Below are 124,521 nucleotides of genomic sequence, written 5' to 3'. Positions count from 1 at the left end.
CCAGCCACCTTATGGATCTGGGAACTCAAAAGTCTCAGAAGCCAAGTACTTCCCTGCAACAAAGTTGCCACCTCTGGGAAGCCTTTTCCAAACAGGATATAACTTGGTCTTCTATAGCACTTAATTCACTCTAGCCTTCATGGCATTTAGCACTTCTCATCTTAATTTTGGGGTGATTGGTGTCCCTGTTCTAGGTCTCCCCCTAGCCTGGGACTCCTGATGAATAAATAGAAGCAGTGTCAGGCTTTTGTTTTCCCAGGGCCTGGTACTTGAGTAGATCTAGTAAGTATGAATATAACAGCATGTCTCATGGGATCGCCTCCATGACATCCCTGCCAGAGGCTAAGCCTATTTTACAGATGGGGAAACTGAAGCCCAGAGCCTTCTCTGAGATCATCTAGAATGTGAAGGATTAAGCTCACTAGCACACACACCCCAGTGCTCCTCAGCAAGTGAAAGATGTCTCCCCACCCCTGCAAGGGAGGAAAGCTACCATGTACTGGGATGTGCTGAGGCTGCCTTGCCACTGCCTTTCCTTCTCCCTTCTATCCCTTCTCTTCATTATCCTTTCTCTTCCTCTAGCTTCAACTTCCTCTCCTTTTTCTTTTCTTTCATTGGCTTTCTATTCCATTTCTTCCTCTCCTTTTCCTCCATTGCCTATTATTCTGTTGTGATTCCACCCAAGGCCCAGTCACCTACACAACCTGCCCTTCCATTTTGCTGCCCAGCCCCTCCCTAAGGAAAAGTTGGATGCCTGTCTTGCCCTCAACCTCAAACCCTTTCTTGGTTAATTAAGGGGACTCAGCCTAGTGAAGCAGCTGGTCATCTTCCTCCCATTTTGTACCCCAACCAGTTAGAAAGCTGTGTAAGTGGATACCAGGACCCATGCCTAAATTTCTTCTCTAAATCCTTAAGAAGTTGGTAGTACCAGCTTCCACCACTAGGAAACACCAAGAACAAAGAAAGTGTGAAAACAGGGTTCTAGGGTCCCCAGCCTGTACCTCATTCACTCACTCTCGCTTCATTCACTCTTTCATTCATTATTTTCTGAGCACCACCTATGGACCAAACACTGTTGTAGATTCTGAGGATACAGAAGATCCTCTCCCGTCTTGGAGCTTGTACACTAGTGAAAATGACAACTATGAAGTAAGTTAATAATAAATTCTCAATATAATTACAGATTAGAATAAGATCTATGAAGCCAATAAATGAGGTGATGAATTGGAAAGTTGCTAGGTGTTGGCTGAGGTCAGAGAGGGCTTTTATGAGGGGGGTTTATTTAAGCTGAGCAGTACTAAGAGTTAGCCAGGATGTAAACATTCATTGATGAATACTATATATAGTTACATTTCAATTGTTACACAAGGTTTCATTTTTGGTTGAAGTTGAAAACTGCCTCATTTTTTTCTTTTTTTTGCTAATTTCTACATAATCATCACTGATTCTTCTTATATCTTCCATTAACCTTCCAATATAATTTTTCACACAATTAAATGAATCAATACTCTATCAGTTCCATTTTCTTTTTCCTGGAACCCTTTCAGGCTTCTGTTCAGTGTGGACTGGTTGCTCTCTAGGCCTGCTACACAGCTGTTACATTGAAAACTCCCCTCACTTTCTGCTGTGCTGGGTTGGTTCTCTGGACCCCATGTTTTTTCTTTCTTGGTTTGCTCTCCTTTTGCTGGAGCACACACCTTCCAGTATTTCTTGAGAAAACGTGCATGGATGAAACCATTTTGATACTTTGCATGTCTAAATGTACCTTTATTCTATTTGTGTGAAAAATGTGGCTCAGTATAGAATTATACATAGAAAATCATTTACCCTCAGAATTTTGAAGACATTGCTTCATTATCTTTTAGCTTCCAATTTGCTATTGAGAAGCCTGATATCATTCTTATTCCCAAACCTTTGTATGTGATCTACCTCTCCCTCCAGAAGATCTGAGGAGAGCATAGTGGACTCCTGAGTTACACTGCATAGAAAACAGCCTGTATAACTTTGGACAAATTTCTTAAACTCTCTGTGCCTCAGCTTCATTTGCAAAACAGTGTTGTTCAAAGTTTAATTGAGTTAATACATGTAAGACACAACAGAGCCTGGCAGAGTATGCATTACATAAACATTTGCTATTATTATCAGTAGGGTCTTCTTATCCCTGACATTTAAAATTTAATAATAAAATTAATGTACATCTATTTTTACTCAGTATGCTGGGAATTCAAGAGGTGACACAACTTTTGAGTCTTAGCAAGTTTTCTTGTATCTTTCTTTGATAATTTTCTTTCTTCCATTTGTTTTATTACCTTTTTCTGGAACTTTAGATGTTGAACCTCCTGGCTCACCTCTGGTTTTCATACATTTTTCCTTCTAGTGTGCACCTTTTTGTTTTTGTTCCACTTTGATAAATTTCCTCAACTTTATCTTCTAAGTCTTCTACTGAAGATTAAAATTCTAGCTATCTTTTTATATTCTAAGTGCTTTAGTTTCATCTTTTCATGGATATATTTTTTTCTTCTGTTCCCTGTATTGTCTCTTTCTTGAGTTTTTTCTGCTTGCTTTGACTGCAAGTTGGAGGTTTGCCTCAAATACTGATGATCCTTGACTGTTCATATTTAAGAATGAGGCATTAAAAACAATGTGCTTGAGTGAATCTTTTCACTGAGGGTCCCTAAATCTTTACATGTATAGATCTTTTTTCTGGGCATGTTCATTTTCTCCAGAGAACTATTTGGTCTCCCACCTGCACCAGGAAGGGGAGAATAAAGCTTCCTGGACAGTGTTTTTAATATCTAAGCTGAGGAACAGGGCTGGGGCATCTGAGGTTTCAGTCTTTATTCTTGTTTTTGGTCAGGCCTCCTGTCCTTTGCTGTGCCTGGTGTCCCCGACTGCAGTTTTTTTTAAACTAACATTTTCCAGAAAATAAACCTCCCTTTATCTGCAAAGGTGAGAGGCAGTTATGGGGCTTTGTGACACAGGGGGAAGGTTTAAGAACTTCAAAGATCTAATTACCCTGTGTAGAAATTTTGAATCAGCATGTTTTTATCTCCACCCTTCACCCCCATCTTCCTTAGTACCTCTGGAGCACAGCCCTTGCTTCCTGTTACTATTCCCTAACTCTGAAGACACTTACCCTTTGGCTCACTCTATTTGGCCAAGTCAGTTACTCCTTTTCCACCTACTTTTCATCTTTCTAGAATTGTGGAATCTTTCTTTTGCTATTTCCTCTCCCACACGCTAGTCCTTATAGGATTTATGCCTGTTGAATTCTTTGCTGTTGACTCAGGGGGAAGGTGAAAACCTGAATCTGAGTGTCAAATCCCCTGGTCTAGGATCAAAGAAAACACTCTCATTCTAAATGTATCAACTGGTTCATTCTGTAAAATTATAAAGGATTCAGAATTCCAAGGATCCAAACATTAGCCAGAAGAATTTTCCAACAAAGTCCTTTTTATTTCACTAGAAATTACTCTTTATTGATTAAACCAGGAATTTTCAGCACAAGATTTAACATCTTAATGACTACCAAGGCTTGGGCTCTGGGGTTTGCTCTGCCACTCCCAGTCCTTAAAGGGGTTTAGTGGGAGAGGCATCATTAACAGAGACCAAGTCAGATGGTTGCAAGTCTTCCTTTCCCAGTCATTGGACAAGCTGCTCAATTCTTGTCCAGAGAAGGAAAGAGCCAGTATTTCAGAAAAATTTAATATAGAATTTGACATTGCATTGTAAAATCTCTCTTAAAAATCTAGATTTATTAACAGTATTGGTCCAAACTTATTTGTTTCTGATCTTTCATTTTGCAATTTACTTCTCTGGTGCTCTGGGGTCTGTGTAATTTAGTAAGTAATCTCCCTCCCTGTGCAGATATAAAGCAACCCAGTGCCAAGAAAAATCCCTCAAACTGGAATAGTCTCATCTTGCTCTTGGAGAGGAAACAGGTTTTTCTGCTCCTCTGCTACACAAGAATGAGCAAACCTCCCTCCTGAAGTCCAAAATGTTACTTCTGGCCTTGGAATGTGCAGCTTTTGGTGGGCTAATTCAAATCACCCAAAAGAGGCAGCTGGAGCTACTATGCAGGCAGCCTTCTTTGGAAATTTCTTCTTAAAAATCAACCCTTGAGCATCACCCATGATTGTATGCAAAGGCTCTAAAGTCCAAACAACTGCTGTTCCATTTCAGGAGCTACGCTCAGAGGAGGCACTGGAATTGTCAGGAGCAAGAGCAGTAGCAGTGGCCCCATGAGGTAGGACCTCAATAACTCGAGGCTTGTCAATGATCCGGGCTGTCCGGTTTCCCTTTTCCACAATGCCCACAATCCATGCTTGGTGACCCTCTCCATACTTGGAAGATTTGATTTCAGAACAAAAGCGGGCTGCCTGTTCTCTTGGCAGGCAAATCAGTAATCCCCCGGAAGTTTCTGCTGAAGTTCCCTGAAGGAGCCCAAAGCACCCACTGGCCTTGCTGATGGTGGCCATCTTGGCAATGATTGGCAGATTATGAATGACAAAGGACACCTCATTTCTTTGTTGTTTTGCAAGGTTCTGAGAGTGTCCTAGAATGCCAAAGCCTGTGATATCTGTGGCTGCATGGGCATTAAATGTGTGCATTAATCCAGCAGCAGTTCTGTTTAGGGTTGCCATATTGAGCATGGCTTCCTGATAGGCCAGCTCTACCTCTTCTCTGGAGACTACCATCTTTATCTTATTCCATCTGTCTGGATTATCCAGCCACTGGTGGGCATTGACAGCAACTTGGGTTCCTAAGGGTTTGGTTAACACGAGTACATCCCCCACAACTGCACTGTCAGGCATTATGAATTCATTAGGCTGACATACCACAGTGGCAACTCCACCGATGATTATCCAAGGATTTACGACTGTTTGTCCACCAGTCACTGCAGTCCCTCCTTCCTCAGCAGCATCCCGGAAGCCTTTGATCATTAGTGGTGTTATTTTTTCTCGTTCTTCCTCAGTCATATTCTGGCTGACGCTGAGTAACATCAACATGTTGTCACATTCAGTAATGCCCATGGCGTAGAGGTCACTCAGCACGTTGGCACAAGCTATTCGCCCCATCATGTAGGGATCTTCTACCAAGGGGTAAAAGAAGTCCGTGGTCTGTACCAGCGACAGACCCCCGTGCCTCAGGGGTATGACGCAGGAGTCCAGCCCAATGCCCAGGGCTGGAAAGGTTGGGATGGGGTCCCCGCTGGCCGGCAGACCTACTTCCTGGGCCACCTCTTCATGGCCTCCGACCAGGCCCTGAGGGGGCCGCACGTCCGGCCGCGTCAGTCCCGCCAGGAGTTTGAGCAGGGTCTCCTGCGGGACCTTGCAGCCTCAGCCCTTCATGCCAGAGAAGCCCGTCAGCCGCCAGCTCGGGCTGAGGCCCAACGCCTGGGGTTCGAAGTGCCGGTAGCTCGAGAAGCCCCGGCCCAGAGACAAGCCAGCCAGGCCCGACGAGCCTTCCGCCGCCGCCGCCACGGCCGCCGCCTCTCCTCTGGCGCCCGATGCCGCGGCTTCCGCCATCACGCCGGCCCGGTAGGGAGGGGAAAGGAGGAGAGGAGAAGTGTTTATTTTCTACTCCGGTTAATACTAACAGGTACTACCGCAGATATCCTTCCCCGCTAGACGCGCCCGGCCTTCCAAGGCAGGAGCCGCCGGCCTCCCTTATTTATATCCCTGGTGATTGACAGCCATGTTATCCAATGACGACTTAGCCGGCGAGAGGTGGGCTTCCTTTGGTCTAAAAGATAAATTACAAATCACCCGTTTACGAAATTGGTTTGGGCGAAATTGCAATACAAGTGCTTTGTTTCTTTCTCCTGTTGTACGTTAAACGATCTCTTGGGAGCAGCTGGTGGAAATCTGCTCCCTTAGAGGCAATTTACCAAATGCAACATTTTTGAAGATGAGGAAGATCTGTCACTTGACAAACTTCAGGCAGGTCAGAACTGTCCAAGGGTCACCTGGCAGCGCACATGATCAATCACATAAGGTAGGAAAATGCCCAGGGGAAAAAAAAAAAAGAAATAATAATGAGAGATCAAGCATTAAGTTACTACCATTAAGTAAGCAAATTGCAGCATCAAAATACTGAAATGTTAAAATGGATTTTAAGGAATTTTAGGACTCTAACTGCAGACACCTGCATGGGGGTTCTGGTGCTGTTTCCACCACTAACTGCCCATGGGAGTCACTTTCCCTCTCCTGGCATCAGTTGACTCATCTGGACAGCAAAGTAGCTCACCTAGGTATTTTTTATTCTAAATTTTATGTTGTCTCTTTAAGTTACTATATGAGAATCTTGACGTATCCATGAAGGACAGTTTGCCAATATCTATTAAAAATAGAAGTTCCAATTCTATAACTTTATCCTAGAGGTGTACTCAGGAGCATGAATGAGAAATGATAAATTATTTATTGCTGTGCTGTTTGTAATTTCAAAATACTGGAAACAACTTAAATGTTTACTATTTATGATTTAAGATACATTGTGAATCATTTATATAGTAGGCTACCAAGCAACCATAAAAAAAGAATGAGAAACCATTGATGTAATTATATCAATAATAGTCACAGATCTAAATGCTTAACATATGGTAACTAAAGTAATTCTCATAAAAACCTTGTGAGTTAGGATTCTTTCCACATTTTACAAATAAGTAATATAAGGCACAGAGAAATTAAAAATGACCCATGCAAGGTACAGCCAGTTTAGAGTAGAGCTGGATTACAAATCTAAGCAGCCTACTCTGAAAACCACCAGGTCATGCTATCTATGATGTTTGTTAAGAGAAACAAACAAGCTTCAGAACAGTATGATAGAAGGCTACTATTTGTTGTAAAAGAAGAAATATATGCATAGCATATTTCTAGGAGGGTAATCACCAGAAACTGGTGACATTGATCATGCTTGGGGAGGGAATGATGTCAGGAGATTTTTTCATTGTATTTTCTTTTTGTTCCCTTAACATTTGGAACTTATAAACATTAAAAAATATATATCTGAATGTATTACATATTTTTTTAAAAGTAGCTGCTTATGAAAATCTCATGGACATAAACATGAGTGACTTCTTCATGAGCATATCTCCCCGGGCAAGGGAAACAAAGGCAAAAATGAACAAGTGGGACTATATCAAGCTAAAAAGCTTCTGTACAGCAAAGGACACCATTAATAGAACAAAAAGGTATCCTACAGTATGGGAGAACATATTCATAAATGACAGATCCGATAAAGGATTGACATCCAAAATATATAAAGAGCTCATATGACTCAACAAACAAAAAGCAAATAATCCAATTAAAAAATGGGCAGAGGAGCTGAATAGACAGTTCTCTAAAGAAGAAATCCAGATGGCCAACAGGCACATGAAAAGATGCTCCACATCGCTAATCATCAGAGAAATGCAAATTAAAACAACAATGAGATATCACTTCACACCGGTAAGGATCGCCATCATCGAAAAGACAAACAACAACAAATGTTGGCGAGGTTGTGGAGAAAGGGGAACCCTCCTACACTGCTGGTGGGAATGTAAACTAGTTCAACCATTGTGGAAAGCAGTATGGAGGTTCCTCAGAATGCTCAAAATGGAAATACCATTTGACCCAGGAATTCGACTTCTAGGAATTTACCCTAAGAATGCAGCACTCCAGTTTGAAAAAGACAGATGCAACCCTATGTTTATCACTGCACTGTTTACAATAGCCAAGATATGAAAGCAACCTAAATGTCCATCAGTAGATGAATGGATAAAGAAGATGTAGTACATATACACAATGGAATATTACACAGCCGTAAGAAAAAAACAGATCCTACCATTCGCAACAACATGGATGGAGCTACAGGGTATTATGCTCAGTGAAATAAGCCAAGCGGAGGACAAGTACCAAATGATTTCACTAATATGTGGAGTATAAGAACAAAGGAAAACTGAAGGAACAAAACAGCAGCAGAATCACAGAACCCAAGAATGGACTAATAGTTACCAAAGGGAAAGGGACTGGGGACGATGGGTGGGAAGGGAGGGATAAGGCGGGGAAAAAGAGAGAGGGCATTACGATTAGCATGTATAGTACATAGGGGACACGGGGAGGGCCGTGCAACACAGAGAAGACAAGTAGTGATTTTACAGCATCTTACTATGCAGATGGACAGTGACTGTGAAGGGGTATGTGGGGAGGACTTGGTGAAGGGGGGAACCTACTAAACATAATATTCTTTCTGTAACTGTAGATTAATGATACCAAAAAAAATTACAAAAAGAAAGAAAAAAAAAGTAGCTGCTTATGGAAGTATAAATTAGTGCAATCATTTTGTAAGAATTTGGCCTTAATTGACAAAATCAAACCTATGCAAACCCATGCATTCCACTCATAGGTGGAACACCAGCAGTTCTACACATAGAGACACCCTAGAGAAACTCTTTCACACGTGCCCCAGGGGACATATACAAGAATGTAATGCTCCATGACTGCTTGTATAACAATGTGAATATATTTAACACTACTATGCTGTACATTTAAAAATGGTTAAGAGTAAATTTCATTATGTGTATTGTACCACAATTAAAAAATAAAAAATATAGGAGACACTTATGTATCTTATAGTACATCATAACATTTGACTTGCATTACTACACAATGCAGTATTAAGACATGAAGTGAATTGGAAGGAATTGGACTTTAGAATTAGTCTGAGTCTCAATCTTGACTCTCCAAATGACCTTGGGCAAATTGTCTAACCTCTAGGAACTTCAGTGTCATTGCCTATAAAATAGTCCTTTCACCTGAAAATTATAACACATACCAGGTAGTAGTCTTACGAGAAGTAAATTTTAAAATGTGTGTAAAGTCCTTAACACAGTTCCTGGGTGATAGTAAACTCAAAATAAATGATAGAACCAATTATCATATAGTACTATGAATGTGGATGTAGGGACTGGAATTCTCAAAACTTATAACATCTTGGAAAGTTTTTTATAAAAACAAATCCACTTATCTTCCTATTAAAAAAAGAATATAACAACAAAACACTGGAAATAACCCAAGTGTCTGTTAACAAGGGAATATATAAGTAAGTTGTGATGTAATCATGCAATGGAATATTATCTATCTGTGAGAATTAATTATGGATATAGGCATTATCAATGTGGATAATCTCAAAAACAAGATGTTGGGAGTAAGAAGCAAGTTACAAAAAAATACATAAACCAAGATGCCATTTATATAAAGTTCAACACCAGGAAAAGTAATAATATATTGTTAAGAGATACATAAATGATAAAAAGTGTTCTACAAAGGCAAGATAGTGAATAATTAACAAAACAGCATAGGGATTGCTTCTGGAGAAGGGTACATAGGGGACCTCCTGGCCATGTTGAACTGTTCCTTGGGCTGGGTGGCACTTACATGGGTGTTCTTTAAACTCTACATATGTGTTTTCCCACTCAGTTTGGTAAGTAAGTTATATTTCAACATTTTAAAAAAAGTACACTGGGAGAATATATTCATAGACAACTCATCTGATAAAGGGTTAACATCCAAAATATGTAAGAACTCACACACCTCAACACCCTAAAAATAAATAATCCGATCAAAAACTGGGCAGAGGACCTGAACAGACATTTCTCCAAAGAAGAAATATAAATGGCCAACAGGCACATGAAAAGATGCGCCACATCGCTAATCATCAGGAAAATGCAAATTAAAACCACAATGGGGTATCACCTCACACCAGTTAGAATAGCCACTATTCAAAAGAGAACAAATAACAAATGCTGAAGAGGCTGTGGAGAAATAGTAACCTTCTTATGTTGTTGGTGGGTCTGCAAATTGGTGCAACTGCTGTGGAAAGCAGTATGGAAGTTCCCCAAAAAACTAAAAATAGAAATACCATTTGACCCAGTAATTCCACTCCTATGAATTTATCCAAAGAAAACAAAATCCCTGATTCAAAAAGATATATGCACCCCTATGTTTATCGTTGCTGTTTGCAATAGCCACGATATGGAAGCAGCCTCAATGTCCATCAATAGATGAATGGATAAAGAAGAGGTGGTACATATACACAATGGAATATTATTCAGTCATAAAAAGAAAAGAAATCCTGCCATTTGCAACAATATGGATGGATGTAGAGGGTATTATGTTCCATGAAATAAACCAGGTGGAGAAAGATAAATACCATATAATTTCACTTATTTGTGGAATATAAAAACAAAGCAAAACAGAATGAACAAAACAGCATTAGACTCATAGACACTGAGAAGTGAGGGGACTATTAAACCACTGTGATGTACATTTGATTAAAAAAGTAAAAAGAAAATTTTTCTATATTGCAGAATTAAAAACACGAAAAGAAAAAAATGAGATAGTGAAAAAGCAGATGTGGAAGCAAAAGACCTCTGGATTTTGTCTGACCCTTGAATTTGCTATCAATAACTTGAGGAAGTTATATAACCTTTCTACACCTTCATTTCCACTTCTGTAAAATGACAGTCATAATCTCTGCTTAGGATCTGGTATAAGGATTGTATGAAAATCTCAACTATGAAAAGCTCTTTGCAGTGTCCAGTGTATTATACATGTGAAAGATCCTTATATTGCTAAGGGAAAAACAAAAAAATTCTATTACATCTGTGATCACCTCACCTAGGTTAAAAAGTAACTAGATCAGGTGCCCCTAGTTAAATGCTGTCTTTATTCTTTGGACTTTTCCCTCTCAGTATTTAGCACACTTCGTACTTCTTTATTCATGTGATCACTCCATGACTGTGTCTGCCCCACTGGTCTGTAAGCTGCACAGGGCAGGGGCTGCTCTGTCTCACACACTCTGGTTTCCCTAGCATTTTACATGGCAGTAACATTTGTTGAGTGAATACAACATTTTATACCATACAGTTTGTTGAGCACATATGATGAGCCATGCATGGTGCTGAGCATTTATTCAATCCCTCATTTAATCCTCATAGAAGCCTCAGGGAATTGGGGTTACTATCTCCATTTTACAGATAAAAAAACTGAGGCCCCTGATAGGTTAGGAGTCTTAACACAGGGTCAGCAGGTAGGAATCAACCTAGTGAGAATGCAAGCCCAGGTCTGTCTGACCTGAAAGCTGGAGTTCTTCCCCTTTTCCTTGGGGGCCCCCTTGATAATACTGACAATCCCTATCATTTCACTGGAGAAAGCAGGACTCGTTTTGGGGTAAGATTTTCATCTATTTAGTTTCCTGTTGGTTCGGAAGCAATGTTCTTTCAGGCCAATGCAAAGAAAGTCGTGAATTTGCCTTGGCTAGTGGCCAGCCCACTAGGCTCAGAACAAGTTCATTTGCCTTTGTGTAAGTGATCCACATGGGCCTCTCAAGTGTGATCCTTGTGATTGTATCATGAGCATTCCAAAGCAGTCTTTTAATCTTTCTCTTGTTTTTCCCTGAGAGATCCATTGAACTACATTTACTACTTGGGTTCAAGCATGTGGGTCAAAGATTGCAAACGTAAAAACCTGGTGGTGGAGTTGGGAGAGCAGGAAAAGGAGATGAAAGAGGGGTTTTAAAGAATAAGAGGATCTGAGTACCAGCCCCTCATTTGTTTTTCTCATACAACAAAGGTTTGAGGCTAGGTCTACTTACAGTTTTATCCCCATTATGATACTAATGTAGAATTATAACACTACACTGTAAGGTCAGTACACTTTAGAAACTTGCTGCAGTAAAATATACACTCAGTATATTTTCAGTACACTGGAAATACTTAAGTAGGTTTAGTATACTTTTAATTGAAATTTTCTCTTACTATAAAATCATTCTGTTGTCATAGAGAAATCAAAAAATGCATCTTAAAAAGAAGTAAAAAGGAAAAGAGTTAAAATTATTTTAAATCCCTTCTTCTAGACAGAAGCACTACTAACACCTTATGGGAGTGTATTTTAGACACTTTTATGTATATAGAAGGCCACCACCTCACTCTGAACTCCAGGGGGCGCCCTGTCACTCCAGGCTATGTGAAGCAGTGTACTGTGGGCTCTGTGTATTACATACACTTTTCTTTTTAAAACAAAAATGGAATCATCCCATTTATTTCTAGTAAGAAATAAATAAATGACTGAAAAATATCTGGCATGCAATAGGTGCTCAATGCTCCCCTTGGGTTCATGCACAAATACTACCTTTCTGCCAGCCGCTACACAAGATACTAAAGCTATAGCGGTGAACACAACAGACAAAAATCCTGGTCCTCGTGGAGCTGACATACTAATGGAGAGAGAAAACAATAGATAAGATCAATCATTTGCTAGTTAGGGATAGATACTAAGGAGAAAAAATGAAGTCTGGAGAGAGGGGGTAGGAAGTCTAGCATGTGAGTGTGTATTGTGTGATTATAGCCAGGGAAGTCCTTACTGAAAAAGTAATTTGAAGTAAAGGCCTGAAAGGAGAGCAGAATAAGCATGCAGATGAGAAACAGGGTTTGAAGCAAAAAGAATGGCAAGTGCAAAGACCCTGAGGCAGGAGTGTACCTAGGTGTTCCAGGAAGGAGGAGGCCAGGGTGGCTGGTGCATGGTGAGTGGGAGAGCTGTAGGAAGTGAGGTCAGACAGATGTGATGCAGGGTGGGGGAAGGTGGCATAGGACATAGGACCTCACAGAGTATTGTGAGACTGAAATAATCCAATTTTGCTATAGTTTTTAATCTGTGGTTAAACCCCACAGGTCCAAAAATGTACCATTCATCTGAGCCCCTACCAATCCAGTACAGCATCCAGGTCAATGTCCCCATTGTTGGTCCCTGACTTGGGCCAGACCCAGGTAGGGCACAGACCGTTTCCAGCCCCATCTCCCCTGAGTTTGCCCTGTGGGGCTTCCAGAAACAAGCTTTGCCTCAGGAGACCAGAGAAATGATACCTATGGCCTTGGCTCTCACACTTTTAACTACTTCCCACCATCCCAAGCGGCAGGAAGTTTCATCTCTGTATCTGGGGCAAATGTGAGAAGCCCTAGTGAGTCACCATTTGCCATAGGAGCGAGAGAGAGAGACAAGGAGAAAGAGACTCAGAGTGATGGCAAACTCAGGAAATAGAGTATTCAGAAGTAGAGATAGAGAGTGAGAAGGTGGCTTTGAAGGTGAGGGATGGAGTCATGTGATAATCTGGAGAAACAGCATTCCAGGCAGAGAAACACCCATGGCAAACGCCTCAAGACAGAGCAAGCCTGAATGTAGGAGGAACAGTAAGAGTCCAGTGTGGCTGGTGACAAGTAGGCCAAGGAAAGAGCAGGAGGAAGTGATGTCAGAGAGGTAATGAAGGGTCAGATGTGCATGGCCTGTGGGTTGCTATAAGGCCTTTGGCTTTGGATCTGAGTAGGAGAGAAACGGTACTGGAGAGTTTACACCCAAGGGGTGACATGATCACTCTCACTGGGGTGAGAGTAGACAGGGTTGGGGAAGTAGATATAGAGAGACAGTGAGGAGGCTCCTGCAAAAATCCAGGGGAGACAACAGTGGCTTACACCAACCAGGTTGTTAGATTGGAGATGGTGATAGGCTGTCAGATTCTGGCTTCTTTTTTTTGGTATCATTACTAGACTCTCCCCATTATCGGGTCCCCACCATGATTCTGGAATTTTTTAAAGATACAGCCAACATATTTCCTGATGGATCATAATCAAATGTGTCATGTGAAGGCTTTTTGGACTTTTTGTCTCAAGAAAAAGAGGAAGTCACTGGATTGGTTTTAAGCAGGGGGATAACATGATTGTATTTGTGATTTTAAAGGGTCTCTCTAACTGCTAGGTCAAGAATAGACTGGAGGGGAAGGACTAGAGTAGAGTGGAAGGGGTGGGCAGAAGACAGCACAGCTCTCTCCACCTCTGGGCCTTTGCACAGGCTGCTCTCAATCACCCAAAAGCCCTTAATGCCTAACAAATACTCTTATCTCTAAGACTCTAGGAAGTTCCTCCCCCAAGATTCTATAACCCTGGGGTTTCCTCTGATCTAGGGTTTATCATGCTAGGGTTTCTCTGACATCTTTGAGCTCCTCACAGCTGGGACCATGCCTCACTGGGCTCCATGAGCCATTCCTCTGATCTAGGGTTTATCATGCTAAGGTTTCTCTGACATCTGTGAGCTCCTCACAGCTGGGACCGTGCTTCACTGGGCTCCATGAGCCAAAAGCACACTCTGGGGTCTTGGCTTAGAGAGGGCTTTAGAGAGCATTTGTTGAATGAATAAATATAAAGAATGTGAATGAGGGAAGAGATCAACACCCTAATACTTGGAGATCACCAAATCATGGCAAATCCATTATTTTTTTTCTGATTATAAAAGTAATACGTGCTCTTTATAAAAAACAAACACTACAGATATACATATAATGAAAGATCCCTAAAACTTTATCCTCTGTTCTCTAGAAGTAAGACAACTGTGGACTCTAGAAATAACAACTATGCAGAGTTCAGTAAATATCTTTCCCCCAATGTGTTTTAAAGTATATAATAAAAAATGAAATGTTTAAGAGGCTGAGATGTGGGGGAGAGAGAGGTTAAGAAAGAGACTTCCTACGTAGCAGACAAATAAGATGTAATGCACACTGTTTTGTAATTTGCTTTGTTTCTACTTGCATTATCATGACAATCTTTCTATGCTAGTACATGTAAATTTACCATATTTTGTTAGGTTGAATAGTGTTCTATAGAGTAGGTTCATTTAATCTAACTGATTTCTTATTATTGCTGAGTATTTAATTTATTTTCTTCCTTTTTATACTTAAGATTTCTTTTAACATCCTTATTGCATTTGTTTTGAGGTTCCAGATTATAGGATGGTAGTTGGAACAGGTGTTCTTCATGGCATAATCAGAGGACTTGACACTATCTTATAACTCAGAATAACTGAGGATCTTCCATCTAAAAGAGAGAAGAGTACAGGGTGATGAGTCCTGTCCAAATTACTTAAGGGGCTTCCAGGAGGGAAAAACAACAGACTTATCCTGAGCATTTCCACAGGGCACAGCCAGGTCTAACACGTGGAAGTCACAAGGAGGCAAACTAGTGTGTAGTACAAGATAAGCATTTTCTTACAGGCAGAGCTGCAGGAGACACAGTATCTCATGTGAAAGTCATGAGCCTACTATCTCTGAAGGTGTGTAAGCAGGGCTTGGTTGAAGATTTAGTGGGAGGAAATATAAGGGACTTGTCTGCAGTAGGTCAGGGTTGAATTAGGTGATAGTCAGGAGTCCTTTCAAGTCTGAAATTTTGTTCCTACACTTTTAATTGAAGGTATAAAAAGAATGGCATGGAGAAGCTGGCATGATGCCTTGGATGACTGGGAAGAGTTTGACAAGTGGTGATGGGGAATGCACATTCCAGGCAAGGAGGGTAGACTGATGAGAGATGGAGGGGAAAAAGTAGGACATGAGGCTCAAGAAAGTTTGGGCCGTCATAGACTAAAATTAAGCTTTATCCCAGGTAACAGCTTCTGGCATTTCTGTCTGGCCCTATCACCTCTACATAAAAATAACTTACTCACTTAGGGATTGAGGGCGAGATGGCCAGATGCTGGTTGGTATTCAGGATGTTAGCCATGGCCATGGCTAATTACTGTAGGGTGAACACCTCACCCCAGCAGGGCCAATTCTCCTACCCTTAACACTCTTAAGTGTGGCAATTCAGAGATCTTAGCCTCCATGGCCTTTTCAACTAAGTATATGTAAAGTTGGGATGGGGTTACCACTGAAGAGCAACTTTTTTCAACCTTTGTTAAAAAGGTAGAGAAAAGTGGCCTGCCAAAAGAGAAGAATGGGGGACACGTGGGGTCCTCCTCCAGCTGCCTGGAAGACCAAAGTGTATTTAGGTTCCTTTGAGGGCTTTGTGATATCCTTTAAGCAAATGTATTCCTTTGGTCTTAGCAAGCGCAAATGGGTTCCTATTACTTTTCCCATTATGAGATTTGGCCAAGACGCTCTAAATTAATAGGAGTCATCCAAAGCTTTGAAAGGAGTTATCCACAGCTCTGGAAGAGCTTCAGGAATATTCAGCAAGAGGAGTGCAGCAGGGGTTGAGAGGAGGCTGATAATAGTGAGACCAGGGAGGAGGCCTTCCTGATCACTTAGGGATCACAGATAGCTGCTGCTTCCCCCTCACACTTCCCCTTGTCATACAGTGCAAATACAGCCTTCAATAACAAGTCTTCCAGGTTCTGTTTGATTTGCTTTCTAGATAGACTCAAGCTACCTGGCAGAAGGCAGGAAATGTTTTCCTTTTCCCTGAGACAGAGTGATGGCGGGAGCTCACTTTCCTTGGTGTGACAAACAAAATAGGGTATCAGTGATATCCCAGTTGTATATGCAGAAGGCCAAACTCGGGTTTTGGCCACTTCAGAAGTTCTAGAATGACTGGGCCTGTCTGGAGAACCAACAAGGTGACCCTACAGAAGACATTCAGGAGGGAGCAGAGGAACTTCCTGAGCATGGGGGAAACTCAGACTGCAATGAGCTTGACTCAGGAACAAAGTCTTCCTAGTTGGAGGGGATCAGGGATCCTTCCTATAAACAGTGTTTCCCATACAAGTATATGTCTGGCTCAGGCCCCTGAACATAAATCAGAATTCAAGAGGGAGGCTGGAAGAAGAGCATAAGTAAAGCCTCAAACCTCAAAGAGCTGCTTCTCTAGCCTCTACTAACTAAGGCCCAACCAGTAGAGCTTGGGGACACCTCTATTGTGGTGCAACTCAAAGCAGAATAGAGGCTCCCCAGCTCTACCACAGCTTCCCCTCATCTCTGGTATCTGAGGCTTGGAGCTTTTAAACAAGAATTGCTGTATCTAAGTCTTAGCTGTAGAACAATAGCAAAGTTTGAAGCCCGGAGCAGCTCACTAGCAGGGTGGAGCACACCAATGAAGTGAAATACCTCTGGAGACTTGCTGAAATAGCCCAGAGATTTGCAGGCAGCTGGAGATCTTGTACTAGCAGGTGGGGGTAATACGGCAACAACATGGGAGTATTAGGATTAATAGGATCCGATTTGAACTCACAGATTGGTGAGTCCTCTAGAACTCTGAGCTATGTTCAGAGAAAGGAACCAAGATGCAGAGAGGTGAAGAGATTCATTAGCACCACAGGGGAAGTACGGTGCTTCTGGGGGAAGTACCACATAGCAAATGGGTACTGTTTGCAACTGGTTCCAAAGTCTCTGTCCCTGAACCATAAACTCTTTTGGTCACAAAAATCAACCATGTGCCTAGAGAATGCCACTGGACCTCAAGGAGTGAGGTCACCCAGTGACAGCAGAGCCTTATGGACTGCTGTGACTACCCAAGGTATCATCTTCAGAAAGTCCCTACCTGTGATATATTTCAGCTCGGCCCTCCCTCTGAATCCGGGTAGAGTTTTCAGAACATTAGAGTGCCCTGGCTGACCCAGCAGTGAGATCACAGGGCCTTGGCATAGGGAGGTGGCCTACAAGCCTCACCCACTGTGGGCCCTAGTGACCCCTCTACCCCCAGGCTCAGCCTCCTTCTGGGGGAGTTTTTCTTCTAACCCTGGCAGGTGGGAAGAAGGGGAAGGAACATTGTGGCGACTCAGTTATTTCTGTCAGAACCAAGCTGACCAAAGAGCCCCTCTCACGCCAACCAGGAGGAAGTGGTGGGTGGAGAGGCAGGGCAGGAGTTACCAGCTGGTGGCAACCAGCTGCACTGGTACCAGCGAATCTTCTGTGTGAATATGAAGAACTGGGCCCTGATTGGTCCTGGGTTTATAGGCTGTCCTGGAAGGTTGGTATAGGGCTGGGGAAGCCCCAGCCTGCCTTTCCTGCTGCCTTCTACATCAAGCATGCCCACAGGCTCCCTGCTGGCACACCCTTGCTTATTCACCATTTCATTCATTTAAACATCCCAAAATGGAAAGGGTTCAGTAGGAGGGTACTGTGGACTGGGACCAGAGAGGTCACAGAGTGGAAGCAGCCCTGCACACTATCGCAGGGCTTATGCTTTATCTCTCATGTCATCTATTTCTCTGCAGGTCTGCACCATTCTCCCTTCACTCACAACTAGCCAAGCATCTCTGTGTCCTCCAGATTAAGTTCTGGAAGGAGCCAACTGATTGCTTACTTGCCACTAGTTTATTATTTAATTTTATGTATTTATTCCTGTCTCTGGGAATTCAGTTCTCTTCTTTCAACTCCTTAACCTCTCCCTTTTGGACAGCTTTATGCCTGTAAGAGCCTGGACCAAAGCCGCTTGACTATCCTTGGGGCAAGGACAGCCGCAAGCATTCACTCTTCAGTAAGTATTTACTGACTAAATATTTGCCTACTATGCTCCAGGCACTGTCTTAGAAACTGGGGATACAGCAGTGAATAACACCACCACCAAATAATACCATCCTGGTGAATTTTACATTCTAGGAGGGATGATGGACAATAAACTGGATGAATAAGTAAACTGATAGTGTAAGCAGAAGTCTATAAGTGATAAGGAGCAAAGACCTAAAGGAGGTGAAGGAATGGGCCATGAAATCAAAAATCTATTCTTGGCTTGGAAAAGCCAAGCAAGAGACTAGCAAGTGCAAAGGCCCTGGGGCAAAATTGTGATGGAATGATGAAAGAGCCAGGACAGCTGTGTGGCTGGAAGGGCATGGGGATAGGAATTCAAAAAGTTTCCATCTGATAGGTTAAGTGTGGGTAAAATTGTAATATTTCCAGAATATCTCACCTGGCTTTAGTACATCTGCATATCAACATGAGCTCAAGGGTGGAGAGAAGTATGGCTTTCCTGCATTTGCATCATTCCTCAGGGGTGGAAAGAAGTTCATCTCCTATCAATGGGTAATTACCTGGGCAAGGAGGGCTTATCTGTACCCAAGAGGTGAGTGGAGGGCTGGTTTTGTTGCTCCTGGAGCAGGAAAGAGAGAAGGCCCTGGACTGCAGCTTGTAAGCAATAAACGGGTTTTTAACTTTATTTCTCCCTTTGATTTCTGTTTTTAGAGGTATTTTGCCCCAGGATTTCCTCTCCCCGCACTTACAGTCCCTCTGGCTGCTGGGTGAAGTATAGACTGTAGCAAAGGCAAGGTTGGAAGCAGGAGGATCACTAGTTAGGGGACTGACTCGTAATCCAGGTAGGTGATGACAGTGGCTGGGACAGGAAATGAACAGTGTTGAAGATGAAAAATGGCTGGACACAAAGTCCTATTTGCTCTAAGTGCAGCAAGAGAAAAATTCTCATGGTTTTCAGATGAATTTAGAGAAACAATCATAATTAAAATCATTTTACTTTATAAAGCCATGGAGCATGTGAGGCATGCAGGTCACTGATTCTATCTTGATGCACAGATTCTGTGTACCCAGACCTTTCCAGTCTAGGACCTAATTTGTCCTCCTCTGTGAGATGATATGCTTGAGGCCATTTTCAGGACCCTGTATGGAACAATTTATAAGTGGAGTGACTGAACCATCCTTGAGCGCTGGCATCTGTTGGGTTCTGTCCATGGTTCCCTTTGCTCTGCGCATTGATCCATACCACCAGGACCAGTTTCATACCTACTAAAGCTGCTGTTCTCAGTATGGTCAATGCTTTGAGTTTCATAAACTCCTCTCTAGATACTTGATCTATTTGAGTACTGCAGAAACAGTTGGTAAGGTAGAGCACAGGGTAGGGAGAGGCAGTGAGGCCCTTGAAAGTCATGCTGATAGCTTGGAGTTTGTAACTCTGGGGGGTAAAATCCCAGGGCAAAATACCGCTAAAACCTAAATCAGTCAAAGGGAGAGATAAAGTTAAGAAACTTTTTTTCTTACAAGCTGTCTTCTGTCTCCCTCTTGACCCAGCTACAGCAGAAGAAAGCTCCACCCCACCTCTCCAATCCAGATAAACCCTTGCATGCCCTTGCAATTACCTACTGATATGTAGATTAAACTAATTTTCTCCACCCCTTGAAAACACCTATTGATATGCAAATACACTAAAGCCAGGCGAGATATTCTGGAAATATTACAATTTTACCCACAGAGTTGATGCTGTGTATGTGAAAGGGAAATCATCAGAGGCTTTAAAGTCTGACAGAGACATGCTCACGTTTCTCAAGGTTAATTTGGTCATACCTGGGTGTTAGAACCCCTCAGGTCATAGCTGAGGGGAGGAAGAGCTGTAGTGGCCAAATATCCCTTAGGTGAGAACTGATGGTGATTCTAATAGAAGGAATGAAATTGATGGGTTAGAGGACTTGGGCCCTCAGAGAACTGACAGCCTGCAATGTGGTGGTGGCAGCCAGTGCCTGGGACTAAGGAAGAAGCCTGCATGTGTGAAAGCCATCGCCAGCCACAAGACTGCCTCACATGACCCCAGTCTTGTAGCCTTTGTAGCTTTGCACATCTTTGTGATGCTGGGGTTCTTGTTCGTGGAGAGGAAGAATGAACTTCACAAACACTCAAGGCAGAGTCTTTTATATAGAGATAAAACATGAAGCAGAGCTCCTGGCTCAGACCAGGAGGGGACAAGAGACTCCTGGGTGATGCATTGTCTAAGGGTTTTATAGGCAGTTGAGAGACAAAGGGCTAGGGATGTACACCTGCTAAGCGGTCCCAAAATGTTTATCTTTGAAGAAAAACTAAGTTTCTTATTAGTCTTCCTGGTTATTTACAAGAAATTTACGGCTCTGATTTCCTCCCAGGATAGCAACTTCCTGGTCTGGGAGCATATCACTCAAGACTGATTGCTTTGCTCCCAAGGTGGGCTGAGTTAATTGTCTTTTTTTTTTTTTTTTTTTTTACTGTATCAATACCATAAGTTTACTTTGTTTACAAGATGAATTGTCTGTCAGTACCTATATCAATATTTTCTTATAGCATACAAAGCATCATAGATGGTATATGTATTACTAACACTAGACATCAAATGTGCACAAATAATATGAAAAATAAATTCATATTTATTTACAGATATAATGATTCATGCATTGATAATAAAGCAGCTTTATGGTAACCTAGTGTAGTCTATACATTAGCTTATATGCCTAGCCTGTATTCTAATGAATGAATTTTTGTAAAATTTTTATGGCATACAATATTACAGTGATACAATTCAGTATTAGAAACATTGCTACACTTAAAAAAGCCCATTTACATGTGGTGATAGTCTGACATACAATTTCTCCAATTATGAAACGCATCTGTAAGGTAATGTAACTTTTTTTTTTTTTTTGATAGGGCATCTCTCATATTGATTGATCAAGTGGTTGTTAACAACAATAAAATTCAGTATAGGGGGGTCAATGCTCAATGTACAATCATTAATCCATCTCAACCCTAACTCTCATCAGTCTCCAATCTTCTGAAGCATAACGAACAAGTTCTTACATGGTGAACGAATTATTACATAGTAAATAAATTCTTACATGGTGAACAGTACAAGGGCATTTATCACAGAAACTTTCAGTTTTGATCACGCATTATGAACTATAAACAATCAAGTCAAATATGAATATTCATTTGATTTTTATACTTGATTTATATGTTGATCCCACATTTCTCCCTTTATTATTATTATTATTTTTATTTTTAATAAAATGCTGAAGTGGTAGGTAGATGCAAGATAAAGGTAGAAAACATAGTTTAGTGTTGTAAGAGAACAATTGTAGATGATCAGGTGTGTGCCTGTAGACTATGTGTTAATCCAAGCTAGACAAGGGCAATAAACCATCCACGGATGCAGAAGATTTCTCTCAAAGCAGGGGGGATGAGGTTCTGAGCCTCACCTCTGTTGATCCCCAATTTCTCACCTGATGGCCCCCCTGCGACTGTGCCTGTCTTAGGTTGTTCCTCCCTTGAGGAACCTTACCCGTCTCTGGCTAACCAGTCATCTTCCGGGGCCATACAGGGAAATGTAAAGTTGGTAAGTGAGAGAGAAGCCATATTGTTTGAAAAGGTTAGCTTTTTACTTCTTTGCATATTTATGCCCTGTGGCTTCTATGCCCAGCACTTGTCTCGACTTATCTTTACCACCTGAAGGAATTATGATACTCGGTAACTTCGATATGAGGCACGAATTCTATTTAAGGGTTGTAAAATTAGGAAGGAAGAAGAAAAGCTATAGAGGTAGCATATGGAAGAAAACATGGGAGGATTGATTATTTCTTTGACATATCTTCTTGTAGAGTACCTTAAGTATGTATAGGTTTTAAACTACTAACTAATTTGTACACACATATTAACATAATAGGAATACGGTGACATAAACAAAGCAAATCTATAATTACCATCCATCTCCAGTGAAGCCAAGAAAACCATTTAGGCACCCTAGGCATTTGTGAAAATTTGTCTATGATATGATGGATATTGTCCAACTGCACTTGAACAGTCTGAGAGAAATCAGACAAATTAAAGCAGCCCATTTCTGGGTTCTGTTCACCTCCCATATGTCCTTTTAACTGTAGATAGTCTATAGTCATAAGATTTTGGAGTGCTACACCTTGCACCCCTCCCAACTCCTGGTTGAGTTCCAACAGTACAGATCCGGTCAAATTCATTGTCTCACTGTATGCACATGCCAGCCTAGACATCTCCCTCCTCATTCCAATGGCAAGTCCAGGAAACGGTGGGGTGGACGCAGCCACGACTGCAGCATCGCCCGGATCCCTGTGGAGGCTTTTTGATGATCATCCCCCGGCACGAGTCCTCCAGAGAGTGCTGATGCCGGAAGCTCCTCCTCATATCGTATCTTAGTTCATTTTCTGGGTATCCAAGCTAGGCCTTAATCTTCTGCATAGAAACAAACAGACTCTTTGCCCACACTTTGACATGCCCTCTATACCACTGTGCAGAACTCATTGGAGGTCAGCACACAGGTACTGCTTTTTTTTTTTTTTATTAAGAGAAAGGAATATTATCAGAAAAGAGTACCTCCATAGCTGATCATCTGACACCCTTTAAGTGATCAACATTAAGGATATTTAAAGCATGCGTTGATCTTTGATTTACCAATAGTTTTATCCTATCAAGGAGTAATCCCCCTTTTCTTTCTTTCTTTCTTTCTTTTTTTTTTTTAATCTTTAATCTACACTTACATGAAGAGTACTATATTTACTATGCTCTCCCCTATATCAGGTCCCCCCTAACAACCACAGTATGGTTACTGTCCATCAGCTTAGCAAAATGTTGTAGAATCCCTACTTGTCCTCTCTGTGTTGTGCAGCCCACCCTCCCCTTTCTCCCCCCTCCATGCATGTTAATCTTAATACCCCCCTTCTTCTCCCCCCCCCTTATCCCTCCCTGCCCACCCATCCTCCCCAGTTCCTTTCCCTTTGGTACCTGTTAGTCCATTTTTGGGTTCTGTAATTCCGCTGCTGTTTTGTTCCTTCAGTTTTTCCTTTGTTCTTACACTCCTCAGATGAGTGAAATCATTTGGTATTTCTCTTTCTCCGCTTGGCTTATTTCACTGAGCATAATACTCTCCAGCTCCATCCATGTTGCTGCAAATGGTTGGATTTTTCCACTTCTTATGGCTGAGTAGTATTCCATTGTGTATATGTACCACATCTTCTTTATCCATTCATCTACAGATGGACATTTAGGTTGCTTCCAATTCTTGGCTATTGTAAATAGTGCTGCGATAAACATAGGGGTGCATCTGTCTTTCTCAAACTTGATTGCTGCGTTCTTAGGGTAAATTCCTAGGAGTGGAATTCCTGGGTCAAATGGTAGGTCTGTTTTGAGCATTTTGATGAACCTCCAAACTGCTTTCCACAATGGTTGAACTAATTTACATTCCCACCAGCAGTGTAGGAGGGTTCCCCTTTCTCCACAGCCTCGCCAACATTTGTTATTGTTTGTCTTTTGGATGGCAGCTATCCTTACTGGTGTGAGGTGATACCTCATTGTAGTTTTAATTTGCATTTCTCTGATAATTAGCGATGTGGAGCATCTTTTCATGTGTCTCTTGGCCATCTGTATTTCTTTTTTAGAGAACTGTCTGTTCAGTTCCTCTGTCCATTTTTTAATTGGGTTATTTGTTTTTTGTTTGTTGAGGCGTGTGAGCTCTTTATATATTCTGGACGTCAAGCCTTTATCGGATCTGTCATTTTCAAATATATTCTCCCATACTGTAGGGTTCCTTTTTGTTCTATTGATGGTGTCTTTCGCTGTACAGAAGCTTTTCAGCTTAATGTAGTCCCACTTGCTTATTTTTGCTGTTGTTTTCCTTCCCCGGGGAGATATGTTCAAGAAGAGGTCACTCATGTTTATGTCTAAGAGGTTTTTGCCTATGTTTTTTTCCAAGAGTTTAATGGTTTCATGACTTACATTCAGGTCTTTGATCCATTTTGAGTTTACCTTTGTATATGGGGTTAGACAATGGTCCAGTTTCATTCTCCTACATGTAGCTGTCCAGTTTTGCCAACACCATCTGTTGAAGAGACTGTCATTTTGCCATTGTATGTCCTTGGCTCCTTTATCAAATATTAATTGACCATATTTGTTTGGGTTAATGTCTGGAGTCTCTAATCTGTTCCACTGGTCTGTGGCTCTGTTCTTGTGCCAGTACCAAATTGTCTTGATTACTATGGCTTTGTAGTAGAGCTTGAAGTTGGGGAGTGAGATCCCCCCTACTTTATTCTTCTTTTTCAGGATTGCTTTGGCTATTCGGGGTCTTTGGTGTTTCCATATGAATTTTTGAATTATTTGTTCCAATTCATTGAAGAATGTTGCTGGTAATTTGAGAGGGATTGCATCAAATCTGTATATTGCTTTGGGCAGGATGGCCATTTTGACGATATTAATTCTTCCTAGCCATGAGCATGGGATGAGTTTCCATTTATTAGTGTCCCCTTTAATTTCTCTTAAGAGTGACTTGTAGTTTTCAGAGTATAAGTCTTTCACTTCTTTGGTTAGGTTTATTCCTAGGTATTTTATTCTTTTTGATGCAATGGTGAATGGAATTGTTTTCCTGATTTCTCTTTCTATTGATTCATTGTTAGTGTATAGGAAAGCTACAGATTTCTGTGTGTTAATTTTGTATCCTGCAACTTTACTGTATTCTGATATCAGTTCTAGTAGTTTTGGAGTGGAGTCTTTAGGGTTTTTTATGTACAGTATCATATCATCTGCAAATAGTGACAGTTTAACTTCTTCTTTACCAATCTAGATTCCTTGTATTTCTTTGTTTTGTCTGATTGTTGTGGCTAGGACCTCCAGTACTATGTTAAATAACAGTGGGGAGAGTGGGCATCCCTGTCTGGTTCCCGATCTCAGAGGAAATGCTTTCAGCTTCTCGCTGTTCAGTATAATGCTGGCTGTGGGTTTATCATATATGGCCTTTATTATGTTGAGGTACTTGCCCTCTATTCCCATTTTGCTGAGAGTTTTTATCATGAATGGATGTTGAATTTTGTCAAATGCTTTTTCAGCATCTATGGAGATGATCATGTGGTTTTTGTCTTTCTTTTTGTTGATGTGGTGGATGATGTTGATGGATTTTCGAATGTTGTACCATCCTTGCATCCCTGGGATGAATCCCACTTAGTCATGGTGTATGATCCTTTTGATACACTGTTGAATTCGGTTTGCTAATATTTTGTTGAGTATTTTTGCATCTACATTCATCAGGGATATTGGTCTGTAATTTTCTTTTTTGGTGGGGTCTTTGCCTGGTTTTGGTATTAGGGTGATGTTGGCTTCATAGAATGAGTTTGGGAGTATTCCCTCTTCTTCGATTTTTTGGAACACTTTAAGGAGAATGGGTATTATGTCTTCTCTGTGTGTCTGATAAAATTCCGAGGTAAATCCGTCCGGCCCCGGGGTTTTGTTCTTGGGTAGTTTTTTGATTACTGTTTCAATTTCTTTGCTCCTAATTGGTTGTTTAATTTAACTTTTGTGTTTCTTCCTTGGTCAGTCTTGGGAGGTTGTATTTTTCTAGGAAGTTGTCCATTTCTTCTAGGTTTTCCAGCTTGTTGGCATATAGGTTTTCATAGTAGTCTTTAATAATTCTTTGTATTTCTGTGGAGTCTGTCGTGATTTTTCCATTCTCACTTCTGATTATGTTGATTTGTGTTGATTCTCTTTTTCTCTTAATAAGTTGGGCTAGAGGCTTATCTATTTTGTTTATTCTCTCAAAGAACCAGCTCTTGGTTTCGTTGATTTTTGCTATTGTTTTATTCTTCTCAATTTTGTTTATTTCTTCTCTGATCTTTATTATGTCCCTCCTTCTGCTGACTTTAGGCCTCATTTGTTCTTCTTTTTCCAGATTTGATCATTGTGATGTTAGACTATTCATTTGGGATTGTTCTTCCTTCTTCAAGTGTGCCTGGATCGCTATATACTTTCCTCTTAAGACTGCTTTCGCTGTGTCCCACAGAAGTTGGGGCTTAGTGTTGTTGTTGTCATTTGTTTCTATATATTCCTTGATCTCTATTTTGATTTGTTCATTGATCCATTGATTATTTAATAGCATGTTGTTAAGCCTCCATGTGTTTGTGAGCCTTTTTGTTTTCTTTGTAGAATTTATTTCTAGTTTTATACCTTTGTGGTCTGAAAAATTGGTTGGTAGAATTTCAATATTTTGGAATTTACTGAGGCTCTTTTTGTGAGCTAGTATATGGTCTATTCTGGAGAATGTTCCATGTGCACTTGAGAAGAATGTATATCCTGTTGCTTTTGGATGTAGAGTTCTATAGATGTCTATTAGGTCCATCTGTTCTAGTGTGTTGTTCAGTGCCTGTGTGTCCTTACTTATTTTCTGCCCGGTGGATCTATCCTTTGGGGTGAGTGGTGTGTTGAAGTCTCCTAGAATGAATGCATTGCAGTCTATTTCCCTCTTTAGTTCTGTTAGTATTTGCTTCACATATGCTGGTGCTCCTGTATTGGGTGCATATATATTTAGAATGGTTATATCCTCTTGTTGGACTGAGCCCTTTATCATTATGTAGTATCCTTCTTTATCTCTTGTTACTTTCTTTGTTTTGAAGTCTATTTTGTCTGATATTAGTACTGCAACTCCTGCTTTCTTCTCACTGTTGTTTGCCTGAAATATGTTTTTCCATCCCTTGGCTTTTAGTCTATGCTTATCTTTGGGTTTAAGTTGAGTTTCTTGTAAGCAGCATATAGATGGGTCTTGCTTTTTTATCCATTCTATTACTCTGTGTCTTTTGATTGGTGCATTAAGTCCATTTACATTTAGGGTGACTATTGAGAGATATGTACTTATTGCCATTGCAGGCTTTAGATTCGTGGTTTCCAAAGGTTCAAGGTTAGCTTCTTTAGTATCTTACTGCCTAACTTAGCTCGCTTATTGAGCTGTTATATACACTGTCTGGAGATTCTTTTCTTCTCTCCCTTCTTATTCCGCCTCCTCCATTCTTCATATGTTGTGTATTTTGTTCTGTGCTCTTTTTAGGAGTGCTCCCATCTAGAGCAGTCCCTGTAGGATGCCCTGTAGAGGTGGTTTGTGGGAAGCAAAATCCCTCAGCTTTTGCTTGTCTGGGAATTGTTTAATCCCGCCATCATATTTAAATGATAGTCGTGCTGGATACAGTATCCTTGGTTCAAGGCCCTTCTGTTTCATTGCATTAAGTATATCATGCCATTCTCTTCTGGCCTGTAGGGTTTCTGTTGAGAAGTCTGATGTTAGCCTGATGGGTTTTCCTTTATAGGTGACCTTTTTCTCTCTAGCTGCCTTTAAAACTCTTTCCTTGTCCTTGATCCTTGCCATTTTAATTACTATGTGTCTTGGTGTTGTCCTCCTTGGATCCTTTCTGTTGGGGGTTCTGTGTAATTCCATGGTCTGTTCGATTATTTCCTCCCCCAGTTTAGGGAAGTTTTCAGCAATTATTTCTTCAAAGAGACTTTCTATCCCTTTTCCTCTTTCTTCTTCTTCTGGTACCCCTATAATACGAATATTATTCCTTTTGGATTCGTCACATAGTTCTCTTAGTGTTGTTTCATTCCTGGATATCCTTTTATCTCTCTCTATGTCAGCTTCTATACGTTCCTGTTCTCTGGCTTCTATTCCTTCAATGGCCTCTTGCATCTTATCCATTCTGCTTATAAATCCTTCCAGGGATTGTTTCACTTCTGTGATCTCCTTCCTGACATCTGTGATCTCCCTCCGGACTTCATCTCATTGCTTTTGCATTTTTCTCTGCATCTCATCCCATTGCTCTTGCATTTTTCTCTGCATCTCTGTCAGCATGTTCATGATTTTTATTTTGAATTCTTTTTCAGGAGGACTGGTTAGGTCTGTCTCCTTCTCAGGTGTCGTCTCTGTGATCTTTGTCTGCCTGTAGTTTTGCCTTTTCATGGTGATAGAGATAGTTTGCAGAGCTGGTACGAGTGACCGCTGGAAGAGCTTCCCTTCTTGTTGGTTTGTGGCCTTCCTCTCCTGGGAGAATAGCGACCTCTAGTGTCTTATGCTTGTCAGCTGTGCGCAGACAGGGCTTCTGCTACCTGCCCGTTTGCTATGGAGTTTATCTCCTCTGTTGCTGTGGGCGTGGCCTGGCTGGTGCTTCTCCTCCGAAGTGGTGGAGCCCCGTTGGAGGGGGAGCGGCGGGGAGGCTATTTTTCTCCGTAAGGGGCCTCTGTGCTCCCTGTTGCCCAGGGAGTTAGAGTGCCCAGAGATCCCCAGGTTCCCTGCCTCTGGTCTAAGTGTCCTGTCCTGCCCCTTTAAGACTTCCAAAAAGCACTCTCCAAACCAAAACAACAACAGCAACAATGAGAGAGGGAACAAAAAAAAAAAAAAAAAAAAAAAAGGAAAAAACACGGGATTTTTTTTTTTTTTCCTCAGGCGCCAGTCCTAGGCACCCGCTCACTGGTCCTGCTGCCCTGCCTCCCTTGCACTGGGGTCCCTGTCCCTTCAAGGCTTCCAAAAAGCACCCACCCATCGGTCCCGCAGGGAAAAACACGCGATATTCTTTGTCTTCAGGCGCCGGTCCCAGGCACCCTCTCACCAGTCCTGCTGCTCTGCCTCCCTAGCACCGGGGTCCCTGTCCCTTTAAGGCTTCCAAAAAGCACTCGCCAAAAAGAGAAAAAAACAAAGGGGAAAAATACGCGATTTCCTCCGTCCTTAGGCACCTGTCTCAGGCACCCACCCACCGGTCCCGCCACCCTGCCTCCCTAGCAACGGGGTCCCTGTCCCTTTAAGGCTTCCAAAAAGCACTCGCCAAAAAAAAAAAAAAAAAACGCTCCGGTTTCTTTCCACCCGCCGGGAGCCGGGGGGAGCTGCGCTCGGGTCCCACTGGGCTGGGGCTTGTATCTTACCCCCTTCGCAAGTTGCTGGGTTCTTGCATGTGTGGATGTGGTCTGGATGTTGTCCTGTGTCCTCTGGTCTCTATTTTAGGAAGAGTTTTGTTTGTTATATTTTCATAGCTCTATGTGTTTTTGGGAGGAGATTTCCACTGCTCTACTCATGCCGCCATCTTGGCTCCGCCTCTAGTTTTCTTTTTCTTAAAGAGTATGTTAAGAAATTTACTTTTTAACTAATTGCGTTTTAAAATGCAATCTTATTTTCAAGATGGAATCCTTCCTGTTTTTACTATGTTGTTTTGGGCTTACTTGCTATTTTGCCCAGTTTGCAAATCACTTGTTTAGGGCTGGAGAAAGAAAAGCAGCACTTGGGTAAAGTCAGAAAAACAAGCTGGAACCCCCGGCAGGCTAAAGCAAATTCTTTAGGTTGCTATTCATAGATCATTCTGTTTTTAGGAGAATTGATTGCCTTCCTTGAAATCTGTGGTACATGCAGCAGCTCACTAAATCTTGACAGAGCTCTGTTTCTTGTTATAGCTACCCCCCATTGTCTGGCGCCTGGGACATCTTGCCCCCATGACCTGGAGGCTGTAAGATAAATTTTAACCAAAATAAGCAGGTGACGAGAGGCAACAAAGGGCCAGGCAGTTTATTTGAGCGCAATTCCCAGGCAAGGTTCACCAGTCTACATAAATGGAGACTGGGGAAGTCACGCTTGGTCAGGGAGGTGGGGGGCTTATAAGGGGTTAGGTGGGAGAGGAGTGGGCAAGCTATCCTAGGGGTGTGGAGAGGTATGATTGACTAAAGGTGACATGACAAACACCTAGAAACTTTTTTTCCTTCCAAGAGGGAGGAGGCTGACATCTGGGTCTTAGTTGGCACATCAGAAGGATGGAATTCAGGAAGAGCTGTCCCCTTTCCATATAAGGCACAGAACTTGGGGTCTGGTCTGTTCTACTTTCATGGTATCTCTGTGTTCTGTTTGCATGTCCTTGTTTTTCCTTCCTCCAGCCTAACATTCCAGCCTTTTGGTTATAATGGGTGACGACTCAATCTGGCTACTTCCGGCTGACAAGAGGCATCATGGGGGTTTGAGTCTGGTATTAGGCCGAAGGAGGGGGTTCAGTGGGAAGAGGTGCATAACAGTGAAGTAACATCTGGTTGGTGGCGACCCGGGTCATCTGGGTTAGCCACTGTTGGAGGAGCCTGAGGACACAAGGGACAACTAAGAGTAAACCACAAACTGTTAATAAGGGGCCCAGTAGGGGCATTAGCCAGGCCATTATGGGGGACTGGAATTCTGGATCAAGTTTACATTTCAATGACTAGTATTAGGATTTAGTATAGATAAGACTGCATTATTGAAACAATACTTTTCTCTAAAATAACCCTCATTTTTATTAGAAGTAGCCAGATTAAGAAAATAATTAACAGTTGGCTTGATTATTTGCATAAGTGCAGCAAGAAGAGTAATTGATTACATGGGGTCTTTTAAATGTGCTTTGCTGGAACTTTTTATAAGGAATTTCAGATTGAACTTTTAAAGGCTTCTCAAGGCCAGACAGCTAAACCAGACTTGCCATCAGGTTGTGCCTGCAGTTCCGGGTGAATTCTTCTCTTCTCGAGGTTCCCAAGACATTCCTGAGGTTCATGCACCTGCCAGGATGTGACCTTCCTTACTCACCTGGTAAGGCTGCTGGGAACTCTGTAAGCAAGGTACCAGGCCAGTTCTTCTAAGGGGCTTTGTTGGCTTTATAAAGTCAATCTTAGTTCTTTAAAGCTGTCTGTTCATATCTGAGTTTACACACGTGTCTCTCAGGTATGACATTCCAGTCAGAGCCTTGGTAATATAACCAGTGTTTTTAATTGTCTTCTTACAAGGAAAGCAGATTCTTATTGAACTTGTGCAAATAAACATACTGCCATGAAATATAAAAATAGTCACTGAGAGTTTTTAAATTCTGGAGGGATCAGGTAGAGAGAAAGATAAAGTTTCAATTCTGCTTATAAAGGCAGTCATTTACTAAACTGTTGTCAGCTTAAGAGAAAAAGCTTAAAACACTTTATCAACAACATTTGAAAGAAAAAGCCACAAAATCATCTTCTTTAGTTTACTTAATCCTATGTAACTACTACCTGTTCTGCTGAAATCTAGTTTTTCACCAGTTTAGGAGTAATAAAACAGTGAGTATAGATGACAAAAGACTTACAAATGACAATGGTTAAAGATCTGATGAGAGCTTACTGTAAGACAGTTGTCATAAGGAAATTTGGATATTTCTGTAACACAAAACATTCAGTAACAAAGTTTAACATCATTCCCTTTGACAGTGCTTTCCAAATAATTAAGCAGGTAATTATATATCAGATAAATAAGCCAAATTAGCCAAATATTTTCTCTAATAAGAAAAAATTCCTCTGACATGTTCCAGGGGCCCTCTGGAAAATATCAGAGTTAACTAGAGGTAAAAGCACCTTTTTGGATTTGATTTTTTTTTTTTTTTTTTGGCACTTGCTTAAATAGGATTATAGGTTGCCATGAAGCAATACTTATCCATTTAACCAGAATGACAACAAAATACCTCAAAGGCAAATAAAGAAAAGTTAGGAAAGTTTAGCCTTTAGTCCTTTTAATATTAAAATCTCACTATCTTAAATACTCAGACAACTCCTTGAGACTTTAAGCATGAGAAACTGCTTCCACAAAACAATTAGAAAACCTTTTATAATCTTTCAACATTAAGAGCAGACTGTTTAAGAAAACTTTGTCTTTTTAACTGAAAACAAAATTCTAATTTTGCTGTGTACTTGATACAGAGAATCATTTGCCTTAATTTTATGTAGCAGGACCATATCAATTCTTCCACAAACTTTGTATAACTTCCTTTTACAGTTAGAGTTCTCCCTCTTTAAATAAACAGCTGTATTTTAGAACAAAGTTACTTTCTTTTATCAAAAGACACATTCTTTAGCATGCAAAAATGTTTTCCTTATTACTTTAACTGGTTTTAATTAGAACTTAAAACCATTAGGTACCTTAATATTCAGTGAACACTGAGAAGTAGGCTATTATAAACTGTTACACTAGCATTCTTTGAAACATTTATGAACACATTTTATAATTTCTGGAATCGTGTGCTTTACAGCACAATCTCATTAAGCACAAAATATGTTTAAACTTAGCAAAGCTTTAAGGTTTTAAGTCACCACAAAGATTCTCAGGCTGTTCTGTAGGTATATACATTGTAACACACAATTATTCAGATGTTCACTTGCTACACTTACTTTACTCATTCTTAACAACTATGCTAGATTACTTACAAAACTTTTACTGGACATTAGACAAAGTCAAGCCTCTAAGCATTTTATTCTTGAAAGATTTAGCAGATGACATCAACTTAAATGACTTTAGGTCAACTTAGGCAGCTGATAACCATAAGGACATGTCCATTTCAGTTCAACTTAAATTAGCATTAATGGTTAATGTTTTTTATTAGATTTTCTGGGAGTTTTAGAATGCTCAGTTTTCACAAGCGCTTGTTTTTAAATAAATTTTTATTAATATCATCTGGAGGCAAGAAAATATTTTTCATTTACACACTGAGACACACAAACATACAAATTGAGACATAATGACTACAGTTAGCAACACTTTTCATATAAAAGCATATACACAAACTGATATAAAGATTTGAGTTACTAATATTTAATTGCTTTCTTTCTCTTTAGCTTCTTGTCCGTGGCTTTCAGAACTGGAGGGTGGGAGGAGCATGTTCTGGTGGGTGAAGGGGGCGATGAAGGTGGAAGGAGAGGGAGAGGAGGTGGTGCTGTAGGATCTGAAGAATCAAAAGTTAGCATAAGTACAGCCATCTTAAAGGCTTAAATACCACCCCCTAACCTAGAAGGAGGAAAATTATTAGAATCTTGAAAAACAAGTTAGTCAGCCAGTGTTAAATGTAGTGACCTTTAATTAGCTGACCTCAAATCAGTTAATCATACACAGCAAGCTTATCTTACTAGAATCACCCTAAACATTCCGAAGGTAATCTTATCTAACCAGACCCCAGGATGTGGCCCCGGCAAAGATTTATGTGTCTATGAAAAAACACTGTATTGTGATTGTGGAAAATGTTGCCCCCTTTGAAAATGCTATAAAACCTTCTGGCTTTGTGTGCTCAGGGTCCTTGTTGAGACCCGCTGCGTCGGGCTAACTTGGACCCCAGCTAGCTGGTTCCTGAATAAATTCCTCTTGCTTATTGCATCAAGAGACGCCTTTCGTGAGTGATTTGGGGTGGCGTCCTCCTCTGGGAAAATCCAACATTTGAGGGCTCGTCCGGGATCATGCGCTCACCCCGCTTCACTCCCGAAGTCGCTCTTGGAGGAAGAGGTAAGATTAGTGGCGCCTTGGTTTGTCTGTGTTCTGTTTTCTGTTTTTCAGTGAGACCGGTCAGAATTCTGAAAGGGGGTACCCACTGTCTGGCAGCTGTCCCGATCCTGTAAAGGGGTTGAGACTGCGGTCGGTAGACGTACTAGGAGCACCGCAGGCTGCAACCCTGGGGGACGCCTCGGGGAGGTTGGGAGGCCAGGGACGCCTGGTAGCCTCCCGTCTGTTTTTCTGGCAAGGTGAATCTGATGAGATAGGGTTGATTTTAGGGCGCCAAGAGTATCAACCCACTGATTCTTTTCGGTTTTTAGTCAAAAATCTGAAGAAAACAAAAAGCGGCCGCTGTGTGTCTAATCTGTGTGTGTCTGTTTTTTGTGTCTTTCACGTGCCTAATAATTGTTATACTGACAATGGGACAGATTCAGACAACCCCCTAAGTGTGTAAATGAATATATCTTTCTACCTCCGGATGGTATTAATGAAATTGATTTAAAGACAAGCGCTTGTGAAAATTGAGTATTCTAAAACTTCCAGAAAACCTGATAAAAAAGTGTTAAGCATTAATGCTAATTTGAGTTTGCCTAAGGAGGGCATGTCTTGGTAGTTGTTGGCTGCCTGAGTTTACCTAGAGTCATTTGAGTCATGTTATCTGCTAAATCTTTTAAGAATAGAATGCTTAGAAGCTTGGCTTTGTCTAGTGTTCAGTGGGGGGCTTGTGAGTAGGCTAGCATAGTTGTTGCAGGTAGGTGAGCTGGATAAGTGTGGCAAGTGAACACCTTTTTAATTGTGTGTTGCAGTGTGTATGTCTACCTGCAGCCTGAGAATCTTTGTAGTAACTTAAAGCCTTAGAGTTTTGTTAAGTTGAGAAGATGTGCTCTGTGTTTGCTGGGAGATTGTGCTGTGAAGCTCATGGTTGCAGAAATTGTAGAATGTGTTCATAAGTTTGTCAGTCTAGGGAATGTTGGTTTGACAGTTTGCAGTGTCCTGCTTCTCAGTGTTCACTGGAGGTTGAAGTTTCTAATAGTTTTGAGTTCTGGTTAGAACTGCTTAAGGTGATGGAGAGGGCATTTCTCTATGCTGCAAGATGTATGTTTTGATGAGAGAAAGTGTAAAGAACGGAAATTCGTTTTGTTGAAAGTAAAAGAGAGTGATTGTTAAAGAGAGAGAACACTGAATGTAAAAAGAAAGTTGTAGAAGGCTTGTGGAAGAGTTAGTATAGTCATGCTATGTGAAATTGAAGCGAGTAAGTCTTGGTATCGAGTGCACAGCAAAATTAGAATCTCGTTTCCAGTTAAACAGTTTTTTTAACTGTTAGTCTGCTCTTAGTGTTGAAAGATCAAAGCAGTTTCTCATGCTTAAAGTCTCAGTGAGTTGCCATAAAATCGTAATATTAAAAAGACTAAAAGCTAAAGTTTGTTAACTGTATAACCCTTATTTGCCTTTGAAATATTTTGTTATTGAAAATGATTGCATAGCCTGAGAAATTGAATTCCTAAGCAGAATGGTAACAAAGCTTTTTTCAGCTGATTAAATGCACTTAGTTAACAAACCAAAATTTATTCTTAAAAATTAAACTGTAGAATCTGGACAAGATTATGTTTCTCCCAGAAAAATAGGTTTCACTGTAAAGGTTTAGATGGACGAACGTGTGACTACTTTTGAGAAAAGTTGTAATAGATTTTTTTGAGAACCACCAGGTCTTCTTGTTTAATTTATATGCTGTGGATATGTTTGTATGTTTTAAAAAACATGGAGGACTCCATCTTTTTTTAATGCAAATAATCTTATAAGCTGCTATGCAAATTCTATTAAAAAGCTCTATCTACTATTAAAGAGTAAAACATTCTTGAAGCTTTCAGGGAAGACCTGTAGACTTAAGCACTTTCTCTGCTTTTTTGTATCTGGTCTTAGACACTTATGCTGAGTTATGTTCTTATTATTTTCACTGTTTGTAAGCTATTGATTGTAAGCCAAAGGTCATTTCTCAGTCCCTAAATTAAGAAGTAAAATGCCTGATCTCTTTCATCTCAAAGCATATTTCTGGTCATATATGAATATCTGTGTGAAAGAAAGAGACATTTAAATTTGAAATTCTGCTTAAACTTTTAAGTTGAATTTGACTATAGCCATATTCATTCTTTGTATGTATCTCTAACAGGTCTTTTGTATGCCTGGTGATATTATACTCTGCCTTGAGTTTAGACAGTTCTTTCAGCTAAATGTGAATTCTTATTGTAGCTTTTTTTCCCTTCCTGAAGATGAAAGCAGAGGAATCTACCATCTGCTACCATTCTCTCAAGAATGCTTAGTAACCTAGAATTATTTTGACTTTATATATATTGTCTTTTAAACTGACAGCAGCAGTCTCCCCTGCTGCCCCACCTTTTTAAAGTATCTCGTTTACTGTGCTGGGTATATAGATAATAAATGTGTAATGATAGACAGTTCTAATAGAATTAAATGCAAAAAAGTGCTTTTACCTCTAGTTAACTCTGACATGTTCCAGAGGGCCCTTGGAACATGTCAGAAGATTTTTTCTCATTGGAGAAAGTATTTGACTGGTTTGGCTTGTTTATCTGATATATATATCTATATATATATATATATATATATAGATATATATATTTACCAGAAAAGCACTGTCAAAGAGAATGATGCTAAATTTTGTTAGTGAATGTTTTGTATTACAGAAATATCAGAATTTCCTTATGTCAACTGTCTTACAGTAAGCTCTCATCAGATCTTTAACCATTGTCATTTGTAAGTCTTTTGTCATTTATAGTCAGTTTTATTATTCCTAAACTAGTAAAGAACTAGATTTGAGCAGAACAGGTATTAGTTACATAAGTTTACATAAACTAAAGAAAATGATTTTGTGTCTTTTTGTTTCAAATGTTGCTGATAAAGTGTTTTAACCTTGTTCTCTTAAACTGACAACAGTTTAGTAAATGACTCAGAATTGAAACATCCTTCTCTCTACCTGATCCCTCCAGAGTTTAAAAACTTTCAGTGACTGTTTTTGTATTCCATGGCAGTATGTTTATTTGCACGAGTTCAATAAGAATCTGCTTTCCTTGTGAGAAGACTACTTAAGAACACTGGTTATACTACCAGGGCTTTGACTGGAATGTCATACCTGAGAGACATGTGTATGGACTCAGATGTGAACAACTTTAAGGAACTAAGATTGACTTTATAAAGCCAACAAAGCCCCTTGGAAGAACTGGCCTGGTACCTTGCTTACAGAGTTCCCAGCAGCCTTACCAGGTGAGTAAAGAAGGTCACTTCCTGGCAGGTGCAGAGACCTCGAGAAGAGAAGAATTCATCCAAATCTACAGGTACTGCAGGCAAAGCCTGATGGCAAGTCTGGCTTGGCTGTCTGGCCTCAAGAAGCCTTTAAAAGTTCAATCTGAAATTCCTTACAAAAAGTTCCAGCAAAGCATATTTAAAAGAGCCTGTGTAATCAATTGCTCTTCTTGCTGCACCTGTGCAAATAATCAAGCCAGCTGTTAATTATTTTCTTAACCTAGTTACTTCTAGTAAAAATGAGAGTGATTTTAGAGAGAAGTATTGTTTCAATAATGCAGCCTCCTTCCAGAATAAAAAATCCAACTCCAGATGTTGCTACATAACCTAATAACACAATTTGTTTTATCTTGCCTAGAAGCCACAAAACTGCAAATAGTAATAGAAATGAAACCCAGAATGGAAGCGCCAGCCTTCTGAGGCCCTCTCAACTGACCAGTGATGGAGACCTAGCTGCACCCTTTACTGCGCCCCCTTCTCAGCACGAAGCAGCCAGAGCGGTCATCGCCCCTTTTCCGTAGCAGCAGCTAGAGTCTCTATCTGTAGAAGAAAGAATGAGACCATACCCATAGCCTTCCCTGGTAAAAACAGGTATTTAATCCCTCCTCCCGAGGGATAGTGGGCTTGTAACACTGGAGTGACCCCATGTGTCTCTACTTCTGCCTTCAACTCCTCCCGTGATTTCTGTATCATGGTTCAGCTGGTGCCCAGGTTGCTGTATCATGATGATCTCTCATTCGTAGCTGAATTTGAACCTAGGCATAGATATAAGAGAGAGCCGGTCTCGCTGACCTTAGCTGTGTTGTTAGAGATAGGAGTCGCAGCCAGAGTGAGAACGGGGGCAGCCGCTATTGTCCAAGGGAACCAACATTATGAAGGACTAAGGACAGCTATTGATGAAGACTTAAAGACCATAGAGCAATCCATTACAAAACTTGAAGAATCTCTGACTTCCCTCTCTGAAGTAGTCTTGCAGAATAGACGAGGGCTGGATCTGCTGTTCCTAAAAGAAGGAGGACTGTGTGCAGCTTTAAAAGAAGAATGCTGCTTTTATGCAGACCATTCCGGAATAGTAAGAGATTCAATGTCAAAGCTTAGAGAAGGGCTAGACCAGAGAAAGAAAGAACGGGAAGCCGGCCAAGGGCTATTTGAATCTTGGTTCACTAGATCCCCGTAGTTTACAACCCTGATATCCACTCTGTCTGGGCCCTTACTCATCCTTGTGTTGCTCCTCACTTTAGGACCCTGCATACTAAATCGGCTGATAACTTTTGTTAGAGAAAGAGTGAGTGCCGTTCATGTACTGATGTTGAAGCAACAATATCATTCACTCACCCAACAAGGAAACACAAACCATTCCATGATTGGAATGTCCCTAAAGAGAAGTGGGGAAATGTAGGATCTGAAGAATCAAAAGTTAGCATAAGTACAGCCATCTTAAAGGCTTAAATACCACCCCCTAACCTAGAAGGAGGAAAATAATTAGAATCTTGAAAAACAAGTTAGTCAGCCAGTGTTAAATGTAGTGACCTTTAATTAGCTGACCTCAAATCAGTTAATCATACACAGCAAGCTTATCTTACTAGAACCACCCTAAACATTCCGAAGGTAATCTTATCTAACCAGACCCCAGGATGTGGCCCCGACAAAGATTTATGTGTCTATGAAAAAACACTGTATTGTGATTGTGGAAAATGTTGCCCCCTTTGAAAATGCTATAAAACCTTCTGGCTTTGTGTGCTCAGGGTCCTTGTTGAGACCCGCTGCGTCGGGCTAACTTGGACCCCAGCTAGCTGGTTCCTGAATAAATTCCTCTTGCTTATTGCATCAAGAGACGCCTTTCGTGAGTGATTTGGGGTGGCGTCCTCCTCTGGGAAAATCCAACAGTGCAGCCACCAGAAGAGGAGAGGAGCAGGACAATGGCATGGTTAAGAATGTAGGACTTTAAGATGGCAGCAACATGGGGAAGCACAAATAACTTAAAGATGGTGGCAGAGAGGGGTGGGGGTAGCAAGCTGAGAGAGGTGGGAGACTAAGGTCCTCTGGCAGATCTGAAAAGGAAGAAGGACTGGGCAGAGTAAGAGGCTGACAATTTTTAACTGGAGATCGGGCCAGGAGAACTTGGGTCATTGAACACTTAACATAAAGGTTTGGGTGGAAGCACAAAGTCCAAAAAGCCTGCACATATGGGATTTCACTCCACTCTCCACTCCAGTGGCAGTAACTAATCAAGTCAGTGAGGAGGCTAAAATCGAAAGTTCCCTCAGGTGGCCAGCGAGACTGGTTGTCCAAGGGATACTGAGGCCCAGTCTCAAAGCAAAGAAAGACTAGCTTCCATTTATGAACTTCCTGGGACATATATAAAGTAGCCAAATTAGAAATGAGACACCACAGTGGGATCTGAGCCTCTGCTTTCGAGGGCTGGTTCCCTATGTCTGCGCCACTTCCCAACTAATCCCGCTGAGAGGAGTGCCCAGCATTCCATGCGCGCCAAGTCAGGGGAGACATCCTGGGAGCCTGGATGAGGGACGTCTCCCACACTGCAGGGCCAGGGGTGGGTATCCCAGATGCCTGCAGCAGATGGGCTGAATGCCCAAACCTGGATGTAGCTACAATTTTGGATGGACCAGGTGAAATGGAGTTAGGAAGGGAAACAGACTGGTGGAAACTGAGGGACTCACTGGAAAATAGTCCATGCAGCGGAGAGCAGGCTGAGGTCCCGGGTTGGGGAAGGAGGGGACAGGGTGACCAGTGGCCAGTTGGGACCCCGCGCCCATGCTCCTTCCTGGGTTTTGGCACCAAATATAAGATAAATTCTAACCAAAATAAGCAGGCGACAAGAGGCAACAAAGGGCCAGGCAATTTATTTGAGCGCAATTCCCAGGCGAGGTTCACCAGTCTATGTAAATGGAGGCTGGGGAAGTCACACCCGGTCAGGGAGGTGAGGGCTTATAAGGGGTTAGGTGGGAGAGGAGTGGGCAAGCTATCCTAGGGGTGTGGAGAGGTATGATTGACTAAAGGTGACATGACAAACAACTAGAAACTTTTTTTCCTTCCAAGAGGGAGGAGGCTGACATCTGGGTCTTAGTTGGCACATCAGAAGGATGGAATTCAGGAAGAGCTGTCCCCTTTCCGTATAAGGCACAGAACTTGGGGTCTGGTCTGTTCTCCTTTCATGATATCTCTGTGTTCTGTTTGCATGTCCTTGTTTTTCCTTCCTCCAGCCTAACAGAGGCAATTACATTCCTGGAGTAAAGCATGTTAATCACTGTGTCTAGAAACTTGTTCACCCACTCAAGAATGTGATTCCTGATCAATAAATATGAGAGGTGCTCTTTCAGCACCACTCTTGAGCTGTTACACCTTGAGCCCCCTGGCTGTCCCTTTCAGGTCTTCGATATCTCATTGCGTCTCCTCCCTTGTCTGTGGGTCAGAAGCAGGGAGGGGACTGGCAAAATCCCACAATGGATTTATCTTGCTTTGTTTTTTCCAGAGGCCCTCACCCTACTCATCTAGGCCCATGGTCCCTGTCTCATTTGTAACCCAGCCCTTCTGCAGCCCGGCCCTGTGCAGTCCTGCGTGAGTTCCTGGCTTCCTAGGGTCCTTGGAACTTACCTGTACTTTGTAGTCCTCCAACAGGATGGGAAGAAGTATTCTTTCGTTGTTTGAAACTGAAAACCAGAAAGTGATAAATATGTAAGTGAGCATATTTGCCCACTGGGACATGCATATAAACTGTTATCCTAGCAGCTGAGACTTTGAAATCTTTTCTTGAATTCCTTTTATCCCAGGTGTTGCTACTGACAGAGTCTTGAACTTTCAATCAACTTGAGCCCTAATTCAAGAACCTAAGTTTTGAAGATGGCCTACAGGGAAAACTTCACACAGGAGACGGTTTGATTTGACTCTTAATTCTGCATGACACGATTACAATTTTCCCAAACAGATCCAACTTGTACAACTGGTTAACTACTAGAACTAACAGTTTTTTGTCATGAAGAATGAATGGCTCCAAATTGTTAACAACTTGTCATTCTTAAGATTAGGTGTAGGAGGTGAATGTTTAGAGAAAGTTTTTAACCCTCTTACTTTATATACTTCTGTAATGCTTGAATTTAAAATGTATATTCTTTTTGTAATTTCAGGACAAAAGAGAAGAATTTGGTTAGATGTAAAGTGTTGTACAAAGAATCAAAGGAATCAGTTTGAATTATCTGATTTTTAACTGAATTTGAAAAAGACAATCTGACATCACCTAGTTACCAAGAGCCAACTTGTGCTGTCATAGCTGCCTGTCAGGAGGTTATAGATAATCTGTCTGCAAAAGTCTTCCCTGGGGCAGTGACACTGGAAGTGGCCCTGCAAGTTGATAGGGATTTTCTCACGATACAGCGAGAATCTGAATGTCCTTCCCACTTTCCCAGAAACAAATACAGTTCCTCTATTCTGTTGTCTTTTTACTATTGTTATTTTAAAAAATTACCCAAGTTATACATCCTCATTGTGAAATCAGACAATACAGAAATGTATAAACCTTATTGTGCAAAGGTAACCTCTGTGTGGAGTTTGGTTGTGTGACTTTCAGGGTTTTCTTTGCATACACAAACATATCATTTCAATTTTTTTTTTTGAGATATAATTCACATGCTGTCCCGACCCGCAGGACTATCAACGGGGGTCGACGACCTGGAGGAGAGAATGAAGGGGCAAGAGACACAAAGAACGGACAGCAAGACAGGATGTCTGATCAAGCTGACCAATTTAATTTTTCTCAGGCTCAATTTATATAGGTTGTGATGAAAATATATGTAAAGAGTTGATTGGTCTTCAGTTGGCGCCGGCGGGAACGTGTAGAGAGGTGATTGGGCTTCGGGGGCGCCGGTGGGAACCGAGGACCCGGGAGAGAAGCAGGAAGTTCGCCATCTTGTGGGTGGGGGCCCTTGGGAGGGAGGTTTAAGGGTGGGGCTTTCCCCTGGGGCAGCGGCTGTTCTTGAGAAGCAGGAGTTTGGCAGGGTTAGAAGGCCAGTGGAAAGAACAGAGGAGGAAACATTGCTTAGCAATCTGACTGCAAGATCTATATTGATTTGGCTAGGAGAGCAACTCTGCCTTACTGCATAAATGATTGCTGTTGTCTTAAGACTTACATAACTAGCATTGCTTAAAAGTCCATAGGCTCGCTCCCAGCATCTCCCCCTTTCTTTATTAAAAATTAAGACGATTTTGGTTGAGCAGGCTAAGGGGCGGGGACAGGGGCCTGATCCTCAGTGGATATCTGGTGCGTGAAGAGGACTCTTAGTCATACAGGCTCTGCTAAAGAGAAAGAGTTTCTCTATTAAGCACAAGGTGTCTTTTTCCTGAGGAGAGGAGGATGCAGGACACAAACCTTTATGCAATCAGGTATGTCCCTCAAGGAACCCAGGGCAGGCATTAGCCTTTCTTTTGCAGTGCTTTGCCTCGCATCCCCCTTAGTACTCAACCGGCACTCAGAGACTCCTGGGAGGGTCGCGCTGGTGCTTACTTTTGCTGAGAAGAGATAGAAGGGGGTGCTTCGTCGTCGTCATCACTCTCGCGAGCTAGTTTGTGATAGTGGACTTGGATAGGTTTGCCAACAAGGGTATCTATTTGTCTCTTTGTAAGGGTTGTCAAATGTTTAAGAGCCCAAGGGCCAAAAGACAAGAGCAATATCAATCCTATGAGGGGGCCTAGGAGAGAGGGCAAGAGAGTAGTAAGCCATGGGGAGGCTGAAAACCAATTTTTATACCAACTTTCATCTTGCTCTCTTTCTTTCTTTTTTCTAACCCTTCTCTAACTCTTTTCATACTATCTCTAACTACTCCTGTTTTATCAGCATAGAAGCAGCACTCTTCTTTCAGGGCGGCGCAAAGCCTGCCTTGCTGCAGAAAGAGTAGGTCGAGCCCTCTGAGGTTTTGGAGAACTACTTCAGCGAGGGACGTGATTGAATCTGTCAGGTCAGAGATTCCTTTCTGCAATTCTTGGATATATTGATCTATAGTGGCACTGAGCTCGTGATAGTGGGAGTTAGAAAGAAGCAGAGAAGATATGCCTGTGCCTGCACCTACAGTCCCTAGGCCAAGCAGAACAGCGATAGTAACAGCAGTAATGGGTTCTCGGCGGGAGCGTTTAGGGAGGGAAGGGTCTGAAGATTGTTCCCAGATATGGAAGAACTCATCAGGCTGGTAGTAAATGAGCCTGGGTGTAACTTTTATGAGAACACAAAATCCATGCTCTTGTAAAATGGGATTGTAGGCACAGGGGGTGAGTCCGTCTAAGCAGGCCCACCAGGTGTCATTGGGGGGAACTATAAATTGGGGTCCCCATCCAATGGAGAAGATTTCTCGACAGAGGTGGGTGTACTCATGAGGGATCTTTTGAAGAGTGTTAGTTATACAAGTCCTGTTACGGACTACTTGGGCTAAGGTTAGGCCTTCCCAACTAGCGCGTTTCCAACAGCAGTTGTAGGTATCATTGGAGGTGGAGAAGTTGCCAGGGATGGCAGCACCTTCATAAAAAAGGGGGGAAGAGTGGTAACATAACCAACATTCGGCGGTAAGCTCAGGAGTGGTGGAATTAAGACTAAGGAAGGTTTGATTTATAAGGGTGAGGACAAGGTCTTTAGAGCTCGCTAGGGTGAACACTGGCAGTGTAGGGGAGGGTTTAAGACTGCTAGTTGTGAAGCTATGGTTAGGCGAAAGGGCGGAAGGCTTCGGTGGAGGAGGGTGCTTCTCACCTAGGACTGTATTTGGGCCTATAGCAGCAGAAGGGGTGGCAGGGAAATCTTTAAGGAGTTTAATAGTAAAGGTGATGCCTATCATAATGTTCTTTATAGAAACGAAGACCCCAAGTGTATCCTTGTGCCTAACTTGAGGCTTTTTTCTCTTCTTCAGTGAGTGTGATAGAAAGAGGATGCACCAACCTTTGGTAATATTTCTAGGGAAGCACTCGAGGAGTGCTTCAGGGTATTTTTGCCCTTTAAAAGGGTGGTGGGTATAATTGGCTTTGGCAGTAATATAATCCCAGGAGGAGGAGGGTCTCCAGTAAGTATCTCTCATGGTCTCACACCCCCATGACGCACAATAATAGTCTGTCTTGCCTCCGCATTTATGAAGGAGGCTACGGGGTCGGTGCTGCCTGGCGACAAATATAAAAGGAATATGATCTAAGAACTGACTGGCGCCCTGCATCAGAGCAACCGGGGGTGGCGAGACCTGCACGAGAGATAAGGGGTGCTTCACTCTGCTCGAAAAGATGTTCTACTCCCCAAGGGGCTCTTGCACCTAGGGCTAGCTTACAGAGATCAGGTTGTAAAACGCTTGGCCACCAGACGTCTGGCGAGGTTTGAGAGTGGGACCAAACATCTCCTCTTTCAGAAAGCACTATCCAGGTGTAGTTCCAGGGAAAGTGTCAGGATCTCGCGGGTTGCTGCGCTGGCTGATGGCTCAGAGCTGTGGTCATGATCAGGAGGATGAGGATTTTTGGCAACTGCATCTGCAATTGGAAAAAGAATTTGTCTCAGGCGGAGATGGAAGCTCCAGTCTGGACTGTGGTAAGTTAGCAGTTTTAACTAGCCTTTCAGGGAGCCATCGAGGCTCGGAGTTTTGTTGGTCATAAATGCAGATGGACCCTCGGCCCCAGATAATAACGGGGTCGGGACTTTTCCATGTGAAGGTCAGTGGATCTTTCCATTTTACTAACGCTTGAAGTTCATTGGTTTTAGGGTGCCATAACCGATCAGCAGCTGAGCGTCCGTGGGAGTCAAGCGGCAAGAAGTTAATGACAAACAAGGCATGGCTAAGTTGATTGTGGGGGCTGATGGTTGTATAGAGGAGGGGATTGTTCTTGAGGCGGGAGAGTGTGTTTTTAAGAGTTTGATGAGCTCGCTCTGCAATTCCTTGTCCTTGGGGATTATATGGGATGCCTGTGATATGTTTTATTTGGAAGTCAGAACAGAAGCGCTAGAATTTAGCTCCTGTGTAACCTGGCCCATTGTTGATTTTTATGATCTTCGGCTTGCCTAGCACTGTAAAACAGTGCAAGGTGTGGGTAATGACATCTTTAGAAGCCTCTCCAGTAAGGGGTGATGCAAAGATAAAACCACTAAAGGTATCTATAGTAACATGGAGGTACTTCATCTTCCTAAAGGGGGTGAAATGAGTGACATCTATTTGCCAAATTTCATTCGGGATTAGTCCCCAAGGGTTCACTCCTAAATGAGGAACAGGAAGATGTGGAGCGCAGTCATTACATTTTTTGACAATTTCTCAGGCTTTCTCTCTGGTAATTTTGAACATGAGTCGCAGAGTATTTGCTGAAAGGTAGTGGAGGGAGTGAGCATGCTGAGCTTGACTTAGGGGTGTACTGCTGAAGGCTAGCGCTATTAGGGGAAGGGTACGGGCGGCTTGATCAGCAAGGGCATTGCCTGCCGAAAGAGGGCCGGGGAGTCCTGTGTGAGCTCGCAAGTGGCCAATGAAAAAGGGGTTGGAGCGTCGGAATATGAGATATTGAATTTGTCTGAACAGATCAGCGGCGTTGGAGGAAGGCTTAATAAAGGGAGTGGTTTCTAGGAGAGGTACTGAGTGGGCTATGTAAGAGCTATCTGTATAGAGATTGAAAGGGGTATTAGAGAGCGATTGAAACACTTGGAGGACTGCATGAAGTTCAACAAGTTGGGCGGATGAAAAGGGAGTGGGCAGGGAGATGGGGGTTTTATTTTGAATAACATATGCTGCCCGCCCTGTTGCTGAGCTGTCTGTGAAGACGAGGAGGGCTTCTCGCAAAGGAGAGGGGGAGGTAACTTTGGGAAAAACGAGGGGATGTAGTCTGCTAAACTGAATTAAAGGGTCAATGGGATAATGATTATCTATGGTCCCAGCAAAGGAGGCACAAGCGATACCCCAGTCATCGTTGGTTTGTAGCAACCAATCTATCTGCTCTGTAGTATATGGAACAACAAGGATATCGGGATCTTTACCAAAATACTGTCTGCTTAGTTTTCTTCCTTTTATAATAACAGAGGCAGCTAGGGAAAAGTAACGTGTTAGAACTTTCACAGGTTTGCTAGAGAGGTAGACCCAAAGAAGAGGCTTGCCTCGTTGTTCAAGGGTCTTGGTAGACTGCCAAAAAACTCCTACTGGAGCATGGGTGGTGGCAGGAGTAGTCAATCTGAAAGGAGGTTTGTAGACAGCTTGATTTATCTGTTCTATATAGCAGCAACTGCTAGGGGTGTTAGGGTGCAGGGGGAGAGGGGATGTGAGTCGCCTGCTAGTAAATTGTTTAAGGGAGTTAAGCTTTCAGGGGGGAGTTTCAGGTATGGACTTAAAAACTGTAGGTTGCCTAGCAATTTTTGAAAGTCATGCAGCGTTTTAAGGGAAGAAATGTGGAGCTCTCTTTTGGGTGTGAAAATTCAGTGAGCTTGGAGGCTATAGCCCAGGTAAGTATAGGGTTCGGAAAACTGAATTTTATTGGGAGCAATTTTCAAGTGGGAGGCTTCAAGGGTTTCTAGGAGGTGTTGGAAAAGGCAATACCTTGAGCTTCATCAGGGGAAGCAATAAGTATGTCATCCATGTAATGAAGGAAGTAAATATGAGGCCATTGTCTCTTAACGGGGTCTAGAATTTGGGCTACGAATTTTTGGGCTAAGGTAGGGCTATTCACCATACCTTGGGGAAGAACACGCCATTCATACCTAGGCGTTGGTTTGTTAAAGTTGATCTGGGGAAGGCTAAAGGCAAAATGGATACAATCATCTGGGTGGAGGGGAATAGTAAAGAAGCAATCTTGCAGGTCTATAACAATCTTATAATAGTTTATGGGTATAGCAGCAGGGGATGGGAGGCCGGGCTGCAAGGTGCCCATAGGGACCATAACTTTATTAATGGCTCGAAGGTCTTGTAGGAGCCTCCATTTGCCTGATTTTTTTGTGATGATGAAAATGGGGGTATTCCAAGGAGAACTGGAAGGCTCAATATGGCCTGCTGCCAGTTGCTCCTGCACAAGCTGCATGGCGGCATGTAATTTTTCTGCATTTAGGGGCCACTGATCAACCCAGACAGGCTCGGTAGTTTTCCATGTTATTTTATCGGCATGTTGCTGGGGTACAGGCATGATTGTGGCCTCTAGGAGAAAGGGGATCCTAGTCCCTTTCTCTGAGTATTTGATACGATGGTCACAGGAGTTTTAATGCCTTGTGCATTCTGTCCTAACCCTTGGCCGGGCAAGTAGCCTTGTGTCAGCATTTGCTTGGTTACTAACTCATTTGGGCTACACATAATAATATTCATTTGAGAGAGAATGTCTCGTCCCCACAAATTGACTGGAACCCTAGGAATTACAAAAGGAATAACTGTCCCTGAATTCCCTTCTTGGTCTGACTAATGAAGGGACTGGGAACTAACTTAAGGGTTTTGTGACTGTCCGATTCCCTGTAGGTGGGTGGTGGAGTTTGTAAGGGGCCAGGAAGGGGGCCACTGCTCTTTGGCAATAACAGTGGCATCTGCTCCTGAGTCTAGGAGGCCTTGAAAGGCTTTCCCATTTAAGGACAGAGTTAGCATGGGGCGGGCACGCATAATTTGTTGAGTCCAATAGACATCTGTGGTGCCTATGTCACTCGTTTCATGGTGCTCTTTAAGGCACTTATTGGAGGAAGGGATAAGGGGTAGGAGAAGAAGTTGGGCAAGGGTATATTCTGCTGGAATATATAGAGGGCCTTTAAGAGTGGAGGCTAGGATCTGAATTTCTCCTTTGAAATCTGGATCAATTACTCTAGGGTATATTTGAAGCCCTTTTAGGGAGGCTGAAGCGCATCCCAGAATTAAGCCGAAAGTGTTAGGGGGGAGGGGCCCTCGGATGCCCATCTGTAGAAGCTTTGTCCCTTCTTCTGGAGTCAATATTGTACTGGTGGTGGAACAGAGGTCCAATCCTGGGCTGTTTTTTGTGGCTCTCCAGAGGTCTGAAATTGATTTTGGGTTACTGTCGGGGGGATGAACCCAATTGCCCTGGGGTTCATCTTCTGCAGGGGGGCCGGCAGCTGCCCCCTGAAGGGGTTTCCCTGGTTCTTAAAAGGGAGGGGCAGACCATGTATATCGGTTTTTGACTGGCATTCTTTGGCCCAGTGATATCCTTTATGACATCTGGGACAAGGGGTGGAGGGGGGGACGGATTAACTGGTCTTGGGGGTATTGCAAGGATTATTAAAAGGGGGTGGATTGGGGTCAGGATTGGGAGGCCGAGGGACTCGGGGCTGTGGGCAGTCTTTGGCAAAATGGCCAGGCTGCTTGCAATTAAAGCAAGTTTTTTGTGTTGAGGCAATGCCTGCCCTCTGCAAGGCAACTTCGATAGCCAGTCCAATGGCATGACTAGTTCCGGCGCCTGCACAGAGGCGCACGAAGTCGGACACTGACTCTTTGCGGTGATGCTGAAGCAGTTCTTGACAGACCAGATTAGCATTCTCAAAAGCCAGCTGTTTAATAAAAGGGTTGTCGGGCTCTTGGATTGCGAACATGTGCAGAGGCGGCTGACAAAAGAGCTGTAAGGCTCGTCTGCTTCCTGCCATATCTTAGTAACAGCGGCAGTAGCGGCTCTTTTAGGGGGTAACTTTTTCCAGGCTCCGAAGCCAACTTGTCTAACTTGAGCCAAGAGGCCTGTGGGAAAGTGTGCTTGGACTGCTTGAGTGTTATAAGGAGCTTTTTTTTTGCTGTCCAGTCTCAGGAACTGGGTCGGGTTAGATTTTTACTTTCGATTTCTTTAGCGAATTTGGCAAGCTCGGCTTTCCAAAGAACAAAGTCTCCCCCATTTAAGGCTGCGCGAGCAAGCTGATGGAATTCATTTGGGGTAAGCCAATCATTGGTGATAGATTCTAACAGAGCTAGAGTAAATGGGGCGGTAGGCCCATAATTGGAAACAGCTGACTTGAGCTTCTCTAGAGCTCGGATATCTAGGGGTGAAAAGGATGTTCTTTTTATAGGGGCTGGGTCTCTCATCCCTGGAGGCCTGTCGCTAGGACACGGGCCTCTTTCGGCTCGGTCTTCAGGGCTATCGTTTAGATGGTCATCTCCATCGTCGTGCCATGAATCTCTCTGGGCTTTATCATCAAGAGTAGTACTCACGGGACTTTCTTGTCTCATATCAGGATCAGTGCTCTCTTCTTCAGGGTTATCGGGGTCAAATAACTTAGGGGAGGGGCTCCGGGGAATAGAAACCCCACTCTGTAGGGAGACAGGAAAAGTCAGGACAGGGTTGGGGATTTTTTTGTTTTGTGAAAAAGTGATTTCGAGGGAGGGGGAGTTCTTTTAGAGGAAGAATTTGGGATGTGGGTTAAATGGGTTAGTTTGGAGAGCTCTTGATCTAGGTCGCGAATGGCTTGTAGGAGTTGGATTTGTTCTTTTCTATTTTTGACCATCTGTCTGAGGACTGAGAGGTCATTTGCAGCATGTAACGCACACGGGAGAGAGAGGAGAAGGTGGGAAACATTTGGTCAAGAACAGGGGAGTGATACCATGGCGGGGGAATGAAGGGTGGTAAGGTTACTGCTTGTGGGTGAAGTGCAGAGGCAAGGGCGATGGTAGTGGCCTTAGGTGGCCAGTCAGGATTGTTATAATGCGCTGCCTCTTCTTCTAAAGTGGCTTCATCAGCGGGATCAAGGGGCTCAGCAGGACTTAAGTTGATGAGGCTAGGGTAAATATTTGGGGGAGGGATAGCAGGGAGAGGACGGGAGTCAGCGGAGTTATTAGGGGAGGAAACTTTTTCCATCAGTGACAGGGAAAGAGACTCGACAGTCGGTAAGGGTGGAAGTCTGTCCGATATTTGAGAGGGGTTTGCAGCGGAATCTGAAGGATGTTCTTTGAGAGAAGGGGAGGCTGGCCGAGAAGCCTCGGAGGGGGGACGAGAGCGGGATCTCATGGTTTTTTTCTCCCTCAATGACAACTTTTTGTAAATCGGGCCACTCACGATGAACGCGCAAGATATCATTGATAAGGTTCCAATACCTAAATGCTGATGCAGGTACTTTTTCTTGACTAAAAACTCTGTAACAGTCTTGAAGGCAATCGCCTACTCATCGCCATTTCTTTTCACTAATGGTCCCTTCTTGAGGGAACCAGGGACACACATCTTCAATAAAGACTAAAAAACGTTTCAAATCTTTTTTCTTAACCCTTGTTCCTCGTGTCCTGAGGGACTCTTTGAGTCCAGCTACAAACAAATCTTGCGAGGATGCTTGCCCCATGACTTACCTTCTCAAATGTGTCGCCGATTGAGTATATACGACTCTGTCTCACGCCGGGTTCAGAACATGGCGACTCTGGCAAGGGTCTCATAGCTGCAGACACCTCCTTTCATGGGTGGGTCCACCCTCCTGGGGGCAACGTTCTCGCCTCTCCGGTCTGTCGGGCCCGTTGAGCGCCAGTTGTCCCAACCCGCAGGACTATCAACGGGGGTCGACGACCTGGAGGAGAGAATGAAGGGGCAAGAGACACAAAGAACGGACAGCAAGACAGGATGTCTGATTAAGCTGACCAATTTAATTTTTCTCAGGCTCAATTTATATAGGTTGTGATAAAAATATATGTAAAGAGGTGATTGGTCTTCAATTGGCACCGGCGGGAACGTGTAGAGAGGTGATTGGGCTTCAGGTGGCGCCGGTGGGAACCGAGGACCCAGGAAAGAAGCAGGAAGTTCTCCATCTTGTGGGTGGGGTCCCTTGGGAGGGAGGTTTAAGGGTGGGGCTTTCCCCTGGGGCAGCGGGTGTTCTTAAGAAGCAGGAGTTTGGCAGGGTTAGAAGGCCAGTGGAAAGAACAGAGGAGGAAACATTGCTTAGCAATCTGACTGCAAGATCTATATTGATTTGGCTAGGAGAGCAACTCTGCCTTACTGCAGAAATGATTGCTGTTGTCTTAAGACTTACATAACTAGTATTGCTTAAAAGTCCATAGGCTCACTCCCAGCAACATGCCATAAAACACTTTAAGTGTACAATTTCATGGTTTTTAATATATTCACATTTAGTTGTGCAACCATCACCACTATCATTGTATCACTCTGCAAAAGAACCCTGTATCCATAGCAGTCACTGCCCTTTCCCCACTCCCCCAATCCTGGCAACCACTAATCTACTTTTTGTCTCTATAGATTCATCTATTCTTGACATTTTACTACCAAACCCTCAAATCCAGATTTGTGTGCCTGACGCCCAGTAAGCCAATCTGTAAGTCACTGTGTTTGAAGCAGAGAAAGCTCTACTATCAGGACAGCACCCTAACAAGAAGGCAGAGGAGCATTCCCAAATCTGCCTTTTTGGTTGAGCTGAGGGATGGTTTATATATGATCAGCAAAGAATGTGTGGGTTCAGGCAGAAACTGAGGGGTCTTGACATTTCTCAAAGTTATGCACTGATTTCAGCCTTCTGACATCATCCAGAGGTCTTAGTATGCTTTATGTTGGTCTTGAAGTATTCCACGTTAAAACTGGAGTATTTTATGTTGAACTATCAATTCTGCAACACTGAGTTTGTCAACCAACATCAACCAACTTACCCTCTGTTTACAGCAATCAGCTTCAGGAAAGAGGAGATAAAATAAGGTTAATAATTCTTGCATGAGGTTACCAGGGAGAGAGTGAAGGTTTAAGTAAATGAAGATATGTATGTCCAGGTCCAATTTTATTTAACAGAATCATACAACATGTGTTCTTTTGTATCTGGCTTCTTTCATTTAACATAATGTTTATTCTTTTTTATGGCTGAATGATATTCCACTGCATGGACATACCATATTATGTTTATCCTCTCACATCAGTTGATGGACATTTGTGTTGCTTCCAGTTTGGGGCTAATATGAATAATGCTGTTATAAGCATTCATGTGTACATGTTTTCTATTCTTTTGGTCTGTACCTAGGAATTGGTAGGGCATATGGTAATTCTCTATTTAACTTTTTTTAGAAATTGCCAAACTGCTTTCAACAGTTGGCTGCACCATTTTACACCCCTGCTGGTGATATACTAGTGTTCCAGTTTCTTCACATCCTCACCAACTTTTATTTTCTTTCTTTTTTATTTTTGTCATCCTGGTGGCTATGAAGTGATATTTTATTTTAATTTGCATTTCTCTAATGAGTAATGATGTTGAGCATCTTTTCATAGTGACCATTCATATATCATTTTTGGAGAAATGTCTATTCAAAAAGTTGGGTTATTTGTCATTTTATTGTTTAGTTGCAAGAGTTCTTTACACATTCTGGATATAAGTGCCATATCAGATATATGAGCTGCAAATATTTTCTCCCATTTTGTGAGTAGTATTTTTTGTTTTTTAGAATTAAAATGAGTTCATACATATACTGTTCTATAACTTGCTCTTTTTCTTCAACAGTATATCATGGGTATCTTTCAATGACAAGAGAAAGCCACCTCATTTTTTTTCCTTCCTCATTTTTTTTATTAAGGTATTGTTGATATACACTCTTACAAAGGTTTCACAAGAAAAACAATGTGGTTATTACATTCACCCTTATTATCGAGTCCCTCCCCATACCCCATTGCAGTCACTGTCCATCAGTGTAGTAAGATGACACAGAGTCCCTATTTGTCTTCTCTGAGCTACCCTGTATTCCCCATGACCCCATGCACACCATGTTTACCAATCATGATACCCCACAATCCCCTTCTCCCTCCCCACTCACCTTCCCCCACCCCTCCCCTTTGGTAACCACTAGTCCCTTCTTGGAGTCTGTGAGTCTGCTGCTATTTTGTTCCTTCAGTTTGGCTTCGTTGTTATACTCCACAAATGAGGGAAATCATTTGTTATTTGTCTTTCTCTGTCTGACTTATTTCACTGAGCTCCATCCATGTTGTTGCAAATGGTAAGATTTGTTTCTTTCTTATAGCTGAATAATATTCCATTGTGTATATGTACCACCTCTTCTTTATTCATTCAGCTACTGATGGGCACTTAGGTTGCTCCCATATCTTGGCTATTGTAAATAGTGCTGTGATAAACATAGGGGTGCATATGTTTTTTTCAAACCGGGCTCCTGCATTCTTAGGGTAAATTCCTAGGGGTGGAATTCCTGGGTCAAATGGTATCTTTATTTTGAGTTTTTTGAGGAACCTCCATATTGCTTTCCACAATGGTTGAACTGCTTTCCGCAATAGTTTACATTCCCACCAGCAGTGTAGGAGGGCTCGTTCCCCTTTTTCCACATCCTCACCAGCATTTGTTGTTCCTAGTCTTTTCTATGTTGGCCATCCTAACTGGTGTGAGGTGATATCTCATTGTGGTTTTAATTTGCATTTTTCTTATAATTAGCAACATGGAGCATCTTTTCATGTGCCTGTGGGCCATCTGATTTTCTTCTTTGGAAAAGTTTCTGCTCATATCCTCCGCCCATTTTTTAATAGGGTTATTTGCTTTTTGGGTGTTGAGGCCTGTGAGTTCTTTACATATTTTGGATGTTAACCCCTTGTCAAATATGTCATTTACAAATATATTCTCCCATACTGTAGGATGCCTTTTTATTCTGCTGATGGTGTCCTTTGCTGCTTCCTCATTCTTTTTTGTGTCTTCCATTCCATTATGGGTGTACTGTAGTCTGTCTGACCAGTCCTCTGCTAAGCTTTAAAGAATCAAGTTCATGTGTTGGTGAAAGACTATGATGCAGCAGCTCTTGGGCAGGAGAAGCAGTCATCTACTTACTGTGCTTTGTGCTCCTGGATGATGTGAAAATGCAAGCAGGCACAGGAAATGTCTAACCTGCTTATACTTCCTCTCAACCCATGCGGTTTCACAACCCCTATAGGCACAGCCCCCTTTTTACCCCACCCGGTGTCACCATCCTGACGCCTCTGTGAGAAAGTTCCACTGCAGGAGGCCCTGGGGCATTATCATTTCCCTCTTTCACCCTGTCTAGGTTGCCAGCAAATCCCAAGGGCCCTCTGAGACTGAACCTGGGTCAGGCCCCTCCAGCTGTTTAAACATGAACACCTGCATCATCGTAATGAGGCTGCTGCTGTCTGGGCCTTTTCTCTTTGGTAGGCAAGGGAGAAGGGGAGGGGAGGAGACCTGTGTCTGTGCCCGGGGAAAACTGCCTGGCTTTGTGGAACAGCAGTAAATTAGCAGCTGCTCTAGGGGTGGAATTGGCCATAGGTAATGTGGGGCCCAGGAGTCCTGGAGGGAGAAGAGGGAAAAGAAAGTCAGAGTCCAAAGTTTAGGCAAGGCATGGAGGAAAAAAAGGGAGACAAAGGTGGCAATAATGGGAGATGGGAGAGATGACCCTTAAAAAATGCAGATGGTTTATGGTTACCTGGAACTGGACTCTACACATGGTACTACCTCTCCAGGTGTCTTAGGTAAGTCTTTTTCCTTTTCTGGGCCTAAGTCTCTTCATCTGAGAAAATTGCAGGGCTGCCATCTCTGACATCCTTGGATGCTGTGAAATAAGCCTGATGCCTGAATGGAAAGCAGGGCCAGAAAGGACAGTTTGGGGCTTGCGGATGGTGACTAGGCTGCCTGAGGTGCGGGATAGAATGGGGGAATCTGAGCTCCAATGGTTAAGGAAACAACTGGTTCATGGTGGGGTGGCGACTGTGGGAGCCAAGACGAGAGAGGAGGCAGCTGCAGAGGGAGGAATGGGGGATCTTGAAACCCCGAGTCTGTAGGAGGAAGCCTGAGGCTAATTATCTGACTTGTCAGGGCGCCTGGGCCCCAGGCCCAAGGGAGAAGAGAAGTGGGTGTGTGGGGAGATGCACCCTGCCTTGGGGCATCCCCATCGCTGAGGGGGCCTCTTTGGTCTGCTCCTCTCTCACGGACCTCCGCCTTCCAGGCCACCCTTTGCTGAAAGGCCAAACGGGAAGTTGTGCCCTTCAGGCCCTGGCGCTGCCAGAGTTCTGGGTAGCAGGGAGTAGCTGCTCCAGATTTCCTGGGAGCTGGGTCCTCAAGGGGGAAGTCCAAACGGGCAGGCTCCAGCTCCGCCTTGGGTGGGGGCGGCCTGGGGAGGAAGGAGCCGGGGCTTTGGGATGGGCCGCCCGCGGGAGGCTTGCGGTTGGGAGGATGCCCCCACGGCAGCAGCCAATCAGTTCTTGCGGCCCTGGGAGCACCTGCGGGGGTCCCTGGCCGGAAGTGGCTGAACACCTTGTCTCCCTCAGCCCTGGCCTCGAGCTACAACCTGGAAGTACGGCATGTGCAAAACTTCTCCTTCCCACAAGCCGGGAGGCATTTCGGGTATCGTGTCCTGCAGGTGGGAGACAGGTAAGCTGCTGCCCCAAGCCCTCCCTGCCCTTCAGAGCCAGCCCACGCGTGGGCGGACGGACGCCAGTCACGCAGTCACGTGGTTGGCCGGGCTGTGATATGGACAGGTGGTGAGGGCCTCCCCGTCTGGAGGAGTCTGTGGTGGGAGTTCTTGGAAACCGGAGCGAGGTCACCTGATAGTAGGATGAGGACAAGCCATTGCCAAAGTGCCACCGAAGTGCCTAACAGAAGGGAGAATGTATCAGCCCCCCGAAAGGCTTTACAAACACCTCCTTGATTCTGACTCTCTCCCTGACTAGACAGCGAGCTCCTTAAAGGCAGGGATTTTGTTCTTCTCTTTTAGCCCCTCATCCCTATAACATATCCCAGCCTATTATATAGTCGGTATGCTGTAAATGACATCTGAATTGATGACTGATTGAATGAACTCATAATGTGACATTCTGGAAGATCATTCTCTGGACTTTGGTTTTTCTATACTATAAATGGAAAAGATCCTTAACTTTGTAGAATTCTGGCATATTGACTTATTTATCTGGGATTCAATAAGGAAGAGGTAGGGGCTCAGGAGCCTCCCTGAAGGGAAGTGGCTGCATTACTTTGAGATACCTTGTGGAGGGTCTGAGTCCCCTTAATGGGTGGAAGTGGGAGGGTAAAGACCTGGGCAACTCCATCTCACAGGCAAGATTTCTCATCAGGGTTGTTGTGGGAGCTCCAGGTGAGGGGAACAGCTCAGGAAACCTCTATCAGTGCCAGCCAGGCACTGGACACTGCTCACCAGTCAGCCTGAGTGGTGAGTAAACTGGTGAGGGAGCTGGGAGGAATGGTGTCTCAGAGAACCTGAGGCCAGCCCCACCACACCTGGATCACCTTAGTTCCTCCAGACCTATCTTCTGGTGCCTACAGGTTCTAACTATACCTCCAAGTACTTAGGAATGACCTTGGCGATGGACCCCACAAGTGGAAGACTTTTGGTAAGGATTTTGTACAGTGTGATATCAGAGCCTGTGAAGTTTGATGTTAGGAAAGAAAGACTGAAAAGAAGGAAAAAATGGATTAAAGATTCTACAGAAGATTAAAGGCATCGTAGAGATTCAGATTCAATAAGTGTTGGTTGAGAACCACAACTACGAGGCAGCTATTTTTTTTTTTTTGAGGCAGCTATTTTTGAGGGCTAACTTACCTCAGGTTTTTTCCAAATATGAAATATCTATGATGATTGATATTCAAGATGATTTTTGGTGGCATAAAATATTTTAAAATTATTTAATAGCTTCTTAGAAAAAATATACAATAAGCACATCAAATTCAAAACTTCTTGGATTGCATTGCTTAGGATGGGGCTAAGTTTTTTTTTTAAGTAAATTTAAAGTAAATAAAATATTAAGTAATAAAATATATATATATATTAAGTAGTAACACTATGGATGATATGCCCATATGGCAGGAATTATGAAATGGCCCACAAACACCTAAATTTGGGGAAACAATGCTTTGTGTCTTTTAACCGTCATGACACTCAGGTAAGACAGGAATTAGTATACCCATTTACACAGAGGAGCAGGACCAAAGGAGTTAAGAAACTTGGCCAAGGTCACATGGTTTTAAAGAGGTAGAGACAGGATTTTAATCAAACTCTCATTTAAATTTAAATAAAATTACAAGCAATTGCTCTTTACAATTCATCCCAACAGCATCTTTCTGATGTAGGTGTATGAGCGAGAGAAGGGCAACTGAGTGAAATATTACTGGAGCTTGTTTACTTAGCTGCTATTACATGCCAGGCATTGTGCTAGGTTCTAATGGGAGCAGAATGAGATACATAGATGACCATGACATGAGACCTGACTTTCAAGAAGTTACTTTCTGGCAGGAAAGATAGTCATAAATTAGAGAAATAGTGCTGTATATTTTAGGAATAGTGAGTAATTAGATTTGTGATTGGGAATGGGAAGGGTGGGTCTGCACACATAGGGTAGTGCCTGACTATAAACAAAAAGAATGCCAAGCTAAGGAGTTTAGACTTTGTCCTATGAGCATTGAGCATCCATAGGCATATAGCATTGGTAGTAGGAGTGGAGAGATCTATATAAGAGACCCAGAGGCCAAATTACTTTGCCTTGATAACCAGCTGGATGCAGCCAGTGAAGTCTGGGACAATGACTGTAGAGGTTCTTGTTCTTTGCTGGTGATACCCAAAAGACATGCAGCAAGAAGCAGCCCCAAACTTTTTTTTAACCTTTGCTTCCTCCAGGCCTGTGACCCTGGGCTGTCTCGGACATGTGACCAGAATATCTATCTAAGTGGACTGTGTTACCTCTTCCACCAGAATTTGAAGGGTCCTGTGCATCAGGGGTACCCTGGTTATCAGGGTAAGGAACTGGGGAGCCAGTAAAAATACTTCCAAGTGGCTGCCCATACATGGGAACCAGCATGGGCAGGCCAACCACTGGAGACACTTCACCAAGTCCCTTTGTGTCTGGCCTCTATAGAATGTATAAAGGGCAACGTAGACTTGGTATTTCTGTTTGATGGCTCAATGAGCTTGCAGAAAGATGAATTTCAGAAAATTGTGGACTTCATGAAGGATGTGATGAGAAAACTGAGCAACTCTTCCTACCAGGTAAATACATTAGGATTCCAGATTGTAGACAACAGATGCCCACTTGAGCTGGCTTAAGACGTAAAAGGAAAATTTAGTATGAGGTGTCTCCAAAACCTAAGTGCAGGGCTGCAACTGGAAGGGACAAGAACCAGGAAGTAGAAAGTTTCTAGGATCCTCTCTGGTTCTTACTTCTGTTTCTTTTGGCTTTTGCTTCCCTCTTCTCTTTCTCTTTCTCTGTAGACTGGCTCCCTCAGCTCCTTGAATCACATGGGCCTGTGGAAAGCTCCTAAGGTCACGTGTTAAAGTTTCAGGAGGGGTTTTTTTAGTCTTCCTCTCAACTAGCCCCTCTTTCTTCAAATTCCAAATTCTCAGAGAAGAGATCTTGACTGGCTTAGCATCAGTGAAATGGCCATCATTGGCCCAGCCAGCTATATCCACTTTAGCAGGGTCACTCAGCAGAAATGTGGCTACTGGGAATGATTCTGATTGGTGAAATAGGCAGACCCAGAGAACAGGAACTCAGAAGAAGCACTACGTAAGGGAGCAGAGTTTTATTTAATTTTATTTCTGTATTTGTTTATATATTGCCTCACTTTTAGAAGAGTGATGTGAGGCAGGTATATGGAGTTGGGTTGCCCAGCTCTTGATAAGAAGGAGAGACTGGAGTAGACAAGTGGGAAAGGACATGTAATGACATTTCATTTCTTTCTTGTTTTTTTAGTTTGCTGCTGTTCAGTTTTCCACAGCCTACAAAACAGAATTTAATTTCCTGGATTATGTTAAGATGAAGGACCCTGATATTCTGCTGGCCAATGTAAACCACATGCTCCTGTTGACCAATACCTTTGGTGCTATCAACTATGTTGCGTGAGTTCCCTGTTATAAGGGAGAACTCCCCTCATTTGTTCTGTATGCCCCAACTTCTTCAAGTTGCAAGGTGTAGGAACTCAACAGGTGGGTTCAGCAAGGGGTAATTAATGAAAGAATTCAACTGGAGTTGTTTGAGTCCAGGTCCTTTTGATTGTAAGTAACAGAAATCTAGTTTATGCTACTAAATCCCAAAGGGAAATTCTTGAGAGATGCAGGTTTATCTCATGAACCTTTGGGACAGGGAGTATTTTGCCAGGCCTCATGAAGGACTAGAACCAGGACTTGGGACTTGGAAAGTGATTGTGAACCAGGCAGACACAGTAGAGTCATAGCTTAGAGGATGATCAGCTTTTGAAGTCAGGGTATGAACAAAAATCTCAAATAGTCAAAATCATCCTTGATGAATTCCTTGAATTGTCATAAAATTCAATGTATTCAAGTCCTATATTGGAAATTAGCATATCCTGACTTCCTAAATCTGCTACAGAAATATTTTCCCCCAGAGTTGAATCAGATTCCTGCATTTAAATTGAAGCCTAGATGAACATAGCTGGATTTTGTTGAAGGGCCATATTGTATATTTTTAAAATACCTGTCCTTAAACATTAGAGTGGCCATGGAAACTGATACCCATTTGTGGAATAAGAGATTTACATCTCACATCTCATGCTCCCCCTGGACATACACTCAAATCAAGTGAAAAACCAGGAAGGACCTCCTGTACTATTTTCTCATTTTAATTTATTTGCCAAGCCTTAAAAATCGAATTTGCATTAGTTAAACATGGATGTGAGGCATCTTCTCAAGACTCTGACTGTTTTCAGCTCTTTTCTCCTGGGGTTCATTTGATCTGTCATGTCCACTTCATTCTTCTCTCTCTTTAGACATCTTTGATGGTCAAGGCATGGCCACTGGAAACATGGCAGCCTCAGTTCCTCAATTCAGATGAGCAACCTGAATTCCAGCTTACAGTAGAGAAAATCTGATTGGCTAAGCCTGGGTTAGGTGTCCATGGGGCCACCCAGCTATAGCCTGAGTCTACTTTTATGGCATAGAGTCATATGGCACAAGCATGGATTCTGGAGTCCCACCTCTGTGGGAAGGGGGCAGTTCTTAGAGAAAGGGGTTACCATAGGATGGGAAGATACCCCAAAAAGTGTCAACTGTGGGAGCAGAAAAGAGTGGTCAGAGACATGTTTTTCATAAATACTTCTTGACCATCCAGCAATGGCCATCCAGGCAGTGTGGTAGGGCAGGTGTGGACAATTTTTTTCTGTGAATGGCCAGATAGTAAATATTTGAGGCTTTTCAGGCCTCATTTGTATCTGTTGGATATTCTTCTCCTGTTTTTGCAACTCTTTAAAAACAAAATACAAAAAACATCTTTTAGCTCATGGACCATACAAACACAAGCTGCAGGCTTGCTTTGTTCTACAGGCTGTTGTTTGCCATGTTCTAGGTGCTGGGAACATAGCAGTAAGTGAAACAAAGAACCTCTGCTTTCCTGGAGCTTAACATTCTAGTAAGGATGAGAAATGCAAAAAATATGACAAATAAGTAAACTAGATAATATAGTAGAAAATGTAAGTTTTATAAGAAATAAAATAAGGCAATATTTGATACAAAGAACAGGGAAGGTTACATTTGAGCACAGACTTGTCAGAGGTGAGGAAGCAAGCTGTTTGGGGAAGACCATTCCAGGCAGAGGGAACAGCAAAGACCCTGAGATGAGAACATTCTTGGAATATTCAAAGAACCAGGACATTAGTGTGACTGAAAAGAAGTGAGAGGTAAAAGCAGTAGGGGATGAAGTCAGAGGGATCATGGGAGTCCAGATGAGTCAGAGACTCCAAGACCATAGCAAGGGCTTTGACTTTTCCTCTGAGGAAGATGATAAGTCATTGGCAGTTTTGAGCAAAGGAGTGGTAATCTGATTTTTGTTTTTAAAAGGATCCCTCTGGCTGCAGAGTTGATATTAGACTGTGGAGGGGGCAAGGGTGGGAGCAGGAAGCCAGTTAGAAGGCTACCAGAAAATCCAGGTGAGAGATGATGATGGGTTAAACCTGCGTGGAAATCCACGAACAGAACCCATGAGAGGCCATGTCAGTGTGGGTGGAAGCTGAGGAAACATTTTGTCTCCAAGGGAGAACTAGAGGTCTTGACAGCAGGTGTTTTTGGCCCTGCCGAGCACAGCTTCTCTCTCTTTGGCAACTTCCACGTAGCTTTCCCACCTTCCTCTCTGTGTCTCTCCTCCACCTCCTGCTGTGGCGTTTCCCTGAAACTTTTGGCTTCTGCTTCCAAAGCAGGTCAAGTCATAAGTCAGGTGTTGTGAGTTGGCTGCTCTTACATTAACCATCCATATCTGGTTAGCTGTGGGGTGGGGAGGGAAGGATTGGATTGTTCAAATTGAGCTCCTTCCCAGCAAAAGCTCTGGGCAGCCTATCTTGCTTCAGAAGAAATCTGTGGACGGGACAGGAATTTGGGGCCTTTGCCTGTCCCATTTTCAGTCCTCCTTTCTTTTCTTTTTTTTTTTTTTTGATTGAAGTATCACCGTTATACAATCTTATGAAGGTTTCACATGAATAACATTATGGTTTCAACATTCAACCATATTGTCAAGTCCTCATACCCCCATTGTAGTCACTGTTCATCAGCGTAGTAAGATGCCACAGAGTCACTACTTGTCTTCTCCCGTGACCTACCTGTATTGTGTGTGCTAATTATAGTGTCCCTTAATCCCCTTCACCCTCCCTTCCCACCCACCCTCCAAACGCTTCCCTTTGGTAACCAGTAGTCCCTTCTTGGAGTCTGTGAGTCTGCTGCTGTTTTGTTCCTTCTGTTTTGCTTTGTTGTTATATTCCACAAATGAGGGAAGTCATTTGTCTGTCTCTGCCTGACTTATTTCACCAGCGTAATACCCTCTAGCTCCATACATGCTGTTGCAAATGGTAGGATTTGTTTTCTTTTTATGGCTGAATACTATTCCACTGTGTATATGTACCACATCTTCTTTATCCATTCATCTTATGGACACTTAAGTTCTCCTTTCTTTTATGTCACATGAAGTGAGCACCTACTCTCTGTCAGGAGCCAGAGATACAGCAGAAAATCAAACATGGTTCTTTCCTTGAGGATAAGACTCATGGTTTGGTGGAAGACTGACATGGAAACAAGTCATTTGAATTACCTAGGAGACTTGCTGTAGTTGAGATCTGGAGGCAGCCTGGAGCTGGCAGGGGAGGCCGAGGAGGTGCTGTATGAGCTGCTCTGGAAGAGTGACTTTCCAATTTTCTCCAGTTGTGGGACCCATTTTCCCCACTGAAATCATACCTAGATCAACAGCATATCTAACTGGTGAAAGGGTAGCTGTCATATGGTTGGACAGTAAAAATCCCGAGTCTTCCATCCAAATCTTCTCCCTCACTGCCCATGGTCTCTAGGACAACCTCCTGGCTACCCAGACTCAGATGAAGATCACCAATCTGGAAGAGAGATGTGGCAGTGAGGGCTAGCTAGGTAGGAGGTTCAGAAGGCTGGGGACTATGAGACAGGCCTTTGCATAATCAGCAGGGCACTGACTTAATAAGCAGGGTGAGGGTGTGGGGGAGACCTCAGAATATCTGTGGGGGAGTCTCTTAATCTCCTCCTTCCTAAACACAGGACAGAGGTGTTCCGGCAAGACCGGGGGGCCCGGCCAGATGCCACCCAAGTGCTTATCATCATCACTGATGGGGAAGCCACTGACAGTGGCAACATTGAGGCGGCCAAGGATATCATCCGCTACATCATTGGGGTATGAGCCCCTGGCTCCTTCTTGTGTCCCATTTTCCCTCTCGTATTTCTGAGTCCTATGCCTGTTTCTTCTTGGGGCCAAGGTCTTGTGAAAATAATAGGAAATTGATCTGTGATCTTGGGGAGTCAGCTCTTCACTCCCTTACAGATTGGAAAGCATTTTAAGACCAAGGAAAATCAGGAGACACTCCACAAATTTGCCTCAAAACCCACGAAGGAGTTTGTAAAGATTTTGGATACTTTTGAGAAGCTTAAAGATCTATTCACTGAGCTGCAAAAGAAGATCTATGCCATTGAGGGTGAGTGGCAGACACTGGGAAAGGGAGTTCGGGAGGTTGTATACAGATGCTCATCTGTGACATTAGATTAGAGACACACTGAATGATGGTAATGAGCACTTTCAGAGGATCTGACCCTGTGCTAAGAGCTCTCCTGAAAGAAGACCTCGGGTAGGAATTTAGGGGAGGGTGACCTAGGAGCAGCAGTCTCTACTTCGCTCTGAAATTCCACCCTCCTCTTGAAGCTCAGCTTGATCCAGGTTGGAGCCCAGAACTTGCTATAATACATATCTTGCTAATGTTAACTGAGCCCTGTGGAATTATTATAATTCCCTCCCTCCCATTACTCAGCTTCTTCATTTTTACTGATCCTCAAATTACTTAAGATGGGCAAGCAGGCAGGGGGCTGAGTGCAAGGAGCCCACAGGCCTTCTTCCTTGGTCCACAATAAAAGAAGATTTAGTTTGTAGTTTTGTCAGATGGAAGACTGGCTGTGGGAGAGTATTTCCCCAGGAAGCCTGCTGAAATGTACATGAGTTCCTATGGGGAGGCCCCTTTGCTAGGAAAGCCTTGGTATTCAGTTGAAGAAGAGAAGTGGTTTATAATGGGACCAGGAAGACCTGCTTAAGAATCCACACTGCCTGTGCTATGTGGCCGCAGCCAGGTCACTTTTTCTCTCTGACGCTGATTATTCTCTGATAAATGGGGATAATAATACCAATCTCACAGAGTTGTAAGATTTAACTATTGTGTTAGTTTTCTAGGACCACTATAACAAAATACCAAATGCTAGGTGTCTTAAAGCAACAGCAGTGTATTATCTTGTACTTCTGGATGCAGGAAGTCAGAAATTAAGGATTCAGCAGGGCCATATTCCCTCTGATGGTTTTAGGAGAAAACCCTTCCTTGTCTCTTCTAATTGCTGATGTTTCCCCGCAATCCCTGGCATTCCTTGACTTGTAACCACATCACTCTAGTCATCTGGCATCTTCTCCCTATCTTCATGTCTTCGTCTGTGTCCAAATGAAGTCCTTTCTATAAGGACACCTGTCATATTGTAGCAGGGCCCACTCTAATGACCTCATTTTAATGTGATTTCCTCTGTAAAGGCTCTATTGCAAATAAGGTCACATACTGAAGCACTAGGGGTTAGGATTTCAACCAGTCTTTTTTACCGACACAATTCAAGCCCTAACAACTGCTTAGCAAAGTGCTTGGAACCTTGTAGGCTCTCTGTAATTGTAACTCTTATTATCTCTAGCCTTGGTCCTCTATCCTGCCCTGCCCTGCCCTTACTCATCCTTCAGATCAACACTTCCTCTGATAAGTTCTTTCTGATCCCCAAGTCTGGGTTAAGTGCTTTCTCCTGTGTGCTTTTGTAGCTGCTGTATGTTCCCTATCACAGCTCCAGACACTGTATTATCATCGTCTATTTGCTGTGTCTTCCACACTAAACTGGGAAGTGTGTCATGGTAAGCATTGTGTCTGCCTTTTCACCAATGTACCCTGGCACCAAATATTTAGTTACTCTAAATATTTATTCAGCAAATGAACAAATCTTAATGATTGCTCTGCTTCTTGAGGGCTTACAGTTAACAGGCACTTTATCTGTATTATTTAATTCATCCCTCTCAGCATTCTTGCAAGGTTGGTGGTATTATCTTCATTTTATTAATTCATGTTTGCAACAGCCATATAGCAGGCACAATGAATAAGACACCCAGGGATATTGCTAATGTGGAGCTCCTATTCAGACTGGATAAAGAAAGACAATAAACAAGTAACAAACAGAATAATGGCAGATTGTGATAAGTGCTATAAAGAAAATGAAAAAAGTGATGAGACAGATTTAATGGCAGGAAGTCACTTTAGCAGGCTTTTCAAGGAAGACCTTTCTGAGCTGCCTTTTTCAAAATGAGATAAAATTCACTCTGAAACGACTTCGAGCTAAAACATGAAAGATGAGAATCAAACAGACATATGTGAAATGGTGGGCAGAGAGAAGAGCCATGCCAGTGCCCAGGGAAGGCTGGGCACACTGGAAGAAAGGCTAGTGTGACAGGGTGTGGTGAGTGAAGGAGAGAAGTCTAGAACGGTGGGCAGGGATCTTCCAGCCCTTTGTAAGAACTTCAAATTTTAGTCTTAAAAGCAATAAGAAGCAATGAAGGGTTTTTAAGAAAGAGAAAGATGCAGTCTGACATACATTTTTAAGAAGCCTACTCTAGCGTGCTCTGTGGAAAAAGGCATAGAAAGAGGAAGAACAGAGTCAGAGAGGCCAAATTAGTGACTTACTACATTACTTGGTCAAGAGAGGAGATGGCTCAGACTAGTGCAGTAGCAGTACAGACTATTCCAAGAAAGGGCAGATACACCTTCATGGTAGCACCATCATGATTCAGTGATGTGGTAGAGGTAGAACAGGGAAAAGGGGAGAATCCAGATTGACTCCTGGGTTTTGAGTATAATTCACTCAGTGGGTGGGGGTGCCTTTCACTGAAGTAGGGACACCTGAGAAGGAACAGAAATCCAGTACTGCATCTTAGAAATGCTGAGCTAGAGCAACTGGATATCCACACCTGGAGCTTACAGGGTTTACATGAGACTCATGTAAGTTACTCACTTCCCAGACATGACACTAGAGTTCATGCTCTCTCCACCTGGCCTAAGGTAAAGGCTGGGCTTCTCTCTCAGTCCTTTCTTGAGTGTCACTGTTTGTACTGCTCCTTGGGTCTCAGCCCATTCTCCTCTGCCATGTCCCTCAGGCACAAGCAAACAGGACCTGATGTCCTTCAACATGGAGCTGTCCTCCAGTGGGATCAGTGCTGACCTCAGCAGGGTGAGTAGCAGCCTGAAGCAACGGGCCAAGGGATGTAGTACGAATAACGCTGATCCTGCCCTTTTCATCCCTGGGCAGGGCCACAGTGTCGTGGGGGCGGTTGGAGCCAAGGACTGGGCTGGGGGCTTTCTAGACCTGAAGGCAGACCTGCAGGATGATAGATTTATTGGGAATGAACCACTGACACTGGAAGCGAGAGCTGGATATTTGGGTGAGTACTCCTCTTTTTGCTGGGCTCCTGTGGTTTTAGGGGCCAGAGAGTCACTCAGACTGACTTTCAAAATAATAATGAAAATAATCAAGCAACTCACATGAACAAACCCAGTTTAACTATGACTATCACATTCTTAATTTTCCCTTTAATAACCCCTCGCCTGTATATTAATCACATTGTTATTTTCCATATTTTATGATGCTCTGGCATCTTGAAGCCTTGCTAATCCTAGAGAGACTGCCACTCTCAGTGCCAGTTAAGTCCTACAGATGGTAAACAACATGCCTGTTAGCAGACCTCCCACATACCAACCAGCCAATACAGAGCCCATCTCCCCAACCACTTCCTTTATCTAACTCACACACCAACCCAATATTCCCGCTGACCTAAATCACCCCAGGGCTGGGTACTAGACAACTGAAGATTGCCCCTGTAGCCCAGAGCCTGCCAACATCATTCAGAGTGCCCAATCCTCAACTTGCTCAAGCTAGCCTACCCTGCTTCACTCATTCCTTCCCACCAAAACCACATAAGGGCTCCGAGCCATTCTCTCCCCTCCTCCTGTTCCTTCCTCACTGACCCTGGTGCTTCCCCCTTGTGACCCTGCCTGGCCTCTACCTTAGCCGGGCTCTGAGTACTACACTTCTTTCAATGGTGGTGACCTGTCTGTGTTCACTCAGTCGTACCTATAAATTAAATTCTGGGTATTTTAGAACAACCTGCTTCATCAGTGGGGATAAACAACTTCTCTTTGAGGCTTCCTCCTCTTGGATTATCCAGCAACTCCATAGTTGACTCAGTCTCAATAGTTCTTCAGATGCCAAGCACAGAAGACATAAGTCTGGCAAATCCACAGTTGCTATTGCTTCTCTGCCTCATTGTATCATGGTTGCAGTCTTGTCCTGCACAGCTCTGTGGATGCAGGCACCCAAGGCCATGCCAGCCTCAGGCTGCAGAGGGCCCTTACCCTTGTGCTCAAAGGTTACAGCTCTTCCAATTCACATTTATGGTGGAGTCAGCCAAGGCACAAACTGATCCCAGGATCCTGGGATAAGACTACGCCCAGGTTCTACTTCTCATAGATCTAGAACCACCACCCTGCACCCTGCCTCAGCCATGACCCACCTCCTAAAGGTGGCCTACTCCTTTATTAAACTCGCAGAACACAAAGATCTTACTAAATACTTTCCTCCAGTAAATTAACACCATTCACCTTGCCTCTACCCTTCTAAGGGAGACTGCCTTCAGTGATTTTTTTTTTAATCTTCTTTTGATGTTCTTTACTGGGTATTATGTGTCATGCAGTGTTCTAAGTCTATGACGTATATTAACATTTTATCTTATTTAATCTCATTTTATCCTCACAGCAACCCTGTGAGTAGGTATTTTTATTATTTCTATTTTACAGATGAAGAAACTGAGCCCAGGAGAGTTTAAATAACTGGCTCAGGGTCACAAAACTAGTAGGTGGAGCCCAGGTGGCCCAGGCCTGAAGTTTGGGCTGTCAACCTCATTAATGCTGCTACAGTACTGTCTTTAAGGTGGTCGTCTCTTCTCCAGTATGCTGCAAAAGAGCCAGCAACACTGCTCACTAAAGAGGAAGAAATAGTGGCCAAGTTTAATCTCATTTGGCATCCACTCCATGATACACACACATATATATACACACACAGCATGTGACTGCTTTTTGCTAGGCATGTGTGTTGTCTACAGCTTGAGAAATGCAGCCTTAGACCAAGATGGCCAGATGTGTCCTGCTTGGAGCACATGGCCGCCCTTCTCAGATTTTTCTAGCTGTTTCAGTGCGTCTTTGTTACTGTTACAGTTTCTCAGGGCCTCTGCCCCCTTTGTCCCTAGGTTTACGTTCTTCCAGCCACCACTTCATATCTAACTCTTAACTCCACCACCCCAGGTTACACAGTGACCTGGCTGCCCTCCCATGGGTCCATTTTGCTGCTGGCAGCTGGAGCCCCCCGATACCAGCATGTGGGGCAGGTGCTGCTGTTCCAAGAGCCAAACCACAGAGGGCACTGGAGCCTGGTCCAGAAAATAAAGGGGTCCCAGGTGAGCATGACCCCAGGGACATGGGTGGCTCCAGGGCTGATGTGACACTAGTTATGACCCCTGCTGGCATCTGCTGTGTGGCAGACCCCATGCCAAGCACTGCCACATTTGTTCCTCACAAAGCCCTCTGATGTAGCTTTGTCATCTCCATGTGCCAGTTTAAGAAGCTGAACCTCAGAGAGCACAATTTGTCCCTAAACCCTCATTTGAGGGATTGGAGTGAGGTGGGTGTGGTGCAGCTGAGTGGTGCAGCCCTGATCACAGGCTCTGCCTCAAATGTCTTTGTCTTCCTGCAGATTGGCTCTTATTTTGGTGGTGAGCTGTGTAGCATTGACGTGGACCAAGATGGGGAGACAGTGCTGCTGCTGATTGGAGCCCCTCTGTTCTATGGGGAGCAGAGAGGAGGCCGGGTGTTTATCTACCAGAGAAAACAGGTGGGGACCAGGACGTTGAGCTTAGGGGAGGGGCTGAGAGAAACAGCTTCCTGGGCTTCCTTAGGTCCCAATTATTCTGAAAGCCTTTCCATGTCTGATCATATGTTAATCAGACCTTTAGAGTGACTGACAAACAATAGTTAATACTCAGACGCAGATTGTGTGCAAGGCCCAGTGCCAACGCTTTTTTATAGATGAGACCTTATTTGAGTATCACATGCATCTTCTCAGATACTGTGAGCTTTTTCTTTACAAATGGAGCTCTGTAAAAGCCTCACAGTCCCACTGAGAGCAAGAGGTGGAGCTGGGCCCTGAGCCCAGGTTAGTCGGATGGCACCATCCCAATGCTGTGAGGAACTGCAAGCAGACCTTTCTTCAGCATTGTTCACATACACAGGGCCACACCCTGTGAAAACTCGCTGAGTGACTGAGGTGGGACCTTCACCTTGCTCCTTCCCAGCTGGGGTTTGAAGTGGTCTCAGAACTGCAGGGGGATCCTGGCTACCCGCTTGGGAGATTTGGAGCAGCTATCACTGCCCTGGCTGACATCAATGGGGATAGGCTGATGGATGTGGCTGTGGGAGCCCCTCTGGAGGAGCAGGGGGCTGTGTACATCTTCAATGGGCAGCATGGTGGTCTGAGCTCCCGGCCAAGTCAGGTGAGGCTCCCTCGCTGTCAATCAAAACCCATTCCCAGGCACCCAGAAGCCTGTAAGTCCAGACCCCACTCCCCAGCCTAACTCTTCCTGCCCCTCAGCCTGTCTTCTCCTGAGCTTAGAATGAATTTCTCTTTGTCTCAGAGGATAGAAGGGACCCAGATGTTCTCAGGAATTCAATGGTTTGGACGCTCCATCCACGGGGTGAAGGACCTCGGAGGGGATGGCCTGGCAGATGTGGCTGTAGGGGCTCAGGGTCAGGTGATTGTACTGAGGTAAGACAGGACTCCTGGGTCCCACCTAATAATTTCCTTTCTCATCCTTTTAACAATTACTATGTAGCAGTCATGTTGTTAATGTTCATAGGCATTAGCTCCTTTGGTCTTTCCCCCAACCCTGTGAGATAGGTTATCTTTTTATACAGGTGTTGTGCCTGACTCCAGTTCAAATAATTTCTGTTCAGTGGCAGATTGGATTTAAACACAGTCCAATATGACATCAAAACCTCCTAGAGAAGCAACAGCATGGATTTAGAACCTGGTGACTTGAATTCAAGTCAGAGCTCTCCCGTTTACTTCTTGGGTAAACTTACACTGTTCACATAGCTCCTGAGGACATCAGTGTCCTCATCTTTGAAATGGTAATGACCTTTCCTGCCTTACCCGTTTATTAAAGTTATTGGAAGCAACACCATAGGGTAAATAGGTATTTACAGAGCATCTACTCTGTCTTAAATACTGAACCAGGTGTTGGTACAGAGTGTATGCATGGGGAAACACATAATAAAAAATCAAACAAATAAATCGGTGATTTATTGTGATGAGTGCTATGAGGGAAACGAACAGGGCACCGTGAGAGGGAAGAGCAGGGGAGACCTACTGTAGGTTGGATGGCCAAGAAACACCTCTGAGGAGGTGATATTTGAGCTGGGACTTGAAAGATGAGCAAGAGGCAGGCTTGCAGAAATCTGGAGTAAGAGCTTTCTGTGTATCCCCCCTCCCCCCTCCCTCCCTCCCTCCCTCCCTCCCTTCTTTCCTTCCTTCCTTTCTTCCTTCCTTCCTTCCTTCCTTCCTCTCTATTAAAGTGTTTGATACACACTCTTATGAAGGTTTCACATGGAAAACAATGTGGTTACTACATTCACCCATATGCCCTATTGCAGTCGCTGTCCATCAGTGTAGTAAGATGACACAGAGTCACTACTTGCCTTCTCTGTGCTCCGCTGTCTTCCCCATGATCCCCCCCACACCATGTGCACTTATCATATGCCCCACAATCCCCTTCTCCCTCCCTCCCCACCCTTCCTTCCCCACCCCTCCCCTTTGGTAACCCCGGTCCCTTCTTGGAGTCTGTGAGTCTGTTGCTGTTTTTGTTCCTTCAGTTTTGCTTTGTTGTTATACTCCACAAATTAGGGAAATCATTTGGTATTCATCTTTCTCAGATAGAGATAATTTTAATGTTAATAAAATATATAATCTTGTCACAATATATTGTTCCTAATGATAATAAACCATGCATTTACTATTAAAAAAAAAAGAGCTTCCTGTGTAGAAATCCCAGGTTGTGCTGAGGCCAAAAAAGAGGCAAAAGTTTGACGTAGCTGGAACACAATCAGCAAGGGAGACAATGGTTAGAGATAAGACTGGAGAGGCAGACAGGCAGTGTGGTGTGGAGAGTAAAAGGTTTGGACTTTGTTGGTAAGCTTGTGTGGCAAGAGTGGAAGGTTATAGGCATGGAGGTAGCTCAATATAATTTCTCTTTTTAAAAGCTCACTCTTCTATATGGAAAATGGGTCAGAAGCCCACTAGAATGGATGGGCGCCCTAATAAATTATCATCCCTACCATTGTAGTGAGGAGATGGTGACATTGAGGCCTGCTTTAGGGAACGAGAGTCCTCTGGACTCTGGTAGATCGAGTCCCAGGTCTGACTGGTGATTGCCACTGAGACCAAGGGAGAGAGCTGGTGGTTTTCTGCCCTGCAGTTCCCGGCCTGTGGTAGATGTCATCACTCTGATGTCCTTCTCCCCGGCCGAGATCCCAGTGCATGAAGTGGAGTGCTCCTATTCAGCAAGTAACAAGAGGAAGGAAGGGGTTAACATCACAGTCTGCTTCCAGATCAAGCCTCTCACTCCCCAGTTCCAAGGTCGGTTCTGTCCTGCTCTCCAGAACAGCTCTCACCCCAGATCCAGGCTTATGGCCCCAGGGTCTGCCACCATTCAACTCCTTCCTTTTCACCTGTCCAGGGAGCCTGGCTGCCAACCTCACTTACACTCTGCAGCTGGATGGCCATCGGACCAGAAGCCGGGGATTGTTCCCAGGAGGGAGACATGAACTCAATGGGAACACAGCTGTCACCCTAGCCAAGTTCTGCCTTGAGTACTGGTTCCATTTCCCGGTAAGGGAGCCAGCAAAGCTGCTCTGGGAAGTGAAGGGAGATGAGCTGACCACAGGGAGAGGCGGGTGCGCTCAGCTCTTTCGTTGTCCAGCTTGGTCATAAGTCACTGTGCTCTCCCTACACTACCCTTTCCTCTACTGTGCGTGGCGGTAAGAATACCTTTAGCATATCTTTTTCTAATCCTTCATCTATGTACATAGACATTTTTAACATGATTATGATTATAAAGGACTTACCATTCTTTTCCTATCCTTTACCATTATATGTTAATGTTGCTGCCCAGCTTACAAAATTATTTTTAATGGCTACAGAATATTCAGTCAGCCAGTATTTGTCAGGTACACATGGCCATTCATTATTAACATCTGTCCCAGAAAAAGGTTTTCTTAATATTAAACCACTGCTAAAATACCCAAATCCAGTTTGCTTGTAAGAGTCTTGTATAAAATAGGATTGAGATGAAATTATTCTGACCTCTTACATAGTTCGTAAGAAATGAGCATATGATTGGTGTGTAAGATTTTGGAAGTTTGTTTTACACTTTCTGTTATGGGAAATTTCAAACATACAACAGTAGAAAAAGTAGCTTAATGAGGCCCGAAATACCCATCACCCAGTTTCAACAGTTATCAACTCACAATCTTGCTTCATTCACAATTCAACTCAGGGGCCCCTGCCTCCTTGACCACTCCCTCCCACACACCCCCTGCAACAACATTACAAGATTTGGAAATTTTAAACATATGTTTACCAGAGAAGAGGCACCATGTCATGATAGAAAGACTTTAGACTTGGGGACTGGACAGATTTGGGGTTACTTCCTAGTTCTAGTCCTTGGGAAACTTTTGTCACATTTTTAGACCTCCTTCCTCATCTCTGATGTGGAGATAATAATGCCTACCTTTTTGGGATGGTAGAAACTTTAGCTGAATATGATTTGAATGCCTACAAAGTGCCAGTGTCAGGTACTGGTAATAACATAAAAGATGAAGACCCACTCCTGGTCTCAAGAAACTAGGGTAGTCTAGTTACTCTAGAATATTCTTGTGTAAATTTTGATAATGGCTGCCTAGAGCAGTTTGGCAGAGATTCAGGGTCTTCCACTGGGACGCGATGGGAAAAGGTGTTGTGGTTGATTAGCGATGTCTGCCATAGAATTGGGGCTGAGAAGCAACTGTGGGCATTATACTCAGTCTCAGACAATTAGCTACTAGAATTTCATCATTTATGGTCAAGGTGTGTGTTTAACCTGGAGATTAAACTCATGACTTAGGTTGTATTCCTATCACCCTCAGGTGTGCATCCAAGACCTCATCTCTCCCATCAGTGTTTCCCTAAATTTCTCTCTCTTGGAGGAAGGAGGGACACCGAGGGACCACAGGATGGTAAGAAGAGATCAGCTGGGGAAATTGATAGGAAATAGGGGAGAACAGAAATTCAGTTTAGCAAGACTGTATTATATAGAAGTCTGGTTTTAAGCAATAGAAACAAAATATGGCTTACTGAAGCACGAAAGGAATTTATGAAAGTTTGTAATAAAAGAAATGTGGAAAAGCAAGATTGGAAAAAAGGGGAGCCAGGGTTGTGCCCCTGGGCGTTCTTGAGGGGATAGTAGATGGGCTCCTCAGGGCACAGCCCCTTCAGTGATTCTTCTCCGAGTCCCTGTTGTGCTTCAGCTTTGGACCTCATTAGGCTCCTAATACTGCTCAAATGCAGATTCCCGGGAGAGGACATCAGAAGGCTAGAACCATCCCTTATTTGTGGAAGGATAGAGTCCATGCTTGGCCTTCTCACCCAGGTGTAGTCAGTTGAGGACCGATAGTTCCCTCAAAACCAAATTGGGTGTCATTACTATGTAAATGAAGGGGAAAACAAAATCTCTCTGGTCTACCTGACCATGCACTCCCCACCCGGTGCCAAAAGCCTGATTTTCTCTTCTGAAATCCTTCATATTCAGTGGCTGGTTTGGCTTAGGTTGGAAGGCAGCAGGGGCTGGTGGAAAGAAACTGGGCCTGGAAACCTGAAGGTGTGGACTTTTTTTCCTGCACAGGCAAAGGTTCTGTCCCTCTCTGGGACTGTTTGCCATCTATAAAATGAGCCCCAACATTGTGCAGCCCTTGCAGAGCTCTGAAGCATGGTGACTGCTAAGCACACTCTCTTGTGGCTTTTGTCAGCATGCAATGAGTGTGCTCCCCACACACATGCGCACTCTCCTGGGCTTTGAAGACAATGATGGTGGGTGTGCTTACTGAAAAACTAAGGCCCCCACCCACCAGATGCTCACCATACATTTAAGGAAAGTTGACTGAGCACCTCCCCCAGGCTCAGCCCTGTTCTGGGCACTGGCTCTACTGAGTTAATAACATGTGGTCCCTATCTCTGAGGGGTTCACGGTCTGCTCTGGAGGTCAGACAAATCAATAGACCAGTCAATATTACAACCTGATGTGATAAGGCTGTGGGAGAGTTAGAATCAGTGTGGCAGTACAATCTTAGGTCACATTTGGGTGATAAGGAAAGCCTTCCCACAGAGGTGACCTTTAAAGTCCCCAGGTAGAAAAGGTGAGGAGGGCATTCAGAAAGAACTCATAGTGTGAGCAGAGGCATAAAGATGCCAGAGATCGTGGAGTGATGGCAGCACAAAGCGGAAGAGATGAAAGAAGAGCACGCCTTTCCCTTTAAGGATATGTCCTGAAAATCTACATGATTCTTTCACTCATATCTCATTGGTCAGAACTTAGTCACATGGTCACACCTAACTACAAGAGAACTTAAGCACAGTCTCCTGGCCAAGTAGCCATGTGGCCAGATAAAAAGTGGAAGCTCTATTTTAAAGACAGAAGGTGAGAAAGGATGTATGGGGACAACCGGCAGTCTCTGCCATCGGCACTAATTTTTAAAAACCTAACTACAGAATAGGACCTCAGGGTGAAAAAGAGACCTAAGCTCACAGTTGTCAGCTTTCTGGGGGAAGTATCAGTGCTGGATCTTGCAGAAGGAGAAGACTTCGGGTAGGTGGAGAGACAAGGAGCAAGGGGAACAGCATGAGGAAAAGTATGGAAGTCAGCTTGAGGGGAGGGGGTTCAGCTTTTGGCAGAAGGACAACTGAGCAAGACAGAGGCCCTGGATGCCCATCTGGATACTGGCTGTAGTCTAGCGTATGAATGTTGAGAGTAGGTGCAAACAGTCAGGAGAGGCCGCCAAAAACCCCACCCCTTAAGAAAGAGTCTGGAGGCTGCTTGGCAGGTGGCCTCGAAGCAGAGAAGGCTGGAGTCTTTCTAGGACATACAGCTAATAACCCATAAAATACCTCTATGACCCCATTAGGCTTAGGATAAAGCCTCAACTCCCTAACATGGCTTGCAAGGTCCAGGGAAATGTGAACCCTGCTGTTCCCTCCTGCCCCCTGCGCAATGGCAGTCCAGCTAGTCTAAGCACCTTCCTGCTGCTGGAACAGACACAGTCTGTCTTGCCTGGGCCTTTGTGTACGCTGTTCGTTCTTCGTCCCTCTCCATTTTGTATATCTGGCTCCCTCCTGCTAATCCATTAGATTCCAGTTGAGATGCCACTCCTTCAGGAAACTTCCTTGATCCCCAAGTGTGGGATTTCTGTTCTTTCTACATACTCAATATCCCTGTATTTGTCCTGCCAAACACTGGAAGATGATGGGTCATTTCACCCATGAGACTGGGAGGGCAGAGGGTGTGTCTGTTTTGTTCTCTGGTGTATACCCTGTACCCAGCATGGGGCCTGGGCCACAGCAGAAGCTCTGGAAATGTTGAAAAACTGGCCTTGGTCCAATAATGGAGATGGAGAACTGTTCTGGGGGTAAATAGGTTTCACAGAGGAAAACCACAGTAAGAGCCAGTCACAGACAGGATAGTCCAGATGCTGTGTAGCAGGGCATTCCTGCCAGGGGAGGAGATGGGCCAGGAGGGACTATGGAGTTGTTTCATCAGGGTCCAAATCTCCTGTCCAAGAGAGGGAATGGGCTCCCAAAGCCCCGGCCTCCCTCAGGGAGCTGCCACCAGAGGAGAGCTGCACAGATGGCCCAGGACTGAGTCGGGAGGGTGGGGCCTGCCCTGGGAAGGCATTGGCTCCTGGGAGGGGCGGACCACAGCCGGCTCAGTTGAGCCCAGCCCAGAGCCCTTCAGCTCCCCTCCTTAAGTTCTGCTGTCTCAATTAACCTTCCCTGTCTCCCCCCCCTCTTGCTCAACAGGGTAAGGACATGCAGCCCGTTCTGAGACCCTCACTGCATTTGGAGACCAAGGAGGTAAGAAGGGAAGACAGGCAGATAGAGATGCCAGGTCAGGCCTTCCTGAGGTCTGAGCCTCCCAGTCCTTTCTTTTTGGTCTTTCAGATCCCCTTTGAGAAGAACTGTGGAGAGGACAAGAAATGTGAGGCCAGTCTGGAGCTCTCCTTCTCCCCTGTAAGGTCTGTAAGGCATCCAGCCCCCCACCCAGTCCTGCCTGTTTCACCTGGCGTTTCCCGAGGCAGCTCCTGTGTGCCAGGAAGAGCATGGACTTCAGCTCAGAAGCTCTCCATCTGCACTCATCAGGTGCACTCATCTGGGCCTTAGTTTTCTTCTCTGAGAAATGCAGTCCCCTTCTGGCACCTGTCAGGATTAGAGAAGATCACAAAACGTAAAGCCTGTGTACAGGAGCTAACTACTGTGTATTTATTTTTTCTGGCCTGTTAGATCCCCTCATTCTGAAAGGGTCCCCCTCTTATCCTGCTTCCTCCAGTTTGGCCCCCATAACTTTTCCCTGATCTTTCCCCCAGATCCACAGCCCTGCATCTGACCCCCTCTGCCAGCCTCTCTGTGGAGCTGATACTGAGTAACTTGGGGGAAGATGCTTACGGGGTTCAGCTCCAACTCAGCTTCCCATGGGGCCTCTCCTTCCGCAAAGTGGAGATGCTCAAGGTGAGCAAGATGAGGGCTTGCCCGTGTGCACACTTGTCCCTGCAGCTTCTGCTCCCCCGGGAGCCTCAGGCAGCCAGGACATGCAGCTGGCATGCAGAGGTCTTAGGGTTCTTAGCCTGATGGCTGCCCCTGAGCTATGTGACCTGAGATAGAAGGTTCACCCTCTGTGGGCCTCAGACTCCTCAAGGACCCACAGAGTTAGAGAGAAGGACACATGAACTGGAGAGTAAGAGATCAAGAAGATGTGTACAGTTGTAGGGAGACTGAGCCACCTCCCTCCCAAAGGTGATCAACATTTTTGAAGGATGACGTGGGGTGTTTTAAATGCAATGTTTATTTTTTTAAATTACTGTTGCAAAAGTAAGACAAAAACTCAGAAATTACAAAGATGTTTTAAGAAGAACACAGCCTTCTTCTACAGCCCAGCAGTTAGTACTTCTAATAGTTTGCTGCTTATCTCTGTGTATCTATACCTATTTGTACAAATTATATTGCATGTTTATTTATTCTATATTCATTTTAAATAATTGGTATTTCCTCTCCATATAATTATTTTTCTCCATGTTTAAAAAAATTTATTGTGGTAAAATATATGTAATATAAAATTTGCCATTTGAACCAGTTTTAAGCATACAGTTCAGTGGCATTAAGTACAGTCACAATATTGTGCACCCATCACCACTATTTGCACAACTTTTTCATCATCTCAAACAGAAGCTCTGTACCTATTAAACAATAACTCCCTGTTCCTCACCCTCTGCCCCTGATAACCTCTAATCTACTTTCTGTCTCTAAGAAGTTTTCTCTTCTAAAAATTTCATATAAGCAGAGTCATAAAATATTTGTCCTGTTTTTGTCTGTCTTCAGTTAGAATAATGTTTTTGAGGTTCATACATGTGAGACCATGTATGCATTTCATTCCTTTTTAAGGCTGAGTAGTACTTCATTTGTCTCATATACCACATCTTGTTCATCTGTGGATGAATGCTTAATTATTCTTATACAGAAACATTAAATGCTTCCCTAAGGGGCATCTAGTAGACTGATTAAGAACTTGAGATCTGGAGTCAAACACACCCATATTCATGTTCCTACCAGATCCCTGCCAGATTACCCAGTTGTGAGATCTTGGGAAAGCCACTTCCCTGGCCCTCTATTTCCTCATCTAATGCCCTCCCCACTCTGAGGCTGAAATCTGTCCCTCACAGATTGTGATGAAGATGAATGGTTTTATACTACTTACTCCAAAATCCAGCTCAAAATGGTGCTGCCTGCATAGCTGTAACTGCATTTTAATGGTGTCGTGATATCCTTGCCTGTGACTGTGTCACACTTTACTGAACCATTCCTATCTCTGCACTATTTGATCACTTCCAGTTTTTCACTATTATAAATAGTGTTGCAGTGAACATCTCTGTATGAAACCCCCTGGCTGTGCCTCTGATTCTTGGCTCCACCTCTCTGAGAATGTGCCCTGGGAGGGACAGAGCTGGAGGAGGTAGGCCCCGAGGGTTAGTGGCCTCTGGGGAACTTTAGCCGTGCCCACCAAGAAGCTTATTCTCTCTCTTGCCACGCCCAGCCCCACAGCCAGACACCTGTGAGCTGCGAGGAGCTTCCCGAGGTGTCTGGGCTGCTGAACAGGACCCTTTCTTGCAATGTGAGCTCCCCCATCTTCAAAGCAGGCAGCTTGGTGAGTGCTTCTAGCCCCTGGAACCAAGCAACCAAGGGGCTCTGAGCTCAGGAGGGGCAGGACCCTGGCTCTGTGGAAGGTGCAGGTGATTGGTAAAGAAGGGCTTACCCTGTCCCACCTAGAGGGAACGTGCACAGAGCTGTTTTGCGTCATGTTTGAGAGCCTGGACTTTGGAATCTGAAAAATCTGGGGTTGGGTTACTCATTTTATGACCTTACACATGTTATTTAACCACTTGGAAAATTGGTATCTTCATCTGTATAATCGGTATAAAACACCCAGTCCAGTTCTTCAGAGTAGTGAGTTGTAAACACAGTAAGTGGACACTTTCATCATGGCAGTTGGCCGTGGCAGCTGTGAGGTGCTAAGGATGCCCCTGGAGGCCTAGCTCTTTCCCTCGTCATGTCCTCTCCTACCCTGCCAGGTTGTTATTCAGGTGATGTTCCATACAGTGCTGAACAGCTCCTGGGGGGACTTCGTCCAGCTGCATGCCAAAGTGAGCTGGTAAGAAGACTCTGCCAGCATCCCTGCCCTGGTCTCAGCCTTACATGCAGTCACGGCCAAGCCCTTTTCCTAACACTGCTCTCTACCTTGCCTCAATGCAGTGACAATGAGGACTCAGGCCTCCTGGAGGACAACTTGGCCATCACCAGCATCCCAGTCCTGTACCCCATCAACATCCTCACCAAGGAGTGAGTCCTGAACAGCATCCAGCCCTAGCCTTCTACCTCAGCCTCCAACTCAGGGCACCAGCCTTGCCTCCCAGGACTCTTCCTCAAACTCCCCTCCCTTTCCTACAGCCCCTCAGGGGTGATTAGAAGTGATTCCAGCTGTGACCCCAACACTCAGAAGTTTGAAGTCCCTTTAAGAGCTCTGAGTCAGATCAGTGTTTATTGGTGGAAGAAAAAGCATACCAAATGCTGACCTTGTATCAGACTCCGCACCAGTGCAGTGCACAGCTGATGTCTTTCCCCAGAGCACTCAACATCTGGTGAGGCAGCTGTGCCTCTCTCCATTTTACTGATGAGCAAACTGAGGCTAAGAGAAGGGAGCAACTTGCCCAGAGTCATACAGCTAGGGACACTGTCTCCAGGATCTGACCTTGAGTCAGTCTGACTCCAAGACCCCAGCCAAGCTCTTTCCTGTTGTCAGCCACCCCCTCCATTCCTGGGGGCCAGCCATGCTGGAAGAGACGGAGCAAAGTTTCTCCCTTGTCCACAGAGAGCCTATTGTCAGGCAGCAGAGACCAGACTCATGCACATATAGAATTAGTGGGCCTCAGAATATTGTAGCAGGAAGATGCATGGGGATCACTAGCTGGGTTCTCTCATTTACAGAAAAGGGGATTAAGTAAGAAAAGTGGAGTGGCTTTTTTAAGTTGGCTTAGTGAGATAAGAACGGCCAGTGTCTGAGCTGGCGTTTCTGGTGCTTTTGAACATGAATGCTTAACAGAATGATACTGTTTGAAGTATGATATGAAATTAGAACTAGGAAAGAGGATGTGGGTTAGAGGAGAGGTGAAGGGTTCATGGAGAAATAGGGGTTTTGAACTGGGGTCTGGAGGACAAGGGAGTTTGGATAAGGGCTAGGAAGGAGGGAGGACATTCTCAGAATACCCAAAGTAAAGGCATGGAGGCAGCAAACAATTGGGCAGATCTGGGGAAAAGGGTGTAGGTAGGCTCAAGAGATGGCAGGTATGTGTGGGGAGCAGTGGCAGAATGACACTGCAGGGAATGGGCAGATCTGGACATGCGGGGCTTTGGACCTGACCCCTGTGGACAGCCAGTGATGGATTCTGAGTAGCTGAGTGGTGGGACAGAGAATGATGTTGAGAAGGTCATTGGAAGAACGGAATATGACAGGGGCCAGAAGCTGTGCAGTTATCTAGGAGGTGAGCAGTGGGGCCCAGAAAACCGTGGAGCCCCTGATGAGGTGGGGTGTAGTAGGGAGAACACAGCTCCAAAGGCACGTCCACCTAGGTTCCAGCACGGGTCCTCCACTGCAGGACTTCGGGCGAAAGACAGACCCCTTGCACGAGCCTTAGCTCCCAGAGGGAAGTAGCAGAGCATTGTGCAGATGAGATCATGCCTGCAGGGCCCTGGCACAGCGGCTGGCAACTTAGAGGTTTCCCCTGGCCCAGGCCCCCTGCCCTCCTAGAGATGGGGTTGCTGTCTTCTCCACCTTCTTCCTCTGCTCTTCTCTCTCCACAGCCAGGAAAACTCCACACTCTATATCAGTTTCACCCCCAAGGGTCCCAAGGTGCAGCATGTCAAGCACATCTACCAGGTATGAACCTCCATGCAAAACGGTCCCCATAAGTCACACATTCCTTCAGCCCCTTCCTGAGGACTGAGGATGCAGAGACCCACTGGACGCAGTCTCAATCTGCAAGTGTCCAGCCCCCACTTGGACGGTTCTCTGGTCTTTTCTGTCCAGCTTCCCAGCCTCCAGTGAAATGCTTCCAGCAGCAGCTACTCCCCAATGACTTTCCTCCACTGGATAGACTATTCTTAGACTCACAGAACTTGAGAGCCAGAAGGACTCTGAGAAAGAACCTAGTTTCTCATTCATACATTTAATGAACTGCTTTTCTAGTTTGGGTACTTCAAAGTGCTGGGGCAGCAATGAAACAGGGTCCCTGACCACTCACCAAACCCAGGGTGGGCTTTATGTCCACAGCCCCCTATAATTTTCACACCAGCCTGTGAGAGCCCTAAAAGATAGGCATTATGAAGTCTGCGGCATAGACAGGTCGAGTAACTTGTGCAGATTACAGGTTACAGCCAGTAAGGGGGAAAGGTCAGGCTCAACACTTACCTGAGCACCAGAACCCATGTGTGTAACCTCCAAGTTAAGGAGCTGTCATTCCTCCTGCAGTATCCTCGGTGCCGGAATACAGTCTTTATCATGGGAACTCAGAAATGGGAGGCCAGCTCCAGAGTCCAAAGCTTGAGGAGCCTACAGCTTTCTTAGAGGTGCCCTCTGAGAGAGGGTAGGCACTGACTGACCAAGTCGAGAGCATTTTCACTTTCTGTGGAGGGGCCTGAGCCCAAAGAGGAGCAGTCTCACCCCTGGCTGCAGTGGACTCAGGGCAGACTGGGAAAGGCCCCTCAGAACGGAGGCAGGAGCCATCTCACCTTGCTACTGCAATGGGGAAGACTGGCAGATGACAAAGATGCCCATTTGCATTGAAATAGAGTGTTCTGGATAGCTAGTTGAGTTGGCTTCTAGTGCTGTTCTCTGGGATGGCTCTGGATTCCCTATCAGGTTGGCAGGGCCAGTCCATTTACCACCAGAGTAGTGGGGAAAAGCTGTACCCTGCCTAGATGCTGGGGCCAGGGACTTACCTATCCATGCCTCAGTTCCCACCATGACAAATGGTGTTTGGGGTAAGAACTTCCCAGATGGTCATGAGGTTTCCATGGGTTACTTACTCCCTGCACAGTGGAGGTTGTGGGAGAGGTGACTGTTATACTATAGCCCTGGGATTCCCAGCTGCTTTGGAAGCCTTCTTACATTCTTGCCTCACTCGGCCTGGAACCAGCTCAAAGTCCTCGGACTCCCCCACTTCTCTCTCGGGATAGTCAGCAGGGCTAGGTGCCTCGGTCCATCTCTCCACCTGTCAGCATGTTAAGCCATGTGCTTGGCTCCCCCTGGCCTGGCCCACCAGCAGCCACTCTTGCTAAAGGCCTAATGGTTTCCGTGGGCCATTAGATAACCCAAAACGTCATAGGACATGGGTGATCCATTCCTTCTTTACTGAAGCTGTCCCATTAAGCCCTTTTAATGAGTCAGCCACAAGGAGGTCAGCACTAATAACTAAAGATTATGTCAAACTAGCCAGGCATGGACACCTGGTGAGAGCTGGACAGCTGGACCACAGAATCTCTTCCTTAGGGGTTCCTGCTTAACTGGATGATCAAGAGCATAGTCTTCAACCAGACTTGAACTTTTTTTGAAGCTCTGCTGTTTAAAGCTGTGTGACCTAAGGCAGTTTACATACTTTCTCTGAGCCTCAGTTTTTCCATCTGTAAAATGGGGATGATAAAAGCACCTCCCTTATGGGGTTGTTATGAGGAGCAAATGAGAAAATCCTTAGCATAGTACTTGACACACAAGAGACCAGTCAACACTGGCTGTTTTTAGCATGGCTGTTACCACAATCATCCAAGGAAGGTGATCAGGCCTAGTGGTTCCTGGTTCTGGAGTCACAGCCTAGGTTAAAATGCTGGCTCTACTATTGATAGTTCAGACAAATTAGCTCCCCGTGAGCCTCAGTTCTCTAATGTGTAAGACGGGAATGATAGCACCGCCCGCTACACAGGAGTGTTGGAAGAACTAAATGAGATCATGCATTTCCTGAGGATCAGGTGAACCTAGCAATGTGAGGTGTTCCACGAATGGCGATGGTCCCTGCATGCGTGTTCCAACCCTCTGTCACCATTACTGTCTTGCCCAGCAGGCACATGCCTCTGGGTGTGTGCCCCTGGCCACACTGAGTTGGTCTCACTTCCCGCAGTGTCGGCATCCCCCTTCCAGCTGACAGCTCTGGATTTTGTCCCTCCTGTTCTTCCAGTGCACCTGGCTCTGCAGCTTGTCACTGATGTCCGTGGGGATGGCTTCCTAGCACCATGTTTTGTCTTTTAACAGCTTAATTGAGATAAAATTCACATACCATACAATTTAACCACTTACAAGGTACAATTCTATGGCTTTTAGTATATTCAAAAAGTTGTACAAACACCACCATAATCTAATTTTACAACATTTTCCTCCCTGTACCTATTTGCAGTCACTCTCCCCACCCTCAGCCCCTGGCAAACACTATACTTTTCTGTATCTCTACAGATTTGCCTATTCCGGATATTACACATAAAAGAAGTCACACAAGAGGTCTTTTGTTCCTGGCTTCTTTCACTTAGCATAGCAGTGTCAAGGCGCATCCATGTTGTAGTATGTGTCAGTGTTTCATTCATTTTTATTGCCAAATAATGTTCCAATGTAAAACATTTGATATATTCATTCATCAGCTGATGGACATTTGGGTTGTTTCCACCTGTTGGCTATTATGGATAATGCTGCCTGAATGTTTCTGTACAAGGTTTTCACAGAAAACCTGGTGCTACTCCTGTGTCACCTTTGTAGACATTTCTGGGCCTTCCAGCCCTAGCACAGATAGCTCTTTTGTATGAAAAAGGTACTCAGGAAATGTTTCTTAAATTACTTCAAAGCACCTGCCAAATGAGTCTTTCCCAGCCTGCATTGTGCAAATAATTTTTGCATCCATCCTTGTTAAGTGTCATTCGTTCTTTCACTCACTCAAAAAAACTTTTTTTGAGGCCTGTTATACGCTAGGCGGTGTGTCAAGCAGTAGGAACTGCAGGGGAAATGAGCTCCTGCCCTCATGAGACTCACAGTCTAGTGGAGATACAGACACACACGCAGCTACTCTGCCACCCTGCTGGGGATCCTGTGGGGACTCATGAGGGGGAGGCTGCCCTACCCTTGGGGAGTCAGTCAGTCCTTTAGAAATGTTCCTGGAGCAGTACTTTGTAGCAAGTGCAAGGGTTTGCCACGAGGAAGAAGCAGCAAAGTGCCTGCAGCCCACACCATAAGGCTCTGGGGCAAGGGGCCAGGCATTTTTGGTCATTGTTCACTGGTCATCAGTGGGTTCTCAGGCCTCAGCCAGTGAGGACTGGATCTCAGGTGGTGCTTAGAGTAGCTGGCATTCAGGGCTCTGCTGTCCTTTGTACTCTGTAACAGGTGAGGATTCAGCCTTCTGTATATGACCACAATGTGCCCACCCTGGATGCCCTGGTTTGGGTACCACAGCCTCACAGAGAGGGGCCCATCACGCACCAGTGGAGTGTGCAGACGGTGAGTACTGCCCTCCTAGGGCTATGGGTGAGCTCTTAAAGGGGTATGGATACATGGGAAGGGCATGAAGATGGATGGATGGATGAATCCTGTTGGACTCAGTGATTTCTGAATCTGCAGAGGGCCCGTGGGGGAGAAGTGGGATGCCAGGGCCGTATCTGGGGAGTGCGGGGGAATGCCATGTTCCAGCCTTAAGGGCCCATATCCCTCTTGGCTCTGGGCTAACTGAAGACCCCACCTCATCATTCCTAGGAGCCTCCTGTCCACTGCAACTCTTGGGATCTGAAGAGGCCAGCCAGTGTGACTGAGGTATGGCCTGTGAGCTAAGAAACTGGGGTAGGGTCTGGCAGTGTACAGGGGCAAGGCAGAAGAAGCCTTCCTATTCTCTCTAGCCTTGTTCGCCTTCCCTCCTGCCCTCCTATTTCCTTTAGCCTTGTTCGCCTGGGGCCAAGTTCCACTGCCCTGTTGCCTTCAAGGAGATCCTCTTCCAAGTGATGGGGACTGTGGAGCTGGTGCAGGAGATTGAGGTAGTGCCTGCTGGTAACAGATGCAGTAGTTGTGGGGACCTCGAGGGGTTGGGGGTGGGCTTCCCCACCATATTGTCTTCCTGAATTCATCCTTGCTATCTTGAAAAAAAAATCTCTTCAAGATGTGGATGAAAGAGAACCTGACTTGTTTGAAATTTTCAGGGCTGTTTCCATGGGCCTAAGGAGAATTCTTGTATGTGCTCCATAGGAGACATTTCCTTCCCACAGTGAGGGCGGCACATGAGAACACTGCCCTAGAGAACTGAGCAGAGGCGATGCACCCACTAGGACCTGTGCTCACCTGTCCGCACTGAGCTGAGGTGGGCAGATGTCAGTGGGCTCTTGGTCCTGCCCTCCCTGGCCCTGACACCTCCCTCTCTCCCCTACAGGCCTCCTCCATGCTCAGCCTCTGCAGCTCTGTCTTCATCTCCTTCAACAGCAGCAAGCATTTCCACCTCTATGGCAGCAATGCTTCCCTGGCTCAGGTATCTCTCTACTTCCTCAGGAGACCCAGGAACAGAGGTCAGCAGAGGGATCTGAGGAAGCCTGGGGCAGAGCTGGAAGCAGGAGAGCCATGTGGGAGGTTAGCACAGAGAAGAGCTTCCCTACAGTCAGAGGCATTAGCTTTGGCGACAGCTTCTGTGGGAGCCCCAAGCTGCCCTGCCACTGGTGGGCAAGCAGACCACAAGGTCACCGGTCTGAGATGTGTCAGGTAAAGATCAATTTTATGTCAGCTCAGCAAAGGGTATGCCCCCCATGCCTGCTTGGAGTATGAAGGGAAATAACTCTAAGCAGAGAGAGTGGCAAGAGCAGGCCCAGGGCCAAGTGAGCAGCTGAAGCAGGTTTAAGAAGAGCAAGAAGCTCAGAGCAGGAAAAGGAATGTTGCAGCTAAAAAACTAAGCATTAGCCAGATTCGGGAAGGCTTTGCATGCTGAGCTTAGATCCTGGGACCAAGGGAAGCCATTTAGAGCTTAAAGTGAGGCCATGACACATGTCTGCCAGTCACCCCAGTGGCTGTGCTGAGGGGTATACTGGAGAGGGTCAAGGCCAGAGCCCAGTGGTGTGAGGACATTTCTGGTGATCAGAAATGCCAACACCTAGAGACTGAGGCCAGATTCACAGGAAGTGTTAGGGAGAAAGGCTCTCTTGCCTCTGCTCCTCTGTGTCCTCCCCCAGGTCATCATGAAGGTGGACATCGTGTATGAGAAGGAGATGCTCTACCTCTACGTGCTGAGCAGCATCGGCGGGCTGTTGCTGCTGATGTTGATTTTTGTGGTACTTTACAAGGTGGGAACTTCTGGGGAAACAGGCATGGCTGAAACTGCCAGGCTGGGGAAAGGGTATTTGACAAGAGTCAGCATAGCAGGATTGTGGGAGTTAAAGCTAGAGGGGCCTCAGCCAACTCCCTCCTTCTATAGATAGTGCTCCTGAGTCCCAAAGAACAGGAGAGACTTCTCCCCAACAACTCCAGCAAGCACAGTGGAGCTGGGACTAAGCACTGAGGGAGAGGGAAGGGAAGGACTCCCCTGCACATCAAGGGGCAGGTGCTGGGATACAGAGGCACACACCATGAATGTGGTCCCCACCCTTGTGGAGCTCAGTCTAATGGGACAGACAGACAGGAACATGCATGATGAGTGCTCCACAAGGGTCCATGTGCTCTGGGGCCTACCACAGAGGAGCATAAGAGGCTCGGGAAGTCCAGGAAGGCTTCTCAGGAGAGGTGGCATTTGAATTGGGATTCAAAGGTTTAGTAGAAGTTAGCTAGAAGAGCACTGGAGAGCAGATGTTCCATGTGAAAAATTCAAATGTTCCAGAAAAAACAACATAGAAAATCAAAGTTTCTTCTATTGTACCTCCAAAGGGTTGTCATTAACAACCAGTTTGTTTCTATTCTTCTAGGTTCTAATTTTGTTGTGAAAATATGTATGTATGTGTGAGCATGAGAAAAAGAGAAAAGTCCATGTATATACATATACATAGAAAATGTAAATGGAATAATACAATACATACAGCTTGGGATCTTGTATTTCCCCCGGATGTTACAGCCTAATGTCTTTCCATGTAGACACAATCAGACCTACTTCTGTCTTTTTAACCTGGGTGACTTCTTGCAGTCTGGATGCCCCACCTTCTATTTACCAAGGTCCTATTGATGAGTGTTTAGATTGTAATTTATGTCTATTTCAAACAGCATGACACAAAAGGCTCTTGTTACCCATATCTTTGCCCACTTGTCCAAATATTCTTTATAATAATTCCTAGAGCTGGAATTGCTGAGCCAAAGAATATATATGCTTTCAGCTTTCAACAGAGAGTGTATGGCACATACTAAGCACTCTGTAAGTGCAGGTTCTTGCTATTAGTATTACTAGATACTGTCAAATCGCCCACCTAAAATTTTGGTACACGACATATTGATCATATAGATGAGCCTAAAGAATGAACTATTAAATGTACAGCTTTTTAACGTACTGCCAAGAACCATGCGTGGCAAATGCCCTGGCCCCATTGCTGGAGCAGTCAAAGCATGTCTGTGGCATGTATGGCTTTTTAACATAAAGGCTGTTTTCATGTTTTGCTGGGGCTGACTGGTCCAAAGTGTTTGGTGGGCTTTTTGCTCACTCGATTTTTGTCTTTCTATAGGTTGGCTTCTTCAAACGGAACCTGAAGAAGAAAATGGAGGCTACTGTAGATGCCTCAAATGAAATCCCTAGAGAAGACTCTGGGCCTCCTGAATCTGGGGAAGAGGCCATGGATCCGGGCTGCCTGGAGCCCCTCCACAGGGACGAGGCCCAGGGTGAAGGTGGAGAAGACTGAGGCCTGGGCCTGATGTAGGTGCTCAGGACTGGATTGGGATGCCTGGTGCCAGCTGCCTCTACTCTGTGTCTTTGGGCAAGTCACTGCCCCTTCCTAAGCCTCAGTTTCCCTATCTTGAACACGGAGTTCCTGCCTGTCTCCTTTGTAGGCTCACAGGGTATCTCCACTGAGCGGTGGGCTAGGAAGGTGATAAAGGTGAAGCCTTGTAATTATCAGATGGCCTTGGCTTCCCCCAACCCTTCTTAGTTTCCTTCTCTGGGAGAGAATGTCTGATTCCAATTTGGAGGAACTGTGGTCTCAAGACCTAGTGGCACTCCTGGCCCACACACTCACCTTCACTTGGATGTCCACAGAGGCCTAGGACTCCTGGAGCTTTGCCCCACACCCTCACCTTCCTGGCATCCAGTCATCTTTCCACTCTGCCACTGGACAACAAATGTATGTCACTACATGGCTGCTAAAAACCCCTTGCTCTTTGGCTAAAGACCAAAGTCCCTCATATGCCATCCACAATCTGCAAAATAACCTTAACATGTCAATGCAAAATTGGGCCCCTGTTGCCTCCCTGGCCTCCTCTAGAGAAGTCCCACCTCCCTTTCTAAGCTCCAGTTACACCAGCCTTTCTCACTTGCCAAACTCCTTCCTTTCTGTCTTCACCTAGACTTCTCTGTCTGTCTGAAACATTCTTCCCCTTCCTTTTTCTGGCTTAGCCTGAAAATATCAGCTCACACACAACTTCCTCAGGGCAGCCCCCAGCCCCGACTCTGATGGGCTCCATTATACATACACGTCTGCACTTGCTCTCATAGCATGGATCATATTTGTTTACTTTTAATATTTACTTAATATCTGTCTCTCAGATTAAACTGAACTCCATGAAGGTAGGGACCTTACCTGTCTTATTCACCTTGGGATCCCTGGTGATATCACAGAGCCAGACACAGAGCAGGTGCCTGACACAATTTCACTGAATTAGTGGGGGGTGCCTGTGGGAAGATACAGAAAAGAGTTTGGGTGGGCCCATGGCACCCCATCCTCAAGGGTCAACTACCCCTGGTTCCACAGCCCCCACCCGGACCCCATCACCCCCACTATGAGACTGTGAGCTCAACGGTGTCCATTCACGTGGCTTCCAGTACCAAGTGCAGTACCTGCATATATTTACACAATAAATATGAAACTGTCCAATTTTGTAATGGTTTATCCCACCATGGTTTAATTAAATGAACATTTCCTTTTCAACCCTTTGTTAAGTGGAACCAAAACAGCTTTTCTTTTTCTTTTTTTCCTTTTCTTTTTGCCATCATGTCCCTCAGAGACTGACCTGCCCCCAACACTGTAGGTTAATTTGAAAGGAGGGAGAGAGACACAGAAAAGGAGAAAAGGTTAGGGAGGCCGTCTTGACAATTCATTAAGATGTGAGAAGAGACTTTCCCTGTCCTCTTGTTTTTAAAGCCATGTTTGGAGGCGCCTGACCCTGAGCCCTCCCGTTTAGACAGGACAGAGGGGGCTACTTGCTGCTGCCCTCTTGTGGTCAATAAGAACCCCCAGAGAATATTGCAGAAATAAAGCCAACTCTGGGTTAGGCACTGGGAAGTGAGAAGCAGCAACATTTGGTCCCCTAAGCAGTGACCTTTGATGGCTCTCTTCTGCCTCCAGGGGAGTAAGTGAACACTCCCAGCACATAACGCCCAGAACACTCCTTCAGTGCCTGCCAGCCTCTTCATCCTTATCAACTGCGTTCTGATCCAGCTGCCAAGAAACCATGGGGCTGGCTCATAAGCAAGGCATCAGGAAGAAGAAGTGAGGCCCATTTTCCCAGAGAAGGGAAAAGATGTTTAAACTGTTAGGAATATCACAGAACTGCTAAAAGTACAGATTATCTGTAGGTCTCATGAAGCATAAATCAGGTTCTATTCATCCATACAGTATTTCTTTAGTGCTTTGCATCAGGCCCTGTTCTGTTCTCTGAGGACATGGTGATAACTGACAGACAAGTGCCTGCCCTCAAGAAGCTTCACTCCAGTGGGAAAACAGAGTAAAAAAGTAGAAATGTTATTTTAGTTAGGGATAGGGCCATGAAGACAATACAGGTTAGAGGGTGATGGAGAGGGACCTTTTACATAGCCAGCCAGGAAAGCCTCTCTAAGGAGATGATACTCTGACATAGAAATAGAAAAGTGAATATTTTCATCAAGGTTGGAAGCAAAAAGTATAGAAAATCTGGAAGGTTCACTTCAGGAACAGATGTGCCATCATCATGCCCAAGAATCTTTATCTACTTACTTCCTAGCACCAGCCCTTAGCTATCTACATGTCCTTTCCTGCCTCTGTGCCTTTGCACGTGCTGTTCCCCTTGCCAGCCTGTCCAGTTCCACCTCTTTTCTATCCTTTAAAATCTTTCTACCTCAAAGAATTTTTTTTAGAAAGTGTGCTTTAATTAAATACACATCATATAAGTGATGCTGGCAAGGTTGAAAAGTTAATTCTAAGTTGATAACTATAAAAACTAGTTTGTACATGACAACATGATGAGCGAAAAGGCAATCCCTTTGAAACAAAATTTAAAAGTTAAAAAAAATCTATGTTCACAGTGGTTTGTATCACTAGCATGCATTTTATGACAATAACATGTACAGATTGAGCACCCTAGGGCTCTTTTTATATCCTAAAGAATACGAGCATTTACATTATTCATGGGTTGAGCTGAATTAAAAAAGATCGATTGTACACTTACCCCTTAGACAGCATAAACTGTCCCTGGGTGTACAGCTTTAACACCATCATTAAAGTTGTTTGCAAAGGGAATAGAGAATTAAAAAACAAAACATTTTTTTCTTGGGGTTAGAGAGTCTTTCATTTGCTGTTATAACCAACAAATACCATTCATCCAGTCAAAAATGGAAAGGGCCCCACAAACACACTATTTGAGCAAGCTGACCAATACACATTACAGCTTTAAAAATGAAGGTTATATATATGTTACAAGTCCCAACAAGGCAATGTTAAAATGACATCTATTTCTTTGCTTGTTTTGTGATCATACCCCTTAGAGGTGTTACAGGTCTCATGGCATTCAGCTTCTTTTTCTCTGCAGGCTTTAATATCTGAAAAGAATATATGAGAGTTTCATCCACACAAATCATGGGAGGGACCTGCATTGTCAAACTCTCCACAATAATTGGGTGCAGAAAACAGAGTGACCAACTGCCTTTTTGCAAAAAATTCATATCCATCTTTAACCACCTGATGGGCTCTACATAAAGATCCAAATCATGCTTATGGAGAAATTTTGCAACTACTTCTGCACCAAATGTGAAGGACACTCCTCTGTCATTTTCACCCCAGCCTAAGATATCTTTACTGGGGTCAGACCACAAAAGACCACAAAGAAGACCTTGATCTGGTACATCAGTTGGTCACATAATTTGCCGAATCTGCTCCATAGATTGAAGATCTGGTGATAAACCTCCATGTCAGCAGAATATTTTCTCATTCACAGTGGCTGCTATCGGTAAACAGTTAAAGCAGTCTGTGAAAGTTTTCCATAGTTCAATGTTGTATCTTCTTTTACATTCATCATAAAATCCATAAATTCTATTGATGCTGGCACATTCATGGTTTCCTCTGAGAAGAAGAAAATTCTCGGGATATTTGATTTTGTAAGCCAGTAAGAGGCAGATGGTCTCCAATGACTGTTTCACCCGGTCCACATAATCGCCAAGAAACAGGTAGTTGCTTTCTGGTGGGAAACTGCCATACTCAAAAAGTCGAAGCAAATTATAGTATTGCCCATGGATATCACCACATATTTTGAGTGGTGCTTCAAGTTCTAGTAGGTTAGGCTGACTGAGAAAGACCTCTCGGGACTTTAAGCACAGCCCTCTGATTTCATTCTCCTGTAGCTGGACATTCTTACCAGGCTTGGACTCTTTCACTTCCAACAGCCGTTGGCTGATGCTGTTGATGTTGAGTTTATCTATATCCGACATCGCCTTCCCACCACCAACCCTCCCACAGCGGTGCCACCGCCGGCTCGCTCCCAGGATTCACACCTCCCTTCCCACGCCACAAGCAGAGGCAGTGGTGGCGGCAGTGGCGGTGGTGGTGGTGGCAGTAGTCGTGGCAGGTACCCCCACAACCATGCCACTCCTTGCTTCCTCCTTCTCTCCCCACTAGAACCACCTATATCAAAGCATTTTGAAGCCTTTCTCATCCCCTTGGGTCCTGGACAAAATATTCCATCCTATCACCACTTGATTTATACCTCACTGGGGCACATAATGCTGACTGTTGGGGCTTCTCTTTCAAGACTAGGAGGTTCTGGAAGTCAGGATGCAGCCCACACATGTGTTACCAATGCCAACCCCTCAGCAGGGCTGGCACAAAGGAGGTATTCAATAAATGCTTAATAGAGTGGCCCTCAGATGTTTTGGTCTCAGGATCCCATTTGATACTCTTCAAAACTGAGGATCCCAAAGAGTTTTATTTATGTGGGTTCTAGCTATTGGTATTTATCCAATTAGGAATTAAAATGGGGAAAATTTTTAAAAATAAGAATACCCAAGCCCACATTCCATGCAAGCCATCAGAGTGATGACATATGTCATCATGTGTCGTTTAGCCTCTAGAAAACACCACACTTGTGGGAGAAAGACAGTGAAAAAGTAACATCTTAGTATTGTTAGAAAAATAGTCAAAGTCTATTCATTCCAGGCTCTGCTTCTTCCTAGCTATAATATGGGGCAAAAATTACTTACCCTCTTTGGGAATCATTTTTTCATCTATAAAATGGGAATAATAACAATATACTTCAGAACAGTTAGAGCCTGAAATAACACCTGTAAACTCTTTAGCACTGGTCCCAGCACCTGAATGCTTGATAATAGTGATGCATAGGAATGGTTGTTTAGTTATGCAAGACAGTGTGGTAGAAGTACTATGCTGGACTGTGAGTCAAGGGACCTGGTATTGGAGTCCCAGAATCGCCCAGACTCACTCATGGCACTAGCTCTTCCACTGTGATCTTAGGGAAGACGTGCCCTTCCTGGGTTTGTTCTGACCCACCTGGGATCTGGAGGTACCTCAGGAGCTGTTATGGAAGAGGGGTGGAGGCTGAGCAACTGAGTCCCCACCCTCATTTGATCTTTTATATGCTAAGGTTCTGTGCATAAAGTTACTTTGTCAATTAAGCACCACAGGCACTGTGCCCAGGGCCTCCCAGCTTTCAGGGGCCTACAAACATGTTTGGGAGCTGGAAAAAAAAAATCAAATTATGAAAACTAAGTTGTATAATTGAAATGTTGAAATGTCTACAAATGTAATTATCACATTAGGTATTCAAATGCAGTTCTATTCAACAGTTACATATATGAACTATATTAATTTTGGGAGTTGGAGTATTTTAATATTTGAGATTATATGTGATAGGCTGTCTTACAAAAATGTGCATGAAGTTTACAAAGGTCTTTGAAAGACTGAGATTTCATTTGAAAAATAATGTTCTACTTCCAAAAATAATTAAAACTTTGAAAGCCACTGAACACTACTGCACTGTATTGGACTACCTGATCTCTAAGGCCCTGTCCAGAGCTTGCAGATCATGAGGCTGGATTGAAATGTGCTTAGGGAAGTTACTTGTTCTTGACAAGTTATAAGGCCCTGAGGGTGGGTGTGGGGCGGGGGTGATGTAGGATTCTAAGGCCCAAGACACCGTAGAGCCAAGGCTCTCCACCTGCCTGTATGGCCAAGCTGCTGCAGACAGGTGGGGCCAGGCAGACATCTGAATGTCTCATCAGCCTCTTAGCCACAGAGTGACTTTGAGCAGGTCACTTAAGGCTGTGAGATCCATGTTCCGTATCTGTGAAATACAAGGAAAAAACCTTGACAGGGCAGTCAGGGCTACTAAGAATAGGGATTCATCTCAAGACATACCTGCAGCTGGGTGATTCCTCAAGCTGTGGCCTGTTCTCCTCAGCTAAAGTCATGACAGGCCACACCCCAGAATCGCCCAGACTCACTGATGGCACCAATCCCCCATCTTTTCCTGAGGGGCCAAGTGTTAGAAGCACTGAGGTTCAGACGGGAAAGGAAAGTGGGATAAAGGTGGGGTGGTAGCAGGGTGGTCCCAAGAGGTACAGGGGTACTAAAAAGGAGGCAGAGCTGTGGTCCAATATGTGGCCCCTGTTGTGGGTTGGAATTGCAGAGGCTCCAGCTGGGAAGGGGGCAAAGGATGATTCAGCTGGGTGCTGGAGCCAGGGAGAGATAGAACACAGGCTCTATGCCTGGACAAGAATAGTCTGTTTTCTGGCCCAAGGACAGACCCCGTGTCTGGGAAAATGAGTTTCCACAAAGTCAAGGGCTTTCTCACATCTCCCACATTGGGCCCCCTGTTTGTACAGCATTCAAAGCGTGGGACTTGAACTTGGGCAGATACAAGCTCAGATATGTCTTCTGAGCCTCAGATGATAAGATTCCAGTGAAACATTGACTATAAAAGCACTTCCCAGACAAGGCCCTGACTTCACTGGCTGTTTGCAGATCTAGTGTCTTCCACTGCCTAGGGCACTGCCCATGCAAACATTTTAAGGACAAGTTTCTTTTACGACATTAAGGTTTTTATTGAACTGAAATTCAGGGGCTCCAAAGCCTGAGGAAGACAAGGGAGGATGGGGTTTGCACTCAGAGGCCCAGGCTTCACCCCAGGACCCCCACTCCCACCCCACCTACCCCTTCTTGATTCAACAGGGGTCTCAGTAGCTACCAACCTAAGCTACCCCACTCTAATTTAACCCAATCCCTCCCCGCCCACCACCCATCTAGTACTTTGCCAAGCCAGGCACCCACCAAGGGGCATGCTGCTGCTGAGTCCAGCTCTCTGCTTGACCTCTTTCTGGATCTCTCCCAGAGCCTCCCACTGCCTGTCTGGCCTCTCTCCAACCCCTCTTGATAGCCTAGTTCCTATAAGTATCCAGGGAATGCAACTTCCTCCACCCTGGCCCCCTCTCCGCCAAGAATCCTCAACTCTTCCATTCTTCTCCAACCTTTCCACCATCTTCTCTTAAAGTTTCTCTAACTCTCTCTGCCCCCTTCTCTTCTGCCCACCACCTTCCCAACCAACAGAGCCCCAGGTCAACGCCGGCCAGCTGCATGGGTCCGCTGGTGGCGGATGAGGTCAGAGCTCTGTGAGAAGGCCTTTCCACAGTCATCGCACTTGTAGGGCCGCTCCCCGCTGTGGACCCGGTGGTGCTGCAGCAACGTCGAAGAGCGGCAGAAGCCCTTGCCGCACACAGCACACCTGTAGGGCCGCTCCCCTGTGTGGGAGCGCTGGTGCTGAATCAGCGTGGACGAACGATTGAAGGTCTTGCCACAGTCGGGGCAGCTGTAGGTGCGGCCTGGCAGGTGCGTGCGGGCATGGATGGCCAGCACAGAGCTCTGGCCAAAGCGTTTGCCGCACTCTGGGCACTTGAAAGGCTTCTCACGGGCATGGCTGCGGGCATGGGGAATAAGTGCCGACCGCTGGGAGAAGCTCTTGCCACAGATGCCACAGCTGAAGGGCCTTTGCCCAGTGTGCACCCTCTGGTGACTACGCAGGGATGAGTTCTGGCTGTAGCACTTGCCACACTCAGGGCAGCTGTAGGGCCGCTCGTGGCTGTGTGTACGCTGGTGCCGAAGGAGGTAGGAGCTGTCGCCGAAGGCCTTGCCACAGTGCGGGCACTTGTAGGGCTTCTGACCAGAGTGGGTGCGCTGGTGGCGAAGCAGGTAAGAGCTGTCAGCGAAGGCCTTGCCACAACGGGGACATTTGTAGGGTCGCTCACCCGTGTGGGTGCGCTGGTGTTTGATGAGGTCAGAGCTCTGGGAGAAGGCCTTGCCGCAGACCTCACACTTATAGGGCTTCTCACCGGTGTGGATGCGCTGGTGTTGGATCAGGGTAGAGCCCCGCCCAAAGCTCTTCCCGCAGATGCCGCAGATATTAGGCCGAGGGCCCTGCCCACCCCTAGCTCGGCTGCCCCGCCGGCCTGGACCCCGAAGGGCCCCTGTCAGGCCCAGGGGATTCTGGAGCATCTCAAACTGCGGTGCAGCTAGCAGGGTCCCTGTGGGCATCTCAAAAGGTGGTCCTAGGGGCAGGCCCCCTGTGGGCTGCTCCCCAAAGCCCTGCGTGAAGGAGTCCAAGGGGTGGGTTCCCAAGGGGATGCTCAGGGGATTCTTTTCCTCGGGATTGAGAAGCATCTCTGCACCTTCCTGGAATTTGGAACCTTGAGGTTCAAATTCAAGGCTTTGGGTTTTGAACTCAGGGTTCTGGGGCTCATAACCCAGGCTCTGGGGTTCATATCCAGGGCTTTGGGACTCATACATAGGACTCTGGGGTTCCAACTCAGGGCTCTGAGAATCTGATTCAGGGCTTCTGAGTGCAAATTCTAGGCTTGGGGGCACAAACCCAGGGCTTTCAGGCTCAAACCCGGGGCTCTGGGGTTCAAGCCCAAAAGGTATCTCTTCCACTTCATAGTCCCCAGTGCCTTCTTGCTGAGAAATTTCCTCTTCCTCATTCTCATTCATGTTGCCTGCAGGATCAGAAAATTACAGAAAACCCGGATTGCGTGGGGCCTGAACGGTCATTTGGTTACTACCACAAACCTCTCCCTCCACCTTAAACAGGGTCGCTGGCCCTTGGGCAGGTGCTGAAACTCCCACCTCCCCTCAGCCGACCCAGGACACCTAGTCCCCGCCGCCCCTATCACTTCCAAGTCCCAGGTGTCCAAGCCCCCGGCTCTTCCCCTCCCACGGCCCACAGCCCATTCTCCCGCTCCCAAGCACGCTCCTCGGAGGGGCACTCACTCCCTCACCTTTGAGAGACCCTTCCGGGCTCCCCATTTTGTCAGGACTTTGTACATCCCGGGACTCGAGGCCCCACGGCGACGCCTCCCGTTCCATCCCCGCCGGTTCCCAGTGCGGCGGCGGCGGCGGCGAAGGTAGATGATCCTGCGACCCGACCTGAGTGCCCAGAAACCCGGGCCCGCCAAGGGCCTGCTCAGTGCCGCCCACGAGACCCGGCTCCCAGTCCCGGCCCCCGAGACCGGACGTCTTGACCCTGGGCCTCTCCGGCTCGCCTTGCCCCTCCCCTACCCGCGGCCTCGCCCCCACCCGCAAAGTCTCGGCTTGCCCGGGGGCCCTCGCAGGCCCCCACGCCTCGTGGCCTCGGAGATGGGAGGCTTCACGGCTGGCCCTGCGCTCCCGGATACCGCTCCCGCCCAAGACCCCGCAGCCTGGCTCCCAAGACCCTGGCTGGGCTGCGGCTATCCGACCCCCTCCTCCGCCGCACAGGAAGTGTCCGTCCGCGGCCAGTTTCCCCCGCTAGCTCCGCAGTGGCCTCTCTAGGAGCGGCTGGAGGTGGAAACTCGTTGGCATTAACCCTGGGCTGGGGGGCCCCGGTGTTGAGGTGAGGGATGAGGGGCCGCCCTGGAGCCGGCGGGAAAGGCTAAGTCAGTTTGTGTGCCTATGTCCTAGGTCTTCGTCCGCCCGGGAGCCTATCTGTCTGCCTCCCGAACCCTACATCCTTCAGTGCCTATGGCCAAGGGCGAGGCAACAAGCGAGACCAAGGTCAGCGAGAAGGAGCGACGCTTCCCGGCGTCAGCGGGGACGGTGTCTGTCTCCCCTCCCCTCCCCTCCCGGGCCATGGGGTCATCTCCGGTGGCGCCTCGGGAACTTGGATGGATGGCCCCCCACCCTGGGCCCATGAGGCTTCCGAATCTGGGTCCCCATACTCGAACTCCACACACCCACACAGGCGCAACCCACCCCAACTATTCCGAGCCCCCTCCCTTCTCTGCTCTTCTTAATAGCCAACCTTCCTCCCTCCGAAGGGCCACATTGGTTGCCAAGGAAGCAGCCCCACCTCAGGTTTCCAGGGGCACCGCCCCCACCTCCTAGGGAGCTCAGCGATTGGCCGGTGAAACTTGTGCTCTCACCGTCCCGCCACCTCCTACTATGCCAACTGCTAGGCGCTAATGGTCACCAGGGAACGCCAGGCCCCTTTCTGATTGGTGAGAGGGTGCGCGGGCCCTTCCTTGTCATCCAGAAGGGCCTGCGGGAAGAGTGGGAGGAAGGTCTCTGGCGTCTCCTTGCTGGGCGATTCTGTGCTTTCAGAACTTTTTCCCGCCTCCGTTTACCCTTTATTATGTTTTATCCTTCTGAAGCCAAGGAATCTGAAGACAAACACCTTCCATCACCGGTCTCCCCTACACTCCCTTTCCCAGCATTTTCCTTCTCACTGGTTCCAGGTGCTTAAGGGACAGTCAGGGGATCCTCCCAGAGAGGAGGCTGCTTTCTTTTACCCTGTCTCGCCCCTCCATCTTCCCCTAACAGAGTTTAACTCAGTCCCTAGGAGCCTGAGTCCCTGGTTCCTGAATTTTCTCCCAGGAAGGCAGGGATCCTATGGAAATTCCTTCCAGGTGAGGGTGGGAGAGTTCAGGAGGAAAGTGGACTGAGAGAACCATCTGGCCTTTAAGGCAGCTAAGAACTCTCCAATCCAGTCTGACTTGAAAGAAGCTTGCAGAGGAAGGGGCCTGAGAACACTGCCCTCAGTGCAGCTTTGTATCAAGGAAAAAGACAATTCAGTAAGATCCAATTCTTGTCCCTTTTCTACCTTTGCTGCTGAAACTGGTTTGGTAGCATTCTTGACAATGAATGAGCCAAATCTCCCTGTGTCATGCAGAAGCCATGGATTGTGTTTTCCTATTGCCTTCCGAAGACAAATATAGGAAAGAAATTGATTAGGAGGAACGATGGCACCTTCATTCTCCTGAAAAGAGGTGAGAATGAGAATTCGGAAAATTCCAAGTGAGGAGAGTAGAGTTTACGAATAGAATCACAGACAATATCTTCCTACAAATAAAGTGAGAGTACTTTTCTGTCCTCCAGTGGAACAGTTTCCAGCTCCATGCCTCTCTTCCATTCCAATGTCCATATGTCCTAACACCTTTGTGAAGAATGGCTCACATAGTGCAACAGTAAGGGGCACAAACAGTCAAAAGACCCTACAACTACACTGGTTATGAGAAGAGCTGGGCTGGGATACCCCCCACCCTCCATTGCTCCCATCATTCCCAAAGCACTTACACAAATGAGAGACAGTATCTCCTTCCTGAGACACTTTCCTCTGACCTCCAACCTGCTTACCCACCAGGCAGTCCACACAGGAAAGCAGCAGTCCCCTGTGAAGTGTATGGCAAGGCCCCTATCCACAGCTCTGACATGGCCCATTGCCTGCACTCTTCACAGCATGGGCCACAAGCTCCAGGTGTAGCAAAAGCTGAGCCAGGGCTTCAAGCTTCTCTGGCCCCAGAGTTTGTGCAAGTGAAACTCAGTCTCACTAGTGCCTAGAGTAAAATAGTAGCTGACTTCCAGGCAGCCTCTTCCACCAGTCCTATCTATACAATGGATCTTCAAGAGGCAGCCAGCCTCTGCCTGACACATACCCACAGCAGTGAGGAGCTCTAAGCACAGGGAAGCCTCTCATGAGGGTTCCAAATTGACCTAGCACCAACTACTCCAAGGCAGGAGTCTAATGACCTTATTCTGCCCTGACTTGGTGAGGAGGAGCCCTGTGTCTGCTCCAAGTTGGGTGGCCACTTTGTCCACATCCCTGGTGAGCAGCAGCCTTGGGCAGAGCTACTCAATGTGCAGCCAAGGCTATGGTCCAGCTAACTTGGCCCACATTTCTGGGCCTGCACTCAAGAGCCCTGACAAAGGTTGTCGGCATGAGAGGGGCCCCTGCATAAACTGCTCCCTTCCTGCATGCAAAGGACAAGTCCTCCAAGAGGGCTTCTGTAGATACAAGAGATACCCCTGTATATTCAAGGTCTGAGATACCTAGGAAGAGACCAGCATGCATAAGCCCCCTTGGGAAGAACAAAGGAAATGTGAGTCTGTGTGTGTATGTCTAGGTCATCCCCCAGCATGACACAGTTCTGAGATCAACCCCTACCCTTGCAAAACTAAGAGTAGCTAGAAAGTAACATTTTGCTCAGAGCCATGGTTCTTTCCAGCTTTAACAGGCAAAGATTCCATCCCTGGTGATTCTGATTCAGTAGGCTAGGGACAGGGCCCAGGGAGCTAGCTACATTTTAAAGATATACTGCATATGATTCTGTGGCAGAAAAGCCTTACTTTAAAAAATACTGGCCTACAGCAGATTTTAGCCTCTTTGGGTCATAAACATCTTTGCACATTCTGTTCCTAGCAAGATGTACGTAAATATTCCAAAAAATTTCTAGGGATCTTTGGAGCAAAGTAATACTTAACCTTACTTACACAGCTTGGACAAAATAGTGATGGGTCATGTGGCCACAGCCTTGACCTCTCAATCTGGCCATGCGTACGGGGCTCATTCTGTCCAGTGCAGCAAGCATTTCTCTCGGTACACCAATGAAGCCCTAGGAAAACCCTTTTCCTGCCTTTAAATTGCTTCAGGGTCTGAGCCTCAAAGACCTGTGACAGCAGATAAAAGGGAGCCCTACCTTTGGTGGAAGCCAGGAAATGAGGAGCTAAGAGTGGGGTGAGGCTGAGGCTTAAGCATTTCATGACATTCAGTAATTGATTACCTGTTAGAAAATTGGGTCACAAGGGCAGGAAGCAGAGTTGGGTCTGGTTTGGGGGCCCTAAGTAAGCCTTGCAAATTTCAAAGCACTCAGAGAAAGTAGTAATTATGGTACCTTTAATTGGCAAACTGAGGGCTGGGTCCAAATCCAGCTTTGAGTCTGAGCTAACTGGATTTACAGGCCAGGCTTTCCCAGCGCTGAGGGTTATGGGAGGGAATGGATTGTACCCTGGCTTCTCTAGGGAATTAAAAGCTACCAAGTTACCTCCTACTGCCAAGGTGCCTCTTCTTACCCCACATCCCCTTTGTGACACAGTGGCACATAAGCCAGTCCTCCCAGTAAGGTTTAGGATAAAAGAGGTCTTGCTGAGGTTAGATTTGAAGATAAGGTCGGAATCAAGTCAGTGCATTACCTCACCTGAATGGTATCTCTTCCCCAAAATTTCTCTTCCTTTTGAAGTTTCTCCAGGTTAACAGATCTGATTTTTTCCTAAGGTAGGCCAGACAAGGGGCCGAGCTGAGTGAAAACAAGTGCACACAGATTAGTAGAGGGCATATGCCTGTGCCTCTACTCCTTGAGGTGAAGGGTATCCTATCAGAGGCAGGAAGCAGTCTGCCGAAAATCTAAAATCAGCCCATGGCGGACTGATTCCATCACCTGGACATGGCTGGACTCTGACTACAAAGGAATTCATTGTAGACAGACAATGGAGTCACAAGGCAACAGGGGAGGGATTCTGTGCAGAGCTTGGGAATGTAGATGAGTTCAGCTCCCTCTGGCACTAACCCTAAGAACAAGTCCCCATTTGTGCATGATGGCAGGTCCAAAAGAAAGTAGATTAACAAACTTCGCTATTGTTCACCCTGGAATTCTCATCTAAGGCTGGTTTCTTCCATGCTTTGGTTGGCTGTGCAGCTGTGTCACTCAACTTATACCTGGGCTTCACTGACACTGGGCTGCTGTCCCTAGTCCAGGTCAGTGCCTGGGTGCCATCACAGGGAGTGGGCAGATGCCTTTAGAACCCTGGCTGAGACACTGGCAAGGATCTCGGGAGTGGTGTGGTAAAGACAGCAGTAAACCCAGAACCCTGGAGTCTCACTGCATATGGCCTTGGACAAGTTGCTTAGCTTTCCCCAGTCTCAGTGTCCCCAGCTGCAGATCTCTTCCAGTTCAAAAGTGTGATGAGGCCCTCCTGGCTGGGTCTAGGGTGGCTAAGGCCTGAGCCATAAGGTTCTCCCAGAGGCCCAAGGAGGAGAGGCAGGTGCTCTCAGGGCCTTCCCCTTCAAAACCAGGACTGTTGGTCAGCTGAGAGTGGTGCTGTGGTATGGCAGATATCAGCTGGTTTGGGGCAGAAGATAGTCCTTATCACCGCTTCCTGACTGGGCTGTCCTCTCCAAGCAAGATGCTTCTTCCCTTAGGCAGTAAGAAGCATGAAATGAGTTGATGGACAGATAGCACTCTTATGAACCATGGAATGCAATACACACGAAGATCTAAAATAAAGCCTGCTTTTACTTCTGCCACCCTTTCACATATGTGCTCTACCTGACTCCCTGATTCAGGAATATTTGAATGCCATCAACTACAGTTTACAAATGCAAATGACAACAGAACCCCAAAAGGTCATGTACATGAGTGGAAAATGCCAGATGTGGAGGGTCTGCTTTGCCAGAGACACGCACAAGCTATGACAAGTGCCAGCTGATGCTGGTCAGGAGCAGGTAAGGAGTGGCAGGCATGCTCAACTGTAGAACATGGCTCCAGCTCCATCCAAAGGGGGCTCCCACACTTTGTGGTTTTGTGGGATCTCAGGTCAAGTTGCCAAATCTTTGGATTCAGCAAGACAGGCCAGAAACCTGGATTTATGTGTAAAATATCTGAACTTGTAAATCTTAACCAATATTTCATAACACTTTTAAATGCTGGCCATTATTTCATAACACTTTTAAATGCAGGCTGAGAAAAAAAAAAAAGGCTGTTGTAGGTCAGATTCAGCACATGGTCACCCATTTTAACTTCTGCAGTAAAAAGACAATGGGTAAAACAAAGTTCTTCTCTATCTCAATCCTCCTAATACTTCTGAAAAATACCCTTTTCTTCCCCACAGTAGAGGTTTAATGGGGGTTCTAACCTCAGGCCTAACTCAGCAAAGGGGGCTTCTAGAGTCTGTGACAATAGGAAGCAAGAAACAGCAGATCAAGCTGGTGAGGGCCTAAGATAAGACAGTCCCCATCCCCGAGGCCCACTTCTTGCCAGGAATTCTGTGACCTTCCTGGAGCTGCCAAAGAGGTTCAGGCCCCTAGGCCCAGGTTGGGCCTCAGGCAATGTCTAGATCTTCAGCCTTTGCCTTGTCCTATCTGAAGCAATCACCCACACTCCTGGAATATCTCTGGGTAGTGCTGGAAGCCCACTGGTGGGTCCAGGTCCCCTTGGTCAGGAGCCAGGGGCACAGGCAACACACTGGCACCTCGACCCCTATGGCCCCCAGCCTCAGGCCTATGCACCCACTGGTGCCTGGCCATAGCTGACTTCTGGCCAAAGCACCTGCCACACTGAGGACAGGGGTAGGGGCGTTCACCACTGTGGGTGCGCCGGTGTGCAGCCATTTCGGAGCTCTGGCGGAAGCAGCGCCCACAGTCTGGACACGGGTAGGGCTTCTCGCCCGTATGGGTGCGCACATGGCGCCGTAGGTCTGAGGCATGGGCAAAGGCACGGCCACAGTCCAGGCATGGGAAGGGGGTCTCGCCACTGTGGACCCGCTGATGCTGGTGGAGGGCAGAGCTCTGGCTGAAGCAGCGGCCACAGTCAGCACAGCAGTAGGGTTTCTCGCCTGTGTGTACCCGTAGGTGGGTGGTGAGGGAAGAGCGCTGGGTGAAGGCCCGGCCACAATCCGGGCAGCAGTGAGGCCGCTCCCCACGGTGGATGGCCCGGTGCTTGCTCAGAGAGGAGGCCTGGCTGAAGCCCTTACCACAGTCAGGGCAACAGAAGGGCCTCTCACCTGTGTGGGTGTATAGGTGCTCGACCAGGGTAGAGCGCCAGGCAAAACTCTTCCCACACACATAGCAACCGTGACGCTGGTCTGCCCTTGGAACAGGGGGAAGGGCACAGAGTGGGGGGCGACCCCAGCGAGGCACCCTACGTGGCTGCTCCAAACCATAAAGGAGCCCTGCAGAAGAGGGTTTGAGAGCCTTCAGTCCAGGAGGCCGAGAGTCCACAGAGAGGATCTCCTCCAGGGCCTCAGTCCCTTCTCTTTGTTCTTTCTCTTCCTTGTTTCTGGAATCTGCTGCGAGATAAACAGAGAGCTCAGAACCTGGCTCATCCTGGTCCTTGAATCCCACACCCCATATGGTGACAGAGAAGCTTCTTCAATAATGGCCACCTATGGAGCCACTGCTGCCTCTGGAACTCAGCTTGGTATGGGAAGTAGAGGCTACAAGTGACACCTTTTTCTCACATGCAGAGGCAGAGAGAGAAGGAACAGAGAAACAGTAATTTCTAACCTTAGAGCTGGGGACATGGGGGAGGGTAGCTTGTGCTGGACCATGGGGATGAATGTTTGCTTAAGGATGCTCCAGACAGCAGGAAAATCACAAAGACAGGCATAACCGTGGCTGGCACTGACAAGAGCAGAAGGGCTGGGCACTGTTGACAGTATGAACTGGAGAAGTAACAATGGAAGTCAAGATAAAGGAGGCTGCTACAGAACGCCTAACAGAAACTAACATACAGGAGGTGGCAGAGAAACTACAGTGTAGAAAAACAGCAGGAGGGATGATGTGCCACTCAACAGCATACAGGCCAACTAGATGTGCCGGCACTCAGATTCCCCAGAGCTGGGAACGGAGGGGCAGGAATGCCAGGGCTCCACACCCAAGCAGAGGTGCCCCTTTCTAGTCTGTATCCTTAAGCTAGGCAAAGGCCAGGCATAACAAACTTGCTGGGGAAGCAACTCAAAGAAGAAACTGATGAGCTGCTAAGGAGCTGGCCGGTGACGGGATGGGTCAGGCCCAGAGGAAGTCAGGTGACACAGAGTCCTGACTACTTCACCTGTGTCTGCTTCTGTCAGACACTCTCCCACCTCTGGATCCCGTGCGTCCGGACCCCACAATTCGGCCTCTTCCTCCACCCAGGAGATGAGGGCTGGCTTGGTACTTCTGAAACCTGGGAAAGAAGAACCAAACCCTACACTGGTGGGAGGCTGCCTCCACGCAGTCCCGAGTCCCCGGAACATGGGCATCCCACTTATGTGCAGGCCACAGAGTTTGGGCGGTGGGGACGGGAAGGAGGGCCCCGGCGCGCAGGGACGGCTCTCACCGAGCGTGCCAAGGAGGCCGTAGGTCTCCCGCATCACGTCCCGGTACAGGGCCCTCTGCGTGGGCCGCAGACACCCCCACTCCTCCCGGGAGAAGTACACGGCGACGTCCGCGAAGCTCACGGGCTCAGGTTTCCTCCCCTTGCGCCCGGCCAAGTCTGGTTCCCGCGTGGGGAGCGGAGCCACAGGTGACGCCATGGGAAGTGCCAGCCCGGGATACAGGCCAGCGCGGCCCCTCGCCGGCCCGGAGCCGCGGAGCCTCCCGTGGAGAACACCGCCCCACCTGGGCCAGGAGTCGGGGAGCAGAGGCGGAGAGAGCAGGGGCTCAACAGGAATTGCTGGTGGTAGACGTACACCGATGATCCGACCTGGAAAACGCCTCCCCTAAGAGACGGCAGCAACGCGGTCTCACGAACTTCACTCCCGCGCAGTGAGGCCCGCCGAGGCCAGTCCCGTGTTTCCAGTTTGCTTTGTCTCGGGCCCTCAATCAAAATGGCCGCGACAGCTACAAGCGCGGCGCCCGGCGCCCCCTCACCTGGAAGCCGCCGCCTCCACTGGCGCACCCGCCGCGCCGGGAGGCGCAGCCCCAGCCCCGCCCCGCTTGGGAGGAAGGACTAGCGCGGCGGAAGGTCAGTCCCGGGAGACTGCAGGTCCAGCTTCGAGCTGCCCGCCCTGCCTCAGTGAATTCGGACGTTAGTTTTCGTAGCCGGGCCGTTTATCATCGGCTTTCAGCCCGTCAGTGGGTGACTTTTCCCAATGTTGAGGAGAAAAAAGAAAAATGTAGTGAATAAAAGAGGACCTTCTCTATTGGCAGCTTGTTCGAAATTCTGGGGGCTTCTACTTCAGGAGATGGTGGGGGCAGCTGGGGAGTCAGGTAAGGTCTGAGAAAGACCGGAAGCGCCCTCTACAAGTTCACCTACAGCCAGAGGCCCTGCATAAGGCCTCCCTATCATCTGTTTACCTCTATCTCAAGCCTGGCTCCTGAGCTCCTGATGAACAGAGCCACCTGCTACCTTGGCCCTGCATGGACAGGCCACAAGCACCTCAGGCTAGATATGGCTCAAATTAAACTCATTCCTTTTCCCCCAACTTGCCCCTCGTAGGGTCCTTATCTTACTAAATGGCACCAATTCTATACATCTACCTCCAAACCTCCCTCTTATTGACTGCCTACTCTGTGCTCCCACAGGCCCTGCTCTCAGAAGACTTGATAACTTTTCTTTTGGCCAGCTAAATCAATCACAGCATTTCACACACTTCATGGAAATGCACTCACATCTTCAGCAGGTCTGGGGTCTAGTCTGGAGCTTTTCTCTGTTTGCTTCCCTCCAAAGGTCTTCCCTTTTTTTGTTATCAGGTGAATGCTTCTCCCTAGCCAGAGGAGCTGGAGATATAAACAGTGGATCACAGCAGAGATAGGAGAGGAGAAGACAAGTCTGTAAAGGGTAAGGATGCAATTGCTCAGGGACTCCGCCCACCCCTAGCTGGCTCCCAACCTCTCAGGCTCATGAAGGACAAAAGAAAAAACAGGAAGTTTCTATTAAGAGCCATGGCATTTTGTCACCTACCAATGTCTACCCTTCAAGTGGTATCTATTACACACAGGCCTGAAAGAGCTCTGGGTAGTGCTGGAAACTCACAGGGGAGTCTAGACCCTCCTGGGGAAGAACCTGGGCAGAATTTGCAACCCTGGGTCAGGTCAGCCCCTGAGATCTGTGGACCGAGGCTGATGGGTCTACTGGTGGGCCCGTGGCTGAAGTAGGACAGCTTGCCTGTGTGAGTCAGCAGGTAACATGAGAGGTATTTGCTGTGGGGCAAGCAGATGCCACACCAGCTACAGGAAAAGGGTCCCTCTCCAGAGTGCACTGGGCCATGGGAAAGATAATAGCTGTGCAGGACTGCACTCAGGGTAGGGATGACGATGCTGCCTAAGTGCCAGATGTTAGGCTGGGTATAGACTATGGCCATGGGAAAGGCCTGGTAAAGAGAGCCTTGGCCACAGGCTCAGAGACCAGGTCAGTGTCTTAACAACACCCAAAGATTCTCCTTCTGCTGACCCCCTCCAAATGTATAATTTTTCTGAGTGGCTGATCTGAAACACAACAGATTCAAAACTGATGTTCTGCCCTGATAACTCTCCAAGATCTATTCATGTTCAGGTGACAGAATCAACCTTCACAACAGCAGAAGCATTAAGATGGATACCTAGGCCCTGGAAGCCCTGTCCCAGACTTGAGTTAGCTAATTCTGGGGCTCACAAGTCAGGGACATTTCCTGCCCACCTCAGCCCCAACCAGAGGAAAAAATTTCAGAGAACCTAGAGACAGAAAGGTGAACTGCCTCCATCTTAAACTCACTCACACACTGTCACTGACTTCAAGCTTGGGTGAGTCACCTAAGGAGAGCTGGTTTGCTGTCTGGGAATTATGCCGGGGTTCTTATTCACGAAGCCGACGAATAAGCTTCACAAACGCTCAAGGTAGTGTCCCGACCCGCGGGACGAACATGGGGCATAGCCGGAGACACCTGCAGAAATGAAACAAGCAAGGGACACAGGATGTCTGATCAAGCTGGCACAGTTTATTGTTTACAGACTCAATTTATACAGGTTAGGAAGGAAGGGGCGGGTCAACAAACAATTGGCTTTCAGATGGTGCTGGTGGGAAGGTGTAGAGGGGTGATTGGGCCTTGGTTGGCACCGGCGGGAGCAAAGGACCCGGAAGAGAAGCAGGAAATTCGCCATTTTGTGGGTGGGGGCCTTTTGGTCTCCGGCATCTCCTCCCTTTCTATTCTTTTAGGAGGGGTTGGAGCGGCACTTAGGGTGCTTTGAGCCACCTTTTCTTGGGTAGACGTTGCCTGTCTTAGGTTTAGAGGTCTTATACCTGGCCTCTGTATCCAGGAGCTTGTCTCCTCTCGGAGTCAGCCTCGTATATTCAGGGGATCTTGCCCTAATACTGGATCGGCCTATATAGGAGCTTGCCCCAGTATTAGATCGGCCCTTTTAACCAGAGGTCTTATATTTGTCCTGTAGGCATATACCCGTCATTGACTACCCATCTAGTTGCTGTTGTCTTAAGGCTGGGTTTTGTTGCAGGGTCTTTAATTTATCACTTGGCTCTATCCTGTCTTCAGCTTCCCACATCTCCTCCTCTTCCTTTATAAAAGAAGGGGCCAGCTGGTGTGGCTGGGTCGAGGACTATGCCTGTCTTAGGTTGCATGGTCAGGGACTACTCCTTACCCATCATGGGGTCACAGCCCTCATGGCGGCTGTGCCCTGTCTTAGGTTGGTAGTAGTCTGCGCACGTTGTCGCAGCCTTGTGGTGGCCGAGCCTGATGGGATGGTGTGCGACCATGTCTTACCCGTCACTGACTACTAGCCTCGACTGGGGTGACGAAGGCTTTGCAAAGCACAGGTTTGGGTGGCAGCACCAAACGTTTTTGGCTTTGGCTATCGTCACTTCTATGGTCGCTGAAAGAAGGAGGAGGAGGCCTCTTGATCGTCATCGTTACAGGCGAGCCTCTGGTAGTGGCCTTGAATGGGTTTGCTGACGAGAGTGTCAATTTGCTTTTTTATGAAGTTTGTTAAATGTTTGAGAGCCCAAGGGCCAAAAGACAAGAGCAATATTAATCCTATAAGGGGGCCTAAGAGAGAGGGCAAAAGAGTAGTGAGCCACGGCGAGGTAGAGAACCAATTTTTATACCAACTTTCACTCTGCTCTCTTTCTATTCTTCTTTTCTCTAACCCTTCTCTGACCCTTCTCATACTATCTCTAACAACCCGTTTTGTCAGCATAGAAACAACACTCTTCTTTTAGGGTGGCGCAAAGCCCGCCCTGCTGCAGAAAGAGCAGATCTAGCCCTCTGCGGTTTTGGAGAACTACTTCAGCGAGGGACGAGATCGAATCTGTCAGGTCAGAGATTCCTTTTGCAATTCTTGGATATCTTGGTTTATAGTGGCACTGAGTTCGTGATAGCGAGTTAGAAAGAACTAAGGAAGAGATGCCCATACCGGCACCTACAGCCCCTAAGCCAAGCAAAACAGCAATAGTAACAGCAGTAATGGGTTCTCGGCGGGAGCATTTAGGGAGGGAAGGGTCTGAAGATTGTTCCCAGATATGGAAGAACTCGTCAGACCGGTAGTAAATAAGCCTGGGTATAACTTTAACGAGAACACAAAAGCCATGTCCTTGTAATACTGGGTTGTAGACACAGGGGGTGAGTCCATCTAAGCAGGCCCACCAGGTGTCATTGGGGGGAACAATATATTGGGGTCCCTGTTCAATAGAGATTTCTTGACAAAGGTGGGCATACCCACGAGGGATTTTTTGCAGTGTTAGTTATACAAGTCCCGTTACTGACTACCTGGGCCAAGGTTAGGCCTTCCCAACTAGCGTGTTCCCAACGGCAGTTGTATCATTGGAGGTGGAGAAATTGCCAGGGATGGCAGCTCCTTCATAAAAGGGGGCAGAAGAGTGGTAACATAACCAACATTCGGCGGTAAGCTCAGGGGTGATGGAATTAATACTAAGGAAGGTTTGATTTATGAGGGTGAAGACAAGGTCTTTAGAACTCGCTAAAGCGGGCACTGGTGGTGTGGAGGAGGGTTTAAGACTACTAGTTGTGAGGCTATGGTCAGGTGAGAGGGTGGAGGGCTTTGGTGGGGGAGGGTGCTTCCCACCTAGGACTGTATTTGGACCTATGGCGACGGAAGGGGTGGCAGGGAACTCTTTTAGGAGTTTAATAGTAAAGGTGATGCCTTCATCATAATGGTCTTTATATAAGCGAAGACCCCAAGTATATCCTTGTGTCCAGCCTGGGGCCTTTTTTCCTGGTTCGGTGAATTTGACTGAAAGAGGATTGCACCAACCTCTAGTAGTAGTATTCTCCTGATTGCACCCTGGAATCACATCGTCTGACCAAAAAGTACTGTGGTGGGTATAATTGGCCTTGACAGTGATATAATCCCAGGAAGAGGAGGGCTTCCAATAAGTGTCTCCTGTGGTCTCACACCCCCATGATGCACAATAATAATCTGACTTGCCTCCGCATTTATGAAGGAGGTGACGGGGCCGGTGCTGCCTGGGGCAAACATAAAAGGAGTATGACCTAAGAACTGACCGGCGTTCTGGGTCAGAGCAACCAGGGGAATCTAACGCCCCACAAAGGGCACGAGGTGTTGCACTTTGGTCAAAAAGATCTTCTACACCCCAAGGGGCTCCTGCACCGAGGGCTAGCTTACAGAGATCGGGCTGTAAAACGTTTGGCCACCAGACGTCTGGTGAGGTTTGAGAGCGGGACCAAACAATGTCTCCTCTTTCAGACAGCACTATCCAGGTGTAGTTCCAGGGGAAATGCCGGGACTTCACGGGTGGTGGTGCTGGCTGATGACTCAGAACTGTAGTCATGATCAGGAGAACGAGGATTGTTGGCGACTGCATCTTGTCCAATGATGATGAATATTTATCTACTTCCTGAAAGGCAAGGAAAAACTGTTCTCAGGGTGGATTCTCCTCCCTGGAATGTATTGGGTTATTTTGAATATGTTTTAAAGGGGTATTAATGGGTTTGACAAGGCGCTCAGATAACCATCGAGGTCCATTTCCCTGTGTATCATATACACAGGCATGGCCTCTACCCCAGATAAGAACTGGGTTGGGACCATGCCATTTAAAGGTTAGAGGATCTTTCCATAAGACTTCTGCAAATTGGTTTTTCGTCTCTTGGTGCCACAATCTGTCAGCGGCAGACTTGTTGTGGTTGTCTAATTGTAAGAAGTTGAGCGTGAATAGTGCATGATTAAGGAGGTTTTTTGGAGAGCCTTTTATTGGGTAAACAGTGTTGGTTTTAAGCTTATTAATTGTATTCTTTAGTATCTGATGGGCTCATTCAATTATTCCTTGTCCTTGGGGGTTGTAAGGAATACCTGTGATATGCTTAATTTGGAATTGATGGCAGAAATTTTGAAATGCTTGTCAAGTGTATCCACGTCCATATCTGTTTTAATATTTTGAGGTTTACCAATAACACTAATGCATTGGAGAACATGGGCTATGAAATTTTTGGTGGCTTCGCCACTGTGGAGGGTGGCAAATATAAAACCACTGTAGGTATCAATAGTCACGTGAGTATATTTAAGAGTTCCAAACTCAGGGATATGGGTGACATCCATTTGCCAGATTTCATTAGGGAGTAGGCCTCTCGGATTAACTCCTAAATGAGGGAGGGGCAGTAAGGTTACACACCCCGGGCAGTCTTTAACAATTTGCCTAGCTTGTTCTCTGGTGAGTTTAAATAAAAGTCGAAGAGTGTGAGCATTCACATGGTGAAGAGCATGGTATTGACTAGCTTTGGTGACTGCATCGGTTGTAATGGAATATGTGAAGCGGGTATTTTTGTCTGCGAGGGCATTGCCTTGGGAGAGGGAACTAGGAAGGTCAGTGTGGGCTCGCAGATGTCCGATATAGAAAGGGGCTTGTCTGAGTAATATAAAGGTTTGGAGTTGTTGGAAGATGGAAACAGCGTTGGTAGAAGGTTTAATATAAGGGACTGTTTCTAGAATAGGAACTGAATATGCTATGTAGGCACTGTCGGTATACAGATTAAAAGGGATTTGGCTCAACATTTTAAAAACTTCTAAGATAGCAAATAATTCTACAAGTTGGGCTGATTTGAAGGGTGATTGAATACTGTAACTCTGTGAGTTTATAACAGAGGCAACAATACCAGAGGAGGAGCCATCAGAAAAAACTAGAGAGGCATTTTCTAAAGGAGTGGATGAGGTTATCTTTGGGAAAATAAAGGGATGTAGTCGTGGAATTGAAGGAGTTTATGCGAGGGATAGTGATTATCGGTTTTACCTTGGAAGAAGCAAGGGATATAATCCAGTCATCTACATTCTGAGACAGCCAATCTGTTTGTTCTTTTGTATAAGGAATGATAAGCTGATCAGGGTCTCTGCCAAAATGCTGGCGGCTTTGTTCTCTGCCTATTTTTATGATCTTTGCAACTAGTGAGGGGTATGTGATAAGAACTTTAGATGGGGAGGAGGGCAAATGGATCCATAACAAAGGATTATTTTGCCATAAAACTCCAGTAGGGGTATGTGGCGTATTACAGATGATAAGAGCAAAGGGCCTGTCATAGGATAGGAACGTAATTTGTTGTTGTTGTGTAGCTGTTTCAACAATGTTTAAAGTTTCTTTTCCCTTGGTGGACAGTTTCTGAGGGGATGAGGTATTGGGGTCTCCTTGTAGTATATCAAAAAGAGGTTTTTAACTCTCCAGTGGTTAATTTAAGATAGGGTCTGAGCCAATTAATGTCTCCTAGGAACTTTTGGAAATCATTCAGTGTTTGTAAGTGTGATGTTTTTAATTGGATCTTCTGGGTAGTGATTTTGTTTCAAGTTAATTCAAAACCAAGGTAGTAATAGGGATCTGTTAACTGAATTTTGTTTGGAGAAATTTGGAGACCGAAAAAGGTAAGACGATGGTCAATTCTTGGCTACATTCTAAGACTTCAGAATTGGATGCTCCAGCCAGGAGGATATCATCCATATAATGAATGATATAGATGGAAGGCCACCGGGGTCTGAGGGGATCTACAGCTTGGGCTACAAATTTTTGACACAGAGTGGGGCTGTTTGCCATACCTTGAGGGAGTACTTTCCACTGGTAGCGATACATTGGCCCTTTAAAATTGGTGATGGAAATACTAAATGCAAAGCATTCTCTATCTTGGGGATGGAGTGGAATGGTAAAGAAACAATCTTTAAGATCAATAATGATCTTGAAATAATTAGCTGGGATGGCTATTGGAGAGGGGAGACCGGGTTGAAGGGCTCCCATCGAGAACATGGTTTTGTTGATTTCTCTGAGGTCTTGGAGGAGTCTCCAAGTTGCTGATTTTTTCTTAATTACAAATATAGGAGTGTTCCAAGGAGAGGTGGTGGATCCTAAGTGTCCAGCAGCTAATTGTTCCTGTACTAACTTTGTGGCTGCTGTAAGTTTTTCTTGAGTTAATGGCCATTGATCTACCCAGATAGGAGAGTCTGACTTCCATTTTATTTTGTCTGCATGGGGTACAGGAAAGTCAATGGCCATCACGGAAAATTTTTATTCCCTACTCCTAAATGGTCATTCTTGGGTATAACAGTAAGAGGCTCTTTTATACCTTGGCTATTTTTTCCTAGGCCCTGGCCGGGCAGATAGCCTTGGTTAAGCATTTGTCAGGTGATTATATCATTTGGGCTAGCCATGACAAGTTTCAATTGAGATAAAACGTCACGTCCCCATAAATTAATGGGTAACCCAGCTACTATATAAGGTTGGACTTGTCCTGAATTTCCTTCTTTATCTTTCCAGATTAAAATCTTAGAACTTTGTTTGGGGTTAGTGGATTGACCAATGCCTTTGAGATGGGTTACAGATGTATTACAGGGCCAACTAGGAGGCCACTGTTGGGCTGATATCACTGTAGCATCTGCTCCTATATCAACCAATCCTTCAAAGGATCTGCCATCTAATTGTAGAGTTAACAATGGCCTTTCAGTGGTGATTTGTTGTACCCAATAGGCATCAGAAGAGCCAAAGGCAGCATTTGATCTGGAATTTGTATTACAACTTTTATGTGTTGACTCTAATGGGAGTAGCAGGAGTTGGGCTATTCGCTCTCCCTTAGATATGGATATTGGGCCTGTTGGAGCAGAGGCTAGGAGAGTGATTTGTCCTGTATAATCATTATCAACAACTCCTGGTATAATATGGAGGCCAACTAATGCAGGGCTTTTTCGTCCTAAAGTTAGACCAAAGGTGCTGGAGGGTAAAGGCCCATAGGTTTCTGTGGGGAGCAGCTGGATACCTTGGTCGGGTATTAATATTGTGTTGGTGGCGGAACAGAGGTCCAATCTTGTGCTTCTTGGGATGGCACAGGAGGGAGAACTGATGTCTGCGCAGGGAGGATTCGCTGCTGTTGGGCTTGGGGAACGAACCTGATAGCCCCTTGGTTCGTGCTTGGTGATGGGGCCAGGGGCAGGCCCCTCTGGGAGTTTCCCTGAAGCGGTGGGAGGGGTATGCCTTCAATAGTTGTCTTAGAATGGCAGTCTTTAGCCCAATGTAAACCGCGCCAGCATCGAGGGCAGTTTTTGGGGGAGCGCGAGGCAGGTGAGGCTGGGTCCCTGTCGGACACTGGCGGGCAAAGTGTCCTGGTTGCTTGCAATTAAAGCAAGTTTTTTGTTTATTGTTATCTATTTTAATGTCTTTTAGTGCCATTCCTATGGCTAATCGATTGCGTGAGAGGTTCCTATGCCTGAGCAAAGTTTAATATAATCGGAGAGACTGCCGGAACGGTGAGGTCTTATGGTTTCTTGACAGGTCGGGTTAGCATTTTCATAAGCTAGGTGTTTAACAAAGGCACTTTCTGTTTCTCCTCCCCCCAACTAGTCGCTCAGCAGCGTCTGTTAGGCGACTAATGAAGTTGCTTTAAGGCTCGTCAGGACCTTGGCGGATTTTTGCTAGGGAGGTAGTAGCGGAGCCTTTAGGAGGAAGGCGCAGCCAGGCCTTAGGGGCTGCATTTTGGACTTGAGCTAAAAGGCCTGGGGGGAAGGCTGCTTGGGCTTCATTTGTTTCATAGAGGCTTCGCCCGAGCAGTTTGTCTCTTGTCCATGAGTGTGAAGTTTTACTTTCACTATTGCGCCACAAAACATATTCTCCTCCAGACAATGTGGCTCGAGCTAGGGAAAGCCAGTCATTAGGAGTTAGCCATCGATAGCTCAGGCTTTCAATTAAGGCTAATGTAAAAGGAGCCGTGGGGCCATAATTGGTAACAGCTGTTTTTAAGTCTTTTAGGTGTTTAAGGTTAAGGCGGCGATATTTTTGGGCTTTAGCTGAATTTTCTATATGATTACCAGACCTTTCATTGTCTGAGGGCTCTCCCTCGGAATTCTGTTCTTGGTCTGGAATATCTGGGTCTTGGGAGTCAGGGGCATACTCGTCCTCTCTTCTCTGACTTCTGGGGGGTTTTCTGGGCGACGGCCGTGGGCGAGTGGGCGACCGCGAGTGACTGGGAAGGCTAGGATTGGGTTTTTAGGTTTCACTTTATTTATGGGGTTTTTGGGGAGTGAGGGAGTTTGCACGGGATTTAATGATGTTAGTTCAGTGTCAAGGGCTTTAATCTCTTTAATGAGCTGAACATGTTCACGTTTTTGTTGCAAAATTTCTTTAAGTGAAGAGACTTCTTTGGTTAGAGAAATTTTTGCTTGTCGGATGGGGTCAGATGAGAGGGGGAAGTTGTGAGATGGCTCTAAATCAGGGATTTGAAATATAGGAACACATTGAGGGGAAATAGGTTTATATGGAGGGGGTCTGAAGCTTCTATTAGTGGCACCATGAAGGGTTGGCGCCATAAGGCGCCAGGGGTCTTCATGCTCATAGTAATGGACAGCTTGCTCCTCTATGGGCTCTTCATTTCTTAGGTTTGAATGATCTGTTTGGTGTCTTAAAGACGTGAGTGAAGGATAGATATTTGGGATTTTAGGAGGATCAGGTTTATCGTGGGTGTCTGAAGAATTTATATTAGGTTGAAGTTTAGGAGATTCTTTAGTAGGAACGGTGGGGTCTTCAGGGATATCTACGGCTACTGAAGGACAGGCAGAGGGTGGTCGGGAGTTGTCCTTAAGGGCTATTTCTCCTGTTTTGATTATATCTTTAATGTCAGGATCTTGAGAATGAACCTCAAGGATGTCATGAATAAGGTTCCAGTAAGAAAATGATGAAACAGGAACTTTTTCAGGGCCAAAGGTCCGATAAAAGTCCTGGAGGGCATCACCAACTCTCTTCCATTGTTTATGATCGACAGTGCCTTCGAGGGGAAACCAAGGGCAAGTCTCATGAATAAAGGAAAAAAATTGTCTAAGATCTTTTCTTTTAACCCTTACACCTCGTGTCCTGAGGGACTCCTTGAGTCCGCTAAGAAATACCTTGTGAGAGTTCAGTGAGTTGTCCATTAGGCTGACTGGGATTTCTACTCTATGTAAGCTAGAATTACACTAATGCAGCCGCAACTACGCTAATGTTCTGAACTACTGGAGGTACTCTCATCAGCTCAGGCTAGCCCTTGCTTACGTAGGATGGCCGGCAAGTATAATCTGCCTGCTCAGACCCTCTAGGGCAGGGACTCTGTAGTCAGAGTCCCTTGTGCAGGCCCTAGAGGTGAATGACCATTAGCCCAAAGTAAGCACAAGGTTTTCAGAGAGGAACAACCAGAGGACAGGACAAGGAATAAATCGCGGCAGCAAACTAGAGGGAGGGGATCAGTGAGAACTCATAAGAGGTATTTAAGATGCTTGCTTGGGTGATGCGTCTACTCACCTCTCGGGGATCTGTATTACAGATGGGTGAGCCGCAGTGATCCTCAATGCAGAGTCGACATCAGGTGAATACCCGTGCGATGACTCAAATGAATGCCTGGCCAGGGCTTACGAGCAGACATTTCAGCAGGAGTCTCGGGTCCCGGGGGGGCCCCACGTTGGGCGCCAGTCTGTCCCGACCCGCAGGACGAACGTGGGGCATAGCCGGAGACGCCTGCAGAAATGAAACAAGCAAGGGACACAAAGAACAACCAGCAAGACAGGATGTCTGATCAAGCTGGCACAGTTTATTGTTTACAGGCTCAATTTATACAGGTTATGAAGGAAGGGGCAGGTCAAAAAACAATTGGCTTTCAGATGGTGCTGGTGGGAAGGTGTAGAGGGGTGATTGGGCCTTGGTTGGCGCCAGCGGGAGCAAAGGACCCGGAAGAGAAGCAGGAAATTCGCCATTTTGTGGGTGGGGGCCTTTTGGTCTCCGGCAAGGTAGGAGAGCAAGGTATAGGCTTTTATTTAGAGATAAAGTGAAAGGACAGACCTCCCGGCTCACGCTAGGAGGGAAAAACAGAGTCCACAGTGGTGCATTGTCTAGGGGGTTTTATAGGCAGATGAGGATTTTTCCAGAACATGAAAAAAGTTTAGGGCTGTGGATTTATTAATTTGTCCTAGGATATTTACATATAACTTGATACAAGTAACCTCTGGCTCTGTTGATTTCTGCCCACCCCCCCCAGATGCCAGCATCTTGGTCTGGGGGCATATGAAACAAGGCCACCTGCTCACCCCCCCAAGGTGGGCTGAGGCATTGTTTGCTAAAGAGTAAATTAAGTACAATCTTATCTTTAAGGTGGACTCCTTCTTGCCCTTTACTGTGTTCTGGCTGGGCCTGCATGCTAAATCAGTTTGCCCAGTTTGCAAAATCACCTCATTAGATCTGAAGGAGGAAAACAGCACACAGGCCTGGTCTTTTAGCATGTTAAAGTGAATCTTACACATGATTATAAATGATTAGCATAATAAAAACATGTGCTGCTCTTCTTTATCTGGGGTACACCAACTGATCTCACTGAAGAATGACTCTAGAGCTGAAGATTTAACACAGAGTTTTAGTAGGGGGCTTTTCTTGCATGTAGTTACATTGCTCTGACTGCGAATATCCTGCCTTGCTTTTTCTGGAGGCCCTCACCCTACTCTGACTACACCCAGGGTCCCTGTCTCAGGAACAGGGGAAAGACCCCTACTCACACAAGAAATATTTTCTTAAAGACTGAGATAGGAACCATGGGTTTAGATAGAGTGGGGTGATGGCCTCTGGAAAAAACAAATCAAGATAATCCACTGTGAGATTTACTTTGGACTTCTGGGGGACCCAGCTTGTTTTTCTGATTTTACCCAGGTGCTGCTTTTCTTCCTCCAGCCCTAATAAAATTATTTGCCACCTGGGCAGTTTAACAAGCAAGGCCAAAACAAACAGGAAGGAGTCCATCTTGAAAATAAGACTGCATTTAAAAACCCAATTAGTTAAAAAGTAAGTTTCTTAACATACTCTTTAAGAAAAAGACAATTAACTCAGCCCACCTTGGGAGCAAGGCCGGCAGTCTTGAGTGATATGCTCCCAACCAGGAAGCTGCTATCCTGGGAGGAAATCAGAGCAGTACATTTCTTATAAATAACCAGGAAGACTAATAAGAAACTTAATGTCTCTTCAAAGATAAACATTTTGGGACCACTTAGCAGGTGTACATTCCTAGCCCTTTGTCTCTCAACTGCCTAGACAAGGTACCACCCCAGGACTCTCTTGTCCCCTCCTGGCCTGAGCCAGGAGGTCTGTCCTCTCTCTTTATCTCTAAATAAAAATCTCTCCCTGGCTCTCCTACCTTGAGTTTGCAAAGTTCATTCTTCCACTCCGCCAACAAGAACCCTGGCATCAAGACTACATATGCATTCATTTAATGAAAACATATTGGGCACTTACTGTGTCCAGGCATTCTTCCAGATGTTCTAGGTGTTGGAGATACTGGTGAACCAAAATAAGGTTCCTGCTCTGTAAGTTTACACTAAGCTGTAAATTTACACTAAGGGAGGGAGATACCAGGTCTTAAGATGAGCTCCTAAGGCAAAGGTACCAAGACCTTCAGAAAGATTGTGCTCAATGTAAGATAAATTCTAGCTGAAATAAGCAGGCAAAGAGAGGCAACAAAGGGCTAGGTAGTTTATTTGAATGCAAATTCCCAGGTGATGTTCCGCGGTCTGGCTATCACAGGCCGGGGAAGTCACACTCAGCAGGGCAGGCAGTGACTTTCTAAAGAAGGTAGGGGGAGGCAGAGCTTAGATTTACAGCGGTGCGAGGATTGGCTAGCTTAAGGCACATTTTTCAGGTTGGGAGGGGGCAGCAGCCAGGGACTTTGGCACATCATCAGTATCTGACATGCTCACCCCTCCCCCCAGTGCCTTCAACCTTATATTCCAGCCTTTTGGTCATAATGGGTGATGACTTGATCTGGCTACTTTTGGCCGACAAGGGGCGTCCTTGGGGGGGGGCGGTTCGTGGCATGTAGTTACATTGCTCTGACTGCAAATATCTTGCCTTGCTTTCTCCAGAGCTCTAACTTTATTCTGTCTAAGCTTATGGTCTCTGTCTCATTTTCTCCTCTACAGATAGAGACTCTAGCTGCTGCCAGGGAAAAGGGGTGCTGACTGCTCTGGCTGCTTCATGCTGAGAGGGGGCACAGTAAAGGGTGCAGCCAGGTTTTTATGACTGGTCAGTTGAGAGGACTTCGGAAGGTTGGCGCTTCAATTCTGATGAGACTTGATGAGATTAAGTATGCATGGCTGAATATGAGAACTAGAAATATGAAGAGTCTAATTGAGAATCATAGCCAGGTATCATGGGGAAACTAATATTCTGGATCAAGTTTACATCTCAATGACTATAGTATTGGGATTTAGTATAGATAAGACTGCATTATTGAAACAATACTTTTCTCTAAAATCACCCTCATTTTTATTAGAAGTAACCAGGTTAAGAAAATAATTAACACTTGGCTTAATATTTGTGTAAGTGCAGCAAGAAGAGCAATTGATTACATAGACTTTTAAATGTGCTTTGCTGGAACTTTTTGTAAGGAATTTCAGATTGAACTTTTAAAGGCCTCTTGAGGCCAGACAGCCAAGCCAGACTTACCATCAGGTTTTGCCTCCAGTACCTGTAGATCTGGGTGAATTCCTCTCTCCTTGAGGTCTGCAAGACATCCTGAGGTTCCTGCACCTGCCAGGAAGTGTGACCTTCCTTACCTGGTAAGGCTGCTGTGAACCTTGTAAGCAAGGTACCAGGCCAGTTCTTCTAAGGGGCTTTGTTGGCTTTATAAAGTCAACCTTAGTTCCTTAAAGCTGATCATATCTGAGTTTATGCACATGTCTCTCAGGTATGATGTTCCAGTTAAAGCTTTGGTAATATAACTAGTGTTTCTAATTGGTCTTCTTACAAGGAAAGCAGATTCTTATTGAACTTGTGAAAATAAACATAGTGCCATGAAATATAAAAATAGTCACTGAGAGTTTTTTTAAAATTCTGGAGGGATCAGGTAGAGAGAAAGATAAAGTTTCAATTCCTCTTATAAAGGCAGTCATTTACTAAACTGTTGTCAGCTTAAGAGAAAAAGCTTAAAACACTATCAGCAACATTTGAAACAAAAAGCCACAAAATCATCTTCTTTAGTTTACTTAATCTTATATAACTAATACCTGTTCTGCTGAAATCTATTTTTTTGCTAGTTTAGGAGTAATAAAACAGTGACTATAAATGACAATGGTTAAAGATCTGATGAGAGCTTACTGTAAGACAGTTGACATAAGGAAATTCTGACATTTCTGTAATACAAAACATTCAGTAACAAAGTTTAGCATTATTCTTTTTGACAGTACTTTCTAGGTAATTTTATATCAGATAAGTAAGCTCAATTAGCCAAATACTTTCTCCAATGAGAAAAAGTTCCTCTGACATGTTCTAGGGACCCTCTGGAAAATATCAGAGTTAAGTAGAGGTAAAAGTACTTTTTGAATTTGATTTTGGGAAGCTGTTAAGAGTTTTAAGGCACTTGCTTAACTAGGATTATAGGTTGCTATGAAGCAATACTTATCTATTTAACCAGAATGACAACAAAATACCTCAAAGGCAAATAAAGAAGGTTGTACAGTTGTTAGCAAACTTTAGCTTTTAGTTCTTTTAAGATCTCATTTTCTTAAATATTCTGACAACTCATTGAGACTGTAAGCATGAGAAACTGCTTTGATAAAACAATTAGAGAACTTTTTGTAATTTTTCAATATTAAGAGCAGACTAATAGTTAAGAAAACTTTGTCTTTTTAACTGAAAACAAAATTCTAATTTTGCTGTGTACTTTATACCAAGACTCATTTGCTTTAATTTTATATAGCATGACTATATTAAATTCTTCTACAAACTTTCTACAACCTTTTTACATTTAGATTTCTCTCTCTAAATAAACAGCTGTATTTTAGAACAAAGTTACTCTCTTTTATCAAAAGACACATTCTTTAGCATGCAGAAATGTTTTCTTTATTACTTTAAGTAATTTTAATTAGAACTTAAAACTATTAGGTACCTTAATTTTTAGTGAATACTGAGAAGTAGGCTATTATAAACTGTTACACTAGCATTCTTTGGATTGACAAATTTATGAACATTTTATAATTTCTGTTAACTATGAGCTTTACAACACAATCTCTCACTAAGCACAAAGTATATCTTTTTAACTCAGCAAAATTTTAAGGTTTTAGGTTACTATAAAGATTTCTAGGCTGTAGATAGGTATACACACTGTAACACACAATTAAAAAGGTGTTCACTTGCCACACTTATTTAGTTCACTCATTCGTAACAACTATGCTAGATTACTTACAAGACCTTTACTGAATATTAGACAAAGCCCAGCCTTTAAGCATTTTATTCTTAAAAGATTTAGCAGATAACATCAACTAATGACCTTAGGTAAACTTAGGCAGCTGATAACTATCAAGGACATGCTCGCCTCAGCCAAACCCAAATTAGCATGAATGCTTAACATTTTTTATCAGATTTTCTGGAAGTTTTAGAATGCCTAAGTTTCACAAGTACTTGTTTTTAAATCAATTTTTATTAATACTATCCGGAGGTAGGAAAATATTTTTCATCCATACACCTAGACACACAAACATACAAACTGAGATACGACTACAGTCAGCAACACTCCCCACACAAAAACATATACACAGACAGACAAACCGATATAAAGACTTGAGTCACTGATATCTAATTGCTTTCCCTCTCCTCAGCTTCCTGTCTGTGGCTTCTGGAACTAGAAGGTGGGAGGAGTGTGTTCCAGTGAGGGAAAAGGGTGATGAAGGCAGAAGGAGAGGTGGGGTGTGCAGCCACTGGAAGAGGAGAGCAGGACAACAGCATGGTTGAGAATGTAGGACTTTAAGATGGTGGTGACGCGTGTGAAGACAAAGGACTTAAAGATGGTGGTGAAGAGAGAGGGAGGGGATTGCGAGCTGAGGGAGGCAGGCAACTGAGGTCTTCTGGCGTATCTGAAAAGGAAGAAGGACTGGGAAGAGTAAGAGGCTGACTTGACAATCTTTAACTGGAGATCAGGCCAGGAGAACCTGAGTCATTGAACACTTAACATAAAGGTCTGGGCAGGAGCGCAAAGTTTAAAAAGCCTGCATATATGGGATTTCACTCTACTCTCTGCTCCAGTGGCAATAATTAATCGAGTCAGTGAGGAGGCCAAAATTGAAAGTTCCCTCAGGGGGACAGCAAGATTGATTGTCCAAGGGATACTGAGGCCCGGCCTCAGAGCAAAGAAAGACTAGCTTCCATTTGCGAACTTCCCAGGACAAATATAGAGTAGCTAAATTAGAAATGAAACACCGCAGTGGGGTCTGAGCCTCTGCTTTCGAGGGCTGGTTCCCCATGTCTGCGCCACTTCCCAACTAATCCCGCTGAGAGGAGCGCCCAGCGTCTTAAGCGCACCAAGTCAGGGGAGATGGCCTGGGAGCCTGGGTGAGGGACATCTCCCCCACCGCAGGGCTGGGGGCAGGCCAGATGCCCGCAATGGATGGGCTGGATGCCCAAACCTGGACGTATATACAATTTCAGATGGACCAGGTGAAATGGAGTTAGGAAAGGAAACAGACCGGGGGAAACTGAGGGACTAACCAGAAAATAGTCCACACAGCGGAGAGCAGGCTAAGGTCCCAGGTCGGGGAAGAAGAGGGCGGGACCACCGGTGGCCAGTCAGGGCCCCGCACTCACACTCTTCCCAGGTTTCGGCACCAAATGTAAGATGATATTCTAGCCAAAATAAGCAGGCAAAGAGAGGCAACAAAGGGCCAGGTAGTTTATTTGAATTCAAATTCCCAGGTGATGTTCCACAGTCTGGCTATCACAGGCTGGGGAAGTCAAACTCAGCAGGGCTGGCAGTGACTTTTTAAAGAAGGTAGGGGGAAGCAGAGCTTAGATTTACAGCGGTGCAAGGATTGGCTAGCTTTAGGCACATTTTTCAGGTTGGGAGGGGGCAGCAGCTGGGGACTTTGGCGCATCATCAGTGTCTGACATGCTCACCCCTCCCCCCATTGTCTTCAACCTTACACTCAAGGCTATAGACATAGACACAAAATCATAGTTGAGAGACTTCCAGCATGGGACAGAAGACCTCCATTTCTTGGACACCACATTTGAGAGGGGCACTGAAGTTTGTTAGTTACGGAGGTGTCATGTATACAGAGTAGAATAGCAAGAGAAAAGCACAAAGGCTCACTAAGGTAGAGGCATGTCCAGAAAAAAAAGATGTTTTAGCCAATGGGTCTCTCACCTATGGGGATAGACCTTGTATGAACTGGAGGGAGTTAGCATGCTGCAGGCCTTTAACTTTGTGGCACAGGTTCTGAACTTTTAGGAAGAAGTCCTGGGGAGCCACTGAAGAAATCTGGACAGGGAGGCTGTTAGGAATTTCAGTTAGACTGCTCTGGTGGGGGTCACAAGAAAGGGGAGTGGCCCTGGGACAGGAGTAGATGTGAGTCAGGCACCCGGCCTTACCATCTGTGGGGGAGTTGGGGTTCCTATGGCCAGGATCCTCACTGAACGTAAACCACCTGAGGATGTAACTGGCCTGTTCCTAGGCCACGCTTCCACACCTTTAGGCAATAAGCTATTATTGCACTACATAGAAAGCTTGGCCGAGTGCTCTGGGTGGAGGCAGAGACGCTAGTGCTCCACCTACTGCTGGGAGAACAAGCCAGGTAATAAGCCCTTTCACCCCAAAGAACATTTTGCTGTCATATTCTTTGGTCATATTGAATACGTAGTGAACTTGCCTGCAGCTGAAACCCACTGGCATAGTCAGCAAGATTCATTGTTGACCAAGGAAAAAGACAGGCTGCCCTTATGGAAGGGGTGCTTCATTGGGCTGCCCCTGTGAATGGGGAGACAGTGGATTGTCCCGCAATCGGTATGTGGCCTGAGGTGGCTTGCCTCCTAGAGGACTGGGCCCCACCCCAGGACTGGAGGCAAGTGGTGGTGACACCTGAGGCTGTAGGGGTGGCCCTTGGTATAGTAAGTAGGTCTTTTGAGAGACAGAGTGCTCATGAGGTAGCGAGGACTGTGGGTTGGCTGCTTCTCACAGTATTAAACAAGTCTACAGAAGAGAAGGATACACTCCTAAAAAAGACCCAAGAAATGTCGGCACTAGAATGTGACCCGCAAACTTCTGTGGATTCCCTGAAGAAGGACATGGGATTGATGTGAGAGGAGGCAGCACGAGAGCACCGGTAGCAAGGTGCCATTGGAGATGTGAACAATTCCTTACAGACAAGAGGGCAGCACTGCCAGGTGCTCTGAAGGAGGAAAAGGCCATCATGGAAAAAGACAAACTCCTGAGGGAAGCACAGGCGGAGATGGCAGGAGAATATCAGCTGCAAAGGATTGAGTTGAAGGTAAGAGACCGTCTGAAGGCAGAGGTAGCATTGCTGCGAGGCACAGTAGAAAAGGTAACAGTTGTAGCAGAGGAGGCACTCAGGGGAGGGGAGAGAAAGGTGCTATTAGCCCAGAAATGGAGGAGCTGGAGAAGGATGAAGGGGTGGTGCTGGAGGAACTGGCCCCTCCTGTATTGAAAGGGCACCCAGTGGTTGTAAAGAAAATAAAGACCCAGCAGCTGAAAGTTCCCTAAGGAGAGGAGCAGCCCCCTCCCCAGGTCGTGGAGTACTCTATGGTCCACCCCTATACTCAGGCTGAGCTGGTGGATTTGAGCTCCTAGTTTAGGCAGAAGCCATAGGAGTCAATATCAGCTTGGCTCCTGCATCTGTGGGACTTAGGGGTGGATGGAATTGTTCTGTCAGGATCAGAGATGGGAAAGCTGGCTTCCCTGACAATGCAGCCCACCTTGAGGCAGTGATTACAAAATGCATAACAGACCCCAGGGAGTCACTCCCTCCTCTATTGGCTTATGGCTGCACTTTGTGCTGTGTGGCCCAATCTGGGTGATCCACCATCCTCTCCTGTTAGATGGCAGACATATGCTGAGCTCCAACAGGTGCTACAAGAGCTAGGCATAAGAAATGCCATCTATAGTCCAGAGAATTATGGCCCAGACAGAGATTTTTACTTCTGGGATGAGAAACATTGTGCTGCAAACAGCTCCCACATCCTTCTTTGGGTCTCTAGTGGCCATTCTCTCCCCTCACTTAGGGCATCCCATAAGCGAGGTGACAAGTACAATAGCAGACTTAGGAGAGGCTGAAGCAATAAGAACCCAGAAAGAAATCTGACTACAAAACCCATCACTGGAATGGCCCTGATAAAGGTAATAACCACCTATCCCATCTCGAGGTAGGTACGAGACTGGACCCAAAAGCCAAGGAGTGGTGTGGCACAAACACCCACACTAGCCAAGTAGGGTGATTACCTACAGCAGCATAGTGCCCTCTCTAGTAGCCCCTTGAGTGAAGAACTCCAATGCTTATTGGGGCCAGTGACATATACTAGTGAAAAGCAGGAAGACCTTGCTTTTGAACCATTAGTAGCAGAGAGTCCCTATCGGGAGGAAAGAGCCTCTATACCC

At 45.4% G+C, this 124,521-nt stretch overlaps 4 protein-coding genes, 1 long non-coding RNA gene and 1 pseudogene across 17 annotated transcripts; 2 read left to right on the top strand and 4 right to left on the bottom strand.

The window, feature by feature from the left end:
• Positions 1–3,433: 3,433 nt before the first annotated feature.
• Positions 3,434–5,689, bottom strand: SEPHS2 (selenophosphate synthetase 2). Its single transcript, XM_017644575.3, has one exon. It carries the CDS (start codon positions 5,526–5,528, stop codon positions 4,179–4,181), a length of 1,350 nt encoding a protein of 449 aa, XP_017500064.1. The 5' UTR covers positions 5,529–5,689; the 3' UTR covers positions 3,434–4,178.
• Positions 5,690–36,214: 30,525 nt separating this feature from the next.
• LOC140844066 (uncharacterized) lies at positions 36,215–38,725 on the top strand. Its single transcript, XR_012122230.1, has 2 exons — positions 36,215–36,859; positions 37,257–38,725. It is a non-coding gene; the product is annotated as an uncharacterized lncRNA (long non-coding RNA).
• A 3,327-nt stretch (positions 38,726–42,052) lies between these two features.
• Positions 42,053–88,323, top strand: ITGAL (integrin subunit alpha L). Of its 10 annotated transcripts, none has more exons than XM_073215311.1 (33): positions 42,053–42,295; positions 51,041–51,116; positions 53,818–53,938; positions 55,052–55,154; positions 55,853–55,947; positions 56,061–56,128; positions 57,409–57,526; positions 57,647–57,777; positions 58,481–58,626; positions 62,290–62,422; positions 62,570–62,720; positions 65,462–65,535; positions 65,614–65,746; positions 67,662–67,813; positions 68,110–68,247; positions 68,708–68,905; positions 69,047–69,177; positions 70,886–71,046; positions 71,147–71,298; positions 72,594–72,683; positions 75,517–75,570; positions 75,658–75,731; positions 76,080–76,221; positions 77,801–77,911; positions 78,336–78,415; positions 78,517–78,603; positions 80,122–80,197; positions 83,675–83,788; positions 84,041–84,097; positions 84,220–84,315; positions 84,705–84,800; positions 85,492–85,602; positions 86,962–88,323. In XM_073215311.1, the coding sequence occupies exons 3-33, from the start codon at positions 53,884–53,886 to the stop codon at positions 87,133–87,135; spliced, it is 3,501 nt and encodes a 1,166-aa protein (XP_073071412.1). In that variant the 5' UTR covers positions 42,053–42,295; positions 51,041–51,116; positions 53,818–53,883; the 3' UTR covers positions 87,136–88,323. The 10 variants fall into 10 exon arrangements, 9 of the variants coding, with proteins under 9 accessions (XP_073071412.1, XP_073071413.1, XP_073071415.1 ...); XM_073215313.1 differs by lacking the exon at positions 42,053–42,295 and adding an exon at positions 48,728–48,745; XM_073215312.1 differs by lacking the exon at positions 51,041–51,116.
• A 1,829-nt stretch (positions 88,324–90,152) lies between these two features.
• Positions 90,153–91,127, bottom strand: LOC108399263 (serine/threonine-protein phosphatase PP1-gamma catalytic subunit pseudogene; annotated as a pseudogene).
• Positions 91,128–93,788: 2,661 nt separating this feature from the next.
• Positions 93,789–99,664, bottom strand: ZNF768 (zinc finger protein 768). The gene is made up of 2 exons (XM_017663939.3): positions 95,979–99,664; positions 93,789–95,696 (listed from the first exon to the last, which is right to left on the bottom strand). The coding sequence occupies exons 1-2, from the start codon at positions 96,064–96,066 to the stop codon at positions 94,267–94,269; spliced, it is 1,518 nt and encodes a 505-aa protein (XP_017519428.1). The 5' UTR covers positions 96,067–99,664; the 3' UTR covers positions 93,789–94,266.
• A 1,561-nt stretch (positions 99,665–101,225) lies between these two features.
• Positions 101,226–104,253, bottom strand: LOC108399265 (zinc finger protein 764-like). Of its 4 annotated transcripts, none has more exons than XM_017663942.3 (3): positions 104,046–104,253; positions 103,779–103,892; positions 101,226–103,014 (listed from the first exon to the last, which is right to left on the bottom strand). In XM_017663942.3, exons 1-3 carry the CDS (start codon positions 104,239–104,241, stop codon positions 102,098–102,100), a joined length of 1,227 nt encoding a protein of 408 aa, XP_017519431.1. In that variant the 5' UTR covers positions 104,242–104,253; the 3' UTR covers positions 101,226–102,097. The 4 variants fall into 4 exon arrangements, with proteins under 4 accessions (XP_017519431.1, XP_017519432.1, XP_073071410.1 ...); XM_017663943.3 differs by having other exon boundaries at positions 101,226–103,011; XM_073215309.1 differs by having other exon boundaries at positions 103,779–104,241.
• Positions 104,254–124,521: the final 20,268 nt, after the last annotated feature.

Source organism: Manis javanica, chromosome 10 (genome assembly GCF_040802235.1).
Source record: "Manis javanica isolate MJ-LG chromosome 10, MJ_LKY, whole genome shotgun sequence".
NCBI lineage: Eukaryota > Metazoa > Chordata > Mammalia > Pholidota > Manidae > Manis > Manis javanica.
Note: the sequence above shows the minus strand (reverse complement) of the source record. Positions and strands in the feature narration are given on the sequence as shown.

What these genes read in the sequence shown, in the direction of transcription:
- LOC108399265 (XM_073215309.1), bottom strand. Translation starts at nt 104,241, where the DNA reads ATGGCGTCACCTGTGGCTCCGCTCCCCACGCGGGAACCAGACTTGGCC. An exon ending in TCTGACAGAAGCAGACACAG is followed by an intron (nt 103,015 to 103,778) that starts GTGAAGTAGTCA and finishes TTTATCTCGCAG; the next exon opens with CAGATTCCAGAAACAAGGAA.
- ITGAL (XM_037019488.2), top strand. Translation starts at nt 54,190, where the DNA reads ATGCAGATGGTTTATGGTTACCTGGAACTGGACTCTACACATGGTACT. An exon ending in AGTACTGGTTCCATTTCCCG is followed by an intron (nt 71,299 to 72,593) that starts GTAAGGGAGCCA and finishes TATCACCCTCAG; the next exon opens with GTGTGCATCCAAGACCTCAT. An exon ending in TGCATTTGGAGACCAAGGAG is followed by an intron (nt 75,571 to 75,657) that starts GTAAGAAGGGAA and finishes TTGGTCTTTCAG; the next exon opens with ATCCCCTTTGAGAAGAACTG.
- ZNF768 (XM_017663939.3), bottom strand. Translation starts at nt 96,066, where the DNA reads ATGGAACGGGAGGCGTCGCCGTGGGGCCTCGAGTCCCGGGATGTACAA. An exon ending in CCCGGAAGGGTCTCTCAAAG is followed by an intron (nt 95,697 to 95,978) that starts GTGAGGGAGTGA and finishes CTGATCCTGCAG; the next exon opens with GCAACATGAATGAGAATGAG.